Here is a 129,985-nt window from a genome sequence, read left to right as displayed (position 1 = left end):
ACTATTCCTTTGAGATCGTTCAAAAGAGAAGAAAATTTGAACAGACAAGACAGATTCTCTATGGAGTCAAAGATGTTAGATGTGGCGTTTTTTATCCAGCCAGAATGCGCATTACTTATAAGGGAAAAGAGAAAACCTTTACTAACTCGGATGCATCTTATAAATATGCCAAAGAGATTGTCGCAAAGGCGGAAACAGAAGATTAACCACACCAGCGGGAGGATATGGACATTTTCTTGCCTTTTATTATCTCACAGAGAACACCCGAAGACAAGGGAAGAAACAACACTCTCTAAAAGTTTAAAATGGAACCTAATTTCCACGTGCGTTTGTCTAGACATCTTATCTCCTTTGGACGCTCTGGAATTTAACTCAAGGACATCCTTTGTTCAGAACGAAGGAAAGACTGATGAGCTAACCAAAGATGAACATCAGAGCCGAATGTGGAAAACACCCCAAGGTCGAATGGCGAATCAAGATTTTTAAACACTTTTACAAAATATAGAGAATCAACAATAACTAACAAATACTAATATAGAAATATAAATGGAAACTAACCTGAACTATATAATGGGTAAAATGTAATAATCTGCTTATAAGACAGACTAGTTCATATATAGAGATGACTAATTTTAGAATTAAAGTAGATAACATTGAAATGATAAGGGATACGTAGTTCGTGTGAAGAAGGGAGAAGACTCAGGCACCTGGCATAATTCCAGGAGCCTGTTTCTGGTTAACCCTTACAGCTAACAGCTTACTTTTATCAAAGATATAACTAACTATAAATAAATAGTAGATGAAAGCGTTAGATAAATAAATTTCACAGTAGCTGAACATAGATCGGATACTGGCTAATGAAATATATATAAATATACAGATATAGATAAGGTAATGGGTGAAATTTAGCTGAATTTGAAACGGCACCGCCTTCTTAGGGACAGAATAATAAAAAGAGCGGAGCTAACAGTACATCATCAATTTCGGAAGTCGAATAAATGTCGGACCCCACAGACGTGTGGGACACGCATTACAGTGTCGAACACTTCAGACACTGTAATTTTATCTGTCAATTTTTTTTTTTTAAATCACAATATGTCACTATTATCTGTTTTTTTTTCAAGGAAAATCGCAAAAGGGATATACCAAGGAAGTTAATAATATAAACGCCCCCCAACTATCCAGAGTCCTGAGCTACGGATGCACCGTAATAAATAAAGGTACTAAAATCAGAGAAAATGCAAGATGATAAACAAAAGAAAATGGGAGGAATCACACTATGTAGCTGGAATATAAGGGGTATTAATGAACCAATTAAAAGGGGCAAAATACTAGCTCAGTTGAAATCATATAACACGGACATTTCTTTTCTACAAGAAACGCACCTTAAACATCAAGACCAGATGAGATTGAGGGCGAAATGGATAGGCCAAACATTTCACTCCTCATACACATCGAAATCCAGAGGCACCGCAATTATTATTCGCAAAGGAATACCATTCAAATCAAAGAATATTATATCAGATAAGGAAGGGAGATACCTTATAGTCACAGGAGAGATTTATGCTACGCCAATCACCTTGGTAAACATATATGCCGCCCAATTTTGACAATCCTCAATTTTTTAATAAAATTCTGAATAAAATCGCAGAATCTAACTATCAAAATGTTATAATTGGAGGAGACTTCAACTGTGCTTTAGATCCGTATTTAGATAAATCGACGCAAAAACAAAGAGGTAATATGAAATCTAAAACTAGTGAACTCTTAAATACATATATAAAAAATACAAATATAGCAGACGTTTGGAGGATCGCGAACCCGACTGGAAGGAAATACTCGTTTTATTCAATGGTGCATAAAACATACTCACGTATAGACTATTTCCTAGTGGATTCAAAACTAATCCCTTATACTCTTAACCCTAAATACCACACCAATACGATTTCAGATCATTCCCCGCTATCTTTTGTTTTAAAACTGGAAGGAATCTCTACGAACAAATCGTTCTGGAGGTTTAACTCACAAATTTTGAAAGACCCACAAGGGAGTATATATCTAAAAAAACAAATGGATCTATTTTTTGAGATAAATGATAACACCAGATATTTCGCCTACTTTATTATGGGAATCCTTCAAAGCATTTATTAGAGGAGTCATTATCTCGTATCAAGCTTTTCAAAACAAAAAGAATAAAAATGAACAAAGACAATTAGAAGAACAAATCAGACAACTAGATATAGATAATGCTAAAGATCCAACTATGGATAAACATAATAAAATTTTAATTCTGAAATTTAAGCTAAATAAATTACTATCAGAGAAGATTATAAGATTATTCCAAATTACCAAACAAGAATGTTTTGAATTTGGGGATAAACCCCATAAACTTTTGGCACGCCAACTGAAAAAACGGGAAAAAGATCATGCAATTTTAAAGATTAAATCAGATAGAGGGGAATTATTAACACTACCTAAGGATATCAATAAAAGATTTGCTCAATATTATAAGAACTTATACACATCGAAAACGCTAATAGACAATAACAAAGCTTCAGAATTTTTGAACGATTGTAACCTCCCAAAATTAGAATTGAAAGAACAAGAGGAACTGGGAGCACAAATTACAGCTAAGGAAATAGAAGACACAATAAACACACTTAAGAACGGAAAAACACCAGGACCAGACGGATTCAGTAATGAATTTTATAAATGTTTTTACGATACAGTGACCCCACGTCTACAGAAAATGTATACATTTGCTTTTAAAGAACAAACCTTACCTGAAACACTAGCAGAATCAACGATCACACTAATACTTAAAAAAGATAAAGATATAGAAGAACCAGGATCATACAGAGCTATTGCATTGTTAAATACTGATCAAAAAATATTAGCGAAAATACTAGCTAGAAGACTAAGTCAATATGTCAGTAAATTAATAAATAAGGATCAGACGGGATTTATACCTAAGAGACACTCATTTAATAACCTGAGACGTCTGCTTAACATAATGCACTCTCACAAATCTCAAGAACAAGAGTTATCTATCATTTCATTGGACGCAGAAAAAGCGTTTGATCAAGTAGAATGGGATTATATGTTTAAAGTATTGCAAAAATTTCAAATGGGAGAGAGCTTCATCGCATGGATAAAATTATTATATAACAAACCCACGGCTAGAATATTAACTAATAATATACTATCTACGAAATTCCAATTAACAAGGGGCAATAGACAAGGGTGTCCATTATCACCGCTATTATTCGCTCTGGTAATTGAACCTTTAGCTGAAAAAATTAGAACACATCCTGACATCTATGGGTATAATACAAAACATTCAAATAACAAAATATCCTTATACGCAGACGATGTATTACTATATATCACAAAACCCCAAATCAGTATACCAAACATATTAAACCTAATCGAGGATTTCGGATCTTTCTCAGGATACAGAATAAACTGGAACAAAAGTGAAATTATGTCAATAAAACCGAAAGACTCAACACATCTTTTGAAATTCCCCTTTAAAATAGCTACAGAAAAATTTAAATACTTAGGAATTGAAATCACTAGAAATTATCACGGTATGTTTAATGCTAATTATAGCCCCTTACTTAAGAAATTAAACAGTCTAATTAAATTCTGGAAAACGCTGCCGAGGTCTTTAATAGGTCGAATAAATGCTATAAAAATGATCTTTTTACCACAAATCCTTTATTTATTTCAATCAATTCCAATATATCTTCCAAAAAAATGTTTCAAAAAATTAGTTTCAGACATCACAAACTTTATATGGGATTATAAATCCCACAGAATACAAAGAACACACCTCAGTAAACCAAAAGAGATGGGTGGTCTCGCGCTCCCTAACTTTATGTACTATAATTGGGCGGTAAATATTAAAAATATGATTCACCTGCTGGACAACTCTGCCCAGCAGGTGGACTGGATTATAATGGAGAGAGAGGACTGCGCTCCTGGTAATACAGGAGCGACTCTCCTCTCACCAACGAATTTGAATAACAAACATTATAATAAAATCCAATGATACATAGTACAATTAGAACTTGGAAACAAATAAAACAGAACTTAAAATTAAGAAATCTATCTCTGCTAATGCCAATAGCCAATAACCCTTCGTTTAAACCCTCAATTATAGATAAATCATTTACACAATGGGAAAGAACGGGAATCAAAACGCTCGGAGACCTGTATGAATTAGGGAAATTATTACCATTTCAACAATTACAACTGAAATATAACTTGAAAAATAATCAATATTTTAAATATCTTCAAATCCGTGATTATCTGAAAAAATATACAAAAGACTATTATAATATGCCCCCAGACTTATTAGATGAAGCCATGAAGATAAAGGCTGAATCAGCAAATCTAATATCATATTTATATAATATTATATTGAATATAGAAATACCTACAACAGATAATATTAGAAGAGACTGGGAACAAGAATTAGCTATAAAAATTTCAAAAGAGAGCTGGGATAAACACTTATTATATGTGCATAAATGCTCGATTAACGTACGACATACTCTAATCCAATATAAAACATTACATAGACTATATTATTCAAAAACTAAAATAAATAAACTTTTCCCCAATGTCTCACCCATTTGTGATAAATGTCAGTTACAAGAAGCTAACATAGCGCACTCTTTTGTTTTCTGTATACATATCCAAACATTCTGGAACAAAATATTTGAAATCTTCACAAAATTATTTAAAACAAAACTACTACCCAAAGTAGAATGGATCATTTTTGGAATATCGGAAGGTAACCCAGAATTAAATATGTTTCAAAAGAATTTACTTAATTATGGGCTAATAATCGGAAAAAAGCTTATACTTAAATTTTGGAAAAATGCTCCAATACCAACAACAAAAATGTGGATTTCAAACATGTTCGAAACATTACACTTGGAAGAGATGAGACTCCTCCTAGCAGGCAAAGCAGATCACTTCCAAAAGACGTGGTCTGCATTTATGGAACTATTACAAGCATAAGGTGCAATAATAAGTTATAACATAAAGGCTACCAAGACCTGGAAACGGGGGGTATAAAATAATTTTTTAATAAAAACACGGTTGGTATATCCTTTTTTGCGGAGTTTTGTGTTACAATAGAGCGATTGATTTTCCTTTCTTCTTTTTTTTCTTTTCTTTCTAGGGTCTTATTTCTTTTCTTTGCTTCCTTCTCTAATTCCTTCCCTAAGGGGTTCTCTTCTCCCAACACTTTCCTGCACCTTCACGATTCTTGCTTACTTTCCTTACTTCTTTTATTTCTATCTTTTTTAAAGCTCAAAAAATGAAGTGGTACAACATAATGTAATAAGATATATGCGATGTATTAATGTGATTTACTGTACTGCTAATAAAAATAAAATTAATTAAAAAATTTAAAAAAAACTGCAGAAAGTCCTCTTTGCTCCTATACTCCTCTTGTTATGAAGGCTAACATGCCATTTGCTTTCTTCACTACCTGCATGCTTACTTTCATTCACTGATGAACAAGGATCCCCCAGATCCAGTTGTACTTCCCCTTTCCCCCAATTTAACACAATTTAGATAATAATCTGCCTTCCTGCTTTTGCTACCAAGGTGGATAACCTCACATTTATTCACATTAAACTGAATATGCCATGCATCTGCCCACTCATCCAACCTGTCCAAGTCACCCTGCATTCTCATAGCATCCTCCTCACAGTTCGCACTGCAACCCAGCTTTGTGTCATCTGCAAATTTGCTAATATTACTTGTAATCCCTTCATCTAAATCATTAATATATATTGTAAATAGCTGCGGTCCCAGCACCGAGCCTTGCGGTACCCCACTAGTCACTGCCTGCCATTCTGAAAAGGACCCGTTAATTCCTACTCTTTTTTTCCTGTCTGCCAACCAATTTTCTATCCATGTCAGCACTCTGCCCCTAATAGCATGTGCCCTAATTTTGCCCACTAATCTCCTATGTGGGACCTTATCAAATGCTTTCTGAAAGTTCAGGTATACAACATCCACTGGCTCTCCCTTGTCCATTTACCTAGTTACATCCTCAAAAAATTCCAGAAGATTAGACAAGCATGAATTCCCCTTCGTCAAGTCGTCAACTTTATTTGTCACATACACATACAAGATGTACAGTGAAATGAAAGTGGCAATGCCTGCGGGATTGTGCGAAACAACAGAACAGAACCAGTATTTACAGTAATTTGCCACGGTGAGATCAGAGTTTACAGTACTGATGGCCTTTAGGAAGAAACTCCATCTCATCCTCTCTGTTTTCGCAGCGTGACAGCGGAGGTGCTTGCCTGACCGTAGCAGCTGGAACAGTCCGTTGCTGGGGTGGTAGGGGTTCTTCATGATCTTGCTGGCTCTGGATCTGGTATAGGTCCTGCAAATGGGGGGAGGGGGGAGGGGGAGTGTAGCTCCCATGGTGCAATCGGCTGAACGCACTACTCTCTGCAGAGTCTTCCTGTCCTGGGCAGAGCTGTTGCCAAACCAGATCGAGATGTTTCTGGTCAGGATACTTTCTATTGCACCAGAGAAGAAGGATTGAAGGATCCTCAGAGAGACTCTGAATTTCCTCAGCTGCCTGAGGTGGTAAAGGCGCTGCCTTGCCTTTCCCACCAGTGCGGCAGTGTGTGTTGTCCATGTCAGATCCTCTGTGAACAAAATCATGAGAGACCTCTTCCACCCCTGCAATGGACTGTTCCAGCCGCTACGGTCAGGCAAACGCCTCCGTTGCCATGCAGTGAGAACGGAGAGGTTGAGAAGGAGTTTCTTCCCAGAGGCAATTCGGACTGTAAACGCCTTTCTCACCAGGGACTAACTCTACAGAACGTTTTTCCTTCTATTATTTATTATGTAAAATAATATGTGTGTTATGATTGTGTTTATAATTTGTTTGGTTGTTTTGTTGTTCCGCGAGCATTGCCACTTTCATTTCACTGCACATCTCGTATGTGTGTGTGACAAATAATCTTGACTTGACTTGACTTCACTTGATTTGGACTCCCAGGTATTTAAAGCTGCTCACCTTATCCCCAGTGGTGTGTACGTCCTCGGTTGTTGTGCCCTTCTAAAGTCCACAATTAGCTCCTTAGTTTGAGTGACATTCAAGAGGAGGCTGTTGTTCTGACACCAGAGTGCCATGTCAGCCACCTCCTCCAGGTAGGCCTTCTCAAATCGTTATCGGAGATCGGGCCCACCACTACAGTGTCATCGGCAAACTTGATGATGGAGTTGGAGCTGAACCTGGCCATAGTCATGTGTGTACAGGGAGTACACAAGGGGGCTGAGGATGCAACTCTGGGGGGGATCCTGTGTTCAGGGTGAAGGGGTTGGAGGTATGTTTCCCCATCTTGACCACCTGGGGCCTGGCGGTGAGAAAGTCCAGGACTCAGGCACACAGGGGAGTGTTCAGTCCCAGTTCCAGCAGCTTATCAGCAAGTCTGGTGGGGACTATGGTGTTGAAAGCTGAACTGGTCAATGAACAGCATCCTCACACAGCCCCCCTTCTGGCTGTCAAGGTAAGAGAGAGTGATGTGCAAAACCTGGGAGACTGCATCATCCGTCGATCTGTCTGGACGGTATGCGAACTGCAGCGGATCCATGGTACGAGGGGGGGGGGGGGGGGGGGGGGGGGGGGGGGGGGGCTCTGCTGGTAATTAGTTATAGTCAGTAGCCCCTGCCATAGGCATGTGGTGTCACGCTGCTCCATCTGCCACTCCATCCTGTCCCTGTACTTCCTTTTTGCATCCTTCAGCGCCCTTCGCCGTCTATAGGGCTCCGCCTTGTAGTCATCCATGTTGTCGGATGCCAGGATGGAGTTGTAAGCAGCGATGCGAGCATTCAAAGCAACGTGAATAGACCTGTCCACCCAGGGTTTTTGGTTAGGAAAGATGCTAATCCTTACCGTGGGGACGATGTTGTTGGCTATTGTTTCAGTGAAGTCTGTGACAGCTTCTGCAAAGTCATTAACGTCTCTGGAACTTGATTGGAACATATTCCCGTCGACATCACTCAGTGCATCCTCTGAATGATCAGACCACCGCTTTATGTCCTTCGTCACTGCCGCTTCCTGTACCATCCGTTGTTTATACTCCAGCAGCAGGAAAATGGCGGCTTGGTCAGATTTTCCCAAAGGAGGGAGAGAAACGGCCTTGTATCCTTTCCTGAACGGTGTGTAACAGTGGTCCAAAGTTCTTTCCCCCCTGTTGACACACGTGTTGTGTAAGCAGAAGTTAGGCATAACTTTTTTGAGGTTTGCCTTATTAAAATCCCCAGCCATCACCATAACCGCATCTGGATTCTTGTTCTGATGCCGACATAACACATCGTGTAGGACGGATAGTGCTGCATCGGTGTCCGCATGCGGTGGTATGTAGTCAGCTGTTATGATGACTGAGCTGAACTCCCGGGGAAGGCAGAATGGACGGCATAAGATCGTCAGATGCTCCAGTTCCGGCGAGCAGGTACGAGAAAGCGTCTTAATAGTCCTAGAGTTGCACCAGTTGTTGGTCATGAAGCAAACTCTGCCACCATTTGATTTTCCAGATTCTTCTGTTCTATCTGCACGAAAAACAGAGAAGGAATTGGTTGGGCATATTACTTAATCCAGCACCAGCGGGGTCAGCCATGTCACCAAAAGATGTTGCAGTCTCTTGTGTCCCAGTGGAATCTAATCCTCGCCCTGAGATCATCCATCTTGTTTTCCAGGGATTGAACATTAGCAAGAAGAATGCTGGGCAGAGATGGGTGGTAGGCTTGAGTTCTTAGGCTGTTCTGAATCCCCCCCCCCGCTTACCTTGATGTTTCTTCAGACATTCCTAGAGCCCCGCTCCCGTTGCTGTTGCCGCGGCTCGCTCTTACGATCTCTGCTGGCCACTCTGGATCAAGTGTCTAAAAAACCTTGGGTAACGCTAAAGTTTAAGTTTAAAAGTGTTTTACGATCGTAGAGTGTTAGTTCTGATGTATTAGTAGTAAGAAAGAAAGTAGTACAAATAAACATAATAGTTACAAAAACGCACAATCTCCGCAGAGCTACAACACGACCTATGGACCCAGCCGCGCCATCTTCAGGGCTGCCAACTCTCACGCTTTGAGCGTGAGAATCACGCCCTCGCGCAAACTCTCACGCCCTCACGCTGATCAGAAATTTCTCACGCTTTGGTGAGAAATTCTGTGATCAACGAAAATTTCAAAACTCAGATAAACTGCATGGGCTGCGGGTGTTGGAGAGCCGGGGCTGAGGGAGGGATGGAAGCAGAACCAGCGGCGGGAACAGATGCAGGGAGCCGGGGCTGGCGAGTGTTTGCGGGGCTGACGAATCACTCGCTGCAGCTCCAGCCATGGAGCACTCCGGACCGTGCAAAAGTCCCGGGCCGTCGGAGGCGTCGGAAGCGTTGTGCCGCTGCCGCGAGAGTCTCTGTGCCGAAGGGACAGACTCTCAAAGGGAGGTGGAGAGAGAGAGAGAGGGGAAGGAAACAGTGGGGAGAGAGAGAGGGTGTGAGAGGAGAGAGAGGGGAGAGACAGAGGTAGCGTGAATGGAGTGAGAGAAGGGGGAGGGAGAGAGAGCGGAGAGAGAGGGTAGGGGAGAGAGATGGGGAGAGAGGGGGGGGAGAGTGAGGTGGGGAAGAGAGGGGTGAGAGGGAAGAAAGAAGGAAGAGAGGGGGTGGAGAGGGTAGGAGAGAATCGGAGAGAGAGGAGGAAGAGGGAGGGGTGGTAAAATGGAGTGGGAAGAGGGAGAGAGTGGGAAAGAGAGATGGGGAGGCAAAGAGAAAGAGGAGATAGAGACAGAGGAGAAATAAAGAGGGGAGAGAGAGCCAGGGGGAGAGTGAGGTGGGAGAGAGAAAGGGGGGAGAGAGAGGGGGAAGAGAGGGAGGGGAAAGAAAGAGGGGCGAGAGTGGAGAGGGAGATGGGGGGAGAGAGAGGGAGAAGCGAGGGGGAGAGAGAGAGAGAGAGGGGGAGAGAGAAGAGGGGGAGAGAATCACGCATTTCGCCAAATTCGCACGCTGATCACAAATTACTCTCGGTCTGTTGTGAGAAATTCTGTGATCAACGAAAATTTCAAAACTCATATCAACTGCATGGGCCGCGGGTGTTGGAAGCAGAAGCAGCGGCGGGGACAGATGCGGATGGGGAGCGGTGATGGTGAGTGTTTTCTGGAGTAACTCAGCGGGCCAGGCAGCATCTCTGGAGAGAAGGAATTAGTGACTTTTCAGGTTGAGACCCTTCTTCGGACCAGTCAGAGAAAAGGGATGTGCGGGTGGGGTGGGAAGAAGAAAGGAAGCAGCGGAGACAGTAGGCTGTTGGAGAGCTGGGAAGGGGAAGGGGAGGGGAAGGAGGGAGAAAGCAAGGACTACCTGAAATTGGAGGTCAATGTTCCCTACTGTTTCTAGACCTCACTACCTCCATCGCTGGTAACAGACTACTGACCGACATCTGCAACAAACCCACTGACTCCCATGGCTATCTCCCAATTCCTCTGTCTACGATGTATCAGCACCCAGGATGAGGTGATCCAAACCAGAGCATCGGAGATGTCCTCATTCTTTAGGGAACGGGAGTTCCCCTCTTCGACTATAGATGAGGCTCTCACCAGGGTCTCCTCTATATCCCGTAGCTCCAATCTCACTTCCCATCACCCCACTCATAACAAGGACAGTTCCCCTTGTCCTCACCTTTCACCCTACCAGCCGTCACATACAACAGATAATCCTCCGACATTTTCACCACCTCCAACGGGATCCCACCACTGGCCACATCTTCCCATCTCCTCCCCTTTTGATCTTCCGCAGAGACCACTCTTGGTCAATTCGTCCCTTCCCACCCAAACCACTCCCTCCCCTGTTACTTTCCCTTGCAACCGCAGGAAATGGTACACTTGTCGCTTTACCTCCCCCCTCGACTCCATCCAAGGACCAAAGCAGTCTTTCCAGGTGAGGCAGTGGTTCACCTGCACCTCCTCCAACCTCATCTATTGTATCCGCTGGTCTAGGTGTCAACTGCTCTACATCAGTGAGACTAAGCGCAGGCTTGGGGATCGCATCGCCCAACACCTCCGCACAGTTCGCATTAACTAACCTGATCTCCCCGTGGCTCAGCACTTCAACTCCTCCCATTCCGAGCTTTCTGTCCTGGGCCTCCTCCATGGCCAAAGAAATTGGAGGAGCATTACCTCATATTTCGCTTGGGTAGTTTACACCCCAGCGGTATGAACATGGACAATAGGCAATAGGTGCAGGAATAGACCTTTCGGCCAGCACCGCCATTCAATGTGATCATGGCTGATCATCCCCAATCAGTACCCCGTTCCTGCCTTCCCCCCATATCTCCTGACTCTGCTATCTTTAAGAGCCCTATCTAGCTCTCTCTTGAAAGTATCCAGAGAGCTGGCCTTCACAGCCCTCTGAGGCAGAAAATTCCACACTCACAACTCTCTGTGTTTCCTCGTCTCCGTTTGCCACCATCCCCACATCAGTCTGAGAAAGGGTCTCGATCCAAAACGTCACCTATTCCTTCGCTCCATAGATGCTGCCTCACCCGCTGATTTTCTCCAGCATTTTTGTCTACCTTCGATTTTTCCAGCATCTGCGGTTCTTTCTTAAATATTGGTTTGTGAGTAGTTTAGTTTAGAGACACGGCGTGGAAACAGGCCCTTCGGCGCACTGAGTCCAGGCAGACCATCGATCACCTGTTCACACAAGTTCCTCGTTATCCTACTTTCGCATCCTACACACAAGGGGCAGATTTTACAGAAGCCAATTAACCTACAAACCTGCACGTCTTTGGGATGCGAGAGGAAACCGGAGCACCTGGAGAAAACCCACGCAGCCACAGGGAGAACGTACAAACTCCATACAGACAGCACTCATGGTCAGGATCAAACCTGGGTCTCTGGCGCCGTGAGGTAGCAACTCTATCGCAGCCTTGAAGTATTTCTTCACACCCCTGACTTATGACTTTAAGCTGTGTGTTGGCGAGTCACCCTCTACGGACAAGTCACCTCACCTAGACAACCTACTCTGCACTTGTAGAAATTCACTCTGGAAGACAGTGCAAATATTTTTAAGGCAGAGATAGACAAATTCTTGATTAGAACAGGTGTCAAGGGTTATGGGAAGAAGGCAGGAAAATAAGATTAGGAGGCAGAGATCAGCCATGATAGAATGGCGGAGTAGACTCAATGCGCCGAATGGCCTAATTCTACTCCTATAACTTGTGAACTTGTAGTCACGCGAGTGAGATATTGTACACTAGCTGTATTCAAGCCCGCAAGTGTGCTTTGAAATAAGGAGGAAAGCACCAAGAAAGGAAATTTAAACTTTATCCCTCCATATGGTTCCACTTTCATCTAAAGTAGTAGATATCTGCAAACTGACATTGCAATATTTGTCCTAAATATATCTTGTTATATTTCAGGTGGGGCATCTTGATGACGTGTTCAATAAACTTTTAAGTACAAATTTTACAGCCTAATGACATCGGTAATTGAGATCAGGAGATACATCTGTCCTTCATGGACACCTGGTAGAGCTAGTTGTTCTCGAGCCAAATATATTTCATCACAGAACTTAATTAGATTTGTTTTAATGCTTCATTCAATAATATCTTCTGGATTGAATTTCCAGCCAGTAAAGTCAACACTGATAAAACTCCATTGTGCAAAACTGGGGCTCAGTGTAACTTGAGATTAGAGACGCAGAGAGTTTACGCATTTGTCATTCCAAATGTAATTAATGTTTCCCAATTCAGAGGCACGCATGTAAAAAATAAATTCCTGTCTTTCACGCAAAACGGTAGGAGAATTTAAACTGGCAGGTGAAGGGAGTTTGGCACAGCTTGATGCTTCCCATTGAAGCAAATACTGCTACAATATCCTTTGGGGAATGCAAGTGCTTATTAAAGTTAATTCAAGGGAGATTTAAAAAAAATCCCCTACAATTGTTTTCTTGCAGTGGTGGAATTCAAATGGCAAAATCAACTTCCTCTTCTTCTTGCATATGGAGTGCACAGCCTACAGTTAGTTGTAGGACAATTTGCTCTATTTGATCTTATTTGATTGTGCACACCAGGTTGATTGTATTCGTCGAAACAGGGCGGACAACGTGAAGGCTGCAATCTCCCACCCCGAGAAGTCAACTAGTCCTGTACCTATCAGAATGGCATTTGGACAATTGACATTGGTGTGAAGAAGGGTTTCGACCCAAAATGTCACTCATTCCTTCTCTCCAGAGATGCTGCATGACCTGCTGAGTTACTCCAGCATTTTGTGTCTACCTTCAACATTTGCAGCAATGGCAATCACTGAAAGCAAAGGAATGTGGTGATACTGATACTGAAATATTATAAATCTAGTTAGCAGGACATTTTACCAAAGACTAGATAAAGAAAAGGGGTGCAGTTGCCATAATCAGCTCTGGGACTGTGCAATCATTATGGAGAGATATCCTCATGGTAACACAGTGGCGCGGCAGTAGAATTGCTGCCTACCAGCGCCAGAGACCCAGGTTCCATCCTGGCTATGTGTGCTTGAGTCTGTACGTTCTCCCCATGACCTGCATGGGTTTTCTCCGTGATCTTCGGTTTCCTCCCACACTCCAAAGATGTTCAATAGGCTAATTGGCTTGGCATAATTGTACATTGTTCCTAGTGAGTGAAGGATACTGTTAGTGTGTGGGGATCGCTGGTCAGCATGTGAGCGTTAGGGCCTGTTTCCACGCTGTATTTCTAAACTAAACTAAAAAAAAAATGTATGCCTTCTTTCCTTTCTTTGCCGTTAATCTACACATACAAACAATTTGTAAAGGCCAGTTATACTACTAGCAGAAGATAGACATAAAATACTGCAGTAACTCAGTGGGTCAGGCAGCATCTCTGGAGTAAAGAATTAGGTGACATTTTGGCTCAGGACCTTTCTTAGATCCTACTATCAGCATGTCTTTGAGATGTGGTAAGAAAGCAGAGTAGCCAAGAGAAAATCCACACGATCTTGGTGAGAACATGTAAACTCCACACAGACAGCAGAAGTGGTCAGGTTTGAGTCAGTGGAGCCGTGATGCAGCAGAATTAACGACTGTTCCACCATATTACCCTCATTGTAAAACTGGCCTGTAATAATTGTAGAGGGAGAAGGAGACTATGCAGCTTCTCTGACCTCTATCATTCAGTCGGATCAGGGCAGATTTGATATTAGCTTCAGTCACGGTGTGGTCAGCCATGGCTCGCTTGCTGGGGGTGCAGCTGCACCACACCACGGTTTACCACCCGCAAGCTAACGGTCTGGTGGAGAGGTTCCACCGGCAGCTGAAGGCGGCATTGAAGGCACGACTCTCCGGCCCGGACTGGATGGACGAGTTGCTGTGGGTCATGCTGGGCATCCGGACCGCTCCCAAAGAGGACTTGGCCTCATCGTCGGCGGAGCTGGTGTACGGGTCGCCACTCACAGTGCCCAGGGAGTTCGTGCCGTCGGCGCCGGAGCAGCAGGAAACGCCCTCCTCTACCCTTCAACGCCTTCGCGAGCGAGTTGGCAGGCTCGCACCCGTCCCGACATCCCGCCATGGGACATTTCGACCACACGTGCCATTGGCCCTCACAGACTGCCCATACGTCTTCCTGCGCCTTGATGCCCACCGGACGCCACTCCAGAGGCCGTACGAGGGCCCGTTCCGGGTGCTGGAACACGGGCAGTCGACTTTTGTCCTGGACATGGGGGGCCGGCCGGAGGCCGTGTCGATTGACCGTTTAAAGCCGGCACACCTGGACATTGACCAGCCGGTGCTGGTTGCTCAACCTCGGCCCCGAGGGCGCCCCACCTCACGACTCCCTCCACCTGTCACTCCACCTGTCCTCCCGCTGGTCCCTCGACCTGTCCCTCCACCTACGCCCCCGCAAGCCCCGGGGTCTGCTGACTTCCGCACGCGGGCCGGCCGGGTCGTGCGCCCGCCGGTGCGTTTTGTGCCTCTGGTTCCGGGGGGGGGGGTCCTGTGGCGGCTCCTAAGGGTCGTGCCATTATACTGCCGAACCCCTCGGCACAGGAGTGGTGCAGTCCGGAGGCGGCCCTCAGCCGGAGGGTTTAAAAGGCTGGGTTTGGGTGCCATTTTCCTCTGGTTTCGTCTTCCCTTCAACCGGGAGGAATAAAATAAAGGTGCTTCTCAAACACTGGACTTCGTGCCTCCTTTTGAGACCCACGCACAACAACGGGCAGATATACTAATTTAAATTGACTGCTTTGGTAGGAGTAATTTAAACATGCACCTCCTCCCCTCTCCTCCCTCCCTCTCTCCCCCTCTCCCCGTCACAGGGGACCACCTCCTCTCCGGGGAGGCCCGATCGTCTGTACCCCCCCTGGCCCGGCCCGGCTCTGTCATGCTGGTGGGTGCGCTTCCCTTAGCGGAAGCCACGATTGGCTGGTCCCCCCGCTGCTTTTCACCATCCTCAGATTGGGCCCCTGCGAGCTGCCGCCCCACCCCTCTCCTCTCTCTCTCCCTCCCTCCCCCATCTCCTCTCTCTCTTCTCTCCCCTCCCTCTCTCCTTTTTCTCAAAAAAAAATCTGGTGGGTGCGCCCTTCCCTTAGTGGAGCCACAATCGCTGTTCCCTCTCCTCAGATCGGCCCCCCCTAGCTCCCAAGATTCTTGGGCCCCCTTTAAAACCAAACGCCCCTCTCTCTCTCCCTCCCTCCCCCTCTCTCTGTTTCTCTCTCTCTCCCTCCCCCTCTCTCACTCTCTCTCCCTCTTTCTCTCTTCTCTCTCTCTCCCCCTCTCTCTCTCTCACTCGTCTCGAAAAGGGATAGGAGCAGCCTATGCTTGTCAAGTCCTACCCCCATTCTTCACCATTAACAAATGCAAAATTCAATAAAATAAACTAAACAGACAATTCAAATAAAACGACTCTAATCAAGCTATTAAGAAAAAAAGAACAAAAAAAAAAAGCTATAGGATCTTAGCTGCAGAATATTCTCGATCTTTCTGTGCCAGTGGATAGGGCGGTTCTGGGATAAAAGGAGCAAATTAATAATATTAATATATCAAGGGGGGTTGTTAGCATGTGTATGGGGAGGCAGGTGGGTCTTGATTGGTGGGCATGTGGGCATTGTGACGTCAGCAGCTGGCAAGCGGTGGGGTGGAGGGAAGGGGGTAACGGGCCAGGTAAATGCTGCCTGGCCCGCGGAGTTCCTCCAGTCATGCCCGTGTGAGAGGGAGGGAGGGAGAGAGAGAGAGAGAGAGGCACACACAAGGTGGATGTGAAATCTCACCTGCCTGTTTCAGTGATAGACACCCGCCGCCAGTAAATGAAGACACCCCCATCTGTCTCTCCCTCCTCTCCCTCACCTTTCCCTCCCAACTCCAGTCCCGTCCCGACCCCCTGGGAAACTGAAGGGAGCAACAATTAACTGCTGTCTTCCCGCTGAGTTAAAGAGTTCCCACGGTAGTAAGACGATGTTAGTTGCGCCCAAGTTTAAATTTCCAACGCGTGTTTCAGAGTAAATCAAAAACTGTCTAAATCAGCAAGTTAGACAAAAAATGCTGGAGTAACTCAACGGGCCAAGCAGCATCTCTGGAGAAAAGGAATAGATTCCATTTTTGGTCGGGACCCTTCTTCGGGATGATTGTAGGGGGGAACTGGAAGCAAGAAAAGACCGGGTCAAATCAGGGCCAACAACAGATGACATCAGCAGGGTATTTTGAAGAGGGGTCCCGACCCGAAATGTCGCCTAACCCTTTCCTCCAGAGATGCTGCCTGACTCACTGAATCACTCCAGCACTTTATGTCTATATTTGGTTTCCTGATAGGCCAATTGTTGGCTAGGGATAGTGTGATCCCAAGAGGGAACCAGCGTTGCAAACCTTGGACTGGTTAACCGACAAGTACGGCGTGGGGGAGGGGGGCAGGGGGGGGTGGGCGAGAGAGAGAGAGTGTAAGTTACCTAAAATTAAATAATTCAATGTTCATATAGTGAACACGGACACAAAATGTTGGTGTAACTCAGCAGGTAATTCAGATCTGGGAAGAAAAACATAAAAAGCTGGAGTAAGTCAGCGTGTCAGGCAGCATCTCTGGAGAAAAAGAATAGGTGGCGATTCGAATCGGAACCCTTCTTCAGACATCCTAATCGGAATTGAGTCTGAAGATGTGTCTTGTCCCGAAACATCACCTATTTTGCTCCAGAGATGCTGCTTGACTCGCTGAGTTACTCCAGCTTTTTGTGTCTGTCTTCGTTTTAAACCAGCATGTGCAGTTCACTCCTTTACACGGGTCTCTGGAGTACATTGATTGGTAGCGTTCCGGACCCTGCTTCGGAAAGGCATCGATCGCTGGTCGGCGAGGACTCCGAGCTGTATCTCTCAAAGAAGTACATGTGAAAAATTTCTCACGGACCATAAAAATGCGGGACCTTTCAATAAAGTCCCTTTTAAAGATTATAGTTATTTTCTTGAATCACATTAACATAACTCATGAATAAGTTGATGTCCATATGCGGATTCAAATCTTTATTTTTTAAATTCCATCCCACAGAAGACAATTTTTACTCACCTTCTGTCCCCTCTGTCCAGCTTCCGGGTTCACCGTTCGCAGGAGTTCCCACGGTACACGCAAGAGTCAGTACGGATATCGCACTGGCCACTACGTGCATGTAATGTTGCAATATTCAACCACAAGTGTACAAGTCGCTCTTGGAGAAATTCACGCTTGTTTGAATTTTCTCCCGAGTCACCAAGTTACACGAGTACCTGCCGTTAGCGCCACGGTGGTCCATGAATGCCGTACGGGTATCGCAAGAGGTTCCCACGATGTTCAACTTTGGTTAACTCTTGCGTCAAGTCGCCCCGTGAAAAAGGGGTTTAGGAAGCCACGATCGGCTGGTCCACCCGCTGCTTTTCATCGTCCTCAGATCGCTCCGTGCCTCGCTCAGGCTGCCGCCTCTCTCTCTCTCTCTCGCTCTCCCTCTCTCTCTCTCCCTCTCTCTCTCTCTCCCTCTCTCTCTTTCTCCTCTCTCTCTCGCCCTGATCTCTCTCTCCCCTCTCTCTCTCCCCCTCTCTCTCCCCACTCTCTCCCTCTCTACCCCTATCTCTCTTCCCCTTCCACTCCCCCTTCCTCTCCCCCCTGCCCTCCCACACCCTCCCTCCCCTAAACCCCCCTCCCCTCCACATCCTCCCTAACCCCATCCCTCCACCTCCCCCTACTTCCCCCTCCCTTCCCCCCACCTCTCCCCTTCCCTTCCCCCCTCTCATCCCCCTTCCCCCCCCTCTCCTCCTCTCTCCTCCCATCCCTCGCTCCCCCTCACCCACCCTCCCTCTACTCCTCCACTCCATCTGTTTCTTGCTCTTCTATTTCTGCTGCTCTCTCTCTCTCTCTGTCTCTCCCCATTCTCTCTCTGCCCCTCACTCTCTACCCCCCTCCCCCCTCTCTCTAGACGCGCCTGCAAGTTGGGGGCTATGCGTCAGTGGATAGGGCGGTCAAGGGGTAAAAGGAGCAAATTAATAATATTAATATAATTTCAAGAGGGGTAGTTAGTGTGTGTGGGGGGGTGGTTAGTATGTCTCCCTGCAAACGCGTTGGGGGAACAGACACAGCTGGTCCATCTGCTGCTTTTCACCGTCCTCAGATTGCTCCGTGCCTAGCTCGGGCTGCTGCCCCGCCCCCCTCCTCTCTCTTTCACTCTCACCCACCCACCCTCCTCTCTCTCACTCTCACCCCCCCCCCCCCCCCCCTCACTCTGTACCTGCTCTCTCCCCCCCCCAGATTGCTCCGTGCCTCACTCGGGCTGCCGCCCCCGCCCCCCTCCTCTCTCTCCTCTCTCTCCCCTCTCCCCTCCCCTCTCTCCCTCCCCCCCTCTCTCACTCTCTCTCTCCCCCCTCTCTCTCTCTCTCTCCTCTTCTCTCTCTCTCCCCCTATCTCTCTCCCCCCTCTAACCCCTTCTCACTCTCTCTCTCCTCGTCTCTCTCCCCCTCTCCCTACCTCACTCTCTCCCCTCTTTCTCTCCCCCAACCCCTGCCCTCCCCTAAACCCCCTCCTCTCCCCCCCTTCCCTCCCCCTCCCCTTCCCTTCACCCCCTCCCCCTATCCCCTTCCCCCCACCTCCCCATCCCTTCACCCCACCTATCCCCCTCCCTCACTCACCCCCCTCTCCCCCCTCCCTTCCCCCCCTCTCAGCCCCCCTTTCCCCTTCTCTTTCCTCTCTCTCCCCATCTCTTGCTCCCCTCCTCCCCCACCCTCCCTCTCCTACACCCCCCCCCCCCTCCCTCTGTCTCTTGCCCTTCTGTCTCTGCCTCTGTCTCTCCCCATTCTCTCTCTAACCTCACTGTCTACCCCCCCTCCCTCTCTAGACGCACCTGCGAGTTGGGGCTATGCATCGGTGGATAGGGCAGTTATGGGGTAAAAGGAGCAAATTAATAATATTAATATAATATCAAGGGGGGTAGTTAGTGTGTGAGTCGGGTGGTTAGTGTGTCCGCATGCCGCCCCGCAAACGCGCATTGGGGGAACAGACAAAAGCCAGTTACTCTAATCACAGACCTCATGTTAGTCTGTCCATTTCTAATAGCAGAACAAGAAAGGTGTAGTCTTTTTTTTTTTAAAAGCAGTTAACTGGTTTCACCCAGGCTACTGTATCAATTGCCAACATAAACAAGCTCCCAAGTGTGAATGAATACAATTCAAAATTTATTTCTCATTAAGTAATTAAACACTGAGAATTATACTGGGCAAGATAAACAGAGGTATATTTTTCCCAGAAACTTATAAGGTGCTACAAGATAAACTTCAGATTCAATCAATGATGGCACAGATGACATTCAACTGAAATCAATTGCAATGCTGCATTGGACCTTCAAAGCATTAAGTACCAACTCTCAATTAGATTATCACTCTATTAACATGGATTCCCACCAGCCGATTTAAACACTCTTGCTGAAATGTGAAACCAGGAGGTTGTAGTCAGTGACTTGAGAGATTGCCTACTGTGCTAATGGAGTGATCAACAAAGTTGGTGAATTGTGGTGGGTGGGGGTGGGGGGAATGTCATTTTAGTGGAGAGGGGGCAGGTGGGGTTGTCATTTTAGTGGTAGGTAGGACCAAAGATGCCAGTAAGTACGCTCTGAAAAATCAGTGTATAAAACAAAAGCATATTTAGGTTTTTAAACAAAACGTTGACTTTACCAGACAGGAGGATCAGATAGTGCAGACATGGTACCTAGGCAGCAAAAGTAAACAAACAGGGAACTGCGATAATTCCAATCACTAATGCCAGGTGCCCAGAAGACACAATGGAGCTGAACAAGGTGAACTTGCCCATCCACGTCATCGCTCAAGCAAATATTGGACAACAGTGGAGGAATTTCATAATCCACATTGTTTGAAAAATGATTTAAACCCTTACTGATTGGAGAGGGTGTGGGGGGGGGGGGAGCATTGTAATGGAAGACTTCACCCATGACTCCCAGAGCAGACAGTAAATGGCAGGGCCTTAAGGAACATTGATGGGTAGAGAGATTTAGGGATGCAAGTCCATAGCTCCCTGGAAATGGTAAAGGCAATGGACAGAGTAGTATCTGATGAAGTAGTTAGTGGGGTCTCAACCTGAAACATCACCCATTCCTTCAATCCAGAGACGCTGAGTTACTCCAGCATATTGTGTCCGTTTAGGGTAGTAACAAGGTTGTATGGGATGCATGGCTTTATCAGCTGGGCAAACTGTAGAAACAAGGAACTGCAGGTGCAGGTTGAGACCAAAAATAGACAGACACAAAGCGCCAGAGTAAAGGAGGGTCACAAACCAAAATGTCACCCATCCTTTTTCTCCAGAGATGCTACCTGACTTGCTGAGTTACTCCAGCACTTTTTGTCTATCTTTATCAGTTGTACATTGAATATAAAGTTACTAGTGTGTGTAGGATAATGTTAAAGAAAACGGAGACCATAGTGGATAATTTTTTTGTCCTTTTGCAAAGCGGGAGAAGGAAGACTCGTGATCATTGAATGAAATCTTCCCGTTAATGTGTTCGATTGTTTTAATGTCCATCAACGTCATGATTTTTTGAACAGCTTTTTAATAAAATGATGTTCAAGATTGTAGAAAGGTGTGATGAAGGTTGCCATGGAAATCTAAATGGAATTTCTCACATGGTCACCATGGGATGAAGTGTACACAAAGCATTAATTAAATATTTTGTGCTCTTACGTAAGTGAACGAATTAATACAATGTGAACAGGTCTGAAGCAATAGAGATCTAGGGACTTATTGAATGGTTAAAACACAGAATGTGATTGAAGATTTCAAAGAAAAAAATAGCACGAAGATAAAAACTTTTGAGAAATAAATTACGGGCTATTGGGGCTATGCACCAATTTGGTGAATTGGAACAGATTGAGGCTGAGTAGCGTGACATGTACCAGGAAATCAATATCCTGGAGGCATGACAGATTAGATTACGTAGTTTTGAAGTGTTATCTTTATAAGTGTTTTATCAGTTAGTCACGTTTTAAGCAGAGTGCCCTGCACAGTAAACTGTGCAAAGAACAATATCATGGGTCAAATATAACCTTTTCACCCATGTTATAAATTCACCCATCCTTCTCAATGTTAATGTGATCACGGTTCCTATTTTAATTAGTGGCTGGATTTCGAGATACGTCAATGATTGGAAAGTACTTCTGTTCACCCTTGGGTCATGACATAAGGTCAATGGCCACCTGAACAAAGGTAAGGAGAAAGTTACATGCAGGTACGGATGGAGAAGAGTCTGATGTACCAGCAACAAATTTTCTCACAGTGGCTGCTGCTTGCTTGGCCAACTCAAGTTGGAACTCACCCTGCCTCACCCACAGGTCCCATTCTCCAGAGCAACCACACTCAGTAAGATGGTGGGTCGGGGGAGGGGGGAGAGAGGGGGGAGAGAAACAGAGGGCGAGGGGTCATCGCAGACAAATACCTCCATGCTCAAGAACAGGCATTCATTTTGTTTTTAAGACAAAAGATAAGTTAACAGAAGCTTTGGGTGACGTTTCAGGTCGAGACTCTTCTTCAGGTGGTCTCAAGAAGGTTCTTGATCTGAAGAGTCAACCGTTCCTTCTTTTCAGAGCTGCTGCCTGTCCCGCTGAGTTACTCCAGCTTTTTGTGTCTATCTTCGGTTTAAACCAGCATCTGCAGTTCCTTCCTACACATAACAGAAGCTTTGTTGATTTTTCAATCAAGTTGCCTATGAATGTTAAGTGAGCTGGCTCAGATTTAGTTTCCGAGATACAGTGTGGAAACAGTAGAGTAACAAGGCCCTTGAGCCCACCAAGTCCTTGCCGATCAGCAAACCACAGACAGCACACATTGTCAGGATCGAACCTGGGACTGCGGTGCTGTAAGGCAGCAACTCTATGTCTGCGGCACCATGCCACAGTTGAGCTGACAGAACAGAAATTGTCCAGAGATTTATTGTTAATATTATCAGACATCAAGGAGTGTGGGTTAGGGCAAGAAAGTGGCAACAACGTGAAAGATCAGTTATGCTACTGAAAGACACAACGGGTGAATGGCCAGCTCACGTATCGTATGTTCAATGAGTGAAATTTCATAAATTTAAATTGGGTGGAAATTATTGGTACGTTAGACAGGATGGCATGTTATTGGTTATAGTGAAAAATAAACTTTTGACAAACTTTTGCTTTCATATCCATGTCTCTTTTGGGTCCATGCACTGAATAGTCATAAGTCAATGGATACTTGTCCTGTCAGTAACATCAAGAGAGGAGAAATAAATCGATAGTTACAATTGAAATTGAATTCAGTTTCTTGTGGTGGATGCGTACAGGAACAAAGCAGCACAAGATGCACAAATTCAGGCAGAGATGGTGGAACAGCAAAGCCCCCCCCCCCCCCCCCCCCCCCCCATCAAAGTGCATCAATTCAGTCTTCATTTATTACCAGAGTGCATCGGCCACAGTTGCACAGTGGACATGAGGGGTGGGCAAGTCTCTGTGGTGTAAAAATGTGTGAAGTGCAAGTGTATATACGCCCAGTTACATTAGCTTGTGCAAAAGCCAAGGAGGTCCAGCAACATTTTCTGAGCAGCAGCAGCCTGAACCTAACACACACAGGTACACAGATAACAAATACAGAACCAATCCCCATCTTCCCCCCATCATTGGATGGCATCAAACCTAAAGGGGATGTTTAATGGCGGAGAGATGGGGGTGGGAGGGGAGAAAAAGCTTCAGAAAAGAAATACATTCATCTCTACATTACAATCAATAGGTTTAAAAGAAATTCATACAGGGATTACTTGTGGGATAATGGTTGTAACCAATGTGGAGCATATAGGTGAAGTCAGTACTGGTCTTTCACAGATTCATGGGCAGGTTCCTGCCCTTATAACTGTTTGTAACCCAGCCAGAAATGTGGCTTCAAACCAAATTTGGAAATTATCTCTGCAGCCCAGAAATCCTTACCCCTAGTTCCCCAAATATTTGTTCTCTGGGGAGGACCTGTACTTCATTTTCCTTTATGGGGGAGTGTGATCTCCATTGATATCTCAATGAACGGGTGACATGTTATTGGTACAAGGCATCATCCTCATTCTCAATGTGGAGATACTTTTTATCCTTCATTAATAAATTTCAAGTTGGTGAACTCAAAAATACCAGGGTCACACGACAATGCCCAAGTTGTTAAGCTCCAATTCAGGGCGTAAAATATGTATTTCTAAAGCCATAATTAATAATAAATACACATACTAACAAAGAAACTACAATAGTTCCCTCAAATGCACTGAAATTAATCAGATAATTATTGACATGTTGTTAATCAATAGTTGATGACCATGAAACAAAAAAGACAAATTGCAAGTATTAAGACTTAGTATACTAGTATGTGGAGCACAATACAAACTGGTAAGATAGTAACCAAACTACTGGAAAGCCATAATCATAAATCCTAGGCAATTTCAAACAGGTCTGTGATATGCTCCAACGAGTTTTGTTTGTATTCCCTGCTTGTCCAAGTCCCTGGTTATACAAAACAAAGCAACATTGTCCTAATGATTGCTGCAAATCATTTTACGAGAGACCCAATTCAAAGACGGTAAATATTTCAGTTCCAGTCTTCCCAGGAAAGGCACAGTTCGGCTCAGTGCAGTGGGGTCAGGTTAGGCTCAGGATGTGCCAGTTCATAACTACTTTCTCTGGATTGGCGCTGGTATCTTTCCACTGCTCCAAAGCCATTCCCGTGCTGTTCCAACCGATCACCACCTAAAAAGAAAATAATTGAAAAGCAAATAAATCCCCGGTTAACTGACAACATCAACTTTAACGTGTTTTTTTTATTATTTTAAAGTTCTCAACAATCTGAGATCTGACCAAGATTCCTGACTGACATTGCTGTTAATTTATCACTCCATTGGATAATTGTCAGCAATTACAATTTACAGTTAAAAAAATTCAGGGATTGGAAATGGAGAAGTTGTGGAACCATGGTGTTGAACCATCATGGAAGGTGGCAACGTCACATTCATCCTCAATTCCAAATGTCCATGAAAACCTCCATTTCAACTGAAGGGGTAGGGTGTGCAAACAGCTGCCCGATCTCCATGCTTAAGAGCAATTGCCAGATGTTGGTATCCAAGTTACTTGTTAGTAACACTGAATGCTGATGGTGTCATCATTATTCCCTAAATCCATGCTAACATATGGGAGTGATGGAGGTGCTTCAAATGTGTTTTTTTTCTGTAAGAAGGGCACAGTACGACTACAACGGATACAAAGCACTGGAGTAACTCAGCAAGCCAGGCAACATCTCTAGAAAACATGGATAGGTGACGTTTCGGATAGAGATTCCTTCGGAAGGGTCTCGGCCTGAAATATCACCTGTCACCATGTTCTCCAAAGCTGCTGCCTGACCTGCAAGAGTTACTCCAGGACTTTGTGTTCTTTTGTGTATTATAGCCAGGTTCTACAGTTCCTTGAATGACTAGAATTGTGCAGCAATCAACTAATGAGGTAATGCATTCCCCAAAGATCACTCTTCCCCTTTTAAACACTGATCACTTGGGATCCGTGTATCAGACTTATTCTTCACTTTATGAAGAAATGGATAGCAAGACACAATGGTGGTGCTGCGCAATCCAACAATAATCCTTGTTATTTGGCACTTCCTTTAGTCAAAGATTACCCACTTCTATTTTGGTTGTAATGGTAATTGATGAGCCCTATGTGGAACAGTATCCTTTCACAATCTCAACATGAGTCACCCAACTGATCCTTCCCAAAGACTTTGGGGAACAATTCTTTAAATACCTTGGCTTTAAGGTATTGAGACTTGGGATTTAGTGCACAAAAAAGACAATTTGGGCCAACTGTTCTCTGCTAGTGTTTGCTATTCATACAAGGTTCGTCCTACCCCTTCCAGTCACTGTATCAACAATCAATAATACAGCAGGCCAACATTGTGGCTGCACTGAGCCTGAACACCACCATTCAGACTGCAGCCCACACAGTGCAAAGATCCCAACTTCGATCCAGATTACGGGTGCTGTCTATACTGAGTTTGTATGTTCTTCCCGTGACCGCGTGGGTTTCCTCCGAGATCTTCGGTTTCCTCCCACACTACAAAGATGTACAGGTTTGTAGGTTAATTGGCTTGGTAAATGTAAAAATTGTCCCCAGTGTGTGTAAGATAATGTTAATGTACAGCGATCACTAGTCGGTGTAGAATAGGTGTGCCAAACTATCTATTTCCACGCTGTATCTCTAACCTAAAGACATTTGGTCTCTGCTGCAGATAGCAATTGGGGACATACAATGGCAACAATTATCCCCAAGCTGTGCGGCATACATGACATGGCAGATCAATAAAGGGCATTCTTCCCAATTGCTATTGCACTCATTGAGAACTGCAAGGAGCAGCTACAACATTCACAGCCTTCTTGGATCTCAAAGGTCTTGACTCCATAAATTAGAGTTGCTGCCTTACAGTGAATGCAGCGCTGGAGACCCGGGTTCAATCCCGACTACGGGTGCTGTCTGTACGGAGTTTGTATGTTCTCCCCTGCGTGGGTTTCCTCCGAGATCTACTATTTCCTCCCACACTCCAAAGACGTACAGGTTTATAGGTAAATTGGCTTGGTAAATGTGAAAAAACAAATTTGTCCCTAGTGGGTGTAGGATAGTGTTAATGTACGTGAATCGCTAGTCGGCGCGGACCTGGTGGGCTGAAGGGCCTGTTTCCACGCTGTATCTCTAAACTAAAAAAAAAAATCGAGGAGGACAGTGGAGACTTCTTGTCAAATATGGCTGCCTGGAAAATCGCCATTTTACATCCTTTTCATGATGGAGTACAGGCTGTGATCCCAACGATTGGGCCCACAATCGACCAAATTGCTGAGTCACAGGTGCACCAATACCCGAGCTATTATCAGCACAATGCTGCTCCTAACCTTCAACGACCTTCTAGCTGAAGTATAGCTGAAGAGTCGTACAATAGCAACCCATGTTATCTGTGGCCCTTGTGATTTTAGAAACCTCTCCAAGGTCACCTCTCCCTTCACACCAGGGAAAGCAGACCCGGCCTATCCAGTCTCCCTTATAACTCAAACCCTCCAAACTCAGCAACATACTTGCAAATCCTTTCTTGCTTCATCACATTCCTTGCTATAGTTGGACAATCAGAAATACACGCAATAATCCAAGTGTGATCTCACCAATGTCTTGTACAGTTGTTAAACAATGCCCAAAATCCTGTACACTGGTCTGTCTGATGAAGGCAACATGCCAACCATTCTCTTCTTCACCCTGTTTACCTGCGTCACTACTTTGAAGGGAATATGCACAAGTTATGTACTCTAGTTCTTTGTTCTACAACACTCTCCTTGGTCCTGCTATTTACTGCTAATATACAGGTCAAATGGGAAATTGTTAAGCCCATATTGTCTCCAAAACCAAGGTCACCCCTCCTTCCATCATCAAGCTACAATATGGAGACCTTGTCTTTGTGCATGTTCAGAGGCCGGCGCCAAATCAGCATCAACTCATTCATTGAGGTGTACACTATCCTTATGCTCATCTTCAAAACTATACACCCCAGTTAACTCAATCACACTGCACAAAGCTGACCCCCAACTACACTGGTAATCTGCACAATGTTATCCATTCCCCCAAAGTTTAGGTGACATCTCTCAATGAAAGGAGGAAACAATGACCAATGACTGCAATATCTCTATTGTACCTGCACAGACTCAAACTATTTTAGCAGTAAGGTGATCAACAATTAAACTCAATACAAAGCTCTTGACCCTTTTCACTACAATCACCTCTCGCTTGATTGTTTTAGAGATATGAACTGCAGCAGACATCCCAGTGCTCTGGCCAATTTTCACCCAGAGAGTTGTGAATCTGTGGAATTCTCTGCCACAGAAGGTGGTGGAGGCCAATTCACTGGATGTTTTCAAGAGAGGGTTAGATATTGCTCTTTGGGCTAATCGAATCAAGGGATATGGGGAGAAAACAGGAGCTGGGTACTGATTTTGGATGGTCGAATGGCCTACTCCTGCACCCATTTCTATGTTTAATACCATCAATGCTTCCACTCCCAAATCCTTCATCTCAACCAAGCAGATCAAAGTTAGTGCCCACGTACAGGCCAACATTCCCAACAATGAGGCTTTAATAACATTAGGCCAACTCCAATGGGCTTGTATCTTCACTCAACGGGGAACAAAGCAGAAATTCCACACCAGATCATTGAAGCTAAGTCATTGGTAAAAGATGATCATGTGGGCAGAGGAAAATATTCAAGGCTTTTGCCAAAGCCTTCTCATGGGAATACCTGGCACTTGACCAGTCAAACTGCACCAGCACCATTTGGGATGTTATTGAGAACCAAGTCGATTTGGGCACACATCTGTGAAAAATTGTTTGCCACAGAAGGCTGTAGAGGCCAAGTCAGTGGATCCTTTTAAGGCAGAGATAGATAGATTCTTGATTGGTACAGGTGTCAGAGGTTATGGCAAGAAAGCAGGAGAATGGGGTTAGGAGGGAGAGATAGATCAGCCACGATTGTACGGCAGAGTAGACTTAATTGGCCAAATTCTATGCCTTTTCCTTATGACCTAATGATCAGTCCAACAAAGGGGAGATTTGGTGTATTAATATAAACAGCCTTTATTGGGTTTAAAAGTCTAAAGGGAGTTTCAGAGGACTTTGGTTGGCACATATTTGGAGTTTTGCATGCAGTGCTGGTCACCCCAATTACAGCAAGGATGTGGAAACTTTGGAAAGGTTGCAGAGGTGGTTTATTAGAACAATGCATCAACTAGGGGTATTAGTAACAGGGAGAGTCGGACAGCCTTGGATTGTTTCCTCTTGAACGCCGGAGGTTATAGGGCGACCTAACAGAAGGATATAAAATGATGACAGGTATAGATAGGGTAGACAGTCAGAACCTTTTCCCCCAGGATGAAAAGAAAACAATCAAATACTAGAGGGTATAGCTTTAAGGCGAGAGGAGGAAAGTTTAAAGGAGAGGTGCAAGGTTTTTTTTAAACAGAGGGTGGTGAGTGCCTGGGACAGTGCTGCCAGGGGATGGCAGTAAAGATATGATCGTGGCGTTTAAGAGACTTTTGGATATAAATATGAATATGCAGGGAATGGAAGGATAAGAATAAGATAGGATAGGAATTGGTCTTGGCATCATGTTCAGCACAGACATTGTGGGCCGAAGGGCCTGTTCTTGTGCCGTACCATGCTATGTTTGCTTGTTATCAGAGCCTAGATTAGTAACGTGTCACGGGTATTGACAGTTGAGAAAAGGCATTGTTTTATTTAGTAATGCAAGTCAGGTTTCGCTTGCAACTGGATTCAGACTCTTCACCTCTTCGCTTCAAGTTTTTTTGGAGGTTAGAAGCATTCTGCTTTAACTGATGGGGGAATCCCAGCACAGTCCTGGCAACGTGCTCAGTTAAAGCTTGGAAGAAAGCCCTTTGCAAAAAGAGGGAGGTGCAGGGGTGGGGTGGGACTATGCCGCAGGGCTGTGTTAGCAATATTCCTTCACCTGCACATCCTGAGCCAACATCCTCATTTATGACCATCCCAACCCCTATGTGTGCCATTTCCCGATGTCCCAAAAGGTCTGATCCACTGTCGTTAACTGGAGATAGACACAAAATGCCGGAATAACTCAGCGGGACAGGCATCATCTCTGGAGAGAAGGAGTGGGCGACGTTTCAGGGTCGAGACCCTTCATCAAACTGGATTAGTTGTTAAAATTGACCTCTGAGTAACATAAAAGGGCGGCACAGTGGTGCAGCGGTAGAGTTACCGCCTTACGCCACTAGAGACCCTGGTTCGATCGTAACTATGGCTGTTTGTCTGTATGGAATTTGTACGTTCTTCCTGTGACCTGCATGGGTTTTCTCCAAAAACTTCAGTTTCCTCCCACACTTCAAAGACATACAGGTCTGTAGGTTAATTGGCTTGGTAGAAATGTAAATTATCCCTAGTGTGTGTAGGATAGTGTTAATGTAAGGGGATCGCTGGTTGGTGTGTACTCAGTGGGCCGAAGAGCCTATTTCCACGCTGTATCTCTAATCTAAAAAACGAAATGACATCCCCTTTCTTGTCCCTCATCCCTCCCCCGCTAAAATAAGTCTTGTTCAAGTCTTTTTCTCCCCCCTTTTAATCTCTGATCCTCCAGATATTGAGGCTTCAGCAATCAACCTAGCAATACATTACTTGGTGCATTCAGAACCAATTCTGTATTTCAACCCCTTGCAGGCTTATTTGGGTAGTAATCCGAGAGAGCTCAGCCGACAAAGACTTATTTGACTTCCGAGAGGAAAATCAACTTTGGAAACCCAAGCACAAATAGTCTAACGTGTACAAGTGAATGTGATATGGCTGACATTGGTCACTTTTCTGTGAGAGAGGATTTTGGACTCAGCGCAGCAATTGATGACCCACTTGACTGGGCTACCCACCCATTTAATTGAAACCTTCATGAAGAATATCTTTGTGGTTAAGCAAAAATGACTGGAGGGAAAGTTATATAATATGAAAGTATTTAAATGATGACCTCACAAAGGGTGTAATTATTGCAATGCACAATGGAAACAATCAACTTGAAGCAAAACTGATCCCACTAGAATCGGGCGATTTGCCAATTATGGCTGCCCCACCCTTTCAAGCTTATCGACAGAGTTAATTTGTCAGCTAATCATAACAAACACAATTCAGGAATCACCAGGCAAAGAACACAGTCATAAATTTAACTTTCATCTTCCCCAAGCCCCCATCTGGTGAAGGGTTGGTATGTCCACGTGCAGGAAATAGATCACGGGAGTATAAAGAAGCTGGGGCTACATAATAAAACTTGACTTGATATGTGCATATGCACCAACAGTATGAACAAGCAGCAAGATTGCAATTAAAGACAACAAAAGGTTACTGTGCTCTTCCACAGAGCTAGCACCCAAAGTCTCAGCTCCTACAAAGTTTGTGGCTTTGGAAAGCAAAACCGGATATTTAGTTTCAGTTTGGTTTAGTATAGAGATACAGCGTGGAAACAGGCCCTTCGACCCACTGAGTTGGCGCCGACCTGCCGTCCCCACACTAACACCATCCTACACACTAGGGACAATGTTACGTTTATACCAAGCCAATTAACTTACAAACCTGTACGTCTTTGGAGTGTGGGAGGAAGTCGAAGATATCGGAGAAAATCATCGCAGGATATGGGGAGAACGTACAAACTCCGTACAGACAGTACCATAGTCAGGATCGAACCCGGGTCTCTGGCGCTGTAAGGCAGTAACTCTCCCGATTTGCCACCCCATTTAGATTTTATTTAAACCCATGGGTTGGTTTTAGGATGGCAGATTGTTGTCTTATCATCTGGCTATACACTGTAAATGGCTCGATTGTAATCATGTATTGTCTTTCCACTGACTGGTTAGCACGCAACAAATGCTTCTCACTGTACTTCTGAGCACGTGACAATAAACTAAACTTGCCATTTGTTAACTCCATTTTTTCAGCAACTGGCTACTCTTAGAGACCCAAGTGTCATTTTGAAGTCAATGTTTTAGATTTTCTGCCTTTGGCCAGTTGCATTTATTGGGCGACATGTCATGGGTCAACTTGTCCAAGGTATCATACACTGTAAAACTGGCCTTCAATCTTTATCCCCCAGGGTGGAAATGTCCGACACTAGAGGACATAGCTAGCTATAAGGCGAGAGGTGGAATGTTTAATGGTGATGCGTGAGGCAAGTTTAGAAACACTGCGCCACCTCAGTTGCCCACGATTATCTTGGCAACCCAAGATAAAATTTAGGGCCAACTTAAAATAACTATATTTGAGCTTCTTTGTCATTGGAACGTAGAACTGTACGGGAACAGGCTCTTCAGCCCACAACATCTGTGTCGAAGGTGATGCCAAGTTAAACCAATTTCCTCTGCTTGCCAGATCCATAATCGCACCATACCTTTCATATCAATGCGCCCATCTAAAATCCTTTTAAACACCACCATATCTGCTTGCAGGACCAATACCACTCCCCCTCCCCGCCCGCAGAATGCCCCAGGCACCCAATGCTCTCTGTAAAAAGATTTGCTCTGCACATTCTGTTAACTTTCACCCTTCTGACCTTAAAGCTGTGTCCTCTAGTCTTTGACATTCCGCCTGGGAAAAGGTTCTGACTGTCTACCTTATCTATGTCCCTCTCATGATTCTACACACGTCTATCAGGTCTCCCCTCAACCTCCAATGCCCCAGAACAAACAATCCAAGTCTGTCCAATCTCTCCTGGTAGGCAATACCTTCTAATCCAGGCCGCATTCCAGTAAATCTCTTCTGTACCCTCTCTAAAGCCTCAACGTCCTGCCTGTAAGGGGGCAACCAGAACTGCACACAATACTCCAGATGCAGCCCGACCTTAGATATTCCCAGCCGTATAGAAGCCGTGTTGACTTACCTGGCCCAAGTGTTGTTTTCTTCTGACTGAACTCTTGCTGTAGAGTTTCAGGGTGAAGCTGACTCTATGGAGATCGAACTCATTTTGAACGACATGGAACAGAAATGTTTCCCCCCACTTCACCTGGCCATTCACAGATTTCAGAGGGCGTGTCTTCTTTTTGTCAAACAGTCCGTCCCTCGACTCCATCATTATCTTCACGTAGAATGCTGCATGGGGGAAGCACATACTTAGAAAGATACAAACTCGTCTGCTGTCTTTTCCAATACTACACAGAATCCTGCACCAACACTGGCTCTGAACTGCATGGACTTCATAGAAACATAGAAAATAAGTGCAGGAGTAGGCCATTCGTTCCTTCGAGCCTGCACCGCCATTCGATATGATCATGGCTGATCATCCAACTCAGTATCCCATCCCTGCTTTCTCTCCATACCCCCTGATCCCATTAGCCACAAGGGCCACATCTAACTCCCTCTTAAATATAGCCAATGAACTGGCCTCAACTATCTTCTGTGGCAGAGAATTCCACAGATTCACCACTCTCTGTGTGAAAAATGATTTTCTCATCTCGGTCCTAAAAGACTTCCGTCTTATCCTTAAACTGTGACCCCTAGTTCTGGACTTCCCCAACATCGGGAACAATCTTCCTGCATCTAGCATTGCATAAAAACCACAAACTGTTGACCTGTGATTCTGGTGAACCTCAAAGACAACATCAATTCCCAGAATTGAGAAGGTACAATCAAGCAACTTAAATCAGTTCCATCTTAGTTAACCATTTTTCAGTTTAGTTTAGAGATGCAGCACAGAAACAGGCCCTTCAGCCCACCGGGTCCGCGCCGACCAGCGATCCCCGCACAGTAATACTATCCCACACGTACTGGGGACAATTTTACAATTATACCAAGCCAGTTAGCATTCACGCCTGTACATCTTTATAGTGGGGGAGGAAACCGGAGCTCCCGGAGAGAACCCACGCAGGTCACGTACAAACTCCGTACAGACAAGCACCCAAAGTCAGGATCGAACTCTAAGGCAGCAACTCACTCTTGCGTCACTGTGCCTCCCTAATAATTATGTTGGAGTTATTTTCCAAATAACCTACTGGCAACTTAGAGAGATATTCCTCCAGATTCGATCAAATGCTGCTGATGTTTGGGAACCGCACCCCACTCCTGGAGCATACGATGCTCAATGTCAGAATACAATTGGGAAAACGGTGCCAATTTACCGATACCAAACGTTCAGGGCTTAACACAGGAGTGTTAGCATCAGCTTTCCAAACAGTGCCAGCATTTCCCTTCAAGAGTCCCACATTGTTGGATGGAATTGCCAGCCTTTCCCTTAAAATTTAGCCCGGTCTTTTTGCTATCCCCTTCTTCCTAGAAACACCTTGTGTGAGATGACTGCAGCAGCAGTTTGCTGAAAATACATTGCACATTGATCAAAAATGTGCTAAATCATACACAATTGCACGGTGAATCTAAAAGCCTTCAAGCATTTACACTGTACCTGTTGTCGGGCACTAACCTATTGGGATCACAAAATGCTCTGCGGGAAGTATAGACATGCTTACAAGGATCAAGGCACATGCTATACAGTCAAATATAATCCCACTATTTAATGAGGAAATGGAGACAGGGCAATATACTCTAGTTTGTCTGACAACGGTGCCAAGAATAAATGAGGGAATAGATTATTAAAGAGACAAAATAAAATAAGATTAGGCAGAGTCAACATGCCTTTTATGAAATAAATATCATGTTTGAACAAACATTTGAATTTTGAACTGGTTACTAAGAGAAAAGAAGGCTGCAGAGGCCTAGTCAATGGATATTTTTAAGGCGGAGATTGACAGATTTGTGATTAGTTTAATTTAGAGATACAGTGCGGAAACAGGCCCTTTCGGCCCACTGGGTCCGCGCCGACCAGTGATCCCCGCACATTAACACTATCCTATACCCACTCAGTACATTTGTTTTTTACATTTACCAAGCCAATTAACCTACATACCTGTGTATCTTTGGAGTGTGGGAGGAAACCGAAGATCTCGGAGAAAATCCACAAAGGTTACGGGGAACATGTACAAACTCCGTCCAGACAGCACCCTTAGTCAGGATCGAACCCGGGTCTCCGGCGCTGCATTCGCTGTAAGGCAGCAATTCTACCGCTGCGCCACCGTATCAGGGTGTCAGGGGTTTAGGTCATAAGTGTTAGGAGCAGAATTAGGCCATTCGGCCCATCTTATCTACTTCACCATTCAATCATGGCTGATCTATCTCTCCCTCCTAACCCCATTCTTCTATCTTCTCCCCATAAACTTTGACACCCGTACTGGGGAAAAGGCAGGAAAATGGGGCTGAGGGGGAAAGATAGATCAGCCATGATTGAATGGCGGAGTAGACTCGATGGGCCGAATGGCCTAATTCAGCTCCTATGACATATGAACATGAATAGATGAGGGGGAACCAGTATATCGGGTGCATTTGGATTTTCAGAAGCCCTTTGATGGTGTTGTACAAGCAATCATTAAACAAAATTGGACTGCATGGCGGTAACATATTGATGCAGATTGAGGAATCATTAAATGCACCAAAAGCAGACTTTGAATAAACGTATTAGGATAGGTTTGAAAGGCTGTGACATCAAGGGAGTGGTAGGGATATGTGCTGGGGTCACTGCAGTAAACAATCTATTCAAGTGATTAGAAAGACGGGATCAACTGCTTATGTTTCCTGATACCAAGCTGACAGTAATGTGGAGGAAGGAACTCCAGCTGCTGGCTATACCAAGCGGTATCTGGAGAGAAGGAATGGGTGACATTTTGGGTCGAGACCCTTCTTCAGACTGAGAATCATGGGAAAGGGAAACAAGAGATGTAGACGGTGATGTAGAGATATAGAACAAATGAATGAAAGATGCAAAAAGGTAACGATGATAAAGGAATCAGGCCATTGTTAGCTGTTTGCTAGGCGAGAACGAGAAGCTGGTGCAACTTGGGTAGGGGAGGAATGGAGAGAGAGGAAATGCAGGGGTTACTTGAGTTAGAGAAATCAAACTCACACCACTGTAAGCTGCCCAAACGAAATATGGGATGCTGATCCTCCAATTTGTGTTTAGCCTCACTGACAATGGAGGAGGCCTAGATGTGAAGAGGATGCAGAGGGGCCTGGAGATGATAATAGGCATCTATTGATGATGATGATAAACACTGACTGCATAATGACTGCATCTGCAATCCATCATGTACAGGTCTGGTCACTCTCCCCAAGAAAGGCAAACAAACGGTTCTCTCACCAGATGATAATAAATGAATGCAGGAGGCCACGGCAAGTACAATACAATGTGGAAAATGAGAGGTCATCCACTTTGATGGAAAGATAATAGAAAAGGTAGAACATGTTTGAAATGGTGGGAGGTTGAATGGTGTGGTGTACAGATGATGTGCTTGTTGAAAGTCAACATTCAGATATTAGGAAGGCATACATTATGTTGACCTATACTCTTGTACTCAAATCTCCCTGCAGTAGAGACACTCTGCCCTTGGATGACTGCATCTGGAATCCATCATGTGCAGATCTGCTCACTCTGCCCAAGGCAGGCAGCTGCATAGCTAGAGTGCAGTCCTGATCTTTAAATTGGACGCCAATGTATGTCCTGCACTAAATGTTGTGCCCTTTATCCTTTATCTGTGCCGGCTTGTACTTGTGACAATAAACCAAACTAAAACCAGAGGGAATTCCGCAAAGGTTCTCCAGACTGCTTCCTGCAATGGTAGATTTGCCACTCCAGGAGAGCTTAGAAGACTGAGGGCTTCTTAAAAAAACAAAACACAAGGGTGGTGGTAGCATGGAATGAGCAGTTGTGACAGTTAGTATCACAATGCTTAAGAAACATTTAGTCAGGTATATGGATAGGTTTAGAGGGATATGGGTCAAATGCGGACAGGTGGAACAGGTGTAGATGGGATAGGTTGGTTAGCGTAAACTGGGCTGAAGGGCTGTTTCCATGCATGTATTACACCATGAGACACAGGATAGACAATTCAGCATGAGTCATGGCAAATTATTATGGGCAACGGAAATGGCAAAGAGTTGAATGGTGTAGCGGGTCCTTCTTCACTAAGGAATGGAGGACAGAGGATCTAAGGGGGTAGAGGAACAGAAATAAATTTTCATTAGGCAAGAAATAGTATGGGTAGGCAAATGGGACTGAAGGATGATAAATCCCCTGGACCTGATCGTTGCATCCCAGGGTCCTCAGGGAGGTGGCTCTAGAAATAGTGGACGCATTGGTGATCATTTTCCAATGTTCAATAGATTCAGGATCAGTTCCTGTAGATTGGAGGGTAGCTAATGTTATCCCACTTTTCAAGAAAGGAACGAGAGAGAAAACGGGGAATTACAGACCAGTTAGCCTGACTTCGGTGGTGGGAAAGATGATGGAGTCAATTATTAAAGAGGTAATAATGGGGCATTTGGATAGCAGTAAAAGGATTAGTCCAAGTCAACATGGATTTATGAAAGGGAAATCATGCTTGGCTAACCTTCTGGAATTTTTTGAGGATGCAACGTAAAATGGATGAAGGGGTGTCAGTGGATGTAGTGTATCTAGACTTTCAGAAAGCCTTTGATAAGGTCCCGCAAGGCAAAAAGAGCAAGGGGGCAGGTAGGGTGTTATGGATATCTTGGCAGACCGGCAAAGAGTAGGGTGAACGGGGTCCTTTTCAGAATGGGGCAGGGCGAGTGGAGTGCCGCAAGGCTCGGTGTTGGCGTCCTTGCAACTGTTTTACCATATATATTAATGATTTAGAAGAGGGAATTAGGAGCAACATTAGCAAGTTAGTGGATGACAAACCCACAATACCTGACTAAATGACACAAACTGTGAAGAGGATGATAGGAGTTTGCAGGGTGATCTGGACAGGTTGAGTGAGTGGGCAGATGCAGTATAATATAGATAAATGTGAGGTTATCCACTTTGTATAGGGCTCTGGTGAGACCACATCTGGAGTATTGTGTACAGTTTTGGTCTCCTAATTTGAGGAAGAACATCTTTGTGATTGAGCAGTGCAGTGTAGGTTTACGAGATTGATCCCTGGGATGGCGGGACTGTCATATGAGGAAAGGTTGAAAAGACTAGGCTTGTATTCACTGTAGTTTAGAAGGATGAGGGGGAACTTATAGAAACATATAAAATTATAAATGGACTGGACAAGCTAGATGCAGGAAAAATGTTCCCAATGTTGGGCGAGTCCAGAACCAGGGGCCACAGTCTAAGAATAAAGGGGAGGTCATTTAAGACTGAGGTGAGAAAAAACTTTTTCACCCAGAGAGTTATGAATTTATGGAATTCCCTGCCACTGAGGGCAGTGGAAGCCAAGTCACTGGATGGAGTTAAGAGAGAGTTAGATAGAGCTCTAGGGGCTGGTGGAGTCAAGGGATATGGGGAGAAGGCAGGCACTGGTTATTGATAGGGGACGATCAGCCATGATCACAATGAATGGCGGTGCTGGCTCGAAGAGCCGAATGTCCTCCTCCTGCACCTATTTTCTATGTTTCTGCATCTTTCAGTCAAATGTACAGGAATATGAGGACATCTCATTAAATATAAAAAATTCTGCAGATCGTGGCTGGGGTAGGGGCAGGTAACAGTTGGGGTGGTCTTTCACGGGAGAGTGGAGAAGAAATGTCTTCACCTAAATGGGGGTGGATATTTGGAATTCTCCACCCCACTACAGCTGTGAAGGCGCAGTTGCTGAGCGTAGTATAGACGGACACTGATAGGTATTTTTTTAGACAGAGCGATCAAATGACATGGGTATCAGTGCAGGAAGTTAAAGGTAGACAAAAATGCTGGAGAAACTCAGCGGGTGCAGCAGCATCTATGAAGCGAAGGAAATAGGCAATGCTTCGGGCCGAAATCCTTCTTCCGAAACGTTGCCCATTTCATTTGCTCCATAAATGCTGCTGCACCCGCTGAGTTTCTCCAGCATTTTTGTCTACCTTCGATTTTCCAGCATCTGCAGTTCCTTCTTAAGCATGGAAGTTAACGTTTTTAAAAAAAGCAGAGTCTTACTGAATAGTGGAGCGGGCATGAGAGCCAGAATGACTGCTCCCAATTCTATTTCCAAAAAGTTGCATTCGAACTAGCTCTGCTCAATATGTAGCATTTGGATGGGCACTTGAATCACCAAGGCATAGGAGGCTCAGAAGATAGACATAAAGTGCTGGAGTAATGCAGCGGGTCAGACAGTTGACTGAAGGATCCCGACCCAAAAAGTCACCCATCCTTTATTACCGGAGATGATGCCTGACCCGCTAAGTTATTCCAACACTTAGTGTCCATCTTCAGTGTAAACTAGCATCTGCGGTTCCTTTCTACACATAGGAAGGAGGCTATGGATTTGATGCTGCTAAATAGGAAATAGTTATGGTCAACATGGGCACAGTGGTCCGAAGGGCTTGCTTCTGTGCAGTTTGACTAATAAAGGTCACTTAAGTGGAATACACGTTCCACAAGTGTATTGCTATGTTTAAGTTTTGCTGGCAATCAATCCTCCTAATCCCTTGCAACTTTGTCACCTTCCCAGATCCCTGCCACCCACTCACATTCATTAATCCTTCTTCATACTGACTTGATGGGAAACATTGCACTCGAGGCGCTTACCATCAAGGCTAATAGGTCCCACCCTGTGGCCTCACCCACTAATTTGTCTGAAATGTTCTCTATGCCCATGCCACATTCCATCCCACCACCTGTCCACCCGTATATCTTGGGTGGCGTAGCGGCAGAGTTGTTGCGATACAGGCCAGAGACGCAGGTTTCGATCCCGACTATGGGTGCTGTCTGTATGGAGTTTGTACGTTCTCCCCATGACCCGCGTGGGTTCCCCCCCCCCCAGGTGCTCTGGTTTCCTCCCACACTCCAAAGGTTTGTAGGCACATTCGCTTGGTAAAATGTTAAATTGTACGCAAGATCGTGCTAGTGTACGGGGATCGTTGGTCGGTGTGGAATCGGCGGGCTGAAGGGCCTGTGACCGCCTTTTATCTCCAAACTGAATTAAACCTTCAAACTACTCCACTATCACCATTTTCGGTATTCCTGAGAGCAAACAAACACCTACTTTGTGTCAAAGGACTCGAGGAACTTGGCAGATTCTGCACCTCCAGTATTTGCAGCTGGACCCGTTTGCTGACAGCTTGGAAACAAGTTCCCACATGGAGTACAGCATGGGAGACCTGCCAGGATATACAGAAAAAGAAAACAATTTATACACCAGCAGGCGATAACATGGAACACAAGAAAAAGGTTACGATTCAGTTCTCATTTTTCATCGTACAATATGTTGGCCAATCTTGTCAATCCAAGGACAAGCTTCCACTTCAATTTTATGTATTGAAGTACTTAGTTTAGAGTTCAGAGATACACCGTGTAAACGGGCCACCCAGTCCACGTCGGCCATCGATCAGCCATTCTGTTATCCCACTTTCTCATCCACTCCCCACACACACACACACACACACACGAGGTGCAGTTTTACAGAGGCCAATTAACCTGCAGACCTGCACGTCTTTGGGATGTGGGAGGAGACCGGAACACGTTCACAGGGAGAACATGCAAACTCTGCGCAGACAGAGTCCAACAGAACCTGAGAGGTATGGAACCTGACAGGCCCATCAACCCAACTCTTCCATGCTGACCAAGTGCCTTACTGAGCTTGTCCCATTTGCCTACATTTGTCCCACCTTAACTAGGATAAATTAACTTCCCTGGTGCTCAAATTATTTAGGTTTAGGTTCAAGAACATAGAACAGTATAGCACAGAAATAGGCCCTTCGGCCCACAATGTTTGTGCTGGCCAGAATGCCTGGTCAAACTGCCTCTCATCTGCCTATACATGATCCATCTTCCTCTATTCCCTGCACTTCCATGTGCCTATCTAAAAGTCTCTTAAACACCACTATTGCATCTGCCTCCACCATCACCCCTGGCAAAGCGTTCCAGGCCCTCATTACTCTTTGCAAAAATAACTGCTTCGCACATTTCTCATCTTATAGTTGTGCATTCTAGTGTTGGACATTTTTACCCTGGGGGGAAAAGGTTCTAACTGTCCACCCCATCTATGACTCTCATCATTTTATATACTTCTATCAGGTTTCTCCTCAACCTCCGGAGTACCAGAGAAACCAATCCAAGTCAATCCAACTGCCCCCTGTAGCTCAAACTCTAAAATCCAGGCAACATTCTGGCAAACCTCCTCTGCACCCTCTCCAAATCCTCCACATCTTTCCTGGAATGGGACTACCAGAACTGCACACAATACTCCAAACACTTCAGTAAATCAGACGGAGAGAATGATTAACTCTGAATAATTACTATCAGTAGCTGCTTACACAAGACAGTTTGAAAATAAATCTTTTAAAACCACAGTAGTTTTAGTTCCCAGTCTCCTCAGCTAACTGGCTTTGCAAGTTTACAGACCGTGACAAAGTACTAATTCCCATTCACCTCCTTCGATGCCAGGAACATCGCTGCTGTATGAACATGAAAGGGGCAATTAAATAACTTGCATGAAAACCAGTTTAAAAAAAACTACATGCAAACTTGGCTCAGACTAGATGGTGTTAGACATGGTTTGGTAGTAGGCTGCACGTTTTTTCTTATTTAGTGCGTGGGGGGTTCAAGTCTCCAGACATGAAGACAATCATTTAGGTTGATCTCTCATTGCAGCTGAGAGAATGGGCCACTGTCAGATGCATCATCTTTCTGATGAGTTTGAGTTTATTTTATTGTCCTTTTAAAGGACATTATTGCCATAGAGGGAGTGCAGAGACGGTTCACCAGACTGATTCCTGGGATGTCAGGACTGTCTTATGAAGAAAGACTGGATAGACTTGGTTTATACTCTCTAGAATTTAGAAGATTGAGAGGGGATCTTATAGAAACTTACAAAATTCTTAAGGGGTTGGACAGGCTAGATGCAGGAAGATTGTTCCCGATGTTAGGGAAGTCCAGGACAAGGGGTCACAGCTTAAGGATAAAGGGGAAAATCCTTTAAAACCGAGATGAGAAGAACTTTTTTCACCCAGAGAGTGGTGAATCTCTGGAACTCTCTGCCACAGAGGGTGGTTGAGGCCAGTTCATTGGCTATATTTAAGAGGGAGTTAGATGTGGCCCTTGTGGCTAAGGGGATCAGGGGGTATGGAGAGAAGGCAGGTATGGGATACTGAGTTGGATGATCAGCCATGATCATATTGAATGGCGGTGCAGGCTCGAAGGGCCGAATGGCCTACTCCTGCACCTAATTTCTATGTTTCTATGTCATGTGTACAGTGCGAAGCTGCACAGTGATGAGATCAAAGAGATGCAAAGCCACACATTTTGGGAGACAAATTAAAGCAAGACAGGACATTCACAGTGAAAGTCGTGGGGAGCACTATAAGCTAAGAGGCCTAGGTGTACAAGTACATACAGGATGGTGACGAAGGCATAAGGCACATTTGGCTTCTTTGAGTAGAAGAGTTGGGTCATCATGTTGTATCTGTAAGAGTTATTGGTGAGATCGCATGTGGAACCACATGTGCACTTCTGGTTGTGATGCTGTAGGATGGATGTGATTAAGCTGGCAAGGGTGCATGAGTTCAAGGAGCAGAATTAGGTGATTTGGCCCATCAAGGGCTAGATGCAGCAGTAGAGTTGCTGCCTTACAGCACTTGCAGCGCCAGAGACCCGGGTTTGATCCTGACTACGGGTGCTGTCTGTATGGAGTTTGTACATTCTCCTCGTGACCTGCTTGGGTTTTCTCCGAGATCTTCAGTTTCCTCCCGCACTTCAAAGACGTACAGGTATGTAGGTTAATTAGTTTGGTGTATGTGTAAATTGTCCCTAGTGTGTAGGAATAGTGTTAATGTGCGGGAATAGCTGGTTGGTGCGGACTGGGTGGGCCCAAGGGCATATTTCCGCATTGTTTCTCTAAACTAAACTAAAATCTACTCCGCCATTCAATCACGGCTGATCTATCTTTCCCTCTCAACCCCATTCTCCTGCCTTCTCCCCATAGCCAGGGAAGATTAACAACACTGTTGCCAGCACTTGAGTAACTCGATTAACTGGAAAGGGTCGATTTTTTGTTCTTTAGAGGGAAGGAGACCAACAAGTGACCATAGAGGTTTCTAAAAGCATGTGGGTCACAGACAAGATGAATGGTCACAGTCTATTTTCCAGGTTAAAGGAGCCCAAAATTAGAGCGCATAGGTTTATGGCGAGAAGATAAAAGATGTTATGGGGATCAGAAGGGCAAGATTTTCAGCACAAGGGGTGGTGTGCAGACGCGATGAGCGGCCAGAGAAAGTAGTAGAGGTGGGTTTAAACTCAACCTTTAAAAGACTTTTTGAACAGGTACCAGGATAGGAAAAGTTTTGATAATTCGATAACATTTCGATCTCCCTATTCAAGGAAGAATATAATTACATTGGAGGTGTTGCAGAGAAGGCTCAGAGGGTTGACTCCTACAATAAAGTTGACTTGTGAAGAAAGGTTTTCTCCGGGTGTTCCGATTTCCTCCCACATTCCAACGACATTGTAGGTTAATTGGCTTCCGCGAAATAAAATTGTAAAGTGTCCCTAGTGTGTGTGTGTGTGTGTGTGTGTGTGTGTGTGTGTGTGTGTGTGTGTGTGTGTGTGTGTGTGTGTGTGTGTGTGTGTGTGTGTGTGTGTGTGTGTGTGTGTGTGTGTGTGTGTGTGTGTGTGTGTGTGTGTAGGATAGTGCTAGTGTGCTAGTGGGCTCCGTGAACCGAAGGGCCCCGTTTCTGTGCGCCACACCTCTATAATCAAACCATTAAACAGGTAAACTCACCGGGTTCTTTGACGGTGGATTAATACTCAGCCAGAGGTCAGACTCCACATTGCTCAGTTCTCTGAGCGACATCGCACATTCCCCAATGATCCTCTTACGGGGCAGCTGAGTGGCCACTCTGATCACCAGGCCGTGTGTTTGAAGAATGGGCAGTTTGATATTGAACACAAAGGTTTCCATGAATATCAAAACCTGAAAAAGCAGAGGCAAAGCAGCGAGTTAATCTCTCACCAACAAGCCGTGACATTTCCCCAAGTACATCACACAGTGCAGATATCGTGCTTTGATACACAGGGCAACATAGCATAAGGGTTCAGTGGCTTTGAATCCTGAGGAAGAAACGGAGCGCTGGAGCAGCTCAGCAGTTTGTTGGCACAGTGGTACATAGAAACGTAGAAAATAGGTGCAGGAGTAGGCCATTCGGCCCTTCGAGCCTGCACCGCCATTCAATATGATCATGGCTGATCATGCAACTCAGTATCCTATACCTGCCTTCTCTCCATACCCCCTGATCCCTTTAGCCATCTAACTCCCTCTTAAATATAGCCAATGAACTGGCCTCAACTACGTTCTGTACAGATGCTACCTTTCAGCTAATGGATCGCTGGAGACCCGGGTTCGATCCCGACTATGGGTGCTGTCTGTACGGAGTTTGTACGTTCTCTCCGTGACCTGCGTGGGTTTTCTCCGAGATCTTCGGTTTCCTCCCCTGCTCCAAAGACGTCCAGGTTTGTAGGTTAATTGGCTTGGTAAATGTAAAAATTGTCCCTAGCGTGTGTGGGATAGTGTTAATATGCGGGGATCGCTGGTCAGCGTGGACTTGGTGGGCCGAAGGGCCAGTTTCCGCGCTGTATCTCTAGAAACAAAAAAAAAAAAAAGCATCCCAGGACATGGATGCGCGGCAGTTCAGATCGGGGGCTTTCTTCGGAATGTTTGTGGGTGGGGAGGGTGAAGAAAGCTGGAAGAGAGGGGGGGGGGGGAAAAGGACAAAGCCTGGCAAGTAATAGGTCAACATTGGTGAGGAAGATTATTCGATAGGCAAATGGCTGGATGAAGAAAAGACAAAGTGCGAGACAAAAGGATTGAAGTTGCAAATTGTGAAGCTGGAGGAACGAATGTAGGTAGGAGGGGAGGGGAGAAATAGATGCAAGTTCAGGTGGGACACAGGGGTTGGGTGGGGGGGGGGGGGGGTTGGGGCGGGATGAAAGTAATTCAATAAAGTTGAATTTGAAAACCTGGCATTGGTAAAGGTGATCGCGAAACTATTGGATTGCTGTGAAGTCCAGCAAGATAACCAAACGCTTTGGTGAATGAGGCCGTCCATTCCAATACCAATCTAAGTGACACCAGTCCCACAGCACTGTGGTAGATTTAGAACATAAAACAGTACAACACAAGAACAGGCCTCTCGGCCCACGGTGTTGCACGGGGAGCACAAGTTATTAAATCTGCTACAACTAAGCAAGCAATTGTGGTTTAGTTTAGAGACACAGCATGGAAACAGTTCCTTTGGCCCACCAAGTCCACGCCGACCACCGATTCACACTAGTTATGTTATCCCACTTTCTCACCCACTCGCGACACACTAGGAGCAATTTACTAAGGTCAATTAACCTACAAACCCGCACGTCTTTTGAACGTGGGAGGAAATCGGAGCGCACGGGGGAAACCCACTGTGTCACAGGGAGAACGTGCAGATTCCACACGGACAGCACCCGAGGTCAAGATGTAATCTGGGTCTCTTGTGCTATGAGGTAGCAGCTCTACCAGCTGTGTCCCTGTGCCGCAGTGCTGTTATTTTCTTCTTTCAAAAAAATTAAATGCATGTAAAAAAAGATCACGCTAGTCACTGGATAGTAAGTTAACAGTCGTAACCATGGAACAATGAGGATTTATGTTCGCTCATTTGGCAAAAGAAATACACTTGCCCGAGACAATTGTCTGTACAAACTTAATCATCTCTTCGCTCGTTAATATTTTACTCCACCTAAAGTGCAAGGGACATTAAGCACAGAAACAGAACAAACAGTTGATCTCATCGCCATGTGAAGCAACTAATCCACTCCCTACTCATTTTTCAATATTTGTCTTGAAACCAGCAATTCCAGAGGTCATGTTAATCTTTGAAATGGTGTCCTGATAGTGTGTACACTCAAAATCGAGTTAAAAAAAAAAAATACAGCATGGAAACAGGCCTTTCAGCCCATGCCAACTATTGATCACTTGTTCACACGAGTTCCATGTTATGCCATTTTCTCATCCAGTCCTTACACATGAGGGGCAATTTACAGAGGCCAATTAACCTACAAACCCCGCACGTCTTTGAGATGTGGGAGGTAACCGGAGCACCTGGAAAAAACTCATAGAGTACAGAGAGTACGTGCAAACTCCACACAGACAGCACCAGAGGTTAGGATTGACCCAGGCCTCATGTGTTGTGAGACAGCAGCTCTACCACAGCTGTGCCACATTCACATCTACAGAAATAATATTAGTGCTTTGAATTAATTGAGATGAATTATTCAATTATTCTTCAAATTATGAATGTTCAATTTCTTTCTTTTGGTGGCGATTCATATTCAATTCAGATTAGTCTTCTAAGCACTGTCCCATGTAGGAAGGAACTTCAGATGCTGGTTTACACCGAAGAGACACAAAAAGCTGGAGTTACTCTGCAGAACAGGCAGCATTTCTGGAAGAAAAGAATAGGGGACATTTCGGGTCGAGACCCTTCTTCAGACTGAGAGTCAGGGGAGAGGGTACGCAAAAAGCTGGAGTAACTCAGCGGGTCAGGCAACAACTCTGCACATCCAACAGGTATCATCCCCACTGTGAAATCCTGATCTCGAATCCCAGATTGCTCATGGGGCGAATGCAAAGATGATGGTACACTACAAGGCAACCCTCCACTGATCACAATGAGTAAAGCAAACTTAAATGAGGAATTAAACCCCTGATCCTTTTGATCTGCATGATACACTGTGTGCTCAGCTTTTGAAGAAAGTCAGACTGTTAAACTTTCCTGAAAGTTGCAAATTCCGCAAGGATGTATTTGGTGTCAAAATTGGTCGAGTGGAGAATAGGTCCGGATTTTTGTAGAGATGGTAACTTACCCTCAAACAGCATGGTTACAATGAAGCCCACAGCTCTTAGTTCATCCACAGAACCATTCCCAGGACATGGGACCCAGTATCTATCTCATGTACAACATCATGAGAAGTTTAGATCAGGTAGACACACAGAGTTTCTTGCCCAGATTAGGGGAAATAGAGGACCAGAGAGCATTGGTTTAAGGTGACAGGGAATTTTTTTTATGGGAAGACGAGGGGTAACTTTCTCACACAAAGGGTGGTGGGTGTATGGAACGAGTTGCCAGAGGAGGTAGTTAAGACAGGGGCTATTGCAATGTTTAAGCAGCAATTAGACGGGTACATGGATAGCACAGGGTTAGAGGGATTTGGGCCAATGCAGGCAAGTGGAACTAGTGTACATGGGACATGCTGGTTGGTGTGGGCAAGCTGGGCCGATGGGCCCGCTTCCATGCTGTAAAACTCTGACTACGACTCTCACCATTAGCATCACACATAGCCCCAGTAGCCATGTACATTGTTCACTGGTATCCTATTCCCTGGACCAGGGACCCCGTTCCCACTCTCCATCAGCCCTATAGCCACCTCACAAGCCCCACTCACTGGGCTGGACACGTGACCCACCTCCACACAATCCCCCACTCCCTGGTCAAGGACCCTTTGACACTTCATCAGTCCAAACCTCTTAACCAAAGGTCCCATTTCCACCCTTCATCAACCCTACATCCATTGTCCATTAACTCCATTCCGTGAAGCAATCGGGGTCAATTTAGTATTGCTGGGTGGGGAACCACGCTGACATAAGTAATAATAATAATTAATAATTGCAGTTGTTCCAGTGTCAGGTTCATGATTAGTTAGAAATGTTGTCAAAGAATACTTACTGTGTTACCGTCTTTCATAGAAGACTTGAAATGCACAGGTTTTGGTAATGTTAACGTTCCCTTAAGATACACCTGAACCTTCTCTGTAGGCTTGTAGTGCAGATACAAATCCTTAATCTGTTAAAGGGGATACAATAATTAACAATTTGTTCAATGTCTGCCCATGATATCTAAAAATACACACATGATATATTCCCTTTAAAGTAGGTCATAGCTGAAAGGTTTTTGCACTGTTTATGTTGTTCCATTTGAAGGACTGTATGATTTGTATTGCACAACAACTATATCACATGTATAAATTCATTTGCAGGATAAATAAATGACTCTAAAAATGTAATTATAGTGGCCTTGTCAAACATAAGGGTTAGCACTACATGCTACGAATCCCAGTTGTGGAGACACTGGTATCGTTGTCTCTTTGTAGGACATTGATCATTCTTTTAATCTGGATTTTTAACGTATTGTGTTTTTTTTTGTTTTAAAAAATATATAATTTATGATGCTTTTATAAGTGATATACTAAGATTTTATATGTACTTTATGATATTTTTTTAATATGCAATGCATTTTTTAATATAATGTTGCCACTTGTTTGGACCTCGAGTCCGTAAAAAAGTTTATTATTATTATTATTATTATTATTTAGCATGGAGGCCACGTCTATTTTCTCTGTAGTGAAGGAGGTTGAGGAGTGAACTTACAAGAGGTACACAAAATCTTGAGGGGCACTGATAAGGTGAATGGTCGCAGTTCATTCTCCCCAGGATAGGGGAGACTAAAACTAGAGGGCAAAGACAAAGCGAGGGGAAAAGAACAAATGGGAACGGAGAGACAACGTTTCCTACACCGAAGGTAGTGGGCACATGGAATGAGCTACAAGGGAAAGCTGCAGAGGTGGGTACAATTACAATGTTTAAAGCCACATTTGGACAGCTACATGGAGATAAGAGGTTTAAAGGGATATGGGCAAAACACAGGAACATGGGAATAGCCCAGATAAACATATCGGTCAGCATGGACGAGTTAGGCCAAAGGGTCTGTTTCTATGTGCATGATGAAACTGCAGATGCTGGTTTCAACCGAAGATGGACACAAAAAGCTGGAGTAACTCAGCGGGACAGGCAGTATCCCTGAAGAGAAGGAATGGGTGACGTTTCGGGTGTGAAGAAGGGTCTCAACCCGAAAAACGTCACCCATTCCTTCTCTTCAGGGATACTGCCTGTCCCGCTGAGTTACTCCAGCTTTTTGGGTCTGTTTCTATGCTGTACAGGTCTATAAAAAGTAGGCAACGTCTGGCTGTGTTGGTGACCTTGTTAGTTTATTGAGGAAGCATTATGGTGATACATCGTGGACAGTGCAATGATTCTTATTAAACCCTGAACAGTACAGCAACAGTATATTCTGTTGTCACCATTATACATTATCAGCGGCGTAGGTGGCTGCTATTTGTATACATTGTGTATGCTAGCAAAGAATTTCACTGTGCCTAGTCACATGTGACAATAAAGTATTCTTATTCCTAACTCTTTTTTTTGTAAATAACAAGGAACCGAGTTAGGCAAGTTAGCGCGTGTTCCTCAGCAAATTAATTCACAAGACGCTACCATGGGTTGTTTCAGAATCACATGCATTTGACCCCATTTCTTCAGGTTTAATAAACAAGCATCATGAACAGAGGAGAACAGACTGACCTGTACCACAGTGATCCAGATTTGTTCCACGTCTGCTCTGTAACTCAGCTTCAAATTGAGTTTTCCAAATTCATCAGGGTATCCATCTGGCGAAAGATATCAATTTAAAAGAGAGAGTTAGAGTTAGATTTAATTCTTAGGGCTAAAGCAATCAAGGGATATGGGAGAAAAAGCAGGAATGGGGTACTGATTTTAGATGATCAGCCGTGATCATATTGAACGGTGGTGCTGGCTCAAAGGGCCAAATGGCCTTCTCCTGCAACAATTGGCCATGTTTCAAAAAACAGGTTTATATTCAGAAATCCACCGTGCATCAAAGCACTCAAGACAAGGAAACTTTACTATTCTACTCTCTCCCTTGGTATTTATTTCACGAGTCCATTTGGGGGGAAGACCAGCATTTATTGGCCATCCCCAAGAGGCCTGGAACTCAGGAGATAGTTAAACTTCAACTATATTGCTGTGTCAACCAAAGGCAGGCAGAGCAACGATGGCAAATGTCCTCTTCTACAGGAAATCAGACCAGACTTTACAATAATTTCATTTATAATATTGAAGTTTGTTGCATATGGATTATCAACTGGAAATAGTCTTGCCTTTGTTCGAATTTAATTCTTTCAAGGTAATCTAGGGCCAGAGAGTTAGCATTTTGTTTAGTTCAGGTTAGAGAGACAGTACGGAAACACCGAGTCCCGCACCAACCAGCGATCCCTGCACATTAACACTACCCTACACACACTAGAGCCAATTTTTTACATTTATAACAAGCCAATTAAAAAGCCCTGTACATTTTTAAACTGTGGGAGGACACCGAAGATCTGGGAGGAAATCCACGCGATCACGGGGAGAACATACAAACTCCAAACACACAGCACATGTAGTCGGGACCGGACCCGGGTCTCTGGCGCTGTAAGCGCTGCAAGGCAGCAACCCTACCACTGCTCCACCGTGTTGTTGGAGTAGTCATACCATCAAATAAAGGTCACCATCATCACCACCAGGTGTCAGAGGTTATGGGGAGAAGGCAGGAGAATGGGGTTAGGAGGGAGGGTTAGATCAGCCATAATTGAATGGCAGAGTAAACTTGATGGGCCAAATGGCCTAATTCCACACCTATTCGTTATGACCTTATCAGAAACAGTTTCTGGGCAATCTAGGGTGCGATGGTTTTGTGGAGCCCAAGATGGGCAAACTATGTTGAGATAAATGTCACCCATGATCCAATTGAGCTTCCTTGAGGAACTGAGCAACTCCTTCCTTTGCAAGTAATTTCCTTAAACCCCTCATCCACCCACCAAGGTGGTTATAATGCATGACACACTAGGAGGCTAATCAGTCCATTACGCCCATGCCTCCTTAAAAGAGTAGAATGTTGACCTTCATTGACACTGAATTTCCACACTTTAGTTTCTCTTCAAAGCAGTTGGGCAAGTAAAACAGGTAACAATAGGACACGGCTTGTGGACACAGCATCTTTCAATAGCCTTGATCCACCAAGGTATTTCTGAGACAGAGCTTGAACATCCATTCTTAAGAATATTATTGCTATGTTCCAGTTTAGACTTTGGAGATACAGCGTGGAAACAGGCCCTTCGTGCCACTAACTCTGCGCCGACCAGCGATCCCACCGTACACCAGCACTATCCTACACACTTGGGACAGATTATAATTTTACTGATGCCAATTAACCTACACACCTGTACGTCTTTGGAGTGGGGGAGGAAACCGGAGAAAACTCATGTGACCATAGGGAGAATGTACAAACTTCTTACACACAGCACCCGTAGTCAGGATCAAGCCCAGGTGTCAGGCGCTACAAGGCAGCAGCTCTACCACCATGCTGCCCAAACCTACAAACCTGAAGCAAGTAACTTAACAACCTCGTTTGCCCCTTCAAGGAAGTCGAGGGGAGTGAGGGTATCATTTTTAACCAAACCTGATTAAATGTAGAAAAAACAGAAGAGGAGGTTTAACCTTAACTCTTCCCACACACTATTCTTGCTCTGTCAGTTTAGTTACAATCCATTCAAATGACTCAGATGTTGAGCAGCAGCACTAATCATCCGCCACTCCTTTCAAAAATCAAATAGGAACAAGTGCCATGAGTTTATCCACTTTGTTTTAAATATTCCAGGTAAATTAAAAATAAATTGGATAGTTATATGGATGGGAAGGGAATGGAGGGTTATGGTCTGAGCGCAGGTATCTGGGACTAGGGGAGATTATGTGTTTGGCACGGACTAGAAGGGTCGAGATGGCCTGTTTCCGTGCTGTAATTGTTATATGGTTATATGGTTATATGGTTATCCACCCATGGTGTTAGGAGGCAGTCAACATCAAAATACAGTCTGAGGACCAATGAGCATGAAACTGTTGCCAGCCGGGATCAATGTGGGAAAACATGATGTCTGGAGCCAGCTATTCTGTTTATATAGATAAGCACTGGTTCCCTACGCACAGGGCACATATAAGAAGCAAGTGTTTGAACTCTTACTGGTGTAAAACAGTGACAGCCATACAAGGGGAATAACATGGGCAAAACTCCTTAGACACACAGTCATTTCCAGCAAAATAATAGTCAGAGACATACAGTGTGGAAACAGGTCCTTCCATCCAACTTACCCAGGCCGGCCAGCATGCCCCATCTACACTAGTCCCACCCATCTGGGTTTGCCCCATATCCCTCTAAACCTATCCTATTCATGTACTGGTCCAAACATTAGGGCAGTCATGGTGGCGCAGCGGTAGAGTTGCTGCCTTACAGTGAATGCAGCACCAGAGACCCGGGTTCGATCCTGACTACGGGTGCTATCCATATGGAGTTTTGTACATTCTCCCCGTTCCTACGTGGGTTTTCTCCAAGACCTTCGATTTCCTCCCACGCTCGAAAGACGTACAGGTTTGTAGGTTAATTGGCTTGGTAAATGTTAAAAAATAAAAAACTTATCTCTAGTGTTATAGTGTTTATGTGCGGGGATCGCTGATCGGCGTGGACCCGATGGGTCAAAGGTCCTGTTTCTGCGCTGTATTTCTAAACTAAACATCGCGATAGTACCTGCCTCAACTACCTCCTCTGGCAGCTCGTTCCACATACATACCACCCTCTGTGTAAAAGAAAGTTGCTCCTCGGGTTCCTATTAAATGTTTCCCCTTAAACCAACGTCCTCTGGTTCTTGATTACCCTACTCTGGGTTAAAGATTGTGCATTCACCCTATCAATTCCCCTCACGATCTTATTCACTTCCATAAAATCATCCCTCATCCTTCTGCCCTCCAAGGGAAAAAGTTATTCAGTTTCATTGAAGTTCTCCTCAAAACAAGCAGAGATGCGCTCATTCCCAAAGTAATTGCTCACCTAGACTGCGGGTGCTTCCTAAAGAATCCCGCAAAGAAGATGCAGTGCTGTTTAGACTGGATGTCGAACTGAATCTCTGTGGGGAGAAAGGAAAAAAAGTCACATTTATTTAGAGTTAAGTGTGGAATAGCAAGAGGCAATTCATCTCCAAGTCTGAAGCGAAAAGTCCGTGGAAGAATGCAGTTCATTTGCATACAGTCTCCATTGTAGACAATAACACTGTGGTCATAGGCCACAACAAGAGGATGTCACCCAGAGATGTCACTTATTCTTTTTTTGGAAGAAGGGTTTAGACTCAAAACATCATCTATTCCTTTTGGAAGAAGGAAGAATGGATCGACTGGCCTTATATTCACTGGGATTTAGAAGCATGAGAGGGGATCTTATAGAAACATATACTTTCTTACGGGATTGGATGCAGGAAAAATGGTCCCGATGATGGGGAAGTCCAGAACCAGGGGTCACAGTTAAAGAATAAGGGGTAGGCCATTTAGGACTGAGATGAGGAAAAACTTTTTCACCCGGCGAGTTGTGAATCTGTGGAATTCTCTGCCACAGAAGGCAGTGAAGGCCAATTCTCTGGATGTTTTCAAGAGAGAGTTAGGTATAGCTCTTAGGGCTAACGGAATCAAGAGATATGGGAAGAAAGCAGGAACAGGGTAATGATTTTGGATGATCAGCCATGATAATATTGAATGGCAGTGCTAGCTCGAAGGGCCTGTACCTATTTTCAATGTTTCTATGTCCCAACCCAAAACGTCACCCATTGCTTTCTTGAAGAAGGGTCTTGACCCAAAACGCCACCCATTCCTTTTCTACGGAGATACTGCTGACCCGCTGAGTTACTCCAGATTTTTGTGTCTAGATCACTTGGTGGAGCTGGGCGTAGGAGCATTTAAAAAATATCTTTAAAAAGGTCATCATTGCAAACCAGACAATTTAAAAAATTGTTGAAGAACTAAAGCATAAGGCAGGCAACAAAAAAAACTATTTCAACAAAAATGCACAAGAGATGCGTGCAAAGCCACAATTTACAAAGCTTGTGTGGAAAATGCAAAACAAGGTACTCCACGTATATAACACCCTTCATGACCTCTGCATATCTCCAGCGGGCTTTATAGACAAGGGATGACCTTCTGAAGTGTACATTCATGAGACTGCAGAGGCTGGAATCTGGACCATACGAAAAAAACAACTGTGAGGCAGGTGAGGCAGCAGCTGAGGAGGCAGAGGGATGGTCGGCGTTTCAGGCCGAGATCCTGCAATCTCCTATTTCATAGTGTCCAAATAATGGATGTTTCTAATCCAAACTTCATGCCAATGCTCTGGTTAAAATGAGACTACAAATCGAAACAAAGTCTCCACAACATGATGTGGAAGAGCGAGTACCATCGTTAATGAGAGCGATTCATGCAAATCAAAAGGTCAGAACCATAAATTTCAATCATCAGAGGCTTCATGCCGTCTCCAAACACCACACCCTGTGCTCTCTGGAATGCAAAGCAAGTCTCAGCTGATCAAAATACTGGAGGAACACAGCAGGCCAGGCAGCATCTGTGCAGGCAAAAGTTTCAATGTTTTGGTCAGGTTTGGCTGAAGGGCCCCCGAAAAGAAAAGTTCAGTAAAAAAAACAAACAATAATAGTGCAATAATAACAATAATAGTCTATGTAGTTCAGAGCTTATTTGAGGCTGTAGTGTTTAAGGACTGGAAGACTGTTCTCTTTCCTCCACAGATTGGTTTTTGGCTCAAGATCTCAGCATCTGCAGTTTCCTTGGCCGATTAAATCATTCTTGATTAGCTACCTTCATTCAGTTTGATTAGTTTACATTGAAGTAAAAATGGACAATGATTATTTGTGAATCCCCTCCTCTCACCGAGCCTCACAATGTCCCTCCCAATTCCCCACTGTAGTGTGTTGGGTTATTGTCTACAAACCTCTCCTCCCTCCTCTCTCCTCCATGAACCGTAACTATCCAGGCAGTTTGAGGGTCAATCACTTTGTGGGTCTGGAATCACTTTGCGTTTTATAACTACTCAATGCCTTCACAGTTACTAGTAATTCCACTCTTTTCGTAAGTTATAGGAGAAGAATTAGGCCATATGGCCCATCAAGTCTACTCCACCATTCAATCATGGCTGCTCTATCTTTCCCTCTCAACCCCATTCTCCTGACTTCTCCCCATAACCTCACAAATCTGTCACTCTCCGCCTTAAAAAAACACAAATAACTTGGCCACCACAGCCTTCTGTGACAATTAATTCCACAGATTCAACATCAACAACCCAGAATGTTGCCTGGGTTTCAGCAACTAAGTTACAGAGAAAGGTTGAACCTTTATTCTTTGGAGCGCAGGTTAAACTTGATAGAGGTCTTTAAAATGATGAGAGGGATAGACAGAGTTGACGTGGATAAGCTTTTCTGATGTAGGGAAGATTCAAACAAGGGGACATGACTTGAGAATTAAGGGACAGAAGTTTAGGGGTAACATGAGGGGGAACTTCTTTACTCAGAGAGTGGTGGCTGTGGGAATGAGCTTCCATGAAGGTGGTGGAAGGTTCGTTTTTATCATTTAAAAATAAATTGGATAGTTATATGGACGGGAAAGGATGGAGGGTTATGGTCTGAGCGCAGGTATATGGGACTAGGGGAAAATACGTGTTCGGCACGGACTAGAAGGGTCGAGATGGCCTGTTTCCGTGCTGTAATTGTTATATGGTTATATCTTCTGACCATAGAAACTTCTCATCTCCTTTCTGAAGATACGTCCTTTTATTCAGAGGCTTTTCATTTTCCAGAATTTACTTAATTATTTGAATTTAAATTCAATGCTCACAGAGATTGGTATTGAAGTTGCAAAGACCTTGAAGACTGGATCCCCAGTCCAGAGATATCAGCACACTCCTGGTAACATCAAGCCAACTTGCTCTCAAACTTGCTTTAGGATTGGATTGCAGAGAATGGTGGACATGGAGGCTATCATTTAGATCCAGAGCCAAACTAAATAAGCTTGGACATTTTAATGTCCACTGGTTCCATTTGGTTTTTAAAAGAAATAAACATTGCTCAATCTACAAGGAGTAGTCGGGGAGCAGTTAATCCCAATAGCAACTGGTTATTCTGCAGGGAAAAGATTTATTGAATCAGTGTGGTGAATCACCCAGGGAAACAATGGATTGAACTCCTCCCTTATTCTAGGTAAACATCAATTGAAACCGTGTCAAATCACTGCCGTTTAAATAAAGAAAGAGCAGACATAGCAATATAGCCTGAGGAGTAGCCATATGCAAAGTTGTCAAGCTGGAAAGGGTACAGGGAAGATTTAAGAGGAATGTTGCCAGGACTAGAGGGTCAGAGCTACAGGCAGAGGTTGAGTAGGCTGGGATTCTATTGCTTGGAGGACAGGAGGATGAGGGATGATGTTATAGAGGTGTATAAGATCATGAGAGGAAAAGATCGGATAGATGCACAGAGTGTCTTGACCAGTGTAGGTGAATCGAGGACCAGAGGACATAAATTGGTGAAGGGGAAAAGATTTAATAGGAGGGATAACTTTTTCATACAAAGGGTGGTGGGTGTATGGAACTAACTGCCAGAGGAGGTAGTTGAGTCAGGGACTATCCCAACATTTAAGAAACAGTTAGGCAGGTACATGGATAGGACAGGTTTGGAGGGATATGGACCAAGCGCAGGCAGGTGGGACGTGTAGCTGGGACATATTGGCCGGTGTGGGCAAGTGGGGCAAGGGCTTGTTTCCACACTGTATCACTCTATGACTATGAGGCAATTTTTTTTAAGCTTAAATTTTTCAATGAGCTCAGTAAAGTTCTCATTTCTGAAGCATGAACAGAGGCAAACACATCCGCTGACCTTCATCAGTCAGAGGGTATTGAGTATAAACGTTGGGGCATTATGTTATAAATGTACGAGATGTTGGTGGGGCCACATTTGGTGTACTGTGTTCAGTTTTGGTCACTCTGCTATAGGAAGGACACCATTAAGCTGGAAAGAATGCAGAGAAGATTTACAAGCATGTTACCAGGACTCGAGGGCCTGAGATGTAGGGAAAGATTGGGCGAGTTAGGACTTTATTTCTTGGAATAAAGGAGGCTGAAGGTGATCTTATAGAGATGTATAAAATCACGAGGGGAATAGATAGGGTGGATATGCAGAGTCTTTTACCAAGGGAAGGGGAATGAAGAACTAGAGGACATACGTTTAAGATGAGAGGGTCAAGATGAAATAGGAACCCCAGGGGTAACTTTTTTCACTCTGAGGGTGGTGGGTATATGGTACAAGCTGCTAGAGGTATAACAGCATTTAAAAAGGCACCTGGACAGGTTTATGGATCGACAAAAGGTTTAGAGGGATATGGGCCAAATGCAGGCAAAAGTGACTTGTTTAGGTGGTACATCTTGGTTGGCATGGATGAGTCGGGCTGAAGGGCCTGTTTCCTTGCTGTGTGACCATGGCTCTACCACTGGGCCCCGCTGCTCTACAACTCTCTCCAGAGCCCTTCCAATTACTCTGTAAGTCCTGCCCCGGTTTGACTTACTGAAAGCATCATCTCACATTTGTCAGAGTTAAATTATTTCTGCCATTTCTTGTCTCACTTCCCCAGTTAATCCGGATTCTTTTTTTAAAACTTAAATAGTCTTCCTCAATGTCCACGATACCACCAATATTCACGGCACCTGCAAATTTACTATTGTCATCTATGAAAAATGGACCCAGTACTGGTCACAGGCCTCCAATCCCCCCAAAAAATCAACACTCTACTACAAAGCTCCTGGCACCAGGTCAATTTTGAACCCAATTGTCTAGCACATCCTGGATTCCCGGAGATCCAGCCTTCCTGCACAACCTACCATGCTAGACACTGTCCAACGCCTTGTTAAAGTCCTCCACCCTGTCCTCGTTAAACCACTTAGTAACCTCTTCTAAAAAACCCCTATAAAAATGGTGAGATGAAACTTCCCATGCGCAAAAGCAGGCCGACTGTCCTCAATCATCCCTCATCTATGCAAAAGCTGGTATATCCTGTCCCTCTAAATTCCCTCCAGTAAATTGCCCACCACTGATGTCAGGTTCACCGGCCTTAGTTCACCGGGATATCTTTGCTCCCCTTCCCAAACACAGATACATCATAAGCTACCCTCTAATCTTCCAGAAGTTCACCTGCGGCCAAAAAGGATGGGAATACCTCTGTCATGGCGAAAGCAATATCTTCCTTAGAATCGCACAATGTCTAAAGTTACACTTAGTCAGGTCAAGGGGATTTATCCACCTTAGTTTAATCAACACATCATGACTCATTTCCCTTAATTACTTTGCTTCCAAGACTTTTGTCTCAGTAAATACAGATATGTATTTGTTTAGTATCTCCTGCCACTCAACACATAGTTGACTGTATTGATCCTCGAGGCCTACTTTCTCCCTTGATACCTTTTGCTCTTAACATATTTTTAGAATCTCTTAGGATTTTTCTTCATCTTCTCTACCAGAAGAATCTCTTTTGCCCCCTTGATTTCCCCCTTAACTGCACTGCCACATTTCTTGTATTTCTGAAGCAATTTATTTGATCCCAGTTGCCGAAACTTTGGATTGACACAAAAAGCTGGAGTACCTCAGCAGGTCAGGCAGCATCTCTTGAGAAAAGGAATAGGTGACGCTTCGGGTCGAGACCTTTCATCAGGATTATATCTTGGTTAGGCCCCCCATTTCCGTGACGAGCACCCAATGTCACTTGTCAAACAGAGCTCCCTAAACAGCATCTTCTAATCGACCTCTGGAAGATCCTATCCAATACCTTCAAGATTGCCCTTGTCCCAATTTTGGACTTTAACTTATGGAGGGAAAAATAAATGTATGACTGGTCCACAACTATTTTAAAAATGATAGAATTATGGTCACTGGACCCAAAAACATTTGCAAGTACCGATCCTATTTTGTTCCATAACTGGTCCCATCCTTTTACATAAACAGGGATTGCCAGATTCTTGATTAGTGAGGGTGTCGAGAGTTATAGGGAGAAGGCAGGGAATTGGGGCCAAGAGGTAAAGATAGGTCAGCCAGAGAATGAATGGCATCGTGGACTTGATGGGCGGAATGGCCTAATTCTGCACCTAGAACTTATGAACACTTCCTTTAAAAATTAACATAAGCTGAAGTGGGTTGTATTGATCTCCCTCAACAGCCTCAAATTCCACTCCAAAAATCAGAAAACAACAATGCTACTTGAACTTTGAGCGGAGTATTGAGGGAGTGCTGAACTGAGTCATCTTTCCATTATATTGTTAAATTGAAATCAAAGAACTTGCCCGTCTAGCTTGATAAACTGTTAAATTAAAATAGTCCACTTTCAGAGGGGTGCAGAAACAAATCCCACAGTACTCTAATAGAGAGTCATGAGGTTCTCCCCAACACTCTGGTCAACATCCATCCTTTCCACCAATACCACCAAAAGCTGGTTAGCGGCTTAATCCCAATTTGTGGAAATGTGATCACAAAGTTAGCTGATGTCTGGGAATATTCTCGGGATGGGAGCACCCTGCCGTGAGGATTGCAATGGATCAAGGAGAGGGTGGCCATATTGGCGGAAGATATGCTTTAAAATTGTGCATCATTTGATATACCAAACTCATCTCACTTAAACTCGCCACTAATTTACAGGGAATTTTCCAGGGAGATTTTTCAACTCCATTCAGCACCAAAACTTAGGTTTAAACAGAAATCCATAAATGCTCATGGGGTCCAATTGTTGCATTGATGCAAATCCTATTTTTGAAGCATTTGGTCATATACTAGAAGCCTGTATTTGTGTTTACACCAACTGAGGAGCTTACTGGCTATTACAGTGAAGGGTAACAAAGCACCACCACCAGTAGAGCCAGCACCTCACAACACCAGGGACCCCAGGTTCAATCCTGACCTCTGGTGCTGTCTGTGGAGTTGGTACACTCTCCCCATGACCATATGGATCTCATTTTGCCAAATGGGGGGGGGGGGGGAGAATGAGGGTCGATATGAAGTTTGTGAGTCAAAGGACTTGTTTCTGTGCTGCATTTCTTTATGACTGACTCTGCAGCATATGTGCAAAGCATCAAATCTTTGCAGACCATACAGTGGAGCAAAATGGAGATGTTTGGTTAAGTTTCCGCAGGCTTCCTGGCCACGTTGCAGTAGATTAAACAAATGAAATTATAACTACCCTTCGCTTTCTGCACTTTACTGCAGAAATTACTGTGAACTAATAGTTGCCTCACTCACATTATTTCCTCTTGTTAAATAGACTTTGCTTGATGTATGAGATAAACTATTTGCCAGAGGTGGTATGAATAATGCACTCCACCTCCAAGTCACTTGCTTTTGTCAAAAGGTATGCTGCTCTTGAAAACAAAGTTGTAATTCCCAGAAAAAAAAAGTACCTGTTCAAAGCTTGTGGGGGGAGGGGGGGATATTCAGTTGCTCAGTGGGCAGGTTTTCAAGGTACCGTTTAGTTTAGAGATACAGTGTGGAAACAGGCCCTTCAGCCCACCTAGTCCATGTCAACAAAGGTAGATAAAAATGCAATAGGAGACGTTTTCGGTCGAGACCTTTCTCCAGTCTGAAGAAGGGTTTCGACCTGAAATGTTACCTATTCCTTCACTCCATAGATGCTGCTTCACCCGCTGAGTTTCTCCAGTATTTTTGTCTACCTTCGATTTTTCCAGCATCTGCAGTTCTTTCTTAAACACAATCCATGCCAACCATCGATCGCCCGTATGCTAGCTCTACGTTATCCCACTTTTGCATCCTACACACTAGGGGCAATTTACAGACGCCCATTAACCTACAAACCTGTACGTCTTTGGAGTGCGAGAGGAAACCGGAGCACCTGGAGAAAACCCAGTTGGTCAGAGAGAGAACGTACAAACAATGCACAGACAGCACCCGTGGTCAGGATCGAACCTGGATCTCCAGCGCTGTGAGAGGCAGCAACTCTACTGCTGAGCCACTGTGTCGCCCCTATTATTTGCACACTGCTAACCTTTTTGCACAGTAGCACTCATCTGAGGCCTGAAAAGCAGCACAGTTCTTCTCTACTAGCAACAGAAGATTTGAACCAGGTTGTCAAGACCAGTTGCTGAACTCCGAAGTAGACACTTACTTGTGTCCGCTGGGGTGACGATAGGTCCAACATGGAACTGCTTAAACCTTGTGCGTTAATCTGTTGTGGACTTCTCAATTCCCATGCTGAAACAAGAGGAGCATATTTACTTTTGAAAAACAAGATAACCATATTGTGTAATGATCATAAGATCTCACAGATATTGGCAACTGCCCGAGTGGTTGTCAAACATATTTGATCTCTTGAAGAAAACTGCTGGACATGATTGAGTTTTAGCGTTTAGAGATTCAGCGTGGAAACAGGCCCTTCAGCCCACGGAGTCTGTGCTGGCCAGCGATCCCCAACACGTGCACTATCCAACGCACTAGGGACAACTTACAATCTTTACCGAAGCCAATTAGCCATCAAACCTGTACGTCCTTGGACTGTGGGAGGAAACTGGAGCACCCGGGGAAAACCCACGCGGTCACGGGGAGACGGTACAAACTCCGCAAAGACAGCACCCGTAGTCAGGATTGAACCCAGGTCTCTGGCGCTGTAAGGCAGCAACTCAATCACTGTGCCACCCTTAATGAAGAGATGACAATCTGAAACGCCCCAAACATTGGCACTAACACCATCGAAGTGTAACTTTTGACTACAGGCCAGCTGAGATGCATAGATTGCATTTCTCATGAACTAACTTTGGAAATGTGATGAATGAAAATTATTAGATTCAATCAACTTTGCATCTGTTTAGTCATATGTACCACCAGTGGTATTTGTGGAAAGGACTCTGTCGGCTGAAATGCCTGTTTAACGCTCTACCTCTAAACTCTAAAACTAAATCATGTCCAGCACTTTTCTTCAAGAGATCAAATATGTTTTAAGACCACACTGACCAATTACTGACCACTAAGATCATCGCTGCTCGGCAAATTAAACACTTCCACTCTTTTGAACTGCCTTTGACACTGCAAAATCATCTATTTCACCCACTCACTTGGGCCAGTTGGCTTGGGGGTTATTAGTGGAGAAACACAGAACTGCAGACGCAGGTTTAAAAACAAAAAAGACAAAATGCTGGAATAACTCAGACAGCTTCTCCAATCAATTTGAAGAAGTGTCTTGGCCTGAAACGTTAGCAATCCATGTTCTCTGGAGATGCTGCCTGACCCTCTGAGTTACTCCAGCACTTTATGCCTCTTTAGGGAAACAAGATGTTTGAGATGCTTGGAAAGAACTTGCAAATAGGTTTCAGTCAAAATGCACAGCACTGAAAAAAAATCCAATTTGGCTGAACTGACTTTGGGTGCAATGGTCAAGGAGAAAGAGGAAAGAAAGCACGAGGAAACAGGGAAATAAAGTGAGGAGCTGAAAAAAGTGCAAGATTAGAGACAAAAGTTTCCTCATGTGCGTTTAGCTCTTTAGAACTTAGCACCACTCACAACCTATCCACATTCCCTGTTCCCCAAATGTGCTTTCAGTCAATGAGCCATTGCCATTACAGAGAAATAACAGCAAATTGATCACATTGCTTTTTCTCGATACCAAAGGGCCAAATCATGTGTTTTGGTCATATCAGTTGAGAGATAAATATTGGTTAGGACACCTGGTAAATGTCTTAACATTTGTCAAATAATTCTGCAGTATTAAGGGAACAGGTTTGTCCAATGAAGACAGACACAAAAAGCTGGAGTAACTCAGTGGGACAGGCAGCACCTCTGGAGAGAAGGAATGGGTGACGGTTCGGGCCGAGAACCTTCTTCAGACAGGTTTGTTCAATATCTGAGCAAGAAGGAAGCCAACATCTTTAACAAGATCTTTCAGTCCCTTGGTGTTGCATTAAAAATACAATTTATTAAATACCTCAAGATTCCACATTCCCATTTTCCCTTACAACATAGGTTTTTGGTCGTTTGAGATTTGAATCCTGTCTGAATCAGCCAACTGAAAGATTTTTTTCCACAATTACTCTAATGTATTGCAAATGAGGCTTTGTGTCTGATATTGCTTTTGTGTTTTGCATTTTTTGGTAGGTTTCGATCAATGTACTGCAGTCTGGGCCAAACCTGCTGAATAACAACTTTGTGGGTAACATCAAACAATAGCGCATTGCTCTCTAGCATGTGTACATTCTCCAAGCCTATGTTGAGCCAACAATGTCTCCTTCCAGCTCAAAACAAATGAAGAATATATACAAAGTGTTGGAGTAACTTAGCGGGTTAGGCAGCATCCCTGGAGAACATGGATAGGTGACGTTTCAGGTCAGTAGCCTTCTTCAGACAGTAACAGGAAGATATTTGCTTACATTTTGAGTAACTTAGGAAATCCTCGTTATTGCAACTGTGACCATTACAAACCAGCAATGCTCAAAGGATCTCCCCCAGTTCTCTTCACTATTGTAAAGTTGTCCCTGGTGTGTAGGATAGTGTTAGCGTCGGCACGGACTCAATGGGGTGAAGGGCCTGTTTCCTAAAGCTAAAGTAAAAATAAACCCCAAAGTCCAGTGCTGGCTTTAGCCATCAATGGCATCTTCTACCACGATGAGACATCAGATCACTGAGCCCGTCAAGATTTACAACAGCCCCATTATATAAATGGGAAGAGATCAGTTAATCGACCTTTTCACTGGATCTTTTCTCATCTTTTTGCACTTCCATGTTTTTTTTTTAAATAGCTGAATGTCAATGACTGTCATAGGCAACAAAGTGCAAAGTTTCTGTAGCCAGCGGAACAAAAAACAAATCTATCTTCCCTTTGAGGGATATGAGCCAAATTGAAGCAAATGGGACCAAGCCCAGTGCCAACTTGTTGTGCTGAAGGCCCATTTCCATGTTGAATAACATTGATTGTCGCTGCCCAGACAATCTCCTCTGAACCCCCTTCTGCTACAGTTCTGTTTAATCTCACTTCATTGTCCATTTGGTATGTACTCTCAAGGCATAACTCTCCATTACACTAAACCATGCCATTGTTTAAAACTACATTATCACCTTCTGTACCTATTCACCAAAATCACGAGGGGAATAAATCGGGTAGATGCACAGAGTCTTTTGCTCAGAGTAGGGGAATCGAGGACCAAAATGACATAGGTTCAAGGTGAAGGGGAGAAGATTTATTAAGAATCTGAGGGATCACACAAAGGGTGGTGGGTTTATGGAACAAGCTGCCTGAAGAGGTAGTTGAGGCTGGGACGATCCCAATGTTTAAGAAACAGTTAGACAGGTACATGGATAGGACAAGTTTGCCGGGATATGGACCAAACGCAGGAAGGTGGGTCTAGTGTCGCTGGGACATGGCCAGTGCGGGCAAGTTGGGCTGAAGGGCCTGTTTCCACACTGCATCACTCTATGACTCTAATTCAGACGTATTCCTTACCTGATCCATAGGGACTGACCGGGTTCCCCTTGGGTAGTACATGTCTACCAGTTCCTAGACCAATGGGAGTGATCATGTAATTGGGATTGTAGACATCATCAATATCTGGCACATGATGCAAACCTTTGGACAGCTCCAGTTTTCTTTCAACATATTGAGCCCTTGGGAGACCTATCATTGCAAATAAATAAGCATTAGTAAAAGGCATCTACTCAAGCTGTATCCATGAATCACCTTGACACAACTGAAAGATTTATTTGGAAGAAGCCTCTTGTTCCATCAGGCCTCCACAATGATAGAGCTTCCTCAATCATGGTTTAAAGTTCCTATTTCTATGTTTAAAACGACTGCACACTACACTTTCATCTACATGTTCAAAAATCTCTAAAAACTTGGAAAAAACTATTGTCTTTCGCTTATTCACTGTGCTACTGTGCACTTTTTAAAGTCACAGTACACTGAGTTCTGCTAGCTAACAAGTGCAAATGCATTTTTTCTTTCAGTTTAAAAATGAAGGAGGCTGATCAAGGCAAAATGAGCAGCCCCTGCACAGTTGTCGGCTATGGTCAAGTGCTGGAATATTGCGTTTGGGGAACGGATTGTGTTGGAGAAAGGGGAAAGGGGTTGCCGCTGGGGGGGCCAGGCCTCCCGTAGGGGCTATGGGCGAGTGGTGGAATATTGCGTTGGGGATATATTGGTTCCAAATGCAAGCTGTGGACATACCTGGCAGAGTTTCCTCATAATTCCAGTGGAAGTTTGGTTGTATATAGGTAGGTTTCAAATTTGGAACCACAAAGGGGACTTCCTTGCCATTCAGAGGCAGCTTTGAGAGCAAAATATCCTCACTAAATCCAGTCTTCTTGGCCCCCAAGTTGCTTTCCAGTTTTGAAGACAACAGATCTGCAGGATCCGAAGGAACTGAGAAAAAGGAAAAAAAAAATTAAATGGGTCATTGACAAATATCCACAAGCTACCTAACCTGGTACTAAACTATTTTGCAATTCTTTGAAAATGAGAAAACAGAGTTAAACGAGATTGCAGAATTGACAGAAATTCAGACATAGATGGAGTAGGCTTAATAGGCTTGGCATAATAGGCTTGCATCAAAACAGAACTCAGTGCAGTGGGACATGTAATGTTGCCCTGTCCTCTGCAGACTTTAGTCCCTGACCTTTTTTCATGACTCGCAGGAGGCAGCAGATAACTGTCTGTAAAGAGCAGGACTTCAGTGGCAGAGGACATGATGATATAGTGCATCATCAGGGTAGAGAACTGGTTTAGAGGAGGTTTCAGTTTTTGTGACCATTGGCCAATTGGGGACTAAATTAAAAAAATGAACTTATGAAGGCGCGAGACTTGGCTGATTTTCTAGACAAGTAGATAGAAACAAAAAGCAGGAGTAACTCAGAGGGACAGGCAGCATCTCTGGAGAGAAGGAATGGGTGACGTTTCGGATCAAGACCCTTCTTCAGATGTACTTTGCCAAGTAAGGGCGGCATGGTGTCACAGCGGTAGAGCTACTGCCTTACAGCGCCAGAAACCCATGTTCAATCCTGACAACGGGTGCCGTCTGTACGGAGTTCATATGTTCTCCCCGTGACCAGAGTGGGTTCTCTCAAAGATCTTCGGCTTCCTCCCACACTTCAAAGACGTACACGTGTATAGGTTCATTGGCTTAGTATAAATGTAAATTGTCCCTCGAGCGTGTCGATTAGTGTTAGTGTGCTCGGATCGCTAGTCATTGCGGTCCCGGTGGGCTGAAAGGTCGGTTTTCACGTTGTTTCTCTAAACTACGATATTGATTGAACCTCATAGGAATATATAGTTGAAATAATGGACGGACTAAATATTTACTCACAAAGATAATTGTATTTAATATCGATAAACCATATGGCCCAGATGGACTGCTGATAGAAAACAGCAGAAGTATTGGACACAATCAAATATCTATTGATACTAGAGACCACTTAAGGATGGAATATTTGTGAATCTAATGGTCTTGTTGAAGAAAGGGTGGAACGACAAGCCCTGCAATCACAAGCTGGGCTGTGGTGGAGAATCTTATAAATGATAATTAGAGACATAATTTGTAATCAATGGGACAAGTATAGATTGACCTGGGAGAGCCAATATAGTTTGTTAAAGATAAATTGTGTTTAACTAACTTTTTAGTGATTTTTGATTGATTACAATTCTCGCACTGAAACGTTTCGCTCAATGTCATTTGTATGGACTTGCAAAAATAAAAATGATAAAATGGCACATAATAGGCTTGCCATCAACATAGACCACTTTTGAGCATCATGGTTAGAAAATTGGCTGATCAGAGACACTGCAGTAATGATAGGCTGTTTCTTGGACTCGAGAAAAAACAGAGTACATGACTAAAGTCTTGAGAATTGCCAGCGACTCTCTGGCACAGAAATACTTAAAGTGGAGAAGGAAGATTTGGGATCGAGAACAGAGGCCACGCATCAGGTGAACACACGAGCCCTGCAAAAGCAGTGGAACGTATGCACCGGTCACGTACTACCCACCCACCCGTCCAATCTGTGGGCAAGTAAGCAGTTCCACAGTGACCTCGCCAAATACACCAGGGTAGAAACAAATCTGACTCAATCGCAAAATAGGATCACTGTCTCTGCAGATTTTTCCAGTGTTAGCTATTTTTATCCCAATCCATTTGGTTTATATTCTCTAGAATTTAGAAGATTGAGAGGGGATCTTATAGAAACTTACAAAATTCTTAAGGGGTTGGACAGGCTAGATGCAGGAAGATTGTTCCCGATGTTGGGGAAGTCCAGGACAAGGGGTCACAGCTTAAGGATAAAGGGGAAATCCTTTAAAAACGAGATGAGAAGAACTTTTTTCACGCAGAGAGTGGTGAATCTCTGGAACTCTCTGCCACAGAGGGTAGTTGAGGCCAGTTCATTGGCTATATTTAAGAGGGAGTTAGATGTGGCCCTTGTGGCTAAGGGGGTCAGGGGGTATGGAGAGAAGGCAGGTACGGGATACTGAGTTGGATGATCAGCCATGATCATATTGAATGGCGGTGCAGGCTCGAAGGGCCGAATGGCCTACTCCTGCACCTAATTTCTATGTTTCTATGTTTCTAAGAGTGTAACTTATGAAGTAGATTTGGTCCCTTATGGTGGCGCAGCAATAGAGTTGCTGTCTTACAGCGCCAAAGACCCAGGTTCGATCCAGACCACGGGTGCTGCCTGTACGGAGTTTGTACTGTGCGGGTTTCCTCCCACACTCCAAAGACATACAGGTTTGTAGGTTAATCGGCTTCGGGAAAAGTGTGTGTGTGTGTGTGTGTGTGTGTGCGCGTGTGTGTGCGTGTGCGTGTGCGTGTGTGGAATTGCTGATCTGCACGGACCCGGTGGGCTGAAGGGCCTGTTTCCGTGCTGTGTCACTAAAACCAAAGATAAAATAATAGCTATTGACATGCGTGACAAAGGAGCTGATTGTAGCAGGTTGAGAATATAATCCAATTTTACCATATTACAGAAGGCAAAATCTGTCATGAAAAGCAACAAGAATAATCTTACCTTGGGTGACATCTTTCCGTTTCCCTTTTGACGAGGCTTCCCTGCAGCAATCCTTCAGAAACTCTGTCATGACCCCGAGTACAACACTGAACAGCAATGCAATAAACAGTGGACCCAGCAGCCAGAGTCTTGCTGAAAGAAATGGGAAGGATGAGGTTTAATGGGATATCCAGAAAAACTGCAAAAGAAAGAGTGGGGTTTCACGAATGATGACAGAATGTCAGAGATGCCGGGCAAGAATGGGAAATGAACAAGGTAAATTAGGCAATCAGAATATAGAACATTTCAGCACTAGAACAGGCTCTTTGGCCCACAATGTCTGTGCCCGACCTGATGGCAAGTCTAACTCATCTGCCAACACATAATCCATATCTCTCCACTCCCTGCATATCCAAAGTAGACAAAATTGCTGGAGAAACTCAGCGGGTGAGGCAGCATTTATGGAGAAAAGGAGTAGGCGACATTTCGTGTCGAGACCCTTCTTCAGACCGCATATCCATATGCCCACCCAAACGTCCCTTAAATGCCACTATCAAGTTTGTCTCAACTACCACCCCCGGCAGCACGTTCCAGGCACACACCACACTCACACTAAAAACTCACACAGAACAAACACAGGAATAAGGAATCAAACAGCCTCCTATTTTGTATGATATGGTGTTTAAAAGCTAATTTTAAATTCATTGCCACTTTGAATTGACCCACTCAACCACTAACCAGGGCTGACCCATAGCAGAAGTGTCCACGTCACGGGACTGGAAACTGGAAGTATCCCGAGCCAATTCTGCTACCACCATCATCTATTGCAACAAGTGATGGCTTCCACTGATTGTCGCCGGAAGCTTGTGTGTTTTTCAGGATGGACGATGACAGCGAGGCCAACATTTGTAACACGATGGACTCGAAAATAAGACTGACCAGGGCTCCATGGTGATGACCAGCTCATTCGACTAGTGCGAGGAGGCTGGTTTTGTTGCTCCCTTAGTTTAGTTTAGAGATACAGCATGGATACAGGCCCTTTAGCCCACCAAGTCCATGCCGACCATCAATCACCCATATACACCAGCACGAAGGACAATTTACAGAAGCTGAATAACCTACAAATCTACACATCTTTTAATGTGGACAGAAACCGGAAAAACCCCGCATGGTCACAGGGAGGACATGCAAACTTCACACAGACATAGTTAGAATCGAACTCGAGTCTCTAGAGATGCGAGGCAGCAACTATCACTGCACTGCACAAATATTAAACAAATGCAATTTAGTCACCTTTATTATTTGCTTTTTAATCTAGACTCAATCATATTTCCACAATGTTGAATAACTACTTTGGTTCTGTCTTCACTAAGGAAGACATAAATAATCTGCCGGTAATAGCAGGGGACCGGGGGTCAAATGAGATGGAGGAACTGAGTGAAATCCAGGTTAGCTGGGAAGTGGTGTTAGGTAAATTGAATGGATTAAAGGCCGATAAATCCCCAGGGCCAGATAGGCTGCATCCCAGAGTGCTTAAGGAAGTAGCCCCAGAAATAGTGGATGCATTAGTGATAATTTTTCAAAACTCTTTAGATTCTGGTGCAGTTCCTGAGGATTGGAGGGTAGCTAATGTTTACTTTTTAAAAAGGGAGGGAGAGAGAAAACGGGGAATTACAGACCAGTTAGCCCAACATCGGTAGTGGGGAAAATGCTAGTCAGTTATTAAAGATGGGATAGCAGCACATTTGGAAAGTGGTGAAATCATTGGACAAAGTCAGCATGGATTTATGAAAGGTAAATCATTTCTGACGAATCTTATAGAATTTTTCAAGGATGTAACTAGTAGAGTGGACAAGGGAGAACCAGTGGATGTGTTATATCTGGACTTTCAGAAGGCTTTCGACAAGGTCCCACATAAGAGATTAGTATGCAAAATTAAAGCACACGGTATTGGGGGTTCAGTATTGATGTGGATAGAGAACTGGCTGGCAGGAAGCAAAGAGTAGGAGTAAATGGGTCCTTTTCACAATGGCAGGCAGTGACTAGTGGTGTACCACAAGGCTCAGTGCTGGGACCCCAGCTATTTACAATATATATTAATGATTTGGACGAGGGAATTGAATGCGACATCTCCAAGTTTGCGGATGACACAAAGCTGGGGGGCAGTGTTAGCTGTGAGGAGGATGCTAGGAGGCTGCAAGGTGACTTGGATAGGCTGGGTGAGTGGGCAAATGCATGGCAGATCCAGTATAATGTGGATAAATGTGAGGTTATCCACTTTGGTGGCAAGAACAGGAAAGTAGATTATTATCTGAATGGCAGCCGATTCGGAAAAGGGGAGATGCAACGAGACCTGGGTGTCATGGTACACCAGTCATTGATAGTAGGCATGCAGGTGCAGCAGGCAGTGAAGAAAGCGAATGGTATGTAAGCATTCATAGCACAAGGATTTGAGTATAGGAGCAGAGAGGTTCTTCTGCAATTGTACAGGGCCTTGGTGAGACCACACCTGGAGTTTTGGTCTCCTAATCTGAGGAAAGACATTCTTGCCATAGAGGGAGTACAGAGAAGGTTCACTAGACTGATTCCTGGGATGTCAGGACTTTCATATGAAGAAAGACTGGATAGGCTCGGCTTGTACTTTGTGGAATTTAGAAGATTGCGGGGGGATCTTATAGAAACTTACAAAATTCTTAAGGGGTTGGACAGGCTAGATGCAAGAAGATTGTTCCCTATGTTGAGGAAGTCCAGAACAAGGGGTCACAGTTTAAGGATAAGGGGGAAGTCTTTTAGGACCGAGATGAGAATTTTTTTTTTTTGACACAGAGAGTGGTGAATCTGTGGAATTCTCTGCCACAAAAGTAGCTGAGGCCGGTTCATTGGCTATATTTAAGAGAGAGTTAGATGTGGCCCTTGTGGCTAAAGGGTTCAGGGGTTATGGAGAGAGGGCAGGTACGGGATACTGAGTTGGATGATCAGCCATGATCATATTGAATGGCGGTGCAGAATCGATGGGCCGAATGGCCTACTCCTGCACCTATTTTCTATGTTTCTATGTTGATAGAAACATAGACAATAGGTGCAGGAGTAGGCCATTCGGCCCTTCGATTCTACACCGCCATTCAGTATGATCATGGCTGATCACCCAAAATCAGTACCCATTCCTGCCTTCTCCCCATATCCTTTAATTCCATTAGCCCATAATCTTTAGCTATATTTAATCTACATTTATATTAGCTATGTCTAACTCTCTCTTGAAACAATCCAATGAATTGGCCTCCACTGCCTTTTGTGGCAGAGAATTCCACAGATTCACAAATAATGTTCTTTTTACAAGGACTGAGTGTTATATTCAAATTTTGTTTCAGTTAACTCCAAAAAGCTTAAGAAACTGTGGCATAAACATGGACAGGAAAGGTTTAGAGGGATTAGGGCAAAACACAGGCAGATGGGGGTAGTGTAGATGGGGCATGTAGGTTGGTGTGGACAAGTTGGGCCTAGGGGCCCGTTTACACGCTGTATGACTATGAATCTATTCACTGTTGCTCCCATCCTAAGCCATGGTCAAGCCAGAAAAGCTTTAAATATTATGGTTTGGCTTTAGCAAAAGTGGAGGGGAGTTGTTTGGGGATCTGGGAACATTTAATGGACATGCTGCCAAGATGTCTCCTGCTCAGCTTTCCCACATCACGTCAATTCATGGAGGACACGTGACCTAGCTAAACATGAGAGTAGATGGTTCTGAACTCAGGCAGGAAGTTAAATAGGAATTCCCCAAGATGGCGCAGCGGTAGAGTTGCTGCCTCACAGCGCTTGCGGCAACAGAGACCCGGGTTCGCTGCTGACTACGGGTGCTGTCTGTATGGAGTCTGTACGTTCTCCCCGTGACCACATGAATTTTCTCCGAGATCTTCAGTTTCCTCCCACTCTCCAAAGACGTACAGGTTTTCAGGTTAATTGGCTTGTTACAAGTGCAAATTGTCCCGTGTGTGTGTGTGCGTGCGCAGGGTAGCGTTAATGTGCGGGGATAGCTGGTCAGCGTGCTCAGTGGGCCGAAGGGCCTGTTTCCACGCTGTATCTCTAAAACTAAATAGGCAGCAACCTTCGGGGGAAGGAACATGCAGATGGTCGGAATTCAACCAGACACGGAGGCCATGCCCGATTACTTTGGGTCACTAAAATAGCAGTTTGTGCAAATTTATTAGAGGACTATAAAAGTTTCTGCCATTTTGTTTTGTCCGAATAATAAATTTGCCTGTGAACAATACCCTGGAGCCCGAACCATGAGGCATTATTATTGAAATGTTTAAAAATAATTTCTTGTCATCAGTATGTATCACTCAGTCCAATCAGCACAGTGGACTTATAAATGCACAACAATGCATTAAATAACTTCAGTGATTAAAAGGGAAGAATTGTAATTAATTTCAAGTCAAGTCAAGTCAAGTCAAGTCAAGTTTATTTGTCACATACACATACGAGATGTGCAGTGAAATGAAAGTGGCAGGGTTCAATCAACAGGGTTACCTTTGCAAATTTTCAGACTATGGTTGGCAGATTTTCAAAACACTGTAAAGAGTCACAGTTCAGGTAAATAAAGCCAGATTAATTCCCTGGATTTGCAAATGGGATTAGCAGCAATTCAGGCAAAAAGAAGCAGTGCTAATATTGTGGGGGGTTTAAACCGTGGTACTTCACAGCCATTGATGTACTTTGGAGGTGTGGTCAAGCAGGGAAATCTAGCAAATAATTTGTACACAATAACAGGATGGAGAAGACTGGTGGAAGGATGCTTGGGAAGGGGATAGTGGAGCAGGGTCAAAGGAGTTCAACAGCAATCTATTTTGCATCAGTGGTGTTTCATAAACATTTTTTGATTAGTGGTGAAGCAATTGAGTTTGCTCCTGCAGTGATCTTTGTAGCTTGGACTCACTCTTTTATAATATCGGTGATACCATTACTTATCGTATTTAATGATATGAGATATTAGGGCAACACAGTGGCACAGCGGTGGAGTTGCTGCCTTTCAGCGCCAGGGACCCGCGTTCGAACCTGACTACGGGGTGCTGTCTGTACGGAGTTTGTATGTTCTGCCTGTTACCACGCGGGTTTTCTGCAGGTGCTCCAGTTTCCTCCCACATTCCAAAGACGTGTAGGTTTGTAGGTTTATTGGCTTCTGTAAATTGACCTTGATGGGCAGGACAGAATTAGGGTGATCGATGGCTGGCATGGGCTTGGTGGGCTGAAGGGCCTGTTTCCACGCTGTATCTCTAAACTAAATTAAAATCAGTGGCTATCAGGCATAATTTCCCAGAATTAATAGCCCCGTCATGCTCAAGATTAGAGATTCACGATGCATTAAATTAATCTTCATGACAACAAATCAAGAAAGATAAAGTACAATTTCCAGTTAACAGAGAAATCTCAGAGCACTAATGAAACAATATGCAAGAATAGTTGGAGTTCAGATGTCAAACAAACAGCATCTGAAGAAGGCTCTCTACCCAAAACATCATGTATTCCTTGTCTCCAGTGATGCTGTCTGACCCGCTGAGTTACTCCAGCTTTTTGTGTCTATCTTCAGTTTAAAATCAGAACCTACAGTTCCTTCCTCAACATTTTAGAAACAACTTTGAGGATTGTGCATTCCACATACATTATATTAATCACCCAACAGAAAGTTTGCTAATTAATCACAAATTATGCTATAACATTTGAACTAGGCTTCATCCAAGAAAGCATACATTTTCATGGCCTTTTTTATAAAGAATCTAGTCAGCAACTAGCTTAAGTTAATGGGAATTAACTTCCCATAGTTGAATAGAAGGTTACCACCTTGCAGTTTGCAGAAGAGGTTGAGACAGTCAGAAAGCAAGATTGCTAGCTTTGATGGTTAATGCCAAATGTTACACTGTTATTACAATCTGTAAATCTGGATCACTGCAGCCGGCTCTACCAGAATTTCATTTTCAGTGATACCAAATGTTAAGGGGAAATTTTCAAAATACCTACCAGGTAAAGGAAAGATGCGAGAGAAGAAAAAAACGATAGAGATTAATCAGAGTAAAAGGACGTACCTTTAGAAAGGAGAAGGAATTTCTTTAGTCGGAGGGTGGTGAATCTGTGGAATTCATTGCCACAGATGGTTGGGCAGGCCAAATCATTGAGTATTTTTCAAGCGGAGATCGACAGATTCTTGATTAGCAAGGGTGTCAAAGGTTGTGGGGAGAAGGTGGGAGAACAGGGTTGAGGGGGGAGAGAGATAGATCAACCATGATTGAATAGCAGTGTAGATTCGATGGGCCGAATGGTCAAATTATGCTCCTATGACATGAATGAATGAGTGAGCTGTTCATCAAAGTTCAATCAATTTGAAGCAGGTACCATTATATTATTTTATTAGAACATAGAACACAGTACAGCACAGGAAAAGGTCACTTGTCTAGGCCAAACATAATGCCAATTTAAACTAATCACATCAGCCTGCACATGATCTATATTCTCCATTCCATGTCTGTTGACATGACTAAATTCCTCTTCCAGGGAACTATGACTTGCACCCAAAGATCGATTGTACGTGAATCTTCAAGGGTCCTTCTCTATACCGAGTACTTTCCTCTCGTAGTTGACATCAAGAGTTCAAGAGAGTTTATTGTCATGTGTCCCTGATAGGACAATGAAATTCTTGCTTTGCTTCAGCACTACAGAACATAGTAGGCACGAATACAGAACAGATCAGTGTGTCCATATACCATTGTATAAATATATACACACAAGAATAAATAAACTTATAAAGTGCAAATAAACAAATTATGGGTTATTAATGTTCAACGTTTTGTCCGAGCCGAGTTTAATACCCTGATGGCTGTGGGGAAGTAGCTATTCCTGAACCTGGTCGTTGCAGTCTTCAGGCTCCTGTACCTTCTACCTGAAGGTAGTGGGGAGATGAGTGTATGACCCGGATGGTGTGGGTCCTTGATGATGCTGCCAACCTTTTTGAGGCAGCGACTGTGATAGATCCCCTCGATGGAAGGAAGGTCAGAGCCGATGATGGACTGGGCAGCGTTTACTAATTTCTGTAGTCTTTTCCGCTCTAGGGCGCTCAAGTTTCCGAACCAAGCCACGATGCAACCTGTCAGCGTGCGCTCTACTGTGTACCTGTAGAAGTTAGAGAGAGTCCTCCTTGACATACCGACTCCGTAATCTTCTCAGGAAGTAGAAGCGCTGATGTGCTTTCTTTATGATTGCATCAGTGTTCTCGGACCAGGAAAGATCTTCAGAGATGTGCACGTCCAGGAATTTGAAGCTCTTGACCCTTTCCTTGACCCTTGACATTTATAACAAATGTAAAGCACTTTAGCCAACGAGAGTTGTTTTTTAAATGTGCTATATAAATAAATGTGACGACTTTCCACCATTGACCCGTTGATATAAACGGGACTGTGGGTCCCCATTCTCCCCCTTCCAAAGTCCACAATCAGTTCCTTGGTTTTGCTGGCGTTGAGGGCCAGGATATTGTGCTGGCACCATTTGGACAGTCGGTCGATCTCACTTCTGTACTCTTACTTGGCCCCATCAGTGATAAGTCCCACAACAGTGGTATCGTCAGCGAACTTGATGATGGAGTTTGCACTGTGACTGGCTACGCAGTCATGAATATAGAGTGAGTACAGCAGGGGGCTAAGCACGCAGCCTTGAGGTGCTCCCGTGCTGATTGTTATCGAGGCTGATACATTTCTACCAATACGAACAGACTGTGGTCTGTGAATGAGGAAGTCGAGGATCCAATTGCAGAGTGATGCGCAGAGACCCAGTTCTGCGAGTTTGGTAACCAGCTTGGAGGGGATGATTGTATTAAATGCCGAGCTGTAATCTATGAATAACAGCCTGACATATGTGTTTTTGTTGTCCAAGTGGTCCAGAGCGGAGTGGAGAGCCAGCTAGATCGCATCCATCGTTGATCTGTTGTGGCGGTAAGTGAACTGCAGTGGGTCCAGGTTTTTGTCAAGGTAGGAGTTGATTTGCGCCATGATCAACCTCTCAAAGCACTTCATCACCACCGGCGTTAGTGCCACTGGTCGATAGTCATTAGGGCCTGTCCCACTTGGCGATATCAGGGTCACCAAAAGATTTTGAACATTTCAAAATCTAGCGGCGACAAAAAATGTTGCGACTACTTGAAAAAACACTGCGCGTCAATACGTCATCACGTCGTATCACGCCACATCACGCCATGAATTTTTCAGTGACCTTATACGTCAGTCAATGATGACAGCAGTCGCAGAAAAAAATCGCCAAGTGGGGCAGATGGGCCTTAACACCTCAGACTTAGTCTGGATTAAACTCCATCTGCCATTTCTCTGCCCATACTTTCAACAGATTTGCCCAATCCTTTGACAATCTTCCTCATTTTCTTGGTCCCTGCAGATCCCAATTAAACATATCATAACTGATGCAATGAATCCAGTCTTTGTAGTTGTGGTGCAAGGAGGCTGAAGGGGGGCTTGATAGCAGTATATAAGATTATGAGAGGCATAGACAGAGTAAGCAGTCAGTACTTTTATCCCCATGGTGGAAATTGCCAACGCTATCGGGCACAGCTATACGGTAAGAGGGGGAAAGGGCTAATGGAAATAGGTGTGCCACTCAGAAAAAAACACAGTGCAGGCCTAGAGTGCTTTGCCAGGGAATAGTGGTGGAGGCAGATACGATCATGGTGCTTAAGAGGCTGTTAGATAGGTACATGGATGTGCAGGTTAGAGGGATATGGATCGTGTACAGGCAGATGAGGGTAGTTTAACTTGGCATTATGTTCGGCACAAAAATTACGGGCCGAAGGGCCCGTTCCTGTGCTGTACTGTTCAATGTACCAAGTCTGCAGCTGTTCCAACTAGAGCAAACCCATCAGTTCCTTCCCATTGCTCTTTGACCAAGTGCCCTGCAAATTTTCCCCACAACCAAACCAAATCCTTTTCAAAGGTTGCGACTCCCTGCTACTGCATTCAGTCACTTATTTCCCTTCTCCTTCCCAAAGGTACAGGTAATTTTACATCACCATCAACATGATGTGCAGCACAATAATGGAATGGCAGTTAACGTTCTGGTTACCAATCCAGCTATCAGACTACCCACCTGTTGTGGCCGTCTCTATCTCCAGAGCTGCCATTCTCTCAGTTACTCGGGTGTAAAGTTATTGGGAATCGATCTCTGCAAGTCCTCGTACCACAAGGCTTCCTGCAGAAATTTAAAAAAAGAGGTTACATTAGTGGAAGATAAAAATATGAATTCTCAGAGGCATTGAAGAGATTGGTAACATGACAAGGATGCGGAAAACATGAAAAATAATGAAAAATAAGCAATTTCTATAGCACATTTAACCCTATCCCCAACATGTTTCACAGTCCAAAAATACTTGCACGAAACACAAAGTGGTGGAGGAACTTAGCGCGTCAGGCAGTATTTGTGGAGGGAATGATGGACAAGCAAGGTAGATGGATCGGGACCCTTCTTCAGATTGATGGCAGTGGGGGCGGGAGGGGAGGGGGAGCTGGAATAGTGAGGGGCTAAGCCTGGTATGTGATAGACAGATTGGAGGAGGGTTTGACTGGCAGAAGGATGAGAGAGTGCCAAAAGTTAGGAGGTTAAAAAATAGGAAAACAAACGTGGCTGCATTAGCGAGTCTGGGTCGAAACTTGGTTAAACAGCTGGAATTACAGAGGGGGAAGAGAGAGAGAGAGAGAGAGAGAGAGAGAGAGAGAGAGAGGGGGAGAGAGAGGGGGAGCGAGAGGGGGAGATTTACGAGCGAGGGGGACATAATTACACATAATTCCCATCAGAGAGAGGAGAGGAACTTCTTTAACCTACTTGAATTTGTTTGACGTAGTCACTGCTGAAATACAGGAAACTGGACTGTGCTCATTAATAACACCTCAGGAATTCTTTCGTCATCATGACAGCAGTTTGACCAGTATCTCAAGAGAGAGAGACCCACCTTGGAATTGTGCAAGACTCTTTGGTGGCAGTTTTAAATGACATTTATGGTGCTCGGAGATGATGTACTACCCAAAAGAATATCCAGTCCAATACGCATTGACAATGTCATGCAAGGGGTGCATATTGCCCAGGGTACCACAGGAGCCTTTCACATGGCCATAAAGTCTGCCTCTGTACTGCAATGCAATGTCATTTTAAGCACTTGTCTTTGGAGTTCCACCATCCTATAACTCTCTACACATTGAGGAAACGTTAAGCAAGTTTAGTTTAATTTAGAGATACAGTGAGGAAACAGGCCCTTCGGCCCACCGAGTCCATGCCGACCAGTGATCCCTGCACACTCACACCATCCTGCACACACTAGGGACAATTTACAATTATACCAAGCAAATTAACATACAAACCTGTACATCTGGCAGAAGGATGGATGCAAAGAGTAGGAGTAAATGTGTCCTTTTCACAATGGCAGGCAGTGACTAGTGGGGTACCGCAAGGCTCAGTGCTGGGACCCCAGCTATTTACAATATATATTAATAATTTGGACGAGGGAATTGAATGCAACATTTCCAAGTTTGCGGATGACACAAAGCTGGGGGGCAGTGTTAGCTGTGAGGAGGATGCTAGGAGGCTGCAAGGTGACTTGTATAGGCTGGGTGAGTGGGCAAATGCATGGCAAATGCAGTATAATGTGGATAAATGTGAGGTTATCCACTTTGGCAGCAAAAACAGGAAAGTAGACTATTATCTGAATGGTGGCTGATTAGGAAAAGGGGAGATGCAATGAGACCTGGGTGTCATGGTACACCAGTCATTGAAAGTAGGCAGGTACACAAAAATGCTGGAGAAACTCAGCGGGTGCTGCAGCATCTATGGAGCGAAGGAAATAGGTAACGTTTCGGGCCGAAACCCTTCTTAATTGAAAGTAGGCATGCAGGTGCAGTAGGCAGTGAAGAAAGCGAATGGTATGTTAGCATTCATAGCAAAAGGATTTGAGTATAGGAGCAGGAAGGTTCTACTGCAGTTGTACAGGGTGTTGGTGAGACCACACCTGGAGTATTGCGTACAGTTTTGGTCTCCTAATCTGAGGAAAGACATTCTTGCCATAGAGGGAGTTCAGAGAAGGTTCACCAGACTGATTCCTGGGATGTCAAGACTTTCATATGAAGAAAGACTGGATAGACTCGGCTTGTACTCGCTAGAATTTAGAAGATTGAGGGGGGATCTTATAGAAACTTACAAAATTCTTAAGGGGTTGGACAGGCTAGATGCAGGAAGATTGTTCCCAATGTTGGGGAAGTCCAGAACAAGGGGTCACAGTTTAAGGATAAGGGGAAATTTTTTAGAACCGAGATGAGAAAAACATTTTTCACACAGAGAGTGGTGAATCTTTGGAATTCTCTGCCACAGAAGGTAGTTGAGGCCAGTTCATTGGCTATATTTAAGAGGGAGTTAGATGTGGGCCTTGTGGCTAAAGGGATCAGAGGGTATGGAGAGAAGGCAGGTGCAGGATACTGAGTTGGATGATCAGCCATGAATGATATTGAATGGCAGTGCAGGCTCGAAGGGCCTAATGGCCTACTCCTGCACCTATTTGCTATGTTTCTATGTCTTTGGAGTGTGGGAGGAAACGGCAGAAAATCCACGCCAATCACAGGGTCAAACTCCGTACAGATGGCACCCTTGGTCTGGATCGAACCTGGGTCTCTGGCACTGTAAGGCAGCAACTCTACCACTGTGCCACCACGCATCCCACTAGGTTTACTAAGCATCCATCACTAAATCAGCAACCTTTCATCAAGTTTAAATTTAGATAGGTTCAATCCTAATCTGAGAGAGTTCTGTTTCCCCGTCCCTTATTTCTAATCCCAAAGTCAATTGCTCTTATGAAACCACTGTACCTCACTGCTGCAACCAATGTAACATGCATTTATTATTAATGTTTAATAGAAACATAGCAATTAGGTGCAGGAGTAGGCCATTCGGCCCTTCGAGCCTGCACCGCCATTCAATATGATCATGGCTGATCATCCAACTCAGTATCCCGTACCTGCCTTCTCTGCATACCCCCTGATCCCCTTAGCCACAAGGGCCACATCTAACTCCCTCTTAAATATAACCAATGAACTGGCCTCAACTACCCTCTGTGGCAGAGAGTTCCAGAGATTCACCACTCTGTGTGAAAAAAGTTCTTCTCATCTCGGTTTTAAAAGATTTCCCCCTTATCCTTAAGCTGTGACCCCTTGTCCTGGACTTCCCCAACATCAGGAACAATCTTTATGTGTCATTCCTAACTGTCACTGTATGTCATGTTGTCACTTGCAGGTGGAGCACCAAGGCAAATTCATTGTATGTGAATACTTGGCCAATAAATTTATTCACTTACATCGGAGCCTTTAAATACAGAAAAATATCTCAAAAGGATTAAACAAAAAAAAATGGACTTGCTTGATGCCAATCACATATAATTGTGGGTGTGGCAGGTTGGCATCAGAAACAAGGAAATAATTCTTCCTGCAAAACTGCGCAGTACTTGAGCACATAAATATTTGCAGCCATATGGAGAATGAAAGGAGCCATTGTTTAAACACAGTGACCAGTTAACAGCCTAATGTAGAATGACCTTCACATTCCAGGTGACAAGACACCCAAATAAAAAGCCATTAATGCTTCCTCTCCAATGCCTCACTGTTGGAAGAGTAAATATAACAATTACAGCACGGAAACAGGCCATCTCGACCCTTCTAGTCCGTGCGGAAAATAATTTGGATATAAACAGTGTATATCAAATTAATTAGCGTGGTAATCTCGAAATTAGCCACAGCCGGTGTTTGCACGTCATCCACAGTTTACTTACTTATCTTCAGTAATCAACAGTTTCATTGCACGTGTATACAAGATGTTAACTTCTCAAAGAATGAGGAAATAATTTTGTTTACATCCTTGTTTAGAGTAAATACAGCTATCTGCCTTTCAAAGCAAATATTTCACATTTTAAAGATGTGCAAGTTTTTATCCAATACTAATGTGGCTTTTAAAATAGGATTGGGCACGGTGGCGCAGCGGTAGAGTTGCTGCCTTTCAGCGCCAGGGACCTGGGTTCGATCCTGACTACGGGTGCTGTCTGTACGGAATTTGATAGTTCTCCCCATTATCTTCGTGGGTTTTCCCCGGGATCTCCAGTTTCCTCCCGCACTCCAAAGACGTACAGGTTTATAGTTTAATTGGCTTGGTAAACAAATTGTAAATTGTCCCTAGTGTGTGTCGACTGTGTTAATGAGCGTTGAATCACTGGGCGGCGTGGACTCGCCTGTTACATCACTGCTTCTCCAAACTAAAAATCTGGGTGCGATCCTGACCCTGGGTGTTGTCCGGATGGTGTTTACGCATTCTCCCTGCGACTGCATGGGCTTCCTTCCACATCCCAAAGACATGAAGGTTTGTAGGTTAATTGGCTTCTGTAAATTACACCAAGTGTGTCGAGAGTGGTTGCAAAGGTGGGATAAGATAGTGAACAGTGGGAACAGGTGATCGATGGTCAGCATGGACTTGGTGGCCAAAGGGCCTGCTTTCAAGAGAAGTGAGCATCTGTTGACATATGCCCCGAAATGGAACATTGACATTCTTACTCGTAGCATCAGGATAACAGGTTTGTAAATAGACAACACAAGAAACAAAAAAAATGAAATAAAAAAACCCAATATAATGCAAGAAAAAAACAAAGCCCAAAGTCCCTCGTCCAACCCAGGTAGCTTGTAATGTAGTTGGAGGCTGTACTGTTCATTAGCCTGATAGTTGTTGGAGAAAGGCATTCCTGAACCTGAACATTACAGTTTTCAGACTCCTGCATACCTTCTTCCCGATGGCAGGAGTGAAATGAGAGAGTTAGCAGGGTGGTGTGGGTCCTTGATGATGCTGGGTGACTTTTTGAGACAGTACCTCATATGGATCCTTTCAATGGTGGGGAGGTCAATACCAGTGATGGACTAGGCCATGTTCACCACTTGCTGATAGACACAAAATGCTGAAGTAACTCAGCGGGACAGGCAGCGTCTCTGGAGAGAAGGAAATGGGCAACGTTTCGGGTAGAGACCCTTCTTCAGATTAGAGTCAGGAGAAAGGGAAATGAGAGGTATAGATGATGATATAGATATAGAACAAATGAATGAAAAATATGCAAAAAAATGACAAAGGAAACAGGTCACTGTTAGCTGTTTGCTAGGCGAGAACGAGAAGCTGGTGCAACTTTTTATTATTAGCCAAGTACAGTACATACAAGGAATTTGCCTTAGTGCTTTACTCGCAAGGATAAAAAACGATAGACAGTAGACAATTTTTAAAAAGACATTATAACTTAAACATGTGAAAATAAAATACCAGAGTAAAAAGAGGCTACAGACTCTTGGCTGTTGAGTAGCGCCACCGCTCGTGGAAAAAAAGCTGTTTTTATGCCTGGCTGTGGCAGCTTTGATAGTCCCTAGTTGCCTCCCAGAGGGAAGGACTTCAAAGAGTTTGTGGCCAGGGAGAGGGGTCAGAGATGATCTTACCAGTTAGCTTGATGGCCCTAGCATTATACAGTTCAATGGGGGAAAGGTTGCAGCCATCAACCTTCTCGGCTGATCGAACGATGCGCTGCAGCCTCCGGATGTCAAACTTGGTGGCTGAGCCAAACCAGACCATGATGGAGAAGGTGAGGATATAGACTCTATGATGGTAGTGTAAAACTGGACCATCATTGCATGTGGCAGATTGTCAGAGAAATCAAGACTGACATCATTGGGTTGTAAGAAGAAGGGTCTGAAGAAGGGTTTCGGCCCGAAACGTTGCCTATTTCCTTCGCTCCATAGATGCTGCTGCACCCGCTGAGATTCTCCAGCATTTTTGTGTACCTTCATTGGGTTGTAAGCTGCCCAAGCGAAACATGAGATACTGTTCCCCATTTGCTGTACATCTTTACTAAACTAAGCTTTACTTTTGATGGCTGGCCCTCTTGGTTAAGGTGTTCACAGAGCTGCCTTAAGCTGGTAAATACTGGAGCACAATATCCTTCAACAACACAAGGAACTCAAATGGACTATGGTACCCAAATTGCAATAATGCTTGAGGGGAAAAAAACAATTTGAATTGTTAATTGTGAGCTAGTCTATGCATTTATTTGGTTTCAGATTTCATGATGCATGAAGTTTATTGCAGTTTTACATTTTTTTTTAAACACCAAAACAGCTTGCTGATATGGTATTTTTTGGATTTAATTTTATTTGAAATCTATTTAGATCAAAACTGTTTAGAAGCAGTTTATAACAAGTTTATTTCACACTTTCCACTTCCTGGCAAGTCCTGGCAGAGTACAACATTCAATAGAAATAATCAATTTTAGCCGTGGATCAACGACAGGTGTGCCACCTTTGAAAAATCACTGGGTCCAAACTCCAGAAAATATAAATTCTCCACTATAGTCCTAGCACAGGCAGAGAGTCCTACACGAGGAGGTGCTGTTTATTAGATGAGACATTAAGCAGGTGTCCCACTTCCCTCTCGTCGCTATAAAGGATCCCATGTGAGCTAACTGTCTAAATGGGGAGAGAACCCAGAAATCAGTGGTGCAAAGGGACTTGGGAGAGCTGGTGCAGGATTCCCAAAAAGTTATTTTGTAAGTCAAATCGGTAGTAAGGCAAACGCAATGTTAGCATTTATTTCAAGAGGACTAGAATACAAAAACAAGGATGTAATGCCGTGTCTCTATAAGGTGCTGGTCAGGCCACATTTGGAGTATTGTGAGCAATTTTGGGCACAATATCTGAGGAAGGACTTGCTGGCTCTGGAGAGGGTCCAGAGGAGGTTTACAAGAATGATCCCACGAATGAGTAGGTTAATGGGTGTTTGACTTTAGTCAGAGGGTAGTGAATCTGTGGAATTATTTGCCACAGAATTATGGCTGTGGAGGCCAAGTCAATGGATATTGTTAAGTCAGAGATAGATAGATCCTTGATCAGTGTGGGTGTCAAGGGTTACGGGGAGAAGGCAGGAGAATGGGGTGAGGAGGGAGAGATAGATCAGCCATGATTGAGTGGCAGAGTAGACTTGATGGGCCGAATGGCCTAATTCTGCTCCGATCACTTTTGACTTTATGAATTGAAGTAGATCAGGAATTTCTTCAAGGCTCGCAGGCCAGTATGTGCTATTAACTCAGATATTTCAACTGTTTCTTCACTGACATTTGCAGGAGCTTGCTTTGTTGCAAATAAGCTCCATTACATTGGTGTCTTTGGACAGCCCAGGGTGAAGAAACACAGTCCTGTCCCTCCACTGCCGATCCAAGGTGGCGCCCAAAACAGGCGACTCTTTTGATGCCCTAATCATAGCAGTGGATCTGCAATCACACATTGCAATCGCTCCACTCTTTTTTAAATCTCTAATCTGCCAGCTGTACACTGTGAATGGCTCGATTCCAATCATGTCTAGTCTTCCCGCTGACTGGTTAGCACGCAACAGAGGTTTTTCCACTGTACCTTGTTACACATGACAATAAACTAGACTAAACTTGCAGAAAGGTCAGCACTACGCTGATGTGTCCAACTCTGGTAGCACAGCCAAGAAACTACTGGACTAGCAGCAATAAGCCTGAAACATTAACCCACAGACACCGGTTAAACAAGTCCTGTGTGTGGAACCTGGGACAAGTTCATTGGCAGTGGCCATCGATGGTCACAGTGGTGGTTTTCCCGGCTTAAGACATATGCTTTACGGCTTGTTCACGGTCCCTCAATATGATACGGGAGCCAACATTTATTTCCTTCGTAAAACCAGAGGCTTGATGGAGGGGCCCTTTGATTCCTGGCATTTGCATGATCGAACAAGGGTGGCACTGTGGCGCAGCGGTAGAGCTGCTGCCTCACAGCGCCAGAGACTCATGTTCGATCCTGACTATGGGTGCTGTCTGTACAGAGTTTGTACGTTCTCCCTGTGACCTGCATGGGTTTTCTCTGGGATCCTCCCACACTCGGAAACACATCAGGTTGTTGAGCAGAAGGGAAGTTAACATCTGGCAACGGGCCTGTATAGGTCAAGGATTTGTGTGTCCAATCTTATCAATAAACATCCAATGTACTAGCCCCATCCTTTCCTTGGGCAGTTTCTCCAAGAGTTTGTTGAAAACAGCTTGCATTCCCGAAATGGAAACCTGCTTCCGATCTGGTTTCCTGGCCTGGAAATGGGGGAGATCCGGGAATAGAAACGTTCACTGCACCAGACGGAGGCCCAGATAACTATCAGCATCGTCTCCAACGCAATCAGTCCGACGTGGTTCCGGTGGGAGAACCGGAAGCACAACTCCACATTCAGGGACAGTTTCTTCCCAGCTGTTATTAGGCAATTGAATCATCCTACCACAACTATGTTTAATTTATTGACACGTGTACCGAGGTGCAGTGATAAGCTTCCTCGTTGCATGCTGACAGACAATACATGATTACAAACAACCCATTTCTGTGGAACTTTGTCATCCGAGAATATAAAAACCGTACTAAAGTCGCACTTGGTAGATCAGCGTTGACGGGTCTCCAAGTGCACAACACTTTGAATAAGTCGTCCGTGACTCTCAACACCAACTCCGTGTAGCCTTTCCATATTACTGCAACAACGCCCTCAAAGTATAGGACATGGTTATAAGATGGGGGGGGTCATTTAAAGCCAAAGTGTTTAGCTTGCAGAGGGCAGTGATGGGTAAATAAATATTTTAACGGTTGGGAAGCAGGAGGGTGGGGGAGGACGTATGGAGGACCATGGGATTCTGACACTAAAGAACAGTTGAGGCCCGAGATAGATCAAGCAAGATCAGATTGAGTGATAGTCAAGCTTGAGGGGCCAAATGGTCTCCTCCTATTCCCATCCTCTTGTGTTCCAGAGTGGATTTATTGCTGATTAGTTGATGGTGCCAAATTTTGAACTCCTAATATTGGGTTATAAATTCTATGAGAAACAGAGCACCCAGAACAGGTGCAGTGTGTCTTAATTATATATGACATGGGGAGTATACAGAAACATACAAAATAGTGAAAGGCTTGGATAGAGTGGTTGTGGAGATGGCTCCCCTAGCATAGGTCATAGCCTCAGAATTAAAGCATGTTCCTATAGGAAGATGAGGAGGAATTTCTTTAGTTAGGGGGTGTTGAATCCGTGGAATTCATTGCCACAGAAGGCTGTGGAGGCCAAGTCAATGGATATTTTTTAAACGTAGAGATAGAAAGCGTTTTGATTAGTACTGGTGTCAGGGGTTATGGGGAGAAAGCAGCAGAATGGAGTTAAGAGGGAAAGAGATTAGTCTTGGAAGAGTAGACTTGATGGGCTGAATGGCCTAATTCTGCTCCGATCACATATGAAGAAACAGCAAAGTCGGTGTTAAACCATTACAAATGGGTGAATCTGGCAGCAAATTCTGGAGGACATATACACCATTGAAAACAAGCCACTGTCAGTCATCTGAACATTGACTTCTCTAACTTCAAGTAGCCCTTGCTTTCCCTCTCCCTCCTCCTTCCCAGTTCTCCGACCAGTCTTACTGTCTCCAACTACATTTTATCTCTGTTTGCTTTGTTGTTATCGTCTCCCAGCTAACAATAATCTATTCCACATTTTCCTTGATCTCCATTCCCTTTCCCCCCCAATTTCAAACCCTCACACTTCCTTATCTATCCCTCTTCCCTCTGACGTCAGTCTGAAGAAGGGTCTCGGCCCGAAACGTCACCCATTCCTCCTCTTCAGAGATGCTGCCTGTCCCACCGACTTACTCCAGCATTTGCCGTCTATCGTTGTCAGTCATCTCTCCACTAGCGTTACCTTATGGCCCACTACCGGGAAACTGGATGAAACTAGTGAACAGTTAATAATTTAAACTATTCTGGCTCCAAAAATGACCCCAGAAACTGCTTGGCTTTGTTCCACAAGATATAATCAAGCAGGAAGTGCAGAAGCCTGAAGTCGCACACCATCAAGATCAAGAACAGCTATTTTCCTGCAATTATCAAGTTCTTGAACCAACCCCAATTCTACCTTGGCAATGAAACTCTACATTCAACCAAAGACTCCAGCAGCCCTCCCAGGTGAGACAGAGACTCACGTGCACTCCACTAACCTCATCTACTGCATTCAGTGCCCCCAATGTGGTCTCCTTTATATCGGCGACACCAAGCATAATCTAGGCGAGTGCTTTTTGCCAAAAACCTCATCTTATTTTAAAGATAGACGCAAAATGCTGGAGTAACCCAGCTGGTCAGGCAGCATCTCGGGAGAAAAAGGATGGGTGATGTTTCGGGACAGGATCCTTCTTCAGTCTGAAGTAAAATTCTGCTACAGTGCAAGGCATCTGCTCTTTGCAGCTTTCTACATCTGAAGCAGAGTGGGCAAGTGTTTAGTGTTTGTAGACAGTCTGAACATGCCTAGCCAGTAATCATGTCAATACCTGCTGGAACTCTCGGTTGCTAACCATTTAAAAAAAACAAATTCCATTCCAAATCTGACCTATCCAAGATGCAGGACAGAACGACACAGGAGGTCCTTCTTCCCTGTGGCTATCAAACTGTACAACTCCTCCCCCTTCTGTCGTGGGGTAGACTGCGACTGACTCCCCTCCTACCCATCCCCCCCCCCCCCCCCCCCCCCCCTCAATCACTGCACACCCCTCAGCCTTTGCACTCATTACTTTAATTTCATATTTGATGTATTTTGTGTTTTTACGACTTGGCAAATCAATCTCCAAATCAAAGTTCTATCGTATTGTACCATATCTGTCCCGGGCCTCCTGCATTGCCAGCACAAGGCCACATGCAAATTGGAGGAACAGCACCTCATATTCCACTTGGCTAGCTTAGAATGGTGCTGTATGACCATGACTAATAAAACATAATTTACATTTGCTTCTGATTTATCAGCTTTTACTTAATCACTCGAGTTTGTTGCAATCTCCATTTTGCAGTCAGTCAAACCCCAAAAAGTTAATTGGAACATAAGCTTCTTACTTCCTTGCTGGGTGTCTGTGACCGGGTTGATCTGCCACATGTTGCTAGGCAGCAAAGTCATGGAGTCAAAGATAGAGCATACAAAGAGCTGTATATCTAAACTACTTTCCTCCACTTTTCACCAGTTGAGAATGCCAAAGACAAGGGAGGGTGGGGGCAGCTTGTTGTTAGAGGCTGCTCGCTGGTGCAAAACGTGAGAACACTTTGTGCGAATGAAGTGCCTTTGGATCTTCTGGTACATTGGACAGCCTGCAACTAATCACCTGCTAGTTACCCACTGTTGGTAACCGGGACACAATCTGGTCAGTTTGAACAGGATTGAATTGAATTGAATAAATGTTATTAGCCAAGTATGTATACATACAAGGAATTTGTCTTGATGCTTTGCTCGTAAGTAACAACACGATATACTGTGGACAATTAAAAATAAAACATTATAATTTAAACATGTGAAGAATAAAAAATACCAGGGCAAAAGGAGGCTACAGACTTTTGGCTGTTGAGTAGAGCTACTGCTCGTGGAAAAAAAGGTGTTTATATGTCTGCCTGTGGCGGCTTTGACAATCCGGAGTCGCCTTCCAGAGGGAAGTGATTCAAAGAGTTTGTGGCCAGGGTGAGAGGGGTCAGAGATGATCTAACCCACTCGCTTCCTGGCCCTTGCAGTGTACAGTTAGTCGATGGGGGGGGAGGGGGGGGAGGTTGCAGCCAACAATCTTCTCGGCTGATCGAACGATGCACTGCAGTCTCCGGATGTCGTGCTTGGTGGCTGGGCCAAACCAGACCATGATAGAGAAGGCGAGGACAGACTCTATGATGGCAGTATAAAACTGGACCATCATTGCCTGTGGAAGATTGTGTTTTCTCTGCTGGCGCAGGAAGTACATCCACTGCAGAGCCTTTTTGACTGTGGAGTTGATGGTAGCCCCCCACTTAAGGCCCCTGAAGATGATGGTTCCAAGGAAGTTAAATGGTTCCACAGATGTGACTGGTGTTGTTGATGGTGAGTGGGGGGAGGGGAGGAAGAGCTCTCCCAAAGTTTACAATCAATTCCACTGCCTTGAGCTCCAGGATGTTGCGATGGCACCAGGATACCAGCTGTGTCACCTCCCGTCTGTAGGCAGATCCCTCCCCATCTCTCAATCCAATCAGGGTTGTGTCAGAGGTGTCTGTGGAGGTGCAGTTATTAGTGTAGAGAGAGTAAAGGAGATGGGAGAGTACGCAGCCTTGTGGTGCTCCTATGTTGAGAGTCAGCTGGTCTAAGATGTGCTTTCCCAGCCTCACATGCTGCTTCCTGTCTGTCAGGAAGTCGGCGATCCACTGACAGAGGGATTCAGGCACAGTCAACTGGGAGAGTTTGGAGTGTAATAGCTCTGGCACAATGGTGTTGAATGCAGAGCTAAAATCCACAAATAGTGGATATGGAGAAGTTTCCACTAGTGGGAGAGTCTAGAACCAGAGGACTCGGAATAAAAGGACGAACCTTTAGAAAGTAGAGGACAGATTTTTTTTAGTTAGAAGGTGGTAAATCTATGGAACTCATTGACACAGACGGCCGTGGAGCTCAAGTCAATGGATATTTTTAAGGCAGATTCTGAGGTTGACAGGAACTGCAGATGCAGTTTACACCAAAGTTAGACACAAAATGCTGGAGTAACTCAGCGTGTCAGGCAGCATCTGGAGGATAGGTGACGTTTGGGTCAAAACGTTGGGTCTGAAGAAGGGTTTAGACCCGAAACTTCACCAATTTATTTTCTGCAGAGATGCTGCCTGACCCTCTGGACAGATTCTTAATTAGTATGGTTGTTCCACAGCTTACTCCTGGGATTTGGAGAACAGCCACATGAGATATGCACATCTTCTGCAGGGGAAGACTAACGCTCCTGGGAACAGGGTAGAACTTCCAATGAAATGCAACACCTGGATTCAGAACAGAGTTGTAGGGTATAGAACATTTTAAATTCCAGCCAAGCTTTTTAATGCACCAAGATGGCAGACTCAGAGGGCATGGTACAATATTAAAGAGGTAGAATTATCAAAGATAACCATATAACCATATAACAATTACAGCACGGAAACAGGCCGAACACATAATCTCCCCTAGTCCCATATACCTGCGCTCAGACCATAACCATCCATTCCCTTCCCATCCATATAACTATCCAATTTATTTTTAAATGATAAAAACGAACCTGCCTCCACCACCTTCACTGGAAGCTCATTCCACATTAATTAACAATAGGACAGGTTTAGTTGATGGGACATGTTTAGATGAGGTAAGGTCCAAACACAGGTAGGTGGAACTAGTGTAGATGGGACATGTTGGCTAGTGCGGGCAAGTTGGGCCGAAGGGCCTGTTTCCACGCTGCAAAACTCGTTGACTCTAAGAATTTGAGAGGTCAAGGGCATGTACCATTGAGGCTTTAACAGGTAGAAGTTAACGCAGAGTGCACTGCATTTGGGAGATGCCCAGAGGTGCATGGATACTAATGTGACAATGCCAGAAGAAAAAAGAGCACCAGTGGGTATTAGTACAAAAGAGACATAGCACAGGGAAGACAAACATATCTAAAAGAAAATGCATTCCGTCAACATATTTATTATTTTAAATTTTTTCACACACAGTTGCCACTTGGTCAATATTACGTCACCAATTATCTCTACATCAGATGCACTGAGAAAGTTTTCAATAACAGTTTGCCCAGGTATTTTCCACTCACTCAGCACCAGCACTGATATCCCGCACACACCAAGCAGTAACGTTATCAGAGCATTCAATTGACGTCAAGGCACACAAGTAAAGCAATTAGGAGCAGCCATCTGAATCATAAAGATAGATTACTGTTTAGATTTTTCCTCCTCGATTTCTGCCCGAAAGGATTATCAAATGTTTCGTGTGATAACACCCAGTTGCGGCTCCATAGATGGCCATCTCGTCTTTCAGGCACGAGATTGAAACTTCACGTTCCATGACAAAAATCCTTCGTGATACTCTACAATGTCAGAGTCAGCTGATAGGCACAAAATGGTGGAGTAAGTCAGCAGTGTCTCTGGAGAGAAGGAATGGGTGACGTTTCCAGTCAAGACCAGACTGCAAGTGAGGGGAGGGGGAGACTAGAAATATGGTAGAGTAGGGTGTGAAAATGACAGATCCAAGCAGACGATGATAAGGAAATGAAGGATGGTTCATTGTTAGCTGAGGAGAAGGTGACAACCAGGCATACAAGCAATAAAATTCATCAGAAGGACAGTGGGACTAGTCAGAGAACTAAGGTGAGGGAGGAACAGGGAGAGGGGGGTAGCGATGGTCATTTGAAGTTCGAGAAATCAATATTAATACATCAAAATCTAATAGACAATGGGGTGTAAGCTGCCCAAGCAAAATATGAGGTGCTGATCCTCCAGTTCATGTTGGGCCTCACGCTGACAGTGGAGGAGGCCCGGGACAGAAAGGTGACTGTGGGAATGGGAGGGGGAGTTAAAGTGTTTAGCAACCGGGAGATCAGGTAGGCCTTGGCGGATTGAGCACGTCAGTTTGTTTTTGGTCATTGCATTGAATTAAACCCCAATCTACTCCCATGGGTCAGTAAAACGCCCCATGGCAACCATCCAAGAAGAGCACATGATTTCCTCTTGCTGTCCTACTTAATGGGGGGTGGGTGTATGGAACGTGCTGCCAGAGGAGGTCGTTGAATAAGTACAAGAACAATGTTTAAAAGATATTTGGACAGTAATGCCCCTGTCCCACTTAGGAAACCTGAACGGAAACCTCTGGAGACTTTGCACCCCACCCAAGGTTTCCGTGCGGTTCCTGGAGGTTGCAGGTGGTTGCCGGAGGTTACAGGTAGTGGAAGCAGGTAGGGAGACTGACAAAAACCTCCGGGAACCACACGGAAACCTTGGGTGGGGCGCAAAGTCTCCAGAGGTTTCCGTTCAGGTTTCCTAAGTGGGACAGGGGCATTAGGAATGGGAATACCTTATTGTCACATGTGACTAGGGACAGTGAAATTCTTTGCCTGCCTACACAATGTATACAAATAGTGGCCACCTACGTCACTGATAAAGTTACAAAGCACGCCGGTGCCTCCTTTTGTTCCACAACTCCACCCTCCCCCCCCACCCCCCCCTTCGGAAGCAAGGTCACCATGGAAACACAGCTAGCTAGCAGGATACTCAATCAGTGAAGGTGCCCGGGGAACATTCATGGGCTTGGACAACAGATACATTGCGTTTAGAATCACCTGACAGCGTCAACAAAGCGTTTGTTTGTCACTTTGTTCAAACCCTTACAGGGTGGCAAGGAATTTGCGGGTGTGGTTATGGTATTGGATTAACAAGGCGAAGGTTTCGAGTTAAAATCATGCCACGATAACCTGAAACCGACTTCCATAAGTCTGGCCATTTGTGGGGTCTGGTTTGTGCCACCCTCTCAGCTTGTGCCTCCATTGTTTGTACAATGGGAACAGCCCAGCAATCTGATCCCACTGCTGACTTATTGCAAGTATACATCACATCTATGAATACGCGACAGGAGTAATGACCGAATCGTTCACTCAAAGGCCAAACACGTCATGGGGCAGAGCAGTCTGGAGGTCAAATGGAGGCACACCTGACCTTCTCCTCCATCTCTGGCAGCACGATGGCACAATATTACAATGCCAGAGATCCGGTTTCGATCCCGACTACAGGTGCTTGTCTTACGGAGTTTGTACGTTCTGTATGGGTTGACCTGTGGGGGTTTTCTGTGAGATCTTCAGTTTCCTCCCACACTCAATAGACAATAGATACATTTGGCCCGAGCCAGCACCGCCATTCACTGTGATCACGGCTGATCATCCACAATCAGTATCCCGTTCCTGCCTTCTCCCCATATCCCTTGACTCTGCTATCTTTAAGAGCTCTATCTAACTCTCTCTTGAAAGCATCCAGAGAATCGGCCTCCATTGCCTTCTGAAGCAGAGAATTCCACAGATTCACAACTCACTGGGTGAAAACATTTTTCCTCATCTCCATTCTAAATTGCCTACCCCTTATTCTTAAACTATGGCCTCTGGTTCTGGACTCCCCCAACATGGGGAACATGTTTCCTGCCTCTAGCGTGTCCAAACCCTTAATAATCTTATCCTCTCAATGATCTCCTCTCATCCTTCTAAATTCCAGTGAATATAACCATATAACCATATAACAATTACAGCACGGAAACAGGCCATCTCGACCCTTCTAGTCCGTGCCGAAAACATAATCTCCCCTAGTCCCATATACCTGCGCTCAGACCATAACCCTCCATTCCCTTCCCATCCATATAACTATCCAATTTATTTTTAAATGGTAAAAACGAACCTGCCTCCACCACCTTCACTGGAAGCTCATTCCACCCAGCTACCACTCTCTGAGTAAAGTAAAGAAGTTCCCCCTCATGTTACCCCTAAACTTCAGTCCCTTAATTCTCATGTCATGTCCCCTTGTTTGAATCTTCCCTACTCTCAGTGGGAAAAGCTTTTCCACGTCAACTCTGTCTATCCCTCTCATCATTTTAAAAACCTCTATCAAGTCCCCCCTTTACCTTCTGCGCTCCAAAGAATAAAGCCCTAACTTGTTCAACCTTTCTCTGTAACTTAGTTGCTGAAACCCAGGCAACATTCTAGTAAATCTCCTCTGTACTCTCTCTATTTTGTTGACATCCTTCCTATAATTAGGCGACCAAAATTGTACACCATACTCCAGAATTGGCCTCACCAATGCCTTGTACAATTTTAACATTACATCCCAACTTCTATACTCAATGCTCTGATTTATAAAGGCCAGCACACCAAAAGCTTTCTTTACCACCCTATCTACATGAGATTCCACTTTCAGGGAACTGTGCACCAGCCCAATATAAGCCCAGTCGCTCCATTCTTTCAACATATGACAGTCCCGCCATCCCGGGAATTAACCTCGTGAACCTACGCTGCACTCCCTCAATAGCAAGAATGTTCTTCCTCAAATTTGGAGACCAAAACTGCACACAATATTCCACCTGTGGTCTCACCAGGGCCCTGTACAACTGCAGAAGGACCTCTTTGCTCCTATACTCAACATATATTATATTGTAAATAACTGCGGTCCATGCAGCGAGCTTTGCGGTACCCCACTAGTCGCTGCCTGCCATTCTGAAAGGGGCCCATTTATCCCTACTCTTTGTTTCCTGTCTGCCAATCAATTTTCTATCCATGTCAGTACCCTACTCCCAATATCACATGTTCTAATTTTACCCACAAATCTCCCACGTGGGACCTTATCAAATGCTTTCCAAAAGTTGAGGTACACTACATCCACTGGCTCTCCCTTGTCCATTTTCCTAGTTACATCCTCAAAAAATTCCAGAAGATTAGTCAAGCATGATTTCCCCATCGTAAATCCATGTTCTCAGACCAATACTGTCACTGCTATCCAAATGTGCTGCTATTTCATCTTTTATAATTGACTCCAGCATCTTCCCCACCACCGATGTCAGGCTAACTGGTCTATAATTCCCCGTTTTCTCTCTCCCACCTTTCTTAAAAAGTGGGATAACATTAGCTACCCTCCAATCCACAGGAACTGACCCTGAATCTTTCGAACATTGGAAAATGATCACCAGTGCATCCACGATTTCTAGAGCCACCTCCTTAAGTGCCCCGAGATTCTACAGGTTCGTAGGTTAATTGGCTTGGTATAAATATAAATTGTCCCTAGTATGTGTAGGGTAATGGAAGTGTGCAGGGATCGCTGGTCGGTGCAGACTCGGTGGGCCGAAGGGCCTGTTTCCGTGCTAAACATAAACTTAACTCTGGGTGCATGGATTTTGGCTTGATCAAGCCAAATTAGGTGGCGAATCAAGGAGCACCATTCACTTGAAGCAGACTGCTTGCCAATTAATAATATAAGCTTACCCAACTTTATTTGTTTATTTATATTCACTCTATATGTACATGTTTTAAATTGCAACAGCCGGAAGAAATTTGAGATAAATCATTTTTTATTTTGATCATTTTGTTGTTAGTTGGCCAGTGCCACAGGGTGTGACAGCTCAAGTCCTAGTAGCCACTAATGTCAAATAGTCACACAGTCATAGAGACGTACAACATGGAAACAGGCTCTTTGACCCAGCTTACCTATGCCAACCAACGTGCCCCATCTACATTAGTCCCACCTACCCATGTTTGGCCCATATCCCTCCCTCTAAATCTTTCTGATCCATGTTATAGTTTCTGCCTCAACTACCTTCTCCATCAGTTCATCCCATATACCCACCACCCTCTGAAAACGCTGCCCTTCAGATTCCTATTGCATCCCGTTGCAGCGACTGGCTGCGGAGGCCACAAATAGGCCCCGACCTCGGGTGATCACAGAGGAAGAGGAATTAACTTTCTAGTGCCTTTCCCCACAGAGGAAATTTTTGATTCTGCTGTGGGGGGACATTCATGTTACATTCTATAATGAGTTGTGACTTTTTTATTTTTTTTTTCTTTTTCTATGGATGTACGGAAACCTAATTATTTCTTCTATGTAAAGCATTTTGGTTTCAACGCTAGTTGATTTAAATGTGCTATATAAATACAATGTACTTACTTACTTATTAAATCTTTCCCCCCCTTACCTAAAACCTATGTCCTCTGGTTCTTGATTCCCCTACTTTGGGTAAGAGACTGTGCAGCTACACTATCTATTCCCCTCGTGATTTTATACACCTCCACAAGATTTCTTCTCATCCTCCTATGGAGCAAAGAGTACAGTCCTAGCCTGCCCAATCACTCCTTATAGCTCAGGACCTCAGGCCATACTGTCATCAGTGATAGAAGCAGAATTAGGCCATTCAGCCCATCAAGTCTACTCTGCTATTTAATCACGGCTGATCTATATCTCCCTCCTAACCCCATTCTCCTGCCTTCTCACCATAACACCCGACACTATCCTCAAATCTTCTCTACACTTTCCAGCTTAACATCTTCCCTATTGCAGGGTGACTAAAACCGAACACAACACTACAACTGTGGCCTCACCAGCGCCTTGTACAGCTGTAACATGACATCCCAGTTAGACAAAAGTGCTGGAGAAACTCAGCGGGTGCAGCAGCATCTATGGAGCGAAGGAAATAGGCAACGTTTCGGGCTGAAACCCTTCTTCAAACTGACATCCCGCTTCTACACTCGTGTAACATAACAACCCAACTCTATTCTCATGTAACCTATATTCAGGCATCTAGGTTAAGGCACCAAAAAAGGGTCTCAACCCAAAATGTCGCCCATTTCTTCTCTCCATAGATGCCTCCTTCACCCGCTGAGTTTCTCCAGCATTTTTTGTCTACCTTCAATTTTTTCAGTATCTGCAGTTCTTTCTTAAACATCCCAACTTCTATGGTCATGTAACATAACCCACCTTCTATACTCATGTAACACAACATCCCAACTCTATACTCATTAACATAACATCCCAACTCTATACTCATTAACATAACATCCCAATGTTCTATGGCCATCCCAGCTCCATACATGCAATATAACATCCTAACTTTTATATTCATAGCCTAATCTGCTCACAGGACGTTTGTTGGAACCCACACAGCAACAGGATGAGCACTGGAGGAGATGGTCACGCAAGGACTGGGAGCCAACAAATAAACTAATCAGTGCCATATTCACATCTCAAAATGGCACCAGCAAAATGCCTTGCGAAATTAGATTCAGACATCACAAACTTTATATGGGATTATAAATCCCACAGAATACAAAGAGCACACCTCAGTAAACCAAAAGAGATGGGTGGTCTAGCGCTCCCTAACTTCATGTACTATAATTGGGCGGTAAATATTAAAAATATGATTCACCTGCTGGACAACTCTGCCCAGCAGGTGGATTGGATTGTAATGGAGAGAGAGGACTGCGCTCCTGGTAATACAGGAGCGACTCTCCTCTCACCAACGAATTTGAATAACAAATATTATAATAAAAATCCAATGATACATAGTACAATCAGAACTTGGAAACAAATAAAACAGAACTTAAAATTAAGAAATCTATCTCTGCTAATGCCAATAGCCAATAACCCTTCGTTTAAACCCTCAATTATAGATAAATCATTTACACAATGGGAAAGAATGGGAATCAAAACGCTCGGAGACCTGTATGAATTAGGGAAATTATTACCATTTCAACAATTACAACTGAAATATAACTTGAAAAATAATCAATATTTTAAATATCTTCAAATCCGTGATTATCTGAAAAAATATACAAAAGACTATTATAATATGCCCCCAGACTTATTAGATGAAGCCATGAAGATAAAGGCTGAATCAGCAAATCTAATATCATACTTATATAATATTATATTGAATATAGAAATACCTACAACAGATAATATTAGAAGAGATTGGGAACAAGAATTAGCTATAAAAATTTCAAAAGAGAGCTGGAATAAACACTTAATATATGTGCATAAATGCTCGATCAACATACGACATACTCTAATCCAATATAAAACATTACACAGACTATATTATTCAAAAACTAAAATAAATAAACTCTTCCCCAATGTCTCACCCATTTGTGATAAATGTCAGGTACAAGAAGCTAACATAGCGCACTCTTTTGTTTTCTGTATAAAAATTCAAAAATTCTGGAACGAAATATTTGAAATCTTTACAAAATTATTTAAAACAAAACTTCTACCCAGAGTAGAATGGATCATTTTTGGAATATCGGAAGGTAACCCTGAATTAAATATGTTTCAAAAGAACTTACTTAATTATGGGCTAATAATCGGAAAAAAGCTTATACTTAAATTTTGGAAAAATGCTCCAATACCAACAACAAAAATGTGGATTTCAAACATGTTCGAAACATTACACTTGGAAGAGATGAGACTCCTCCTAGCAGGTAAAGCAGATCACTTCCAAAAGACGTGGTCTGCATTTATGGAACTATTACAAGCTAAGGTGCAATAATAAGTTAAAATATAAAGGCTACCAGGACCTGGTAATGGGGGGTATAAAATAAATTTTTAATAAAAACACGGTTGGTATATCCTTTTTTGCGGAGTTTTGTGTTACAATAGAGCGACTGATTTTCCTTTTTTCCTTGTTTTTCTTTTCTTTCTAGGGTCTTATTTATTTTCTTTGCTTCCTTCTCTAATTCCTTCCCTAAGGGGTTCTCTTCTCCCAACACTTTCCTGCACCTTCACGATTCTTGCTTACTTTTCTTACTTCTTTTATTTCTTTCTTTTTTAAAGCTCAAAAAATGAAGTGGTACAACATAATGTAATAAGATATATGCGATGTATTAATATGATTTACTGTACTGCTAAAAAAATAAAATTAAAAAAAAAAAAATGTTCAGCGGACCACTCAGTTTCAGAGCAATTAAGGACGGCAACAGTTTGTCAAAAGGGCCAAACCACTGCAGCGCTTTCATCACCAACAATGGAAGGCTTTTTAACATTCATTAGCACGAGGCTCTCAATCATAGGGCAATTATTTTTATTCACTCAGAGAATGTAGTCACCATTGGCAAAGCTACCATTTATTCTCCTTATCTAATTGCCCTTGAATTGAACAGTTTACTGGATCATTTCACATGGTACTTAAGAGTCAAGTGCATTGTTTTGGGTCTGCAGTCAAATGCAGCTCACTAGTTAAGGACCAACTGCTTCCTTCCCCGAAGGACCTTCATTAACCAGACGGCTTCTTTAAATGACAATCTGATCGTGTCATAGTCAACACTGGTGATAAGATATCAATTCCGCTTTGTAACAAAAAAGGAAATGAATTCCTATGTTGCAACAGAAGGACTTGAATTCCTGCAAATTGATCGTTAGTCTAGGACTTATTTATTAGCCAAACAATATGTCACTGTGGTTACACAAGAGAAAAGGTGGCCGGTAATAAAAATCTTTCATGTGTTTGCCAGTCTTAACAGTAGCAATATGAAGGATGGTTAAAGGCCAAAAAACACAGATTACTGTCACCTTTGCTGCAGAAAGCAGATAAAACTGTTCTCTTGTAGGTGTCTGCTGTTCACTAACAACATTTCTTCTCCATCACTTTTAAATGCATTGCTCAAGTTATATTCAGGCATCTAGGATAAGGCACCAATTACTTTCTTGCCAACTGGATCCAAATGGATCTTCAATACTCGTGCAAATTTAAAGCTTTTACACAGTTCCAGTAAGTGGTTACTGACCAGAAACATAAAATATTTTCCCTCCCTACAGATGCTGCCAGCCTTCCTGAGTATCTCAGAAGTTCATTGGTTATAGGAGCAGAATTAGGCCATTCGGCCCATCAAGTCTACTCCGCCATTCAATCATGGCTGATCCATCTCTCCCTCATTCTCCTGCTTTCTACCCATAGCCCTGGCACCATTATCTGCAGCATTTTCCATTTTCATGGCAGATTTCCAGCATCGGAATTTGTTTGCCTTTTTCAGAATCCATGGGTTAGATTTACTTTAGCTGGACAGGAAATGCTGGAGTAATTCAGTGGGTCGGGCAGCATCTCTGGAGAAAATGGGCAGGTGACGTATCAGGTCAGGATCCTTCTTTGGACTCATTTACTGATCTCTCACTGGATCAGTGCCTCAAGGTTACAAGCTACATCATATGATTCCCAATTACTCTGGTGCATTCCATAAATTAGATTCCCCCTCCCTCGCTCCCCCCCACCCCCCCACCACCTCACCCTTTAGCTTGACAAATATTTGCCACGGAAATTCTGAGAACACAAATTGATAATCAAAGTGAAAATCATTTCTGCGGAGCCATGATGAACAACAATATCAATAGATATCAATATTTGGGCGGCACGGTGGCGCAGCGGTAGAGTTGCTGCCTTACAGCGCCAGAGACCCGGGTTCAATCCCAATTACGGGTGCTGTCTGTACATTCTCCCCGTGGCCGTGTGGGCTTTCTCTTCGAATTCCTCCCACACTCCAAAGACGTGCAGGTCGCTAGGTTAATTGGCTTGGTGTGTGTGTGTGTGTCGGTGTGTGTCGGGACCGCTGGTCGGTGCCGACTCGGTGGGCCGAAGGGCCTGTTTCCACATTCTATCTCTAAGCAAAGCCAAATATTAAAATCAAAACCAGCCCAGAATTTCCTGGAGAAGTATCAAAGAATCTGAAGAAGGGTCTTGATCTGAAACGTCGCCCATTCTTTCTCTCCAGAGATGCTGCCTCACCCACCGAGTTATTCCAGCATTTTGTGTCGACCAAGAATTGTTACAAGTCTTTCTTAAAAAGAAATGGAATGTGAAGGAACTTCACCATGAGTAACAAATCTTTGGAACAATTGTGGCACTCCACACCTTGCAGTACACTCCTGGAGCCTATTCTTGACCTCTCTCAGAATAAGATATTGATGTATTTTGGCACAACACAAAAAGTTGGTATTTAGTTGCATTAAGAGTTCCTTTTTAAATAACAAGATTTATGTAGTGCAAAGTCTAGAGGCCCAGAAAGGAAACAATAGGAACAGAAAATTCTACTCCTTCGTGTTGAAATAAAACCACCCACTGCTTTTCTGCATTTTTATTTTGCTTTCCTCGTTTTTCTTTCCTTTTCTCCCTGCTTCCAATCTTTTCTTCCCTCATTATGTTTTCTTCTGTGTCTACTTTCTTTCCCTATCCTTAGACGTCACCAAATAGTGATATCTTAGCCGACACCAAGCCGATTAGCCGACAAATCTGTTTTGTTTTTTTGGAGTGTGGTAAGCAACTGGAGATCCCGGAGCAAACCACACTGTCACAGAGAGAACGTACAAACTTGGTATAGACAGCTCCCGTAGTCAGGATCGAACCCGGATCTCTGGCGCTATAAGGCTGCAAGTCTGCTGCTGCACCACCGATCAATATACTCTACCTTATAGAGGCGTGTATGATCATAAGGGGAATAGAGAGCGTGTATGCACATCGGCTTTTACCTAGAGTAGGGAAATCACGAACCAGATGGCAATCAGTGGGTTATTCAGCAGAGTAGACACAATGGGCTGAATGGCCCAGTTCTGCTTTTATTTCTTTATGAACATTGGTTTAAGGTTAGACGGGAAAGATTTAATAGGAACCCAAGGCACAACCTTTTCCACTCAAAGGGTGGTGAGCATATGGAACGTACCACCAGAGTAGGTAGTCGAGGCAGAGACTAAAATAACATTTGAAAGATTTGGACAGGTACTTGGACAGGATAGGTTTAGAAGGGATATGGGTCAAATGCAGGCAGATGGGACTAGTGCAGATGGGGCATCTTGAAAACCATGAGAAAATTGGGCCGATGGGCTTGTTTGGTGCTGTACGACTATACCTTACTTATTTTACCAGCAGAAATGTTATTCATCTTTGCAAAGTGGTTAAAGCTGCAATGGCAAGAACAAAAACAAGGAAAGAGACAGGTAGGCAAACATATTAAACATTTATAGATCAGGTTTGTTGGGTTAATATTGCATCTGCTTTTGAATGACATTATGACCACATCAGGGTGAAGGAACCAGATGGTATCCTTGGAATAAGAGGGACAATTTCCTCCGCCCATTTACTGTTTAAACACTTGGGTTGCACTGACATCCCTAAAGTGGTAACTCCAGGAAACTCTGGAGTTTAGAAGGATGAGAGGGTATCTTATTGAAACGTATAAGATTGTTAAGGGTTTGGACATACAAGAGGCTGAAAACATGTTCCCAATGTTGGGGGAGTTCAGAACCAGGGGCCACAGTTTAAGAATAAGGGGTAAGCCATTTAGAACAGAGACGAGGAAACACTTTTTCTCACAGAGAGTTGTGTCTGTGGAATTCTCTGCCTCGGAGGGCGGTGGAGGCCGGTTCTCTGGATACTTTCAAGAGAGAGCTAGATAGGACGGAGTCAGGGGATATGGGGAGAAGGCAGAAATGGGGTACTGATTGGGGATGATCAGCCATGATCACATTGAATGGCGATGCTGGCTCAAAGGGCTGAATGGCCTACTCCTGCACCTATTGTCTATTGAAACCATAACCATATTTGAGGAATATTTTCCACATCAAGCTGTACTAACCACAAAGTGAACAACACTGGCTGGTCTTCATAAGTTATAGGCGCAGACTTAGGCCATTCGGCCAATCAAGTCTACTCTGCTATTCAATCATGGCTGATCTACCTTTCCCTCTCAACCCCATTCTCCCTGTTAATCTCTGCCTTAGAAATATCAATTGACTTGGCCTCCACAGACTTCTGTGGCAATGAATTCCACAGATTCACCACCCTTGGACTAAAGAAATTCCTACGCAGCGCCGTTTTAAAGGCTCGTCCTTTTATTCTGAGATCCTCTCCACATCCACTCTATCCAGACCTTTCACTATTCAGTAGGTTTCGAAGAGGTCCCCCCTCGTTCTTCCAAACTCAGCTCCTTCCAACGTCGACCTGCTAATTGAGTCTCCCAACAGTGGAGTTTGGGATAGCAATCACCAGGGAAACTAGGACCAAGGGAACTTTCAGTCTATGCTTTAATTTAGCGATGTAGCGAGGAAACAGGTCCTTCGGCCCACTGAGTCCGCGTCAACCAGCGAATCCCGTACACTATCCTGCACACCAGGGACAATTTACAGAAGCCAATCAGCCTACAAATCTGTACGCCTTTGGAGTGTGAGAAGAAACCGGAGCACCCGGAGAAAACCCACGTCGCCTGGGGGTGAACGTATAAACTCCGTACAGACAGCACCTGTAGTCAGGATCGAACCCGGGTCTCTGGCGCTGCAAGGCAGCAACTCTACCGCTGTGCCGGCCTTAATGACAAAAGGATGCGCATTTGGAATGAAATACGCACAGTGTATAAACCAACAGGACTGGGATAGAATAAGAGAGAGTAGACATTTAATACCTCTACAAGGTATAACAAAAATACATTAGTAGCACCCCGGTGTGTTCACACACACACACTGCCTCGTGAGAGGACATGCCAGAATAACATTCCTACAATATTAACCCCACCATTATCCCCTTTGGGGAAAAAAATGATTTTTGCTTTGATCGATACATATACACACATATATATATCGAAACGTCACCTATCCATTAACTCCAGAGATGATGAATCAAAGGATGGGGCAGAAGAAAGCAGGAACGGGATACTGATTTTGGATGATCAGCCATGGTCATATTGAACGGGAGAGGTGCTGGCTCGAAGGGCCGAACGGCTTACTCCTGCACCTATGTTTCTAAGCTGCCTGTCCCGCTGAGTTATTTCAGCATTTCGTGTCTACCTTCGGTGTAAAACCAGCTGCCCACACTACCCACCTCCACAGATACATACAGAGTAGCTTCCGTCTATTCCGCTTGGATTTCAGATTTCGCCTGCAATGCATCGAAATTCAACTCGCGCTGACAATCCGAAACAAACAGGGACCTTCTTTCAACTCGAAATAAAATATCTCTCCACATCACCGTCGATATCTCTCGTCTCCCCCTCCCCCGTCCCCTGACTCTCAGTGAAGAAGAGTCTCGACCCCCAAACGCCACCCATTCCTTCTCTCCAGAGATGCTGCCTGTCCCGCGGAGTTACTCCGGCTTTCTGTATCTATCTTGGGTTTAAACCAGCATCTGCAGTTCCTTCCTACATAACATTTGAGAGCGGTCGCCACCGGCTTGGGCTACTGAAAAGGTTTAGCAGAGAGCTGGTGAACTGAATGAAGAGATGTACCTTAGTTGCTGGTCTTCAGAAGTGGACCGGGGGGTCCAGAGAACGTGGCCCACAGACAGATCAGTCCAACACACATACACTCAACCCAGGCTCCGACAACAGGTTGACACTAGACTTCAACCCCCCCGCATGAACTTCCCAGAAGAGTTGGTTTGTGAAACAGTCGTTCTTTTATCCTGCTGATTAAAGTTGGGGTTTAGACTTCTCCTCATCAGCTTCCCTGGTGCAGAGACGGGTCAGAGTTGCTCTCGCCCTTTCCAGCAGACAGTCCTTGTTGTGTGGAGCTGCAGTCACATAGAGCGTCCCCATGGCCCTGCTGTAGTCACCGTGCCTCCAGCCAGCCTCATCGCAGCTCAGCCAACACCACACTCCTTGCCTCACATCTCTTTCATCCTCGCTTTATCCACAGCAGCATAAAGGTGTCCGCTGGGTCCTAGAGCTCCTTCCTGTGTGTGTGTGTGTGTGCGTGCGTGTGTTGGGGCGCGGATTTATTAACCCTTCCATCGCCAGACTCCTCTGCAATATCTCTCCATGTCTCTCGTTTCCCTCTCCCCTAACTCTCAGTCTGAAGTAGGGTCTCATAGAAACATAGAAACATAGAAATTAGGTGCAGGAGTAGGCCATTCAGCCCTTCGAGCCTGCACCGCCATTCAATATGATCATGGCTGATCATAAATATAGCCAATGAACTGGCCTCGACTTCCCTCTGCGGCAGAGAATTCCAGAGATTCACCACTCTCTGTGTGAAAAAAGTTCTTCTCATCTCGGTTTTAAAGGATTTCCCCTTTATCCTTAAGCTGTGACCCCTTGTCCTGGACTTCCCTAACATCGGGAACAATCTTCCTGCATCTAGCCTGTCCAACCCCTTAAGAATTTTGTAAGTTTCTATAAGATCCCCTCTCAATCTTCTAAATTCTAGAGAGTATAAACCAAGTCTATCCAGTCTTTTCATAAGACAGTCCTGACATCCCAGGAATCAGTCTGGTGAACCGTCTCTGCACTCCCTCTATGGCAATAATGTCCTTCCTCAGATTTGGAGACCAAAACTGTACGCAATACTCCAGGTGTGGTCTCACCAAGACCCTGTACAACTGCAGTAGAACCTCTCTGCTCCTATACTCAAATCCTTTTGCAATGAAAGCTAACATACCATTCGCTTTCTTTACTGTCTGCTGCACCTGCATGCCTACCTTCAATGACTGGTGTACCATGACACCCAGGTCTCACTGCATCTCCCCCTTTCCCAATCGGCCACCATTTAGATAATAGTCTGCTTTCCTGTTTTTGCCACCAAAATGGATAACCTCACATTTATCCACATTATACTGCATCTGCCAAACATTTGCCCACTCACCCAGCCTATCCAAGTCACCCTGCAGTCTCCTAGCATCCTCCTCACAGCTAACACTGCCCGCCCCAGCTTAGTGTCATCCGCAAACTTGGAGATATTGCCTTCAATTCCCTCATCCAGATCATTAATATATATTGTAAATAGCTGGGGTCCCAGTACTGAGCCTTGGGGTACCCCACTAGTCACTGCCTGCCATGGTGAAAAGGACCCGTTTACTCCTACTCTTTGCTTCCTGTTTGCCAGCCAGTTCTCTATCCACATCAATACTGAACCCCCAATACCTGGTGCTTTAAGTTTGTATACTAATCTCTTATGTGGGACCTTGTCGAAAGCCTTCTGGAAGTCCAGATACACCACATCCACTGGTTCTCCCCTATCCACGCTACTAGTTACATCCTCGAAAAATTCTATAAGATTCGTCAGACATGATTTACCTTTCGTAAATCCATGCTGACTTTGTCCAATGATTTCACCACTTTCCAAATGTGCTGCTATCCCATCTTTAATAACTGACTCTAGCAGTTTCCCCACTACCGATGTTAGACTAACTGGTCTGTAATTCCCCATTTTCTCTCTCCCTCCCTTCTTAAAAAGTGGGGTTACGTTTGCTACCCGCCAATCTTCAGGAACTACTCCAGAATCTAAAGAGTTTTGAAAGATTATTACTAATGCATCCACTATTTCTGGAGCTACTTCCTTAAGTACTCTGGGATGCAGCCTATCTGGCCCTGGGGATTTATCGGCCTTTAATCCATTCAATTTACCCAACACCACTTCCCGGCTAACCTGGATTTCACTCAATTCCTCCAACTCCTTTGACCCGCGGTCCCCTGCTATTTCCGGCAAATTATTTATGTCTTCCTTAGTGAAGACGGAACCAAAGTAGTTATTCAATTGGTCCGCCATATCCTTGTTCCCCATGATCAACTCCCCTGTTTCTGACTGCAAGGGACCTACATTTGTTTTAACTAATCTCTTTCTTTTCACATATCTATAAAAACTTTTGCAGTCAGTTTTTATGTTCCCTGCCAGTTTCTTTCATAATCTATTTTTCCTTTCCTAATTAAGCCCTTTGTCCTCCTCTGCTGGTCTTTGAATTTCTCCCAGTCCTCCGGTATGCTGCTTTTTCTGGCTAATTTGTACGCATCATCCTTCGCTTTGATACTATCCCTGATTTCCCTTGTTATCCATGGATGTACTACCTTCCCTGATTTATTCTTTCGACCAGAAAACGCCACCCATTCCTTTTCTCCAGGGATTCTGCCTGACCTGCTGAGTTACTCCAGCTTTTTGTGTCTATCTTTGGTGTAAAGTAGCACCCACACTTCTATGTTGTCTGCTCCACTGCAAAATCTCCTCAAGGTGTTCCTACTTTGAAGAGGTTCTCCTCGTCTCTCCCACGAGAGTTCTGCGACATCCTCTCTCGCTGCTCCCCTTCTGTGATCACTCCTGCTCTCCCACCATGTTTTAACCCAGGGTAGACAGAAATGCTGGAGAAACTCAGCGGGTGAGGCAGCATCTATGGATCGAAGGAAATGGGCAATGTTTCGGGTCGAGACCCTTCTTCTGACTACAACTATAGTGGGCCTCACCCACTGAGTTTCTCCAGCATTTTTGTCTACCTTCGATTTTCCAGCATCTGCAGTTCCTTGTTAAATGTTTTAACACAGACTCGCTTCCACAGCCTATCATCTTTCATTCATTTGTTCTATATCTCTCCATATCACCGTCTATATCTCTCCTTTCCCTTTTCCCTGACTCTCAATCTCGACCCGAAATGTCACCTATTTCTTTTCTCCAGAGATGATGACATGTACCACCCAGATTCAAGAACAGCTTCTTCCATAGCAAAAGGATTTGCGTATAGGAGCAGGGAGGTTCTACTGCAGTTGTACAGGGTCTTGGTGAGACCACACCTGGAGTATTGTATACAGTTTTGGTCTCCTAATCTGAGGAATGACATTCTTGTACAGAGAAGGTTCACCAGACTGATTCCTGGGATGTCAGGACTTTCATATGAAGAAAGACTGGATAGACTCGGTTTGTACTCGCTAGAATTTAGAAGATTGAGGGGGATCTTATAGAAACTTACAAAATTCTTAAGGGGTTGGACAGGCTAGATGCAGGAAGATTGTTCCCGATGTTGGGGAAGTCCAGAACAAGGGGTCATAGTTTAAGAATAAAGGGGAAATCTTTTAGGACCGAGATGAGAAAAACTTTTTTCACACAGAGTGGTGAATCTCTGGAATTCTCTGCCGCAGAAGGTAGTTGAGGCCAGTTAATTGGCTATATTTAAGTTCAATGTGGCTCTTGTGGCTAAAGGGATCAGGGGGTATGGAGAGAAGGCAGGAACAGGATACTGAGTTGGATGATCAGCCATGATCATATTGAATGGCGGTGCAGGCTGGAAGGGACGAATGGCCTACTCCTGCACCTATTTTCTATGTTTCTATGTTTCTATGTTTCCCCAATGTTATCAGACCTATCGTAAACTAGGGCTTATCTTCCCGATCTCCCAATCTACCTCATTGTGGCCTCTGCACTTTTTTTAATCTCAACTTTTTCTGATGCTGAACACTATATATTGTGCACTCTATTTCATTTCCCCCTTTGCATTAACTAATGTGCCCAGGACCGGTATAGTTGTAGTCATGCATGGGATGTTTCAGCACGCAAAACAACGTTTATCATCGTATTTCAGTGTATGTGACGATCATAAACCAATACCGATCTTTATTGCCGATGACCCAACTATGTGTTACAGGGAAATTGTGAAATTGTTACACTGTGCATTTTCAAGGAATGCAAACCAATGTGGGGTTGTACGTGTAATGTTTTTAAGCAAAATTTAAGTCAGAACTTGATAACAAAATGGTGAAGAAAAGTTTTATATTTGTTGCAATGTAAAGAGTAAGTCGAAATTGCAACACAGAAGTAATCAATGTCACCTTGGTGTCCCATGCTTGCATTTACACTTCATAGCTTATTCCCACCTTATTCCACCCCACCTCTTGCTCAAAGCTTCTTTTCCTTTCCCTACATGTATTGACCCAACTTTTCCTTTGATGTATCTGTGCAAGTTGTCTCAAGTTTTGGGTTCCACATTCTCACTGTTCTCTCGGGGATCATGACAGAAGCCTCCGCGTGGCGATCCCCAGAGACGCTGACATGGTGCGCTCTGTGACGCGTCGGGTGACCAATTCTGTCAACATGTTGGACGGCGACAGAAGGCAACAGCGAGCTGTACATCGTCTGACACACGAGCGAACAAACTGCTCTCTCAGACAGAAACAAGCTTCTCCTGAATTTCCAATGGGATCCATTGATGAGTATCGGCCAGATAATCATCTGGAAATGTTACCAAAACTGTTCCCAATTATCCTGTGCAGCTTCCAAAAACTACGAGTTTTCACAACAAGCAGAGGCAAAAGTCCCCGTGGGGAAACTTCACAGATATGCACGCTTTGGGTTGAAGACAGAGGAAACCTTCACAGTCAGGGCAAGAACCTGCAAACTCCACACAGATGGCATCAGTCATATTTTAACCCAACTCTCTGGAGCAGTGAGCTGCAGCAGAGACCTCCCACTGTGCCACTATGGCCAAGCTGGCCATCCGCGGAGTCAAGGCGCCAGACGGTGGAGGGCTCTACCCGAGCCGGCTGCCTGCCCCTTTTCCGGGGATACGTCCGTGCCCGGGTGCGGATAGAAAGGGAATACCCCCTGTCTACGGGAACCCTGAGGGAGTTCCGTGACCGCTGGGCACCGAGGGGGGTTGAATGTATCCTGGACAAGGATTGCAATATAGTTGTTTAGCAGTTGCTTAGCATATTTGTTTCGTCTTGTATTATGATGCTGTTTTGTTTTATTGTATTGTAAATACTATTTTAATATTTGAATAAATATTTTTGATTAAAAAAAAACAAAAAAAAAACAAGAAACTGTGCCACTATGCGGCACTTAAAGGCAAAATAGGCAGCACCACTAGTATGCCTACTCCAGCTCACAGCTCCAGAGAATTGGGTTTACAATAGACAATAGACAATAGGTGCAGGAGTAGGCCATTCGGCCCTTCGAGCCAGCACTGCCATTCAATGTGATCATGGCTGATCATCCCCAATCAGTACCCCGTTCCTGCCTTCTCCCCATATCCCCTGACTCCACTATCTTAAAGAACCCTATCTAGCTCTCTCTTGAAAATATCCAGAGAACGCCCGGCCTCCACCGCCCTCTGAGGCAGAGAATTTCACTCTCACAACTCTCTGTGTGAAAAATTACACACAACTCTGTGTAAAAATTTTAGTTTAGAGATACAATTTGGTTTAGCGATACAGCGTGGAATCAAGCCTTTCGGCCCATCGTGTCCGCGCGCATCAACGATCCCCACATATTAACACCGTACTACACCCACAAGGGACAATTTTCACATTCTTATACATTGCCACTTTTAAAAACTTTTCTATATATCTATTTTACAGAACTATGCACATGTAGCACTTTTTATGGGCACACTAAGCACTTTTACTGATCGTCTGATATAAATGTTATATTCTGCTGCTATTTTGAAGAGTCAATGCAACAAAATTTCGTTCAATGTGCACTGTGTCTATGTGTATACCTGAATGACAATTAAAGTTATATTCATTCATATTAATTTACCAAGCCAATTAACCCACAAACCTGAATGTCTTTGGAGTGTGGGAGGAAACCGAAGATCTCGGAGAAAACCCATGCTGGTCATGGGGAGAACGTACAAACTTGTACAGATAGCACCCGTAGTCTGGATCGGGTCTCTGGCGCTGCATTCACTGTAAGGCAGCAACTCTACCGCTGCACCAGCATGTTGCCCATTTCAATTCAATTCTGACTGGTTCATATTATTCTATGTAAAGTAATAAAGCACGATGAAAAACTAGGTCTTGCTGCATCACTTAACAATTAGCATGTGATGGTAGATACAGCAGCATATCTAGTCGGCACTTTTGGGATTTTCATTCGCACCTTCATTACATAGGATACATATCACTGAAACAGACTGCTTGGCCCATGCGGTACATGCTAAGATTTATGCTCTACTCCAAGGTTCTTTCTATCTTTCTTCTTCTAAGTATATCAGTGCAACAATCTGTTCCCTTCTTCATAAGATCATAAGATCATGTGATAGGAGTAGAATTAGGCCATTCGGCCCAGGTCTACTATGCCATTCAATCATGGCTGATTTATCTCTCCCTCCTACCCCCATTCTCCTGCCTTCTCCCCATAACGTTTGACACCCATACTAATCAAGAATCTATCTACCTCTGCCTTAAAAATATACTCTGACTTGGCCTCCACAGCCTCTGTGGCAAAGAATTCCACAGATTCACCAACCTCTGACTAACGACATTTCTCCTCATCTCCTTCCTAAAAGAATGTCCTTTAATTCTGAGGCTATGACATCTCGTCCTAGACTCTCCCATTAATGGGAACATCCTCTCCACATCCACTCTATCCAAGCCTTTCACTATTTTATACTTTTCAACGTGGTCCCCCCTCATTCTTCTAAACTCCAGCGAGTACAGGCCCAGTACGGTCAAATGCTCTTCTTCAAATTGGGAACATGTTGCCTTTTAAATATATCTGGCTGACTGTATGGGTTTTCCATTCACTTCAAGCAATCATTGTAGTGGTGAGTTCTACATTGTCAATACTCTTTGGGTACAGTTTTGTCTGTATTTCTTTCTGGTGTCCTGGTAGCACCTTATACTGACTGTAAGGTTATACATCTAGTCTGTCAAAATCCCTCAGAATTTTATATAACTCCATTAAGTCACCACTGTCCTTCCCTTCTCAATAGACAATAGGTGCAGGAGTAGGCCATTTGGCCCATCAAGCCCAGCACCGCCATTCAATGTGATCATGGCTGATCATCCGCCATTCAATGTGATCATCCATAATCTCAAGAAATGATGTCCCCTTCTGCTCATCCTTCCCTGACATGCATACCTCACATTCCTGGTCCTATTCTAGTAAGTCTTGTATCCCCTCCAGCATCTCCATTACACAGAAACATAGAAACATAGAAAATAGGTGCAGGAGGAGGCCATTCGGCCCTTCGAGCCAGCACCACCATTCATTGTGAGCATGGCTGATCGTCCCCTATCAATAACCTGTGCCTGCCTTCTCCCCATATCCCTTGACTCCACTAGCCCCTAGAGCTCTATCTAACTCTCTCTTAAATCCATCCAGTGATTTGGCAGGGAATTCTATAAATTCACAACTGTCTGGGTGAAAAACTTTTTTCTCACCTCAGTATTAAATTACCTCCCCTTTATTCTAACACTGTGGCCCCTGGTTCTGGACTCGCCCAACATTGGGAACATATTTCCTGCATCTAGCTTGTCCAGTCCTTTTTATAATTTTATATGTTTCTATAGGATACCCCCTCATCCTTCTAAACTTGAATACAAGCCTAATCTTTTCAATCTTTCCTTATTTAACAGTCCCGCCATCCCAGGGATCAATCTCGTAAACCTACGCTGCACTGCCTCAATCACAAGGATGTCCTTCCTCGAATTAGGAGACCAAAACTGTACCCATTACTCCAGATGTGGTCTCACCAGAGCCCTATACAACTGCAGAAGAACCTCTTTACTCCCATACTGAAATCCTCTTGTTATGAAGAGGATTACCGCAGACAGTGTTCCAACTGTGACTTAGTTCTCCGACTTGTTTCACGGTCCTCCTGATTAATTTTACTGTTTGTATGCCTCGTTGTCAGCTTCCCCTCAGCTAACAATGAACTGTTCTACATTTCCTTGATCACCGTCTGATTTGATCTGTCGTGTTCACACCTTATCCTTCCATATCTCTACTCTCCCTCTCCCCTGACTCTCAGTGGAGAAGGGTCTTGACTCGAAACTTCACCCATTCCTTCTCTCCAGAGATGCTGCCTGTCCTGCTGAGTTAGTCCAGCATTTTGTTGGTGTAAACCAGTTGCAGTTCCTTTCTACACTTAACCAAGGATCAATTCTCATTTAGCATGCCTTCCCTATTTTTCAATTTCATCACGGTGCTGGCTTGAAGGGCCGAATGGCCTCCTCCTGCACCTATTTTTCTACCACTATAGAATTAAACCCTTCTGCTTTCTTAACCACCTTGCTAACCTGTGGTGCAATTTATAGAGATTGATAGTCAGAGAGTCATAGAGTGATACAGCATAGAAAAATACCCTTCTGCCCAACTTGCCTACACCAGCCAACAATGTCCCAGGGATTGCTGTTCCTTCTCATTAACATGTTAATTGTAACCTCCGTCTGGCTTCAAGTTCATCTGGGTTTGTTTAGTATATCCTAATAATCCCAAACCAAAAATGCATTCATCGGATATTCCACGTTGGATGGAGCTGCCCACTGGTGTATTGATACTAGTACATTTCATTCACACTTGCTGCCTATCTGGAAAACCTCTTTATTACTTTGGTAGGAATTCAGCCCCCAACTTTCGATAATTAAAGATAGACTGGAGTAACTCAGCGGGTGAGGCAGCATCTCTGGAGAGAAGGAATGGGCGACGTTTCGGGTCGAGACCTTTCTTCAGACTGATGTCAGGGGAGGGGGCAGCACAAAGATAGAATGAAGGCGGAGACAGTAAGACTAGTGGGAGAACTGGGAAAGGGAAGAAGGGAGAAAGCAAGGGCTATCTAAAGTTAGAGAAGTCAATGTTCATACCCTTGGGGTGGCCCAGCACTTCAACTCCCCGTCCCATTCCCAATCTGGCCTTTCAGTCCTGGGCCCCCTCCATTGTCAGAGTGAGGCCCAGTGCAAATTGGAGGAATAGCATCTCATATTTCGCTTGGGTAGTTTACACCCCAGCGGTAAGAACATTGACTTCTCGAACTTCAGATAGCCCTTGCTTTCTCCCTTCATCCCCTTCCCGATTCTCCCACTAGTCTTACTGTCTCCGACATTCTATATTTGTCCCACCCCCTCCCCTGACATCAGTCTGAAGAAGGGTCTCGACCCAAAACGTCACCCATTCCTTCTCTCCAGAGATGCTGCCTCACCCGCTGAGTTACTCCAGCATTTTCTGTCTACCTTTAATTATCGAAAGTTGGGGATTTTTAGAGGAACCGGCGGCATGGGGAGACCATCATGAGGAGGAGGGCGGGGGGGGGGGGGGGGGGGGGGGGGGGGGGGGTGGGGGGGTCGGTGGGTCCTTTATGTGACAATTTTGCATCCTTGGGTATGCCCAAAGAATTTCAATGCGACATGTCACCTATGACAATAAAGTATTCATTCATTCATTCGTTCATTCATTCGTTCATTCATTCATTCATTCATTCGTTCATTCGTTCATTCGTTCATTCATTCATTCGTTCATTCGTTCAATCAGTCATTCATTCATTCATTCATTCAAATCATTCATTCATTCATTCATTCATTCAATCATTCATTCATTCAATCATTAATTCATTCAATCATTCATTCAATCATGCATCAATCATTCATTCAATCATTCATTCATTCATAAACTAAACTATCAAAGGCCTGAAATCCTGTGCTGCAACAGTATACATATACCTGATCCTGATTCATGAACTGTGCTCACCACAATGATTCTGTGTTACCACAAGATATGTGATCAGCTGCTGAACGTAAGTTGCAAAAGCAGGATACTTGATAGGACTGAATGCGTTTCTGGAAGGAGCCAGTGTGCTCGGTAACAATGCCCACATACATTGCTCAGAAGATAAGGTGACAAGGTGACTAATGCGCCAAGCCCACGTTGTTTAGTTACACTGCTTTCAAAAGTGGAACGTTTTCTCTTGGGCTGATACAATTTTCTAATCTCATTAGCAAAGAGGCAACACCATGTTTTGAGGTAAGTGATTGAGAATGACAAAATGAACTGTTCCAGGATTGCATACCATGAAAAGCAACTGTTTTTGTAACCATCATGTATTTCTGTTTTTAGTTTGGTTCTATTTGGATTTTCTTTTTATAGTTGAGATTCTAGCATCAGCGGTTTTTAAAAACAAATTGTCCTTAGTTGCAAATCTAACAGTGTTCCTGACCGGTGGTGTTTTAGATCCCATTCCTGGTTCTGGCTGCCCTCACACCCCACAGACCAGACCCCCCCAACTCTGACCTCTCTCCGCACCCCCTCACTCCAACACACACCTGGCTTACTCTCTTGACCTCTGACCCGTGTTTTGGACTAATTCGTTTAATTTAGAGATAGGGCACGGAAAAAGGCCATTCGGCCCACCGAGTTCGCGCTGACCAGCAATCTCCAATACACCAATACTGTCCTGCACACACAAGGGACAATTTTACTATTTTACCATGCCCATTAGCCTACAAACCTGTACGCCTTTGAAGTTTGGGAGGAAACCAGAGCTCCCAGAGAAAACCCACGCAGGTCACGGGGAGAACGTAAAAACTCCATACACACAGCACCAATAAATAGGATCGAAGCCGGATCTCTGGCACTGTAAGGCAGTAACTCTACAGCTGCACCACCGTGCCGTTAATGAAGGAGTCATTTGCTGGACCGACAGGATTTCGGAACAGGCGGATTATTAGAGTTTTACTGTAATGAATTATTTCCCTATCCATCGACGTTAAAGCACATAAAAGTGATCACACTTACTTCTTCAGAAACGCATGCAGCCAAAAGTTAAAATAAAACAAAACTGCAGATATTAAAACTCTAAGCAAAGTAGTAGTGAATGCAGGAAATATCAGCAAATCAGGCAGCATCTTAGGCGGGAGAGGCAGAACAAGTATTTCAGGTTGGTGACCTTGCATCAGAACTGATGAAAGGTTACCTGAAACATTAACTCTATTTTTGTCTCTCCCTGGCTGCTGACCCACTGGCTGTGTAATTCCAGCATTCTCTGCCTTTATTTCATGCATCTTCCTCTCTCTATACACTGTAAACGGTTCGATTATTATCATGTCTTGTCTTTCTGCTGACTGGTTGGCACGCAACAAAAGCTTTTCACTGTACCTCGCAACACCTGACAATAAACTAAACTGAACTGTGAATGGTTGAGTTGAAACATTTTGTGTCATAAGTTCATATGTTCATAAGGTACACTAGCAGAATTAGGCCATTCGGCCCATCAAGTCTACCCTGGTCTACTTGAAAAGCAACTTATTTTGTAACCATCATGTAGTTCTGTTTTTAGTTTGGTTCTATTTGGATTTATTATTTATAGTTGAGATTTTCATCGTCAGCAGCTTTATTAAAAATTCTCTCCAGTTGCAAATCTATCTATGTTCCTGGGATTTTAGTTCCCATACCTTGTTCTGCCTGCCCAACCCACCCCACAGGCAACACGCCAACTCTGACCACTGTCTGGGTTCTTCACTCTAACACACACCTGGCTTGCTCTCTTCTGATACATCTCGGACTAAATGGTTTAGTTTGGCTTGGAGATACAGCGCGAAAACAGACCCTTCGGCCCACCGAGTCCGTGCCGACCAGCGATTTCCACATATCAACACTATCCCACACTCACAGGGAGCAATTTTATAATTTTACCAATTAGCCAATTAGCATACAAACCTGTATGTCTTTGGAGTGCAGGAGGAAACCAGAGCTTCCCTGAGATAACCCACGCAGGTCACGGAGAGCGTACAAACTCTATACACACAGCATCCGTGGTCGGGATGGAACCTGGGTCTCTGGCACTGCAAGCGCTGTCAGGCAGCAACTCTACCGCTGAGCCTCCGTGCCGCCCTATCTGAAACATTAACTTTATTTTAATCTCTCTCTGGCTGCTGACCAACCTGCTGTGTATTTACAGCATTCTCTGGCTTTATTTCATGCAAATTTTACTTTTACCTTCCTCTGTACACTGTAAATGGCTCGAATGCAATCAGGGTTTGTCTTTCTGCTGACTGGTTAGCATGCAACTGTACCTCAGCACACGTGACAATGAACTAAACTGTACTGTGAATGCTGGTCTTTAAACATTTTGTGTGATAAGTTCATAAGGTACAGGAGCAGTATTAGGCCATTCAGCCCATCAAGCCTACTCTGCCATTCAATCCTGGCTGATCTATCTTTCCCTCGCAACCCCATTCTCCTGCCTTCTTCCCATAACCCCTGACACCCGTACTGATCAAGTATCTATCAATCTCCGCATTCAAAAAACCCATGACTTGGCCTCCACAGCCTCTGTGACAATGAATTCCACAGATTCAAGGTACGTCCTTTCATTCATGTAGCCTCACAATGGCCTCTGGTCCTAGACTACTAGTGGAAACATCCTCTCCACATCCACCCTATCCAGGCCTTTCACTATTCGGTAAGTTTCTATGTCTCCCCTGCTTGTTGTGATGGAAAGTGTCCTGTTTTAGAAGGTAATACTTTCTCCAATCATTGTCCCCAGTAATGGGCATCACATTAGGTCTATCCCACTAGGAAGGCAGCTTTCTAAAACATGAACACTTGTACTACAAGATAACTCTTTGATTTACTTATTAGAAGACTATAGTCACACCACTAGAACTCCGCTACCTCAGCAGCTTTACATTCATCCGCCCTCACTATGAAGACTATTGACAATAGACAATAGGTGCAGGAGTAGGCCATTCGGCCCTTCAAGCCAGCACCGCCTTTTAATGTGATCATGGCTGATCATCCCCAATCAGTACCTCGTTCCTGCCATCTCCCTATATCCCCTGACTCCGCTATCTTTAAGAGCCCTATCTAGCTCTCTCTTGAAAGTATCCAGAGAACCGGCCTCCACCACCCTCTGAGGCAGAGAATTCCACAGACTCACAACTCTCTGTGAGAAAAAGTATTTCCTCGTCTCCGTTCTAAATGGCTTGCCCTTTATTCTTAAACTGTGACCCCCTGGTTCTGGACTCTCCCAACATCGGGAACATGTTTCCTGCCGCTGGCGTGTCCAAACCCTTAACAATCTTATATGTTTCAATAAGATCCCCCTCATCCTTTTAAACTCCAGAGTGTACAAGCCCAGCTGCTCCATTCTCTTAGCATATGACAGCCCTGCCATCCCGGGAATTAACCTTGTAAACCTACGCTGCACTCCCTCAATGGCAAGAATGTCCTTCCTCAAATTAGGGGACCAAAACTGCATACAATACTCCAGGTGTGGTCTCACTAGGGCTCTGTATAACTGCGAAAGAACCTCTTTGCTCCTATACTCGACTCCTCTTGTTATAAAGGCCAACATGCCATTCGCTATCTTCACTGTCTGCTGTACCTGCATGCTTACTTTCATAGACTGATGTACAAGGACCCCCAGATCCCGTTGTACTTCCCCTTTTCCCAATTTGACGCCATTTAGATAGTAATCTGCCTTCCTGTTTTTGATACCAAAGTGGATAACATCACATTTATCCACATTAAACTTCATCTGCCCTGCATCTGCCCACTCCCCCAACCTGTCCAAGTCACCCTGCATTCTCATAGCATCCGCCTCACAGTTCACACTGCCACCCAGCTTTGTGTCATCTGCAAATTTGCTAATGTTACTTTGAATCCCTTCATCCAAATCATTGATATATTAACCACTGACTCTCCCTTGCCCATTTTCCTAGTTACATCCTCAAAAAATTGCAGAAAATTAGTCAAGCATGATTTCCCCTTCGTAAATCCATGCTGACACGGACTGATCCTGTTACTGCTATCCAAATGTGCGGGCTATTTCATCTTTTATAATTGTCTCCAGCATCTTCCCCACCACCGATGTCAGGCTAACTGGTCTATAAGTCCCTGTTTTCTCTCTCCCGCCTTTCTTAAAAAAGTGGGATAACATTAGCTACCCTCCAATCCACAGGAACTGATCCTAAGTCTATAGAACATTGGAAAATTATCACCAATGCATCCACAATTTCTAGAGCCACTTCCTTAAGTACCCTGGGACAGACAATCAGGCCCTGGGGATTTATCAGCCTTCAGTCCCATCAGTCTATCCAACACCATTTCCTGCCTAATGTGGATTTCTTTCAGTTCCTCTGTCACCCCAGATCCTCTGGCCACTACTATATCAGGAATATTGTTTGTGTCCTGCTTAGTGAAGACGGATCCAAAGTACCTGTTCAACCCATCTGCCATTTCCTTGTTCCCCATAATAAATTCACCTTTTTCGGTCTTCAAGGGTCCAACTTTGGTCTTAACCAATTTTTTCCTCTTCACATACCTAAAGAAGCTTTTACTATCCTGCTTTATATTCTTGGCTATCTTACCTTCGTACCTCATCTTTTCTCCCCGTATTGTCTTTTTTGTTATCTTCTGTTGTTCTTTAAACATTACTCAATCCTCTTGCTTCCTGCTCATCTTTGCTACGTTGTACTTCTTCTCTTTTATTTTTATACTGTCCCTGACGTCCCTTGTCAGCCACGGTCGCCTCTTACTCCCCTTGGAATCTTTCTTCCTCCTAGGAATGAACTGATCCTGCACCTTCTGTATTATTCCCAGAAATACCTGCCATTATTGTTCCACTGTCATCCCTGCTAGTGTATCTTTCCAGTCAACTTTGGCCAGCTCCTCCCTCATGGCCCCATAGTCCCCTTTATTCACCTGTAACACTGACACCTCCGATCTACCCTTCTCCCTCTCCAATTGTAGATTAAACCTGACCATATTATGGTCACTGCCTCCTAATGGCTCATTAGCCTCAAGTTCCATTATCAAATCTGGTTCATTACATAACACTAAATCCAGAATTGCCTTCTCCCTGGTAGGCTCCAATACAAGCTGTTCTAAGAATCCATCACAAAGGCACTACAAAGTCCCTTTCTTGGGGTCCAGTACCAACCTGATTTTCCCAGTCTACCTGCATGTTGAAATCTCCCATAGCAACCACAGCATTACTTTTGCTACATGCCAATTTATTTCCTGATTCAACTTGCACCCTATGTCTAGGCTACTGTTTGGGGGCCTGTAGATAAGTCCCATTCGAGACTTTTTTACCCTTACAATTTCTTAGTTCTATCCATACTGATTCTACATCTCCTGTTTCAATGTTCCCCCTTGCAAGGGACTGAATTTCATTCCTCACCAACAGAGCTACCCCACCCCCTCTGCCCACCTGTCTGTCTTTTCGATAGGAGCTATACACTTGGATATTCAGTTCCCAGCCCTGGTCCTCTTGCAGCCATGTCTCTGTAATTCCCACAACATCATACTTGCCAATTTCTAACTGAGCCTCAAGCTCATCCACTTTATTTCTTATACTTTGCGCATTCATATACAGCACTTTGACCTCCCGTATTCACATCCCCCCTCGCAATTGGCCCTGACCTTACTCTTTTATCCCTCCTTGAACTTTCCTTCCCATTAATTTGAGAATCTTTTATAATTTTTCCTGTAGTCACTTCCCCTTCAACTCCATCTTTATACTCCCAATTTGGGTCAATCCCTCCCCCCCCACTATTTAGTTTAAACCCACACGTGTAGCCCTAGCAAACCTGCCTGCCAGAATGTCAGTCCCCGTCCAGTTAAGGTGTAACCTGTCCCTTTTTGTACAGGTCACCCCTACCCCAGAAGAGATCCCAGTGGTCGATAAATCTAAATCCTTGCTCCCTGCTCCAGCCCCACAGCCACACATTCAGATCCCCTATCTCCCTGTTCCTGTCCTCACTAGCACGAGGTACCGGAGGCAACCCAGAGATAACCACCCTAGAAGTCCGGAATTTCAGTCTTCTTCCCAACTCTCTGAACCCATGTTGGAGAAACTCCTTCCTCTTCTTCCCAATGTCGTTTGTGCCTACGTGCACAACTACTGCCGGCTGTTCACCTTCTCTCTCTCTCTCGAGGATGTTCTGAATTCGGCTCGTGACATCATGAACCCTGGCACCAGGGAGGCAACAGACCATCCTCGCATCTCGTCTGCTGCCACAGTATCTCCTGTCCGTTCCTCGGACAATGGATTCACCCACCACTAGGGCTCTGCCCGACGTCGGTCCTGCCGGTCGAGTTCCATCTCTAGGATTGGAGCCACCGATGTGTCCGCCCCTCGGACTGGAAACATCGTCTCCCCGGACAGTTCCCAAGAGGGCGTACCTGTTTTCATTAGGCACACCCAACTGGGTCTTCTGCACTCCATGATTTCTACCCTTTCTCCCCGTCACACACCTTGGTGCTTCCCGTAACCTCGGCGTGACTACCTCACTGTAGGCCCTGTCCATGAAACTCTTGTTTTCCCGGTTGGCCCCGAGGTCATCCAGCTACTTCTCCAGTGCCCCAACACGGTCCTTCAGGAGTTGAAGCTGGACACACTTACCACAGTTGTAGCTCCATCTGTGTCCCTGGGCTCCCACATTCTGCAAGCATCATACCGTCTCATCTGTCCTGTCATGTGTTCACCGCATCCTGTCCTCTTGAGCTCTTTGCGTATAATGTCTGAAGAAGGGTCTCAACCCGAAACGTCACCCATCCCTTCTCTCCAGAGATGCCTCCAGAGTCTCCAGAGTCCGTTGAGTTACTTCAGCATTTTGTGTCTACCTTGTCATATAATGACTTGTCTAAAGGCCAACATAAAGTTATATGCTTTGAAATGAATGTTAAAATCAGGCCCTATTTGTCAATGTAAGAGGTCCCAGAGCACTACTTATAAACAAATTTAGGGCCAGCCAAGTGCAGGGACTCAAACATGACTGTGTTTAGTTTTTTTTAGTTTTAGTTTTGGATTTAAAGATGCAACGCGGAAACACGCCCTCCTATCTACCGAGTCGCGCAGACCAGTGATCCCCACACACTAACACCATCTCAAACACATTAGGGACAATTTTACATTTATACTAAGCCAATTAACCTACAAACTTGTACGTCTTTGGAGCGTGGGAGGAAACCGAAGATCTCGGAAAAAACGGACACAGGTCACGAGGAGAAGGGACAAGCTCCGTACAGACAGCACCCGTAGTCGGGATCGAACCCGGGTCTCTGGCGCTGTAAGACAGTAACTCTACCACTGCGCCACCGTGTCGCCGCCGTATGTACAGTGCAATTCCAGCCCGATGCAAAATTCTTAACGTTCATTATAAATGCTTATTGAGAGGAGTGTGTCTGTTTCTCCAGGTGTGGGCACACTCCTGCCTCCCTCAGCGCATGCCCCTCTTGTCTTTGTCATGGTAATTATCTTTCACTAAATCTCCATTTCTTTCATTTCTTTAAACACTTTACGGTTTGTGGGAGCTTGATATACATCAATTGGCTTTTATGGTTCCTACAGAGCAACTTTGAAGGAGTTCAGATACACTCTGTTGACTGCAAAGCACTTGCAATGGGGAAGGCTCTCTACAAATGCATGCCTTTTTCTGCCAAAAGTCACAAATTAAAAATATCATCATATTTCACCCAGAGAGTTGTGAATCTGTGGAATTCTCTGCAGTGGAGGTCAATTCACTGGATGTTTTCAAGAGAGAGTTAGATTTAGCTCTTCGGGCTAATGGATTCAAGGGATATGGGGAGAAAGCAGGAACAAGGTACTGATTTTGGACGATCAGCCATGATCATATTGAATGGTAGTGCTAGCTCGAAGGGCTGAATGGCCTACTCCTGCACCTATTTTCTATGTTTCTATGCTTCTATGTTATTAAAAAAAATATATTTTTTCAGAAAGATTTAACTGGAACAGGAACATTTTGAACAATATTCGATGGACTATATTGTTGTCTAAAGTTCAGAACATTTTCTTCAAAGTACATTTATCTTTAGAGTTACTGTTGTGATGAAGAAAGATTTTTTATATTTAAAAATACATATATCTAAAGAGAAATTCTGTAACACAGAGAAGATGGACTGGGCTGAACGTAGCATTTAAGAGCCAAGAGACATCAAGACTTGAACTTGGAAGATGTTTTTTTGGAAGGAACAATATAAAGAAGATTAAAAACCTAGAGCAAAGTCCTGCAGCCAAAGATAGTTTACAGCCAAATTCATTTGAATACTAAGAAATGTGTTTAGTATGAGGTTGTGGGGTGATCTTATAGAGGTGTATAAAATCATGAGAGGAATAGATCGCGTAGATGCACAGAGTCTCTTGCCCAGAGTAGATGAATCAATGACCAGAGGACATAGGTTCATAGGTGATGGAGAAAAGATTTAATAGGAATCTGAGGTGTAACTTTTTCACACAAAGGGAGGTGGGTGTATGGAACGAGCTGCCAGAGGAGGTAGACGAGGCTGGGACTGTCCCAACATTTAAGAAACAGCTGGACAGGTACATAGATGAGACAGATTTGGAGGGATATGGACCAAACATGGGCAGGTGGGACTAGTATAGCTGGGAAATGTTGGCCGGTGTGGGCAAGTTGGGCCAAAGGGCCTGTTTCCATACTTTATCATTCTCTGGTTCTTTGAATATAACATGGCCTTTTCATCAAGTCAACAGAGATAAAAGTACTGCCTGCAGTTGAATAATGTGCTGGGAGGAATATAAGGTTTACTAGACCAAGTGCAGACCCGTTGGGTCTTTTTCCCAAACGGCGTTTGCGGGGGGGGGGGGGGGGGGGCGTGGGGTGTGAAGAGGGGAGGGAGGAGAGGAAACGGGATAGATTTGGGAGGGAGAGGAGAAGGTAGGGGGTGAGAGATGGGGAGAGAGATGTGGGGGAGGGGGGATTGGGAGGAGGGAGGGATGGGGAGAGGTGTGGGGGGAAAGAGGGGGAAAGAGTCGGGAGGGAGAGTGGAGGGGAAGGGGGGGAGAAGTGGAAGAGGGGGGAGGGAGGAGGAGAGGGGTAGCGGGAGTGATGGAAGAGGGACAGAGGGATAGGGAGAAGGGGGTGGGGGAGAGAGGGGAAGGGGGGGGGTAGATAAGGGAAGGGGGTGGGGGGGGACATGGGAGAGGGTGAGGAGGGGGAGGAGAGAGTGGGAGATAAGTGAAAGAGTGGGGATGGAGGGAGGGGTAGAGGGGTAGCGGGAGCGGGAGTGGTAGAAGAGGGACGGGGGAGTAGTGGAAGAGGGACAGAGGGGTAGGGGATGGGGTGGGGGGAGAGGGGAAGGGAGGGGAAGAGAGAGGGTGGGGTTGGGAGAGGCGTGGGGTAAGGGGATAGAAGTGGAAGAGTGGGGAGGGGAGGGGTAGGGGGTGGTGAAAGAGGGACAGAGGGGTAGGGGGGAAGGGGGTGGCGGTAGCGAGGGAAGGGGGGTGGGGGAGAGAGAGAGATGGGTGGGAGAGGGAGAGGGTTGGGGAGAGGGAAATATAGAAATTAAGTGCAGGAGTAGGCCATTCGGACCTTTGAGCCTGCACCACCATTCAATATGATCATGGGTGATCATCCAACTCAGTATCCTGTACCTGCCTTCTCTCCATACCCCCTGATCCCTTTAGCCACACGGGCCACATCTAACTCCCTCTTAAATATAGCCAATGAACTGGCCTCAACTACCTTCTGTGGCAGAGAGTTCCAGAGACTCACCACTATCTGTGTGAAAAATGTTTTCCTCATCTCAGTACTAAAGGATTTCACCTTTATCCTTAAACTGTGTCCCACTTGTCCTGGACTTCCCCAACATCGGGAACAATCTTCCTGCATCAGACAAATGCAATTCAGGACTTTTCTCTTCACAAGCAAAGTCAGAATGACGGTTAGTGAAGAATTCGAACAATCGCTGAAAGTTCAGATGCTGCGCGCGCCTCCTGCACCAAAGGGGGGGGGGGGAAGCGTGTGTCGTCACGCACAAAGATCTTGTAGCGGTGAGCTCCGCTATAAGATCTTTGGTCACACACTAAGCTCGCGCCTCAACAAACAGATGAGCGTCTTCTTGAATGGAGAGCACGTGGCTGCCTCCACAAACAGTCACCCGCACTGTGGACCCGCCCCCACAAAAAATATTGTGTGAGAAAGGGGAGGAGGAGGGTGGAGAGGGGGAGGGGGAGGAGGAGAAGAAGAGGGGGAGGGGAGAATGGGGGAGAGAGGTGGGGGGGAGGGGTTTGGAGCGGGTGTGCATGAGTCGAGAGAAGAGAGAAGGGCAGAGAGAGAGAGAGAGGCTGGAACAACAACAAAAAAGCTGGATAAACTCAGCGGGTGCAGCGGCATCTATGGACCGAAGGAAAAGGGCAACGTTTTTGGCCGAAACCCGGAAGAAGGGTTTTGGCCAAAAAAGTTGACCATTCAATTCGCTCCATAGATGCTGCCGCACCCGCTGTGTTTATCCAGCTTTTTTTATGTCGACCATCGATTTTCCAGCATATGTAGTTCCTTCTTAAAGACAGAGACTGTGCATGGTAAGGGAATGAGGAGGGAGAGGGGGAAGAGTGTGGAGGGAGGGGGAGAGTGGGATGGGAGGGGGAGAGGGGTGGGGGGAGAGAGGGGGAAAGAGTGTGGGTGGGGGAGGGGGGGAGAGAAGTGGAAGAGTGGGGAGGGAGGGAGGGAGGGAGGGGGAGAGGGGTAGCAGGAATGGTGGAAGAGGGACAGGGGGAGTGGTAGAAGAGGGACAGAGGGGTAGGGGAAGGGGTGGGCGAGAGAGGGGAAGGGAAGGGAAGAGAGAGGTGTGGTGGAGGAAGAGGGGTGGGGTAAGGGGAGAGAAGTGGAAGAGTACAGAGGGAGAGGTAGGGGGAGTGGTGGAAGAGGGACAGAGGCGAAGGGTGCGGGGGAGAGGGAAGGGGGGTGGGGTAGAGAGGGAGAGGGGTGGGGGAGAGAGGGGATGGGAGAGGGGTGAGGAGGGAAAGGGGGAGGAGAGAGGGAGGAGAGAAGTGGAAGAGTGGGCAGGGAGGGAGGGGTAGCGGGAGTGGTGGAAGAGGGGTGGGGGAGTGGTGGAAGAGGGACAGGGGTAGGGGAAGGGGTGTGACAGGGAAGGGTAGAAAGAGGGGTGCGGGAGGGAGAGGGGTGGGGTAAGAGGAGAGAAGTGGGAGAGTGGGGAGGAAGGGGTAGAGAGACTGGTGGAAAAGGGACCGAGGGGTAGGGGAAGGGGGTGGGGTAGAGAGGGAAGGGGGTGGGGGAGAGAGAGAGATGGGTGGCAGAGGGAGAGGGGTGAGGAGAGGGACACATAGAAACATAGAAAATAGGTGCAGGAGTAGGCCATTCGGCCCTTCGAGTCTGCACCGCCATTCAATATGATCATGGCTGATCATCCAACTCAGTATCCTGTACCTGCCTTCTCTCCATACCCCCTGATCCCTTTAGCCACAAGGGCCACATCTAACTCCCTCTTAAATATAGCCAATGAACTGGCCTCAACTACCTTCTATGGCAGAGAGTTCCAGAGACTCACCACTATCTGTGTGAAAAATGTTTTCCTCATCTCAGTACTAAAGGATTTCCCCTTTATCCTTAAACCGTGTCCCGCTTGTCCTGGACTTCCCCAACATCGGGAACAATCTTCCTGCATCAGACAAATGCAATTCAGGACTTTTCACTTCACAAGCAAAGTCAGAATGACAGTTAGTGAAGAATTTGAATAATCGCTGAGCGTTCTCTATGGCAACAATGTATTTGAGCATTGGGCATTGTGACATCACACGATGGAACGTTCACCAGGGGCTGGGCTCCTGCAAAGGCATATGTAAATGAATCCATTCCGATTGGCCATCTGTGAGCATTGGGCATTGTGACATCACACGATGGAACATTCACCAGGCGGCTGGGGCTGGGGCTGGGGCTGGGGCTGCTTCTATGGGTGAGAAGCCTGTTTATTTTTGAAATATTGTGGTGGGGGGGTGAAGGATTTGATTAAAAAAGTGTACTTAAACACGACGAAATGTAATGAGGAGCGGATACTTAGAAAGAAAAGCAAAATCTCTACCGAAATGGAAAAGACGTCGGCGATTCTGTGTCCGGTTTCGGAGTTGCGGTGAATCAAAGGAAGAAACGCAGCCGGAAGCCGTACATGCAAATGGATCCATTCCGATTGGACGTCCGCGAGCGTCGGGCATCGCGATTGGACGTCAGCGAGCATCGGGCATTGTGACATCGCACGGCGGGAACGAATCGAAAGGCAGGAAGGGATCCGTACGGCAGGCGGTCGGATGGGGCGAGAGTTTTAAAAGTATATAGATATTCTGGTTGACATATGTTCAGTTCCTTCATGTGTGATTCTGTGGAATTAAGTGTAATATCATTTACATTCTGATAACAAAAGCAGCAATTGTGGTGCATTTTAAAACAAAAGGACATAAGGAATACAGTTATTGGCCATATGGTCTTATAATCCTGTCCCACCTTTTAGTAAGATCATGGTTGATTATACACTTGAATATCCCGTCACAGCGTATCCCTCATATCCCCTGATTCCTTTAATATTCATATATCTATTCATCTCCGTTTGAAATGAACTCAATTGCTAAGTCGCCACTGCCCTCTGGGTAACAGTTTCCAAAGACCAATAACTTTTTAATGGATAAGTCGGCGCGTATATACCCGCTTCATCGGGCGTCACCAGCAGGACAGCGTACGCCAGCGTGTGACATGGCGCACGACATGATAAGACACGCAGATGTTGCCTGAAGATTTTGAAGATTCCAAACTCCAGGGGCGGCAGGGAGACACCGCACGTCTCTGCATGCGTCACCCCGCGTCACGACAACCTCTTTTCAGGCTGTTGCCGAAAATGTCACCCAAGTGGGACAGGCCCTTTAGTGTGCAGATTAATGGCAATATCTGGGGGAAGCTGATGATAATGAGGGTGAAGGGCGATCTTAGAGAGTTGCGTAAAATCATGAGAGGATTCGATCGGGTAGATGCACAGTCTCTTGCCCAGAGTAGGGGAATCTCGGACCAGAGGACATACTGTAGGATCAAGCTGAAGGGAAAAAGATTTAATAGGAATTTGAGGGATAACGTTTTCCACACAAAGGGTGGTGGGTGTGTGGAATGAGCTGCCAGGGGAGGTAGTTGAGGCAGGGCAGGCCAGTCAATAGACAATAGACAATAGGTGCAGGAGTAGGCCATTCGGCCCTTCCAGCCCATCTCTCAAGTATCTCTCAACGACCTGCTGTCATTTTAACTTTAAAAGCAATATTTATTTCACACCTGTTCATTTGCCAATGGCATTTAAACAAAAGCTCGACAGGCTTTATATAAAAGCAAACGTGTAACATATATTGTGAAATTGCATTTTGCATTCTTATTGTAAATGGGCATCAGGGTATTTATGTACAGGAAGGTCTACAGGAACAAGAAGAGTAATCTTGAATATCTCGCTGTCAAGTGCTCAACAAGTGAGCTGTGAATAAATGTGAGCTGTCTGTTAACTTGTCATTTACAAATCCAAGTGGCATTTTCATGATATTATCTCATCACATATTTGTAATTCACAATATGCCAGCCGGCCAAGTTACATTTCTGCTGTGCATAATTTAAAGCATTCTTCAGGAACTCGATTAGTTCCTCATTTTTGATCTCACAGTCGAAAAGACTGTACACAAACGACATATTTCAGTAAAACCCAAAGTGTTGAAGTAACTCAGGGGCCAGGCAGCACCTGTGGAAGGAATGCAGGGGGAAGCTGCTGTGTTACTCCAGTTTAGCTTACTTTAGTTTAGAGATACAGCGCGAAAAAGGGCCTTCGGCCCATTGAGTGCGTGCCGACTAGCGATGCCCACACAATAACACTTTCCTACACACATTAGGGACAATTTACAATTTTTTTACTGAAGCCAATTAACCTACAAAACTGACAGACACAAAAAGCTGGAGTAACTCAGCAAGTCAGACAACATTACTGGAGAAAAGGAATAGGTGACTCAAAAGTGTGAAGAAGGGTCTCGACCCGATACAACACCTATTCCTTTTCTCCAGAGATGCTCTGACCCTCTAAGTTACTTCAGATTTTTGTGTCTATCTTCAGTTTAAACCAGCATCTGCAGTTCCTTCCTGCACACATAACCTACAAATCTGTACATCTTTGGAGTGTGGGAGGAAGCCAGAGCAGTTGGAGAAAACCCACGCAGGTCACGGGGAGAATGTACAAACTCGGTAAAGACAGCACCCATGGTCAGGATCGAACCTGGGTCTCTGGAGCTGTAAAGGGCCTGTCCCACTTTCACGACCTAATTCACGACCTCTGCCGAGTTTGCCCTTGACTCATACTCGCAGCATGGTCGGCACGAGGTCGGAGGAGGTCGTAGGCAGGTCGTGATGTTAGTCGTAGGTACCCGTGGCATCAAGTAGGTCGGGGCGTTTTTTTCAACATGATGAAAAATGTCCACGAGTAAAAAAGGTTGTGAATTAGGTCGTGAAAGTGGGTCAGGCCCTAAAGGCAGCAACTCCACTGCTGCCCCACATTCTTTGTGTTTTGTTCAAGATTCCAGAAACGGCATTTTTTTGTGTATCTGTTGTAATTCAACTGTTTTATTCGGGCTTTTGAAGTTTGGATGGTGGAAAAACTGTCATGTACTCCAATATCAGATTTGCCACTTTATTTTGTGACCATCTTTTTGACATTGGATAATGGGTGAGCTCACAGTGGGAGCTCAGGCTCGGCAGGCCTCTGAGCTAGAGAATTGAATCTTCCTGTCCTTCTTTGGGAATCAAACACAATAGACAATGGACAGTAGATAATAGGTGCAGGAGTAGGCTTTGAGCCAGCACCGCCATTCACTGTGATAATGGCTGATCATCCACAATCAGTACTCCGTTCCTGCCTTCTCCCCATATCATAGAAACATAGAAACATAGAAATTAGGTGCAGGAGTAGGCCATTCGGCCCTTCGAGCCTGCACCGCCATTCAATATGATCATGGCTGATCATCCAACTCAGTATCCCGTACCTGCCTTCTCTCCATACCCCCTGATCCCCTTAGCCACAAGGGCCACATCTAACTCCCTCTTAAATATAGCCAATGAACTGGCCTCAACTACCCTCTGTGGCAGAGAGTTCCACAGATTCACCACTCTCTGTGTGAAAAAATGTTCTTCTCATCTCGGTTTTAAAGGATTTCCCCCTTATCCTTAAACTGTGGCCCCCTGGCTCTGAACTCCCCCAACATCGGGAACATGTTACCTACCTCCAGCATGTTAAATCCCTTAATAATCTTATATGTTTCAATAAGATTACCTCTCATCCTTGAAAATTTCAGTGTATACAAGCCCAGTCGCTCCATTCTTTCAACATATGACAGTCCTGCCATCCTGGGAATAAACCTCGTGAACCTACGCTACACTCCCTCAATAGCAAGAATGTCACATTCTGTAAGTATAAACTTCAAGATGAAGGATTGAAGGATTCAAGAAAAGATGAAGGATTGCTACATTGTTTGATGTGCCATCTTTGAAAGTATTAAAAACAAATGCTTGTCTGCTTGGAGGTAAAAGATGCCAAAATATGATTCATGAAGGCCTTGGCCAACATTCAGCACTAAGCTCAGACAATCAAAGCAAATCTACTGGCTACTGGAAACACCCTAAACACCAGGAACAGTTTACAGAAGCCAATGAACTTACAAACCTGCACGTCTTTGGAATGTGGGAGGAAACTGGGAAACTGGAGCACCCGGAGAAAACCCACGTGGTCACTGGGAGAACATACCAACTCTGAATCGACAGCACCCTTAGTCAGGATCGAACCCAGATCTCCAGTGCTGCAGGGCAGCAACTCTACCCTTATGCCTCGGTGCCGCCCCATTAGTCTCCTAATGTAAAGTGCGGTATCTCTTCATCGGAGGCAGTCCACTTGTGGAAAGAAGTTGGAGTTGCATTGTTTGTTCTTCCGCCCTTCAGTGCAACAAGTTCCACTCATACAACACTTTTAATGTTGCAAACCTTCCCTTGGCATATCACAGGAATGTCTTTGGACACAAACTGATCATGAGCAATATTAAGGGGCGTTGGGCAGCTAACCTAACACTTGAAGGAGGTGGAATGTTTAAAGGAGGATCTCAAATGGAGGAAAGAGTGCCATGAACATCAAGGGGGTAATCCCAAAAGTTGTGACCTTGGCACCCGAGAACCATAACACTGTTTTTATTTTATTCCTGGAGCATCGGAGATAGAAACATAGAAACATAGAAATTAGATGCAGGAGTAGGTCATTCGGCCCTTCGAGCCTGCACCGCCATTCAATATGATCATGGCTGATCATCCAATTCAGTATCCCGTACCTGCCTTCTCTCCATACCCTCTGATCCCCTTAGCCACAAGGGCCACATCTAACTCCCTCTTAAATATAGCCAATGAACTGGCCTCGACTACCCTCTGCGGCAGAGAGTTCCAGAGATTCACCACTCTCCGTGTGAAAAAAGTTCTTCTCATCTCGGTTTTAAAGGATTTCCCCCTTATCCTTAAGCTGTGACCCCCCTTGTCCTGGACTTCCCCAACATCGGGAACAATCTTCCTGCATCTAGCCTGTCCAACCCCTTAAGAATTTTGTAAGTTTCTATAAGATCCCCTCTCAATCTCCTAAATTCTAGAGAGTATAAACCAAGTCTATCCAGTCTTTCTTCATAAGACAGTCCTGACATCCCAGGAATCAGTCTGGTGAACCTTCTCTGCACTCCCTCTATGGCAATAATGTCCTTCCTCAGATTTGGAGACCAAAACTGTACGCAATACTCCAGGTGTGGTCTCACCAAGACCCTGTACAACTGCAGTAGAACCTCCCTGCTCCTATACTCAAATCCTTTTGCTATGAAAGCTAACATACCATTTGCTTTCTTCACTGCCTGCTGCACCTGCATGCCTACTTTCAATGACTGGTGTACCATGACACCCAGGTCTCGCTGCATCTCCCCTTTTCCTAGTCGGCCACCATTTAGATAATAGTCTGCTTTCCTGTTTTTGCCACCAAAATGGATAACCTCACATTTATCCACATTATACTGCATCTGCCAAACATTTGCCCACTCACCCAGCCTATCCAAGTCACCTTGCAGTCTCCTAGGATCCTCCTCACAGCTAACACTGCCCCCCAGTTTAGTGTCATCCGCAAACTTGGAGATATTGCCTTCAATTCCCTCATCCAGATCATTAATTGTAAATAGCTGGGGTCTCAGCACTGAGCCTTGCGGTACCCCACTAGTCACTGCCTGCCATTGTGAAAAGGACCCGTTTACTCCTACTCTTTGCTTCCTGTTTGCCAGCCAGTTCTCTATCCACATCAATACTGAACCCCCAATGCCGTGTGCTTTAAGTTTGTATACTAATCTCTTATGTGGGACCTTGTCGAAAGCCTTCTGGAAGTCCAGATACACCACATTCACTGGTTCT

At 44.6% G+C, this 129,985-nt stretch overlaps 1 protein-coding gene across 3 annotated transcripts; it reads right to left on the bottom strand.

The window, feature by feature from the left end:
* Nucleotides 1-19,675: 19,675 nt before the first annotated feature.
* On the bottom strand, nt 19,676-102,994 carry LOC129699991 (tandem C2 domains nuclear protein). 3 transcript variants are annotated; one of them, XM_055640114.1, is made up of 13 exons: nt 102,536-102,994; nt 75,991-76,092; nt 66,880-67,011; nt 64,049-64,243; nt 63,326-63,496; nt 60,005-60,090; nt 51,855-51,930; nt 48,500-48,585; nt 46,809-46,925; nt 42,836-43,027; nt 39,104-39,218; nt 31,975-32,183; nt 19,676-24,260 (listed from the first exon to the last, which is right to left on the bottom strand). In XM_055640114.1, exons 2-13 carry the CDS (start codon nt 76,022-76,024, stop codon nt 24,153-24,155), a joined length of 1,521 nt encoding a protein of 506 aa, XP_055496089.1. In that variant the 5' UTR covers nt 76,025-76,092; nt 102,536-102,994; the 3' UTR covers nt 19,676-24,152. The 3 variants fall into 3 exon arrangements, with proteins under 3 accessions (XP_055496089.1, XP_055496090.1, XP_055496091.1); XM_055640115.1 differs by lacking the exon at nt 102,536-102,994 and adding an exon at nt 85,979-86,078; XM_055640116.1 differs by lacking the exon at nt 102,536-102,994 and having other exon boundaries at nt 66,880-67,007.
* Between the last annotated feature and the right edge of the window lie 26,991 nt (nt 102,995-129,985).

The sequence above is a fragment of the Leucoraja erinacea genome, chromosome 9 (genome assembly GCF_028641065.1).
Source record: "Leucoraja erinacea ecotype New England chromosome 9, Leri_hhj_1, whole genome shotgun sequence".
Lineage (NCBI taxonomy): Eukaryota > Metazoa > Chordata > Chondrichthyes > Rajiformes > Rajidae > Leucoraja > Leucoraja erinaceus.
Note: the sequence above shows the minus strand (reverse complement) of the source record. Positions and strands in the feature narration are given on the sequence as shown.

Bases quoted from the DNA above. Each gene is read 5' to 3' on its own strand.
- LOC129699991 (XM_055640114.1), bottom strand. From the start codon at position 76,024: ATGGCAGCTCTGGAGATAGAGACGGCCACAACAG. The intron at 46,926-48,499 runs GTCAGTCTGTTC...CCCCTTTAACAG, and splicing joins TCTGGATCACTGTGGTACAG to ATTAAGGATTTGTATCTGCA. The intron at 39,219-42,835 runs GTGAGTTTACCT...ATATCCTGGCAG, and splicing joins ATCCACCGTCAAAGAACCCG to GTCTCCCATGCTGTACTCCA.